Genomic DNA, 121,912 nt, shown 5'->3' with positions numbered 1-121,912 from the left:
AAAATACTTAAAATTAGAAAACAATCACAAATAAGCAGCCCAAGGAAATAATCAAGAGCAGAAATCAACAAAATAGAAAATGGGCAAAAATAGTAATAATCAATGAAAACAAAAGCTATTTCTCTGAACTGATCAATAAAACCTATAAGCCACTAACTGATCAAGAAAAAAGAGAGAAGACAAAAATTATATCAGGAATTGAAAATTGGTTTAACATTTGAAAACCAACCAATGTAATTTTCCTATATCACGCCTGACTTACAGGTAATTCTGCACCAAACAGAAAATACTTCTGAGGAGTATCCTTGAAAGACAGTGGTGAAACAAGATCTCCAAGAAATGCATTTCGTTGTCTACTTTATTTGGACTGAGAAATAACCAGAATAGATCTACACTGATTTTTAAGTTATTTATTTATTAAAAAAAATTTTAGGTTTTAAAATTTTATTCTTGATTATTCTATTACAGTTGTCCCCATTTCCCCCTTTTCCGTCCTCCATCCCTCCCTGCCCCCCCCCACAGTCCATCCCCACACCGTTATCCGTGTCTGTGGCTCATTATTACATGGTCTTTGACCTCTCCCTTCCCCTTCTCTCCACCCATCCTCCGCCCCACTTTCCTCTGGCAGCTGTCAGTCTGTTCCCTGTTTCTGCGTCTCTGGATATGTTTTGCTCATTAGTTTATTTTGTTCAACACTGATTTTTTTAAAAGATATTATTTATTTTCCGAGAGGGGAAAGGAGGGAGAAAAAGAGGGAGAGAAACATCAATGAGCGAGGCTGCACCCTGACAACCCAGGCATGTGCTCTGGAATTGAACCAGCAACCTTTCGGCCCCAGTGCTCAATCCACAGAGCCACACTAGCCAGGGCGGACCTATGCTCATCAATGGGAAGTTGCTAAGAGTTTCACTATATGCTTAGGACTTGGAAAGAACAGGAGCATTGGGAGACACTAAGTAGAAAGAAGGTGTGGGGAAGAGGTATGTGGTGGATGGACCTCTCAAATGGGCAGAATGTCATTAATATTTAAATCCCATAAGAATGTTCAAAAAAGGGCATCCACTGTAGAGGAAGCTCTCAGGACAAGATGACATGTACCACAAACCTCACTTCACCTCTTTCTCCAGACCCACCAGTGTTTGCCCAATGAGTTCAAGTACAAGGTGGCCATCTTGCAAAGATGAAGACTATGCATGGTCTCAACGTTAACTTCCCCTCAATAAGGCTGACCTGTCTAAGCAAGCCCCTCCGTAAACCTAACATACCTACAATAAAGACTTAGACTGGACCCCTGGGGGACCAGTCAATATCACCTTCCCTGGAGAAAGTGGTCAGCCAATTGGTAGCAAGTCGATTACACCGGACCCCTTGTATTATAGAGGTAACAGTAATTTGTCTTTACTAGAATAGACATATATTAAGGGTATAGATTTCTCTTCCCTGCTCATATGGTATTTCTGCCAGCACCACCATCCATGGGCTTATTTCCTGCAATAATGTTACATACATATTGCTTGCATTTGGGAAACACGTTTCATTGTAAAAGAAGTGTGGCAATGGGCTCATGTCTGTGGAATTCATTGATCTTCCCACATACATCATTATTCAGAAAAAGCTGGCCTCATGGAATGCTTGAATAGCCTACTAACACCTTGGTTTTAGTGCCAACACCAGTGGGGAGAGAGCATCTTGAAAGATTGGGGTTGGCTTATAAAACTCAATATACAGGGTGGGGCAAAAGTAGGTTTACCATTGTTTGCATGGAAAATAATACTATAATCAATATGTTATACAAGAGTAAAAATAAACTCTGTGTTTTACGTACTCACAACTGTAAACCTACTTTTACACCATGTTGTATTCTTCAGTATATAGTACTGTTTCTTCTATAGCCAGACTGCACTACTCCTTAAATTAAGGGTTGAAAATGAGAGTGGGTTTTCTCATTCTTACACCTAATAATCTATTTGCAAAATTTTTATTTCGCATTCCTGAACGTTTGAGTTCTGACAGTTTGGAGCTTAGTTCCCAAAAGAAAAATGCTCTCATTTTCCTTCTACCATGAAGCATAATATTTCCATTGACTGGGTAGTTGAGATGTCACTTAGCCATTTTGGGTTCCTCATGCCACAGAACCAACAGCCAAGAAAGGGTTATTCAACCAGGTGAGATGATTGGTCCTAATTACCAATTGGGTCTCTGTTACACACTAAGGACAGGTATCCAAGAGTTTCTCTGGAACCAAAGAGTTTCTTTGGGAAAGCCTCTGAGCACTTCCATGTTTAACAGGAAAATTAATACAAAATTAGAGCAACTAGAAAAAGGCAGGACCCTAACGGGGATTTAGATCCTTCAGGAATTGAAGTTTGGCTCATCCCACCAGGTAAAGAACCCAGACCAAAAAAAGAGATTCCAGCAGAGGCAAAAGCAATAATAAATGGACAGTGGAAGACAACAGTTACAAATGTCAACTATGACCTAGTGACCACTTACAGAAATAAACACAGTAACAGCTAGGCCTATTTTCTTCTAGCTTTTTATGCGTGTACATAAAAGAATCTTGATCCTGATTCTCTTTATTACTTTATATAAGGATTGCTGGTGTTGATTAATTTTATGATTCAGTCTTTTCATTTCAATATATTTTTACATAGGACCTTGACTGAATGAGTAGTAACTAACATGGCCCATATATGGATACTGTAACTATAACTCAATGGCAAACATTCTCCTGCCTCGGGGCATTTGCGCTTGCTATATTTCCTCTGCTTGGAATGTTCTTCCCTTAGATATCCATGAGGGCTTCTCCTTTACCTCCTTTTAATCTTTGTTTAAATGTCACTTTTCTTAGTGATGCTTTCTCTGACCACCGTATTTAAACCTCAAAATACTTACCACGATCTAACATATATATTTTACTTGTTTACCTTGTTGACTTTCTGTGCCCCACTCCCTTTAGAAGGTAAGCCCCTTAATGGCAGGGGATATTATCCAGCTTGTTCACTGCTACTTCCTTGGTATATAGAACAATGCAGAGACTCAAGAAATGTTTATTAACTATGGAACACTATGTTATATTGAAGTTTAAAATAATTAAGTACTAAACAAACTGTTATTCCTTCTCGGAAATTGGGGGAGAGTATAAATACAAATTTTAACTTATTACTTAAGTCAAAAAATTTTTTTCAATGTTGGGATATCCTTGATCATATTTGCTAACTAAAGGGAAAGGCCAGTGGCATTGGAGTGGGTTAATACATAGAAGAAAGAGGGGATAATTGATAAAACAAGGTCCATGAGGAGATAACATGAGATGGTTTTAGAACACAGTGACAGTGACACAGGCCAATTGATGGCCTCCATGACTCTTGTGAAGTAGATGGGTAGGTCAAGGCTAAGGACAAGGATTGTGGGAGTGTGCACAATTTGTGAGGGTTTAGAAAAGGTATTAAGGTTATATTAACAAAATTATTTTATTTAATCCTCACATCAGTCCTATATGGTGTGGTCTCCACCTTCCAGTATTATTCCATTTTACAAAAGAAACAGAAGCACAGAGATTGTATAATCTGCACAAGACCGCACAGGCCGACGAATAATGGAGCTATTTTAGGAAGCTCTGTCTGACGCAGGCCTGTCTGGCTTCAATTTACTGTACCTGTCTAGGCCTCGTGTTCCTCAGCAACACAGTGGAAAGGGTCCCAAAGCTGCCCGTCCTCAGTGTAAAGGTCCCTGCGATGGGGTAGGACAGGCACATCCAGGGTGTGCGTGATGGATAGTCCATTGGGATGGTAAAAGAAAATGTTAGATTTCTATTTATATATTTTTTAGTTTAAAAAAAATTTAAAGAAATTTTTACCACTACTTAATACATAGATAGACATTGGCATCCTTAGTTAGTCTGAATGCCAGCTGGTTATGAGTCATTTTGGTATCTTTTTATTTTTATTTATTTTTTAGAGAGGGGAAGGGAGTGAGAGAGAAAGAGAAACATTAATGTGTGGTTGTCTCTTGTGTACCCCCCACTGGGGACCTGGCTCACAACTCAGGCATGTGCCCCCACCAGGAATCAAACCAGTGACCCCTCAGTTCACAGGCTGGGACTCAATACACTGAGTCACACCAGCCAGGGCTCATTTTGGTATCTGAGGGAGACACAGGAGTTCCACAGTGCAGATGAATTGATGGTGGTACCTGCCAGTAGTATTTTTTCGTGATTAAGGGATGGTGTCACCGTGTTCATTTTTGTGGAAGAAAGATTTTTACATAGTACTATCTGCAGCGGTCTGTGATGAAATATGGATTGATGGATGACAAAGGTATTTGGCTTCATTCAGAGACTTGCTGGTATTTCCTGTCTGAGTATTGAAATAGTTGTCAGAACCTATAAATAACTTGCACTTGTCTTAAAAAGACAAGTGCATTCAAATTTTGCTGACTTATTCAATGATGATAAAGTGGCTATCAGTAATATACTACTTTATAGCTACTAGAAAACAGTGTTTTAAACTGTTCCTTGAAGATAAAGTTATTAGTGCAACAAGTCAGAAAACTGCTTTTTGAAAGCAATTACAAATGAATATTTTAAAAATGACATTTAGAAGTGTTTCTATTTTGGTGGGGTTCTTTTTGCCAAACAACAGAGAAGTACGTCACTTCTAAAAATGCTTATATTTGTACATATAAAACCTCAGAAATAGTTTTCTACTGTGTTAAGAATATTCCAAATAAAAGATGTTTGGTGTGTTCTAAATATATTTGTTAAAAGTATAACAGCTTCTGATTAATTTGCAAATGCAACTGATGGGATACCTTGAAAAATGATAAAAATCAGCTGAATTTCAATAAAATTGAATGGGACTGAAAATTAGTTTCATGTTGGAATAAGCCCAGCCAACTATATAATAATATTCACCCCTGGCCAGTGTGGCTCAGTTGGTTGGAGCATTGTCTTGTAACTGATAGGCTGAGGGTTTGATTCCCAGTCAGAGCACATAACTAGGTCATGGATTAGGACCCTGGTCTGGGCTCATACGGAAAGCACAATTGAAGTTCCTCTCTCCTTCCTCCTCCTCCCTTCTTCTCTCTCTAAAAGCAATGAAAAAGAAAAGTTCCCAGGTGAGGATAAAAAAAATACTATTCAATAAATATAAACTTTTAAGTCTTGCATTAAATAAAACAAAAGTAACACAAGTGGTGAAGGGATTTGGCCAGGTGATTTCTAAAATTTCATGGGCTTTATCATTTTGTGATTTGAATAATGCTTATTTTCCAGCAAGCTCATAGATAGCCAGATATATCATTAGCTACAACTTAAATGGGATCTTAGTCAATAATGTTGATTATATTTACAACATGAGTTCATGTAGTTCATTCTGAAAAATAGGAACACATGCTATGGTCAGTTCATATCCTAGGAACCTGTCATTGATCACCACTGAACCTATAGAGACCATTTAAACTTAACCTCTGTACCAAAGAATCTTCTTGCTTCTCCTTGGATATATTTTACTTTGGGGAAGGACTATTGCACAATGTTATTTTCTAAAAGGTATTTAGCACAGTGAAGATGCTTAATAAACATTTTATATCCATAGGATCATCTCTGGAAAAGAAATCTTGGCTATATAACGACATACCTGTTACACTAAACAATACTGTTTTTCATCAGTTTCTTGTGCCATTCACCAGGGGTTATTCATGTGGAAGCCTAAAATTAAAAATAAGTAAAAACAGCTGGCTCATAATGATTTCTGCCCAGAAAACTTCAAATATATAAAACCCAGGTGATTGGCATAGAATAGTACAAGAATATGACTGAGTAAATATCACATGACAAATCCTGGCCATTGAGAATTTCCATCAGTTTCCACTCCATAAAGGTTATTTCAAACTAGACTTCTTTGTTCATCATGAAGAATTATGCATGGCCAACTTGAACCAAATGTCTGGAAAGTAAGTTGGAATGTAATTTGAAAATTCTAGTAACAAATAATATTCTGAATTCAATTTAACTGCTAAATTCAATTACTTCACAGCCTGGGTATTCACATTAAGACCTGTGAAAAATGCCCCCTTTAAAAAAAATGAATGAGAGCCCTGGCCTGGTGGCTCAGTTGGTTGGTCGCCCCATACACCAAAATGTTGTGGGTTCAAGCCCTGGTCAGGGCACATGGGGGAGGCAACCAATTGATGCTTCTCTCCCACATCCATGTTTCTCTCTCCCTCTCTCTCCCCACCTTCCTCCATCTCTAAAATCAGTAAACATACTTCGGGTGGAGATTTAAAAAAATGAGTTAGAAAGCAGTAACAAAAGGAAATTTGGGGAATTCAAAAATATGCAGAAATTAAACAATACACTCTTAAATAACTAATTGGACATGGAAGAATTCACAAGAGAAATTAGAAAAACTTTGAGATCAATAGGTTTGAATAGACATTCTCCAAAAAAGATATACAAATGGCCAATAATGATATGAAAAGATGCTCAATATCAATAGCCATAAAAGAATTGCAAATCAAAACCTTAATAAAAAAAAGAGAAACCATTCACTCACTTGTATGGTTATAAGAAAAAAGATGGATAGTAACATGGATTGGCAAGGATATGGAAAATTGGAAACCTCTCACATTGCTGATGGGAATGTAAAATGGTCAGCTACTTTGGAAAAACAGTTTGGAAGTTCCTCATAAAGTTAAACAGAGTTATCATAGTGATACTACATATACATGTGTGTATAGATAGATAGATAGATAGATATCCAAGAGATATGAAGACATATGTCCAAACAAAAACTTGAACACAAATGTTAATAGCAGCATTATTCACAATAGCCCCAAAGTGACAACAGCTCACATGTCCATCAACTGATGAATAAACAAAAAGTGGTATATCTAGGTATACAGTGGAATATAATTTGGTCTAGAAAAAAATGGAGTACTGAAAACATGCTGAGTGAAAGAAACCAGACACAAAGGCCACATACTGTATAATTCCACTCATATGAAATATCCAGCATAGAGACAGTAGGTACCTAAGTGGTTGCCAGTGGCTAAAGGGAAAGATGAATGGGGAGTAACTGCTTATGTGAATGGGGGTTTCTCTTTGGACTGATGAAAGTGTTCTGGACTTAGATAATGGTAATGGTCACACCACTTTGTGAATATACTAATGCACTGAATTCTGCACTCTAAAAAGTGAATCGTATGATTATACGGTCAACTATATCTAATAAAATTATTATAAAAAATGAAAGGACATATGTCCTATAGATCTTTTTGGAAAAAAATTTGTGCTTAAATAGGTTAATTTCTTTTTCTTCCCAAATTAAAATTGACTACTTGAAATTATCAATAATTTATCCTTTAAAATTTAAAGATCACAGTTAAATTATGTCTACAATATGTATTATTTGTCTGAATTAATGTCTCTTATTTATGAGTAGCAGTTTATTTTTTTAGTATTTTATTTAATTGTAGAGAGAGGGAGAGGAATGGAAAAGAGAGGGAGTGAAACATCAGTGTGAGAGGAACATCAATCGGTCGCCTCTTGTAGGTGACCAACCGGGGAACAAACCCTCAACCCAGACAAGTGCCCTGATGGGGGAATTGAACAGGCGACCCTTCACCTGGAGGAACCATGCCCAACCAACCGAGCCACACTGGTCAGGGCTAGCAGCTCATTTCAAAGTCCAAAGAATTTTTAAATGAGAAATTTCTGAGCATATTAGTATATTAGTAGTTCTTAATATGCTAAGATTTAGTAAATATTTGAAAAGAAGCTTAAGTATTTTCTTAGTTATTTTTAAATTTATTCTTGTTTTCATTTTCTTAGCCTTTTTAAAAACAATTTCTAATGTTTGAGCTTTTTCCTTAGCATTTAGTCAGTTTTTAAAGTTTTTTTACTTTTCCCAGTGATATCAGGGCCGAACAAAAGAGAAGTCAAGGAGTAAATGAATTTTGGGGAACTCAACTCCTAGTCAGTATATTTCATCCTTGGTGGAGCAATTAAGAAGGGTGGATCAATATCTTGGTTTTCCCAGCATGAATGTATAAAACAGGGCTTCCTGAGTATGAATGTTAATGTACAGAAGTTTCTAGCCTAAGTAAGAAAATGGGAATTTTTCACTCTTCCCCTTCCTCCTCCACATATGCCATACAGTGGAGAGAATACTCAGGAGTCCACTTCCATTTGCTATTTTTAAGCTAAGTACATTGGCCTTTTCACTATAAATGCCTATATCAGAAAGGCCATGCTCATATGGTCATTGAAGTTGATTAAATGTTTGTGTTATAGTTATGTACAATATTGTGAGTTTGCAATAAAGGACCCAAGGGAGTATATTAAATTCTTAATAAAAGCAAATAGATACCGTGGGGCTTGATCTGCTAAAGTTGAGTTATATTATAGGCAGGGTTGCCAGATTTAGCAAATAAAAATAAAGGATGTCCAATTTAATTTAAATTTCAGATAGATGATAATTATTTTAGTATATTTTGGATATACTTCTACTAAAATATTAATTGTTTATCTGGAATTCAAATTGAATTGGGCATCTCGTATTTTATCTGGCAACCTAATTATGGGAATGAGGAGAGAATGGTTTCATGTACTCATACAAAGAGTTATCCAGACCAGCTGTAGGATGTAAACAGGCTGAGTGGTCCTACATACCTGTCTTGGCTGGTCACTGCAAGTTAAGGAAATTTCCAGCAAAATCCTGGAATTGGGCTAGCATGTGACCAGGTCCTGGTCTATTTTTAGGCTGAGGTAAATGGGGCTGTTATTCCACAGACTGGGGAAAATCAAGTTTCATATAAAGTTGTGGAGAAGCGATATATGCTGAAGAGGGGAGAGGAGAATATTGCCACAGTGAAGGTCACTGTCCATGTCCCCTACCCCAGGCAAATAAGATAGGTATAAATGATGTCCTATTAATTGAAAGGAGCCAGAGGCTCCATTTTTTAATGCGTGGAATGAGTATGTCAAGCAAAGAAACACTAAGGTGGGAAACTGGCCTTGAAATTGTATCCACTGGAAAGAAGCACAGATCCTCAACCTCAACACATCCCACACCTGAAGTCATTACCTTCTTTCCAAATTCCTCTCCACTTCCTAAGTTCATTAACGTACTTAGCGGCCACTAAATGCTGGCATGTGTTGGCTCTGAATGTATGAACCCATGGGCAGAACAGATATGGTCCCTGCTGTCAAAAGAGCTTATAGCAGAATGGAGGACACTATGATATAGTCACAAAATGATTAATTATACATTATCTTATTGATAGGCAAAGATGTTGAGTGTTTTAAATCTTTGACCAAGCTGGTATACTACTACTGAATCTTATAGAGCTATTATAATGAATAAACATGATGAAGCATTCTGAGAATAAAGAAAAATTTTAAGCACTATCCATTTTCCTATTTAGAAAAATAATGTTCCATTTAAACCATAATTTCTGGAATTTGGTGAATTGCTGTTAACTTCAGCAATATTTGTGATAATATTGACTTTTAAGTTGAAAATTTATTTGCATATGTCATTAGTATATTAGTGATCTTATCATTGTCACTGTCCAAAAAGTAGAAGTGGGTGATTTTTCTTGATAGGTGAACCAACCTCTTCCATGTTCAGCTCATCTTTTATGGTGGTGTACAAAACTGACTACCCATATGCCATCTCTAGCACAGAGGATGCATTTGTAATCCCTGTGAAATTCAAAGGGCAAAACTGACACCCGCCTATTCTAATAGCTTATTACCATTCGATGACAGGCTAGCTAGTAGGAAAAGGACGATGCACTGAAAAGGGGGCTTTTTTGCTGTATCTGGTAGAATTCCAAAGCACTTGACTCCACTCACTTCACTGGGGTCAAGGCCAAGGATCCTTCCTAGCCTACTGAAGTGCAGCTACTTCTGGCCTGAAACCAGCAGCTGGTTAACAGCTGTACAGCTTCAGAGACACACACTTAAGACCCAGAAGAGGTCCTCACCGCACCCAAGGAAATAAAATGCATATTCCTATTTCCGAATAACGCTTCTTGTGTTTTGCAAATGTACTTGGAACTAATGGACCCAAGTACTTCCTGTTTCTCAGCGCTTACTCCACTCGGTTTGGGCATATTTTTTTTTTCGTTTCTTTAAGAATCCTCCTCCTCCACCCTCTTTTCCCCATATACCATTCTATTACCTATCTACCAGACGGTTCGATTTAGCCTTTTTTACTGAATGGCTGGAGGGAGAATTAGGGCACAGAATTAAGGGGGCAGTGTTAAAAATTTATTTGTTGGGGGTAGGAACGGATGCACCCACAAAATCCCCAAGCAACCTTACCCCGAGTCCAGTCCTAACTCCTGGGTCCCTTCCCTTGGACAAGGTTCGGGGCACCACAGGAGGAGAGAAACTGAGGGAAGACGACCGGAGCCTCCGCCCACAGTCCTCCCTCATCTCTTTGCCCCCTCGGGCTGCATTTTCCCGACCGGAAAAAAAAAGAACGGGGAGCCGAACTCGTCCCAGCGCTGGGCCTCCAGTAGGCGATGGACCGCCGGCCTCCAGGAGGGCAAGGGGAACCCGCAGCCCCGCGACTACTTTGATTGTTACGCGCCTTCAACTTAACAGAGTGCAGCGACCAGGGGGTGCCGCGGGGCCTCCGCCCAGCGCCACCTGGGTCCTCGCGCGAGGTGGAGCTGCGGCGGGAAAGCTGAGCCGCCGCCCGCGTTCTTCCGGCCAGCAGCCCGCCGCGGGGGAGGGGCAGCCGCCGCCCGCGTTCTCCGGGCGCCTGCGGCCCGCGGACGCGCGGCCACAGCTGGGGATCAGCTGCTGCAGGAGGCGGAGAAGCAGAGGGAGGAGCCTGGAGGAGCCGGGATAGGGGAGGGAGGGACCATCAGGAAGCCGCGAACGCCACCGAGTGTCTGCACACCTCGCTCCGTCTGCCATGGCTGGTTAAAGAACCATCCGGATCGCAGCGCGGGGGGAGGGCTGGGTGGGGGGAGCGCGGCGGCCGCGCGTGAGGCCGAGGGAGGGGCGGCGGCGCGAGCGGCAGCGGCGGTTCCAGGATGAAGAGGAGAGCTGGCCTGGGGGGCAGCATGAGGTCAGTGGTGGGCTTCTTGTCCCAGCGGGGCTTGCATGGGGACCCCCTGCTCACTCAGGACTTTCAGCGGAGACGCCTGCGAGGCTGCAGAAACCTCTACAAGAAGGACCTCCTCGGCCACTTCGGCTGTGTCAATGCCATTGAATTCTCCAACAATGGAGGCCAGTGGCTGGTTTCAGGTAAATCAACCCCCTTCCCCTCCCCGCGCCTCCCGGCCCCTTTCCAATCTCCCCGTTTCGCCTCCCTCACCACCCTCCTCCTGCACTCCATCCCCACCTCCTCCCTCCTAACCCCCCCCCCTTCTGCGGTGGGAAGGGTTGGTGTCAAATTAAAACCATTGCAAGGGGAGGGAGGGAAGGGAAGGAGAGGATGTCTTTATAAAAAAGACCCAAAATGGTTGACAGATCCTTAATTCTCTTCATCCCAAGTGTAAAGTGATCTCTCCTGCCGAGTGCCCCGAAAGTGGGTTGGGAGGGGGGCGAGGTTACCGCTTGACAAAGTTTGATGGGAAACTCTTCCTCCGCGTACTTGAAAAGGTGTGGGGGCATTTTGGGGATTGGAGGGGGAGGAGGCCGAGGCGCGCCCGAGGCAAGGCGGAGCTCGAGCCCTAGTCGCCCGTGTCCTGGGGGTAGGGGCCTTGGGGCAGGGCGGTGACAGGGCTGGCCGCCGGAGGGGTTGGGGGCTGGCTGGCTGAGCAGAGCCGAGGTGGTGACTGGCGGCGGGTCGCAGTTGGCCGCCCCCCCGGCGCCCTTACGGGCCCAGCTCCATCTCCTTTCGTCATGTTTTTATTATGGTTTCGGGAGTGCCGATTGCTCCGGAGGCGAAAAGGCGCCGGCCTGAACTTGAATGCGCAACTTGTGAGGCAGGGGGTGGCAACTGGGCGACCCCTGGAGACTTGTTGGCGGGAGCCCCGCGCCCACAAACCCCTCCCCGCGGCTGCCGTTGCAGGTGGTCTCTGCTCCTCCTCCCTCCCGCCCTATTGGGCTGGGTTGCTCCAGGCTCCGCTGTTGGTGTGGGGAAAGTGGTGAAATCGAGGCCGGGGCTCCGGCCGGGCGATGTAGGCCTCGGTCTCCCTGGGCTCCTAGCGACAGGCAGCTGAATCGATAGCCTATTGCTCCCGGGGAGGCCGGGACCCGGGCGAGCTGCGGCGACAGCTGCCCCGGGGGAGGTGCGCCTGGGGCTGGAGGGGGCGCTCGCCGCCGCCGCCCTCCTCTGGAGGCTCGCGGACCCTGGGCGGGCGAGTGGGGATGGAGGTACCCTGGGGGCGGCTCCCCGAAATCCAGCCAAACGTAGGAGGGCGAATACGGGTGATACGGTGTTCCCGCTAGCCTTCTGCCCTCCTCGTCTCTTTTCCTAATTGAGTGAAGCAGGGAGTCAGCGCTGGACGTGGCGCTTCGCTTCATCCGGGCTGGTCCCCGAATGATTTTGTAATTTACGTCAGTGGGCAGCTCGCCAGAAACTTCTGGGATCATGGCAAAGCATCGGCCTTTCCTCTTGACTATCACTCGAGGTGACACAGAATATACAGTCCAATTTGGGGATAGCAGAGATGAGACACGTGTGATCATTTCACGGTGAACATTCTGGGTTTCTCCAGAACTGACTCGACTTTTTACCCCAAGTCGTTTTCTCTTTGACTAGGTAGATTTTGGCCCTAGATAATTCCTGGAAGAAACCTGATCATCCACTTCAAGGCATACCCCTCAAAAAAGCTTTCTTGCCCCACAGGGCCAAAAATTCCGAAGGCAAAATGGGGGAAGGTCTCTAAAATCTCCCAGTGGTTAGGTGAATAATCTCCCCCCTCAACTGCTGCTTCTGTATTCATAATAATCCTGTCTCCTTTCCAGACTAATGTGTTACAACAGATGCTCCCAGGCACTAATAAACTCACTCCAGTGGTTAGGGACGGGGGGTGCTCTTTTATAGACTGAACTAATCATTTCAATTATAAATATAGTCATACATTGCCCAATTTAACACACTTTTTAAAGATAACAGGTTTATTCAGATATTATTCACATATCATACAATTCACCCATTTGAAGTTAACATTTTCTGAAAAGTACTAAAAAGTTGCCTCCGTTCTCTACCGGTTATAGTGATCCTTCTTCAGGAATTTCCTGTGTCTTAAATGAACTCTGCATTCTCTAGTCTTGACCACTCCGTTTACTTTATCTTAGTTTTAGTCTGTGGAAGCTGAAGTCCTTTACACAGGGCAGGCTCCGACAAGCCTGGTTCTAGGCATTTATTTCCTTACTTTTCTAGGTCTGACTTGCCTATATCCAGCAATACTTTATGGATTCCAGCCTTCTTTGCCCCTATTCCTCCTCCTTCCCCTCATACTTCCTGTAGCTCAGTTCTTCCTGTTTCGTTTTTATCTACTGCTGCCCTGTTTTTAGTCCTTCCAGCTGGCTTTTCCACCCACCCCTCCAGTTTAGCTCAGATAGACTTAGGTTTTCTTATTTGTTCCCAGAACATAGCATTTTTACTTCAAATCCTTTTTAGCTATTCAAATCCCATTTACTACAACTTGGGCTAACAGAATGTTCCTCCTGTTTGCTTCAGATAAGGAAGCCCCCTCTGGGAACAAGAAATAAAGCTTAACTTGTTAATGCTAATTAAATTTTGTTCTGGGGAGTCTTTCAACAATCTTTTCCATATTTAAACCTATTTATAGTGTCATGTTTACATTTTGCCTATCATTGTTCTTTAGTAGTTAACACCTGAGGGGAAAGGCACATAGTATTTTGAGGTTAATGCTGTCTGTCCCTAATGCTTTACTGTAAGGTGATGGGTGGCCAGATTTCCAGTATGGTAATGAGATTACTTTTATGCATTTTGTTCTTATATCTTGTCTGAATTGGCTAAAGTCCTCAGAAAGTGGTGATTATAATGATTATTTATAGTTTGCTCATTCTTCTCATTTCCTAAGTGGTCATGCTCCTATTTCTTGTAACTGACACATACTATTTGATAGAATTAAATTAGACCTAGGGCAAAAATAATATTTGCATGATTCCTGTGGCTTTATAAAATGCTATTTGTTAAGGCTGTGTCATTGCACTTTTTGTTCGAACAGCCTCTTTCCAGGGCACAGTGAAGCCAGCAGATATTAAGAGTAAACCAGAGAAAATCAGGAAGGAGAAAAGGTGGTCAGCTGAGAGAGTTTGTGACAGCAACAAGTGGCAGGATAGTTTTTTGACATTTTTAAACATTGAAATATTTTAACCTAAATAGTAACTTTCTTTGTCATTGATCAGAAAAGGACATTACTGTAATAGCATGTAAGGCAGTGTGGCATAGCATACACATGGTAAAAATTGCTGCTGTGTCACTTAACATGTGGCTTAGGTTGCTGAGCCTCTCTCAGTCCGTTTCTTGAACAATGCAATGGAAACGAAATATCAGCACTTACTGAAGGGCTGGTGTGAGAACTACATTAAGTGAAGTTTAGGTTGGAAGTTAAACAGAGTGCCAGGCCTCTCAGAAAATGCCGAGTTTGTCTCCTTTCCCCTTTATAACCTGTGGTGTCATTATTAGATGACAGTTGTTCTTACAGTATTGGTAATGAACCTGTGCAAATGGGGCAGACAGAATAGTTTCATGACCTTTTGATGTGGAATGAGGAGGCACAGTGTGGTGTGGAAGGAGCCTGGGATTTGGTGCCATGTGATAGGAGTAGGAGGCTCAACCAGTCACAAATAATCTGAAGGTAAATCCCTTCATTCTTTATCTGTAAAATGGGAATAACAAATTGCTCTCACAACCTATCAGGGTAGTAGTATTTGGTGAAATGTTATGTGTAAAGGTACTTCATAAACTACATGGGTTTGAGTGAACATTACTTTTTATAAGGAACAGTTTGTGCTTGATGCTTGCTTGCAGCCTCTTCTTAAAATATTTATGTGTTGTTTGAGAAGAACAAAGTATGTTGAATTTCTAGTTGTAAGAGATCCCAACAACATCAAGGATGTTATGTTAGTACATATTTAGGGGATATCCTGGGTTTACCTTTTAAGTTTTGGGTTGCATGTAGTACTTTCCACTGCCTTTATTGCCTCCTCTTATGTTTCTTCTTTTCCCTAGAATCGAGTCCTTTATATGTTTGCTAAACTTGTCTTTTTTCTTTGGGAAGAAGATGAACATCTTGGGATCTGATTGCCAGACCAATCAGAATGCTTTGTGTGTATCTGACTTGGATTGTAACTCAGCCTTCTATTTATAACTGGGATAACTATTTAGTTTGATTTCTATTTCACGTGGGTCTCTGTATTGAGCATTCTAAGTATCCACAGTTACATAGAGAGATTAAGAGCATGAACCCTGGAGTCAGGCAGTGGGGGAGGGGGATGTGAGCATCAGCTTAACTGCTTGCTAACTGGATTACCTTTGACAAGTCACTTAGCCTCTGTTTCCTCATCCATGTAATAAGGACAGTAATACCTCACAGGGTTGTGGTGAGGACTGAATGAAATCACATTTGTAAAGTTCTTTCTTAGCAAGAGGGCCTAGCCTATGCTGTTGCTCTGGTTGTTACTGCTGTTGCAAATGTTATTATTTCGTTGAATTTAAAGCTCACAAAAAGCTTTTAGGACAGTTATTTTCAACTGGTTCGCAGCAAGAATTTATAAAATATGCAGTACCTGACTGGTTAATCAGGAGCACTGACCTTTTTCCCTTGGCTTGTCAAATAAAAAAAAAGACAACAGCCAACACAACAATAGCCATCTTGTGTGAATGAATCAAAATTATACATTAAAAAAGAGAGGTTTTACTTATTTATTTTTAGAGAGAGGGAAAGGGAGGGAGAAAAAGAGGGAGAGAAACTTCAATGTGTTGTTGCCTCTTGAATGCACCCTGACCAGGGACAAAACCTGCGATCTCTGCACATACTCTTACCAGGAATTGAACCAATGACCTTTTGCTTATCGAAAAAGCCCAACCAATTGAGCCACACTGATCAGGGCAAAATTTTACCTATTTTTTTATTTGTCAGATTGGCAAAAAATACACTTTTTAGTGCGCCATAGAATTTTAGTAATTAGTTTGTGTGCCATGGCATGAAAAAGGTTGAAAATTGCTGTTTTAGGAAATTGACACTGTTAACATCTAACATTTCCTGTACGTAGCAGAGTACAGTATAAAAAATTGAGAAAGATCTCAATGAAGCGAACTGTTAAAAATGCTTTTTTAATAACCTCATCAGCTATGACAAGGTATCCCAGTATAGTCATCAAGTCATATTTTTAAGCATCAAATAACAGCTGTGATAATAACTGTATGCTTAATTTGAGCCCATTAATTAATGATCTTTTCCTGTTGCCCAGTCATTAGTTATATCACATTTTATATTATAGAATCAGGTTTTTGTAAATGAACTTACACAAGAGCATATTATCTATAGGTAAAGTATTTGGGCTTAGCCAGTTAAAGTTTGACTTTATTAAACTTCTCATGAGTTTAATTAGAATGAATTTCTTGATCCAGTTGTGAGTTTGTTGGGAGGAATATGGCTTTTGGTGAGACAGATTTCTGACTTTGAAAAGCTGTCTTAGTACTTAACATTTTGACAAGGTGATTAGGGAATCAATTCTTGGATTTTCTTCTGGGCTTTCTTTTGTTTTGAAGGTTTTAAATTTCATTCTTTTCTATTTATTGGTTTAGCAAATAGTTTTTGAGTGCATACTATTTATAAGACAGCTAAGAGAAGAACAGAGATGATGTGATGAATCAGGTATAAATCATGCTCTCAATAAGCTAGCGTTTAGGAGCATTTACTTCTCATTTGTAACAGCATATGACCCTTTTTAATTTTCTCCCTTTGCTTTATGATGCTTCTATAGATATTTGATTTTCCCCTGGTTTATGGTGCTTAACATAGCAAAAATCCTCTTGCTTGTGAGCTTTAGTCGGAAAGAAACAAGGCTCATAGAGATGGCCTTGGAGAACATTGCTATGATAAACTATAGAGATCATGTGGTAAGGATAAGGTAACCTGGATATTTATAGATACACATTATTTTCCCCACTTGTTCTTTAGTCAGCTAAGTGGCATCTATCAAAGATTGGCAAATTTAGAATTCTGCCCTGGTCTGTCACTTCTGCTTAACAATAACCTAGTGAGGTTTAACTGATGGCCACCAATCTCATTAGACATCATTAGCACATCAAAAAGTTGTCTTTATGATCATTGTTGTTCAAGGAATCATCAGTGACTTGACTTACACGAAATCATTTTTGATTATTAAGAGTTCCTGAAAGCAACAGCCCTCAGTCACCACATTGAATGAAAGGAGGTGTCCGCCAGGTGAAGGTGTTGTGTGCTCATTCACTGGTAATTGATCAATTTGGTTGTCAGATAGACAGAATCATTCAGATCGGGGAAACTTTTTTGCCCAATAAATCTTGAGACACAAATGGATACTGCTTTCCGAATGCTGAGTTAAGAAGTGGATGCATTTATTTTCTTATGCATTGAGCACTTCTGTCGTTAATAAACAGTGTTTGATTTTCATCTTTTTGTGTGTGTGTGGTTTCAAGAAAGAAGTAATTGCTTTTCTCATTGTTTTTGTCTGGATTTATATACTCAAGGGTAGAATTAAAGCCTTTTCAAGTTAAAGGAATCCTAATTCAAGTGGAAATTAAGAAGGAATCAATTCTGTTTTGAATTTTGGGTGCCCTACAATATAGTGTTTCTTACAATTAAAGAACTGGGAATTGATCTTTTAGGAGTTACCCCTAGATTATTGTGAGAATATGAAATTACATATCTTTTTTCTTTTTGAAGTTACACTTTTTATCTACTTAATTCTCTGTCCTTTAAATTTTTAAATTTTACGTTGTAAGGGTTAGGTTACTACTAGCCAGAGTTTGGGTATGTAAGCTGATTTTAGGTGATCTTTTAATAAATATTTAAATTTTAATAATTAGTACATTTAGCCCCGGCCAGGTGGCTGAGTCCACACAGCGGAAGGTTGCCGAGTTCAGTGCCCCCCAGGGTACATAGCTATGTTGCAGCTTCCATCCCCGGAAGGAGCGAGTTGGGGGGGGCAACCACCCAGTCAGTATTTCTCACGATGATGTTTCTTTCTCTTGCTTCCTTTTCTCTTTTTAAAATCAAACATTCTCGAGTGAGGATTAAAAAAATAGTACACTTATTTTTACCTATTAGAAAAGTTAACTAGCATGTATAAAATCATATTTTTAATGGTTTTATTGCTTAAGGTGTGGTTAAATTTTTAAAAATTAAAGAAAATAATGTGTATATGTTATGCGGTTAAAGCAAAAATCAAAAGATGATCAAGACTGACTGAAGCTTGGGAAATATTGAATTAGGTAACCTTTTTTATATCTTCTTTTCTTCCTCACTGAGTCAGAGGGAAGGAAGGGTCTTCCTGTCCTGGAAAAGGAGGGGAGCAATGGAAAAGTGACTTGCCCAGAGCCGCCCAGTTAGCCTTTGGCAGTCCTGGCTCATTGCTCCCATGCAGGGTCTGTTCCTTTTCTTTCTTTCTCACCGCCCCGCCCCCCCCTCAAATTATTATTAAGACAAAGGTTATTTAGAAAGTTACCGAGGTGGTAGAAGAGCCCCTGGCTGGAGGGAAGAGGGGGAAGAGAAGGCACAGCAGTGCTTGGGAGAGGGAGAGGCGGAGCTCCTGGGGGTGGGGCCTGTTTCTAAGTTGCCTTTAAATGTTTCTTTCCCCCTTTTTTTTCCTTATAGGGCAGGCCAGTTTTTCTGGATCTTTTTTAAAGAATTAAAAGCTGAATGCTAGCAATTTCTCAGCATATATACAACTCTAGTTGCTCCTCTTAGATGATACATGGTATTTCTGTGTTTTGCTGTAAAATTAACTTGTCCCATACAAGTATCATGTTTATTTATTCATTAAAATATTTAATGTGAACTTATGTGTGTTTTTTATTTTAATAACTATAATAATTATTGCTTTAACATATATTTAGCATGTAATTGTAATGTGTACCACGCCCCCTGCTAAAGCACTTTATATGTCTTATTTGCCACTTGGAAAATGGCCAGTATAATCTGTCTGTGGTCTAGAAAGACAAGGGGATTCGAACGTTTTGTATTAGCTGTTGTAACTAAGCGCTGAAGAATCAAGAAAGGACATTGATAAATGACTGCTGAGGGTTCTGTGATGTACAGAGCAAGTAGGACATTAGTGGAAAACATGGATATTACTATACATTGTTTCTGGTTAAAATGAAGTGAAATATAATTCTAGGGCTGAAAAAAAAGATTACCTTGGTCTTATAGAAAATTTTGTTCCAGTAGGTGCTTCCTAAGCTTTTGTTCTTTTCGGCTTTAAACTTACTGATCGCCACTGCCAACATAATAAAAGCTTCCTAAAACTAAACTTTTATTTCTTCACATCCCTTGCTGATCCCTCAAAAGTCTACAGTGCTCCTCAGTGCCTACCAAATTCAATAGGATGCCTCACCTGATGTTCAGCTGCGACATTGCTGTTTATAAAGTAAATGTTGAATAATAAAAACAGCTGATGTTTGATCATGTTATTTATCAAATATTATTTGGGGGAGTTTTTTTATGTTAGGCACATTTACATGAATGATCACATCTAGTACTTAAAAGAATCTTCCTAAGGTAGGGATAGTATTATTCTTATTTTATGTATGAGGAAACTGAGGCTTAGAGAAGTTAACTTGTGGAAACTTCTGTAGTTTGTGGTGGAGCTGGATTTGCAGCCTGGGTCTGCATGAGCTCCAAGACGTGCTGCTCTCTGCTCTGAAATTTTTAGAATGTTATGTGCATTTTTAAAGGATTTGACTCTTTTTCTACATTCTTGTCTCTTAATGCTGTCACTCGGATACTTTGCTAACTGCTTTTCCCCCTTCATGTAAACAGGAATGGGGGTGGTGCTGGTTTGGAGCCAACAGGCGCTGTTCTGGTCACAGCTGCTGTATGCAGCCCTCAAGCAGATTTCTCTTAGCGCTGGAAATGACTTCACCTGGATTTTGGTCTTGGCAGTCGTCTAAAGTCTACTTTTTATACTCTGTGTGTTATACACTTGTTTACGTAAATCATGTGATTAACCTCACACTGCATTAAACTCACTACTTTAGTCTAGTTAAGAGTAAGCATACTCTGCCTCTGGCTAGTGAGGTTCCGTGGACTGAGCGTCTGCCTGCGAACCAAAGGGTTGCTGGTTCAATTCTCAGTCAGGGCACATGTCTGGTTTGCAGGCCAGGTCCCCAGTAGGGGGCGTGCAAGAGGCAACCACACATTGATGTTTCCCTCTCTCTCTCCTTCCCTTCCTCTCTCTAAAAATAACTAAATAAAATCTTAAAAAAAAAAAGTTTAGTATACTCTGATTACTAAATTGGTTCTTCTTCTCCATTAGCCCAACTAAAAGTACAAACAATATATATGTATTTACTGAGCCTGTAATTTGAGTTTAATATCTGCTGGTTGAGTGCATTTGGCTGAATTTCAACCAACAGAAATATGTATCTTTTCTCATAATTATACATGGGGAGAAAATATGCCTGAGGCACAGATGAATACTGTGGTTCAAAATAAAGTGCTTTTTAGAAGAAGGTTTAAACAACTTAACGTGGGATTATTTGCCCAGAGAGCACTCACTTGGAAAGTTATTTGGAAGCACTTTTTCCACAGACACAGTGTCATAAAAGGAGGTATAACTCCGAGATCAGAGGAGAAGCCTGTTTAATTCTTAATGACCTGGAAGTGTAGTGTTCTCTCCAATAAAATTTACTTATGTCACTAGCAACCTCATTCTTCTGTAAAAAAGAAGGCATTTTATTTCTAAGGTTGTTCACTGATTGGGTGAATAAGGAGGGCTGCTCTGTAGGTTTTGCTTTTAGGTTCCCCTTGCTTTTCACAATGATTTTCCTGAGGGATTTTGGGAAAGACATGACAATGGTGTTTTGTCACTGTAGTTGTCTGCTGTTTCCGTGCCTTCATGTTCACACTGTCCTTGCCGCCTGCTTCACTCCTTGCACTTTGCAGTGTTGAATACCGAGATTCTATCATGTACCTCTCAGGATTCAGAGTTGATATGCCTCAGAGATCAAGTCCATGTGCTCTGAGTGTCATTTTCCTACTGGGGCCATTTTTAAAATGGAAGTAATATTCCAGGGCTGTAGGAATCAACAAGAAAATGGCATTTGAGGACATTGATAGGTTTAAATAGATCCAAATAGCAGAGGTGATGGTGGCAGAAAGGCAGATTCCCATCTTCCCCTTTGCCTCTGCTGGGCCTCCTGCTGGTTGATAAGGTGAGGTAAGATTACTTTATGTGGTTGATAAGGTAACTCTGTAGGTCCCCTGCCTGCCTTGCTGCCTGCTGGGATCCTTCATAACTAAGGTGACCCTATATCCTGGTTCACTTGAGACGGTCCCAATTTCTCCATTGTCTTTATATAATTATTACTGCTCCTTCCATTCTTAAAAAGGCCCTAGTTTGGATGATAAGTTACATGGTCACTTATTCATAATATCCCAGCTGTCTGGTACTCAGGAAAATCCAAAGCTTTAGTCTCTTATATCCTCCCATTCACCACTGAATGCCTCTGGTGGAAAATTCTCCAAACCTTCATTTCTACCCCCATCCCATCTTTCAACTGCCACTTGATTTTTCTGGTGCAGGAGCCCTGCTGATCTCCTGTACCGTTCCAATTTTAATGTTGTGTGCTGCCAGAGCGAGCACTTTCAGCTGCCACTTTTGAGGTACTGGATTGAGCCTGAGAGACAGTAAGATCTGTTAGTCCCAATCCTTGTTTTATTGGAAGGTGTGTGAGAGGCAACTATTAAGAAAATGTTAAGTTCGACTTTCAGCCAAGATGGAGGCGTAGGTGGAAACACTGTGCCTCCTCACACAACCAAGTGTAAAGACAACAAAGTTTTAGTAACAAAAACACAACCAAAACACAGAAAATTGAAGTGTACTGGAGTCCAACAACAAAGAACCATTCAACCAGACGGGTAAGAGGGGCGGAGCCAGTGACTGGTGGAGTGGGGTTGCACAGGAAAACTGGGCCAGACTGACCCAGGCGTGAGCGCAGGGGTGTGGTTGGCAGATCCCAGGCATGGGGTTGTGACGGGCGGACCCAGTGAGGGCGCAGGGAGGAGGCTGACTGTGGTCACACATTCGGACACAGATAAACCAGGCAGAGGAGCGAGCAGTGAGACAGATCGCGCAGGCCCCAGGAGTGGGAAGCAGCACAGGGACTGCCATTGCCCCTCTTTGACCCTGCCCCCAGCGACTGGGTCGCCCCGCCCTGGTGAACACCTAGGGCTCTGTCCCTCCTACTTAACAGGCGCGAACTGACCAGAACATTATGGCTCAAGAAGTACTCAAATCCCCAGAGCCAATAACTCTAAGTGACCGAGAAATAGCAAACCTATAAGATGCACAGTTCAAAACACTGATGATCAGGATGCTCACAGAACTGGTGGATTTTAGTCACAAATTAGAGGAACAAATGAAGGCTAAACTAATTGAAACGAAGGGAAATGCACAGGAAACCAATAGTGATAAAAAGGAAACGGACTCAAATCAAGGGAGTGGACCAGAAGGAGGAAAAAATTGACCAAACAGAAAGGGATGAAGAAACAAGAATTCAAAAAAATGAGGAGAGGCTCAGGAACATCCAGGACATCTTTAAACGTTTCAATATCTGAATCATAGGGGGTGCCAGAAGGTGAAGAGGAAGAGTGACAAGTGGAAAACTTATTTGAACAAATAATAAAGGAGAACTTCCCCAATCTGGCAAAGGAAATAGACTTCCAGGAAATCCAGGAAGCTCAGAGAGTCCCCAAGAAGTTGGACCCAAGAAGGAACACACCAAGGCACATCATCATTACATTAGCCAAGAGTAAAATGAAGGAGCGAATCCTAGAAGCAGCAAGAGATAAGGGGACAGTTATCTACAAAGGAGCTCCTATCAGACTGTCAGCTGATTTCTCAAAAGAGACCTTACAGGCAAGAAGGGGCTGGAAAGAGATATTCCAAGTCATGAAATCCAAAGACCTACATCCAAGATTGCTCTATCCAGCAAAGTTTTCATTTAGAATGGAAGGACAGATAAAATGCTTCTCAGATAAGATCAAGTTCAAGGAGTTGAACCAAGCCCTTGTTATATGAAATATTAAAGGGACTTATCTAAGAAAAAGAAGATAAAAAAGATGAACAGTGAAAGGACAGCAAACTCACAGTTATGAACAACCACACCTAAAACAAAAGCAAACTAAGAGGACAGCTAGATCAGGGGCAGAACCATAGAAATGAAGATCAGATGGAGGGTTAGCAACAGGGGAGTGGGAGGAGGAGAAGGGGGCAGAAGGCACAGAAAATAAGTAGCATAGATGGTAGGTAGAAAATAGATAGGGGGGAGGGCAAGAATAGTATGGGAAATATAGAATCTAAAGAACTTGAGACACGTGGTCATAAACTAAAGGGAATGGTGGGGGAGGGGGTGTGCAGGGTGGAGGGGAATGAAGGGGGGAATAGGACAACTGTAATGGCATAATATATTTTTAAAAAAAGAAAATGTTAAGTTCAAAGGCTGTTACCCCTTTTTTTCCTGTATACCTTCTCTTAGAAATCTTATTCTGCTGTTCATATGTACATTTTTTTTTTAAGTCTTCCTGTAGGTTGTTAGTTTTTAGAATTGATTTTGGGGAAAGGTGCTTTGAGAAATGATTCTCCTCTGAGTTGGAAATTTTTTTCTGAAATGTTTTTAACTAAAAGTAGATATGCTCTTGATATTAAAACCATGCTAAAGGCTTAGTATTGTGCATTATCTGCCCAGCACTTTAGTCTGGAGTAAAATTTGGCCTCTTCCAGTGAGTAGATTGGCCCTGAGAAGGGTTTTCAGGAATTGTGGTTTTTCAGGTACATAGCCAGTTGGCTCTAGAACATCTTTCGTGTTGTGGAAAGTCATCACTAAGGAAGCTGAAGCCCTGACCACTGTGGCTTGATTGTTTGGGCATTGTCCTCCAAAGTGAAAGGTCGCAGGTTCGATTCCCAGTCAGGGTGCACAGGAGAGGCAACTGACGGCTGTTTCTCTTCCAGTGTTTCTCCCTCCTTTCCCCTCTTTCTAAAAATGAATAATCTTTTTTAAAAAGAAGTTTAAGAAATCTAGTTTAGTCCTGATCCATTCTCACTCGTGATCTTATACTACTGATGTTCTATCTCTGTAGAAAGGACGAGAGATGAAAAGGAGCAAAGAGTAAAGTGATTTGCCCAGTGGCTCACTGCTAGGTAAGGAGTACAGTCAGGGTTAAATTGTGGGTCTCCTGACCCGGCCCCTCAGTAGGGAAAGTTAGGAGGTTCTGCATTTGTGAGGGACTTAAGTAAAGTGTTAAACTCTTTAGGTGGCTTACTCTGCCAGTACATTCAATAGGAGGTTTTGTTGTCTTTGAACATAGTTTTTGAAAAAATTATTTATTCATTTTAGAGAGCTAGAAACCCAATTTGTCGTTGCACTTATTTATGCATTCATTGGTTGCTTCGTGTATGTGCCGTGACTGAGGATTGAGCCCGCAACCTTGGCAGATCCGAACGCCCCTCATCTAACCGGCTGAGTAACCCAGCCAGGGCAAACGTGGTTGTTCGGGGTAAGTTGGTGGTGTCCCGTTATTTTACAGATGAGTAAGTAGAGATTTTCCTGGGTAGAGGCCGGAGGATGGTCATTCTGGCCAGGTCTCTGGTTTTCTTTCTTAGCCTGCCTGTACTTCCTCACTCAGAAAGTCTGTTTCCTTCCAAGAACATTACTCAGGAGGAGGAATGTTTTGCAAATCCAGATGCCTGTCAGATCTTGTTACACAACTCCTCTCATTCTGAATTTCCGTTCAAGTCTTGTATTGAAGTTCCAGTTGTATCTTTTTAAAAAATCCTCATGGATATGTTTTATTATTGATTTTAGAGAGAGAGGAAACTGGAGTAGGAGGGAAGGGAGGGGAAAGAGAGAAACATCGATGTGTGAGAAAAACAGGGATTGGTTGCCTCCTGTACCCATACGCACCCGACTGAGGATTGAACCTGCAACCTAGGTGTGTGCCCTAACTGGGGTTCAAACCCACAGCCTTTTGGTGTATAGGATGGCACTCCAATGAACTGAGCCACCCAGCCAGTGCTCCAGTTGTATGGTTTGTGTTAGTCCTTAAGGCCAAGTGACTAAGTGGAACCTCTGAGATTATGTTTCTTCTTTTATAGATGCTATAATGATGTTTGATGGCTTGGTGCACATTGCATTTTCTGCCATAGATGTCTGCTCATATATCATAGAGCTGGTTGAAGATGGCAACCAGCTTCAAGCAGTCTTGATTTTGTTTCAGAGTTGACGTCTCTGTTTACACCTGCTTGAGGGTGGGTATTGTGTGCCTTCCTGGAGGGACTGAAAAAGCACTGGGGCCTGAATTGGTCCAGTCTTTTTAGGACTGACCAAGAAGTGAAAAGAAGCCTGCGTTGTGTCGTCAATGTTCTTTATGCAAGGAATTTTGCAAAAGTCAGACAGGCAGTGTTCTTATTGGGAAAAAAAACCTAAAGAAATCATAACCTGCTCAGAATGAATGAAGAGCAAATGGGATATAACTGGTGGGGAGCACACTGTCCAGGCGAGCTGTCCCTGGCAAGAGGAAAGGGACGGGGCACAGAGACGGTCTGTGGTTAGGAGCACCACCGCCTGAATTTCCTCTCTGAAGGTCCTTCTGTTATGGAGGCCCTAAGGGTCTGGGGGGTTTTTTTTGGGGGGGTAAGGGTGTGTTGCTTTTTTTTTATACTCTTCTAGCCTTAATTTAAGAAGCTTTTGTTCTTTGACATTTCACTAATTCCATACTTTACTGTTGAGAATTTCCTGTTGAATCATGCAAGTCATTAGAATTTGGCATTTATAAGACAGGCTTCCCACTTATTTATAAGTTTTAAAAATATCATGTATTAATTATAGGAAATTTGGAGAAAAAGATATTTAAAGAAAGTAAGAAGTATTCCACCTACTCAGGATGACCATTTTTGATACATGGGACATATTTTAGCCTTTTTATATGCATATGTACATATTTTAAAAATAAAATGGAAATTAGGCCATCTCTGCTGTTTTGTAACTTTTCTCTTACATAATATTAACATTTTCGTAGGTCACTGCATATTCTTGAAAAGCAGGGCTTTTCAACCTCAACAGCATTTACATTTTGGGCTGGATAATCCTTCATTACAGGGGCTGTCCTGTGCATTGTAGGATGTTTAGCACTATCCCTGGCTTGTAACCAGTATATGCCAGTAGCCTCTCCTCAGCCTACTGACAGCCAGAAATTGAACATTGACAAATTCTCCTGCGGGACAGAATCATTCTGGATGATTCTGGACATTTTGGAACAACTGCTGTTCCCAAGCAAAACTTCCCAAACTCTTTAGCCTCAGGACCTCTTTACATTCTTAAAAATCATTGAAGACCTCAAAGAATTTCAGTTTATGTTGGTTATATTTATCTTTTTTTCCCTTCCAGGTGATTTTTAAAACTATGTTTATTAAAGCTGGGGACAAGGAGCCCTGTGTGGTGTGTCTCAGTGGATTAAGTACTGGCCTGCAAACCAAAGGGTCACCAGTTTGATTCCCAGTAGGGGACTGCTTAGCAGGGAGTGCATGAGAGGCACATTGATGTTACTCTCCCTCTCTCTTTCCCTTCCCCTTTCTTTGAAAATAAATAAATAAATAAAAATTGTTCAAGCTGGGGATAGTGAAACAAGAAAGGGCCTAGGGCAGAAGGAGCAACAGGACAGAGACTGGATGCGGCTGTGTTGGTTGGCTCTCTGGAAATGTTACTGGAAAGAAGTGAGCTCAGGCGGAGCTGTGGTCAGCTCACTGGAGGGTCAGGGAAGGGGGTCTTGGGGACAGGTTCAGAGGGTTGTTAGCCTGGGAGGGATTGGGGATGAGCTGTCACTGCTCTTTGCTCCTCTGGTGGCAAATCTCCTGGGGTCCCTTACAGCAGGGGTCCCTAATCCCTGGGCAGTGGACCCATACTGGTCCAGGCCTGTTAGCAACCGGGCCTCCCAGCAGGAGGTGAGCTTGAGTCAGCCTGAAACCACCCCCCCCGGGGCCATGGAAAAATGATCTTCCATGAAACTGGCCCCAGATGCCAGAAAGGTTGAGGACCACTGCCTTAGCGTTTAGGAGATGCATGCCTGTGGGGGGAAGGAGGAGGAAGGGAAAAGTGCAGGATGCTCCCGGAGCGCGAGAGCACCTTACTGATTCTTATTGTATTAGAGTTTAGGACTGAGAAATTTTAAAGGCTATTTAAGAATACAGTAATGAACTTTACATTAACAATAATGTTTTAATTAAAAATAACTTGTAAAATAAACAATAGTGAGAAGAGTAACTGTGAACATTTTTCCAAATCTCTTTAATGTTGTGGAATAGACATTATGAAGATACTTATGTTTACTCTGTTGTTAAGTAGTGGTTTAGCTGATGTATATAAAGAAAATTCAGCCTTACAGATATGTAATTAGAAAAAGAGGAAGAGTATTTTAATGCAGTATCAAATAACTGTATATTCTACTTTGTTACTCTACCAAAACTCAACGACTGGAAGTTCCTTTCTTTTTTTTCCCCAAAAGATTTATTTACTTATTTTTAGAGAGAGGGGAAGAAACATCAATCTTTCCCAAAAGATTTATTTACTTATTTTTAGAGAGAGGGGAAGAAGAGGGGATGTGAGAGATACATCCACCAGTTGCCTCTTGCACACCCCCAAATGGGAACCTGGCCAGGCATGTGCCTTGACTGGGAATCGAACCAGCGACCTTCTGGTTTGCAGGCTGGCATTCAATTCACTGAGTCATACCAGCCAGGACAACAAGTGGGTTTCTTAAAGATTAGTTACAATATACAATATGAAACCATATCAGAGAACTTTTCATAGTCTGTTACATTAAAATCTTTTACTCTGCCTTTAAAGCCTTCCTCTCAGGTTGCTAGTTTCTCTTGAAAAATTGGAACATCATGCCACTTGGAGCCTGCATTCCTCTATGGTGGTAACTGGCTAGAGCTGATTGATGGCTTGTCCTTTAAAATGGGTTGAGTATTCTCCAGTATGCAATGCAGTTTGGCAGTTTTGCTGTGTGGCCCCTGTTGTTTTTGAGAGGCAGTGTTGTGTCATGGTAAGGAGCAGTCCCTGGAGCCAGATGACCTGTATTCAGATCCCAGCTCACACTCTGGTTGCTTTGGGCCTTGTGGTTGTTTAGCTTATCTGTAGTTTCACTGGACAATAAGGATAACAATACCTGCTTCCTCTGGTTGTTAAAAGGATTAGAAGAGCCCTGTGGGTTGTTTTATAACCATGACACATTGATCATTTAAAAGATACTGATTCTCTGAGTTAGGCAGATTTTCCAGATGTTGACATGTTTCACTATATATTTTAAGAAATCTTATTTGTTAATATCACCACCAATCTCATCAGAAAAGTTTTTTAAGTATTGGGAGATGATTTCTCGAGCCATTGGGAATATAGGTGTTTTCTGAATTTTATTATTGGCTACAAATACTACCAGTTGTTTTCCTTGACATGACAGGTTCATCTTGTTTGTTTTGAGAGAATGTCTGCCAAGTACTCAAGTCTGAATAACTGTAGTTCGACAGTTTCAAGTAAAAACGGTGGTCGTGAAAAAAGCAGCCAGTTTAGCTCGCAGTGGAAATGATCACACTCACACGTTCCACAAAGCCTGTGTTGTCCTTCGATCCTTAGTGGAAGTGCTTCGTGTGTACCTCTCATTTCATCATACAGAATATGAAGATGTGTACTCTGGTTGAAATGGGATGAAATTATTTTTACTGCTTCATCAAGGACATTCCTGCATGAAACTGACATCTGTTTTTTACTGCCAGCCTGTGGCAGTTAAGGATACACTAATGACTCGTACAGTCTGCTGCACTGCCTTCGTTAGCACTAAGACACCAGTAGTTCTACAAACCACCATTGCTTTTTCACCATCAAGGCAATGTCAACACAGTGAAAGAGGCAAATAACATTTTAGTGTTACTATGAAAATAATAAGTTTCAATTTTGCAGCTCTCCTGGGGTTCATGGAACACTGTTTGAGAACAACTGTTCTAAAGCATGATATTATGACAGCATGGTATCCTATCCAGGGCCTATATCAGAATTTAACCACTCCCCTCACATGATATTTTGTTGTTGTTTTGTTTGGCTTTCATCACAATTCTTGTAGCTAAACTTTCAAGAGAATTTGGGTTTTGTTTTTTTTTCTTTAAAAAAAAAAAGATTTCATTTATTTTTAGGGAGAAGGGCAGAAGGGAGAAAGATAGGGAGAGAAACATTGACTGGTTGCTGACCTGCACCCCAGGCATGTGCTCTGACCGGGAATCAACCCAGCAGCCTTTTGGTTCATAGGCTGATGCTCAATGCATGGAGCACCACCAAGCAGGGTTTTCCTTTATAATAAAATCTTAGAAATTGGATTCTCAGTCAAAGGATATGATTTTTTATATTTATAGAATACATTATATATATATTTTCCTTTAAAGATGGTTGAACTGATTTCTATTTGTACCAGTTCATTGAGACTGCATTATGGCTATTGCTGAGTATTGTTTAATCTTTGCCAGTTCAATTAGTATGTGAAAAATGGTGTCATTTAAAAAATTTTATTGCTTCAGTTCTCATATAACTGGTCTTGATTATTAGTGAGTCTGAACTTTTTATCTTGTTTTTGGCCATTTGTAGTCTTTTTTTAGGCTGGTTACTTCACAACTGATTAGGTTGCGCCTTTGTTACAACATCCTCCTAATACCTCTTGAGATCGATCTCTAGTTATTATTTGCATTTGGACACGCAGCAAACCCCAGCTCCAGATGTATAGAGGCCCTTCCTTAAACAGATAGGTAATAAAGGTGCCTGGTAAATTATTCTAAATTTCAGAGGTTTGGGTCCTTTTTTTTTTTTTTTAACATTCGTCATATGTAAGAGGTATCGCTTGTGGTATTACTTAAACATTTTTTAGTTAATGTCTCTTAAAACAGTGCTTGAAAGGAAACATGATTATGTAATATCTATGAAATTATGATTTAAAGTTTTTAATTGAAGAATAATTGGCACATAGTATATTAGTTTCAGGTGACTAACAGTGATTTGACATTTATGTACCTTATGTGATCCCCACCCTAAGCCTAGTAACCATCTGTCACCATGCAAAGTTATCAGACTATTATCGACTATATTCCCTGAAGTGTACGTCTCCATAGCTTATTTACTTCATACCTGGAAATTTGTACCTCTTATTCCCCTTCACCTTTTTTTACCCTTCCCTTCCAAATCCTGGGCTTTATAGACTAGTGGGGGGGGGGGTTGTTTGTTTGTTTTTTGCCAACACATTAAAATCCATAATTGTTAAAATTGTTGCTCTGCTGTCTGAAATCATCCAGTGGCCTCTGCAGGGGCTTTAGAATCAGACATCGTGGATCTGAATCCCACCCTTCTTCTGAGGCAGGAGATGGAATAGGAAATCCTGAGACACCACAGCTGTCACTAGTCAGCATCCTGATAGTAATTAGCATTGTGGTTTCCCCTTGCTCTAAAAATAAATAAAATGTTTTTTTTAAAGTCACTGGTAGGCAAGTTTAAGTACATTCATATAATACTTACTTTTAGGGGCACTTATTTAGGTACTGGGGACTTTGCAGTGAACAAAATGGACAAGCTTCCTGCAATCGTGAGGCTTCTTAAAAATTTGTTTTAATGAGTGGATGTTGGTATGCATACTATTTTACACCTCATTTTCCTCCTTAACAAAGACCTTTGGACATGTTTCCAAGTTCTTAATGATCCACTGATTCAATGGTGTGTAATGGCTCTGTGGAGTGTCTGTACGCGGTGTGGATGTGCTGCAGTTTGTGTCTGTCGTAGTGAGTGCAGTGGGGGAGGCAGAGGTATGTAGAGTTTGCTACCGTTTGCTGTCTGCGTTTGCTCCTGTTGTAACTTAAAATTTTATTAGAAATATGCCCTGGTTGGCGTGACTTGGTGGATTGAGTGCTGGCTTGTGAACCAAGGGTCTCTAGATCGATTCTTGGTCAGGGCACATGCCTAGGTTGTGGGCCAGATGCCCAGTAGGGGGCGCATGAGAGACAACCACACTGACTTTTTAAAAAATTTTCATTAGGAATATAATATAAGCTTATTAAAAGTGAAGCAGTGCCAAATATATAAAGTAAAAGTAAAAACTTTACAGTCTGTCCTCTACCTCTCTTTTAATCTTATTTCCTGGAAGTCATAACCACTGTCAACAGTGTGTTGCATCCTTCCATATAGTTTTAATGTGTCTTCAAATATAAAGAATACATAATACATAGAATAAATTTTTTATTTATTTTATTTATTTATCTTTAGAAGGGAAGGGAAGAAGAGAGGAGAGAAATATCAATGTATGGTTGCTTCTGGTGCCTCCCCTGCTGGGAACTGGCCCCTTCTGGGAACTGGCCTGCAACCCAGGCATGTGCCCTGACTGGAAATTGAACCGCGATCTTTTGGTTCACAGGCCCGTGCTCAATCCACTGAGCTACACCAGCCAGGGCCAGAATAAATATTCTTATTCTGTAGGAGCTGACTCACACAGTGTAATACAGCTCATTTAATTCAGATTTTTTTAGAGTTATGCAGAGAAAATAGTTGGATTGAGGTTCATGAGACCTAGATTCTATCTAGATTCTGCTACTGTGACAGGCAGTTGTCATTTGTATGGTGTCTCGCCGTCAGTGAGATTACATTAAGGAGAGTGCTTTGAAAACTAGTATGCTACGAACATTTAAGTTCTTTTGTTGAAAGCACTAGAAACTAACTCAGGTACTGTTAGATGACCCCCCCCCCCCAACAAAGTCCATAATGGAAGGATTTTAGGTAGTAATTGAAGAAGTATTTAAACAACTAGGTCTCTGGAAGTCAGGGACACAGCGGCTTTGAGAATTCCAATCTCAGTGCTTATTCCTTTCCTTTTCTGTATTTTCTGTTTGAGATTTAATTCCTAGGGAAAAGGGAGTGGCTTAGGGGCCATGTATTTACTAACGGTTAGGGAAGGGGGTCAAGCCCTGGGTTTATGTGTCCTATCAGAATCTCACGGAGTTGGGGAGATTCAAAGCTAGCAAAACCAAGAGTCACCCTTGAAATATGAGCTGTTTTAACCCTAGATTCTTACTCCCCTCTGAAGGAGGAGATGATCGCAGGGTTCTGCTATGGCATATGGAACAAGCTATTCACTCCAGAGTCAAACCCATACAGCTGAAAGGAGAGCATCATTCCAACATTTTTTGCCTGGCTTTCAACAGTGGGAACACCAAGGTATTCTCTGGAGGTAAGAAGGGAGATTTCCACATGGGGAAATTCACTGTGGCTGGTATTTTACATAAAGGAGTGCTAAAATAACTCCTTATTTTTCTTTATTTCATAGTTCTATAGAATTCCTGGTTTTCCATAGCTTGTCTTTTCTGCATTTCAGCAATTTAGACACATGTATTAGAGTAATCTCCATCCCACCTGACTGTCCTCCTTTTCCCTTCCTCCCTGCCCCCCTTCTTCCCTCTCACCCTCTCTCCTTCTTCCCCTCCCCTTCACTCCTCCCCTCCTTCCTCCCTCCTTCCTTCCTTCTTTCTCCCTCCCTCCCTCCCTCCCTCCCTCCCTCCCTCCCTCCCTCCCTCCTTCCCTCCTACAATACACCATCTGTGTGTTGAATTATATGTCACCACCCGAGTCATGTCTCCTCCATCACCATTTATCTCCCCTTTACCTTCTCCCTCGCCCCAGTCCCCTTTCCCTCTGGTAGTCACCATACTGTTGTCTGTGTCTGTGAGTTTAAAAACAAAGGCTTAACCATGTGAATCTTTTTGACCCTATAGTGTCCACAGGGTACAGTCTAAACCCCAGTCCTTTGGCCTCATCTCCCTCCCCCTGCATCTTGTACTCTAGTCCACTAAACCACTTGCAGTCATAGGTGCCCGTGTGCCTTTTGCTCATGCTATTCCTCACGGGTCATCATTAATTGTCCAGTCCTCAACAATTTCCCTAAGATTCCCATTGGTAAGAGTTTTGAGTTTCTGTTCAAATGTCTCCTTTTCCATTAAATCACTCTTCCCTTCTGCCGTGTACTTTCACCTTGCTCCTGAAGGAAACAATTATTCCTTTATCTGCATCCCCATTTTAAGCATATCTCTGTAACAAGACAACCTGTCTTGCTAATTATTTGTGCGGTTGGACTGTGAGTTCCTCAAGGGCTGGGAAGAATCTTTTCTTGCGTCCCCAGTACCTCTCCTGTGCCTGCTGCCCAGAAGGCATTAGTATGGATTTGATTTACTTTGCAGGTACCCACAATAGAGTTTAGAGCCAGGGATTTCAGATGACCTGGGCCACTGCTAATTTTACTTTCTATTTAAATGACTTTTGGGTGTGTTTTCATCATAAAATGGGAGTTTTTTACTTTCTGTCTTTTCACGGTTAGGTTATTCTTTTTTGGCTATATACACTATTTGAAGGTGGAACTACACATAATCATAGATGTAGTATATTTAGATTTCTTGATGTGATAAAGAAAAATGCAAAAGACAAAAATTGTAGATAAAAACTTTCCCATTATTTAGAATCACATAGTTATCAAATTTTCATGCTGTGAGAGATGACAAAAATGTGAATAATAGTAAACATTTACTGGGGGCTTTTAAGTGCTCAGCCCTATTCTGAATGCTTTTTACAAATGTGCGCTTATCCTTAAACAATAAACCTATAAGGTAGGTACAATTATTATATCTATTTTGCAGATAAAAAACTGAGGCCTAGAAAAATTGCAGGTACTATTTCAGGTCTCACAGTTAATGAGTGTTTTGTTTAAAAAATAAAGAAAAAAGCTATTTTGAATTGATTTGTCCTTGATCATTTACTTTTTCCTTAATGGCCACAGCTTTTTTTTTTTAACATTACAATGGGTGATACATTTTGGAAACAGTTATGTTATATACCTAGTTGTTATTATGCTTTAAAATTTTTTTAAGAGAATGTCCTATCCGTAATTATTTTTTAATATCTTTTTTCTAATTAACTCCTAATTTGTATTGACTTCGTTCATATTTAATTTTCCCTGAAAACCTTAAAGTACTGAATTGTAACGTGGACAGGGATCATTTTCTTTGGAATGATCACATGTCTACTTTTTTCCCTTACAGGAAATGATGAGCAAGTTATCCTCCATGATGTTGAAAGGTAAATAGATTGTTAGTGTGTGAAGGTGACTGACTCTGTTTTTCATATGAAAATCAGCTCAAAGTAGTTTTTGTTTTTTGAAGAAGAAAAAAAATAACATGAAACCAGCTGTTCTTTTCTGAAGACGATTTCTGTAATAATTTTGAAACAAAATTTTGATTAAAAATTATTTGCAAAGTCGGTATGAAACATAGCTTTCAGGTGAAAACTTAAAAGGAGAGTTGGAAGGGAAGGAAACATAATAATAATGGGTAAGATTTATGTACCAGCCCCCATTCTAAATGCTTTGTATGGGTTAATCAATTTAACCCTTACAATAATTCTATGAGGTAATACTATATGATCTCAATTATAGATGAGGAAACTTAAAGTCCGGTGGTGCCAGGATCTGGACTTAGGCAACCTGGCCTCAGAGCCTTTACCGCCGTGCCAGACTGCCAGTAGGTCCCTCTTTTGCCCAGCTGGCATCAGGCCTGGCTGCTTTAAAGTTTTTCCTGTTTATAAATCAGGTGCCACCCCCAGATCTGTACACAAGCACAGGCATTCTGTTGTAACTGAAAACACGAAACTCATCTGTTGAGTTCCTTTTAAATGTGCTCGTTTAGTGAGAAAAGCAACCTTCCCATGAAATCTATAAAAAGTCTCTTTACTAGTACATTTATGTTTTCTCTTGAAAGTTGAATGCGAACTTTTAAAGGAAAAGTCATATCCTTTCGGTTTAGAAAGGTTGCCTTTCTCCTGGAAACCAAGGGAAGCCTGCCCTAGGAACTAGAGGGCTCTGTGCCCTCTTTGTGTGGATGTGTGTGCCCGTGTGCCTCTCTCTGTGCTCTCCGTCTCTCAGCAGTGAGACCTTGGACGTGTTTGCTCATGAAGATGCAGTATATGGCTTGTCAGTGAGCCCAGTGAACGACAACATTTTTGCCAGCTCCTCGGATGATGGCCGGGTTCTCATCTGGGACATTCGGGAGTCCCCTCATGGAGGTAAGGTCACTGCAAAAAGCTGTTGGATTTTGTTGAAGGGTTTGATGTCAAGTTCACTGCGGATTCAACTTATGACCTGAGTAATCTGGGTGGGAGTGAAGTAAATGGAGAGGAAACTCTCACATAGGGGCACAGATGTGTGTCTGGAGGTCCTACCCTACCCCTAAATGGTCGGAAGTGAGGCCCCTTGCCAGTCCTTTCTAGCCACCCGTGAATCTCCTCAAACCCTTGTACCTGTAGTAAACACTTCAGTAGCTTGGTATTTAGTGGCCCCAAGGAACAGAAGATGTGGTGCCTCATTGTAGAGCTCAGCAAGAAAGAGCCCCTCTGTGTGTGGTTCTGACATGCACACATTTGTGGTTATTTACAGAGAAGGGGATTATGCACTTTTTTGAATCCTGATTTCAGGCTTTTTTTTTTTTTTTTTGCTGAAAGAACCACAGAACCTAACCTTAACCATATATAAGGAACTTAAAATAACGGCAAATAAACTCTTTACAGGGAATTATCTGAGACAGTTCTTCCTCCAAATGTGTTCTTTGAGTTTCTGGAGTGTAAAATGAAGAATTGTTTTGTCGAATTTTTCTGAAGTTCTTCAGGAAATGCACTTTTCAGCTCATTTCCTGCAGAGATTTCTTTCTGTAACTCTGCCTATCTTCAAAGGCTCTTTCCTCCAATACCACCCTCAGTGCCACCCCTGTCCCCACCCTTGGTGAAGCTTCGTCATGATTATGCCTGTGCACATAGAGTTACTTTCCGCTTGCCTCGTCTGGCAGGATCTGGGCCTTTTTGTTATTCTATATTCTAAGCATTTAACATGCTGGGCTGTGCCATTATTGAGGTTCAGGCTATAAGAGAAGCTTGTCCTTAGGGTCAGGCAGGTAAGGTAACTGCAAGCAGCAGCTGTGGTGGAGTCACCACGTGCTTGGCAGGTGAAATTCTCCTTTGTCTGAACCAAGTGCTGGGTGGAATAACCGAGTCCCACCCCATACGGGGGCCTATGAAGTGTCGCATGTGGAAATTATAGACTGGGGAATGCTCTCTGTTGCTTCTAAGTAACTTCCATAGGACTGTGTCCTCCCGGGGAGCAAGTAATTCCTTCCTCACTTGAAGCTAATATAATCAAAGGCTGCCGGATTTCTAGGTGAAGTCGATTAGGAGCTGCCTAGGTGCACGTGAACATAGGTGTCTTGTGTTGTCGTTGTTAAAATATTTTAATACTGGAGATGAAATCATAAAATTCTACATGGAGACCATTTTCTTTTCAATTTAGGGAGCAGTATGACCAGAAGGGAAAACTACTACTATTTTTACTTGGCTTCATTTTTCTTACTGTATTGCTTTGTCTTCATTAAATTTTTATATAGTTTTAATACTTTTAATTTTTAAAACCCATAAATTTGGATTAAGGTATAATAATCATATTGGTAATTAGTCATGAATTTTTTCAGCTCATGTGGAATTTAGTTTACTTAATTTAAAGCAGATTACTTCCTTTTACGGTAACTATCTGTTTTATCACAAGATCTGAATAGGTGCTGCTCTATGGATTTCTGAATATTATAGCTTAAAGTTTGTTTATATATATTTCAGTTGCTTTTTCCTGCGTGTGGAAAGTGTGTGCTAGGACTTGCAGGAACCTTGTGAGTAAGGTGACCGAGGGGCTCCCGCCCATTGCCACGGTCTTCGGGGGCGTGCTCCCACTCGAAGTCACAGTCCTGCTTGTCTGCCTCTCCCTGGCCCAAAGGTGCCCCAAATGGACTGATAGTAGTTTCTTTCTTCACAGAGCCCTTCTGCCTGGCAAACTATCCATCAGCCTTCCACAGCGTCATGTTTAATCCGGTGGAGCCCAGGCTGTTGGCCACAGCCAACTCCAAGGAAGGAGTAGGACTCTGGGATATTCGGAAACCTCAGAGGTGAGCTTCTTTATTCATAAGGTGCTAGAACTTTTCCCCACCTCAACTCTCAGGTAATGTGATCAGGCAGCAAGAGCCGTGAGAAACTGCTTGGCAGCTGATCTCAGTTGGCCACCTCCTAACGTGCAGTACTGCCTCTGAAGCCGGGGAAGCTCCGTTTCCGGGACAGGCAGTGTGAGGAGTCACGCTGCCGGCTGAGGGGGAGTCTAGACTCTCACCAAGGTCAATTCTAGGCAAAAATACATGAAGGAGGCGTGAGAACCTGCCTTCAGTATCGCCTTCTATCTTCAGCCCCAGCTTTCTCCAGATGCCTGGAGCTTTTTTTTTTTTTTAATCTGTGTTATTGGTATGTTTTCAAAATGTTTGTACATTGGTATGGTTCTTCTCTTTCCTGGTCTCTAGTCACTCTCTCCAGAGGTAACCACAGCAAACAGTTTCTTACATATCTTTTGGGAACTTTTGGGGGGCTCCGCCTGCAGGGCACCCCCAGCCACCATGGATGAAAATAAATCTACCAAGACATGATTTGTTTGGGGAGGAAAGGTCGCCGATCTCGCAAAGGAGAAGGGCCAAGAGCCAGTGGGCTTTTATTGGGCTCAGTTTGCACAGGAGTACAGGTAAAGCTCACCAGTTATTGTCAAGCAGTAAGGATTAAACAATAGGTAACATACAAAGAACTACATGGGCTTATTTTGAGTCAGGGTCTATTAGCTAATATGGGCTACAAAACTTTGGGAAACAAACTCATATCCTGCTTGGACCCTTATCTTTTCATTGAGAGCATTCTTACTTAGCAAAGCAGGTTTCATAGGATTTTACATATTCTTTCTTAGATCTGATCACCCGGGGAACCCTCCCTTTCCAGCACAGGGCTGCACCGCCCTCTGTCATTGTTTCAGGCTTAAGTCAGATGGGAAGGACGGCAGCCAAGAGATAAGAGACTTCTTGCAGACAGAATGAGGACTCAGGTTATGTCAAAGCCGAGCAGCAAGGGTCCATCATCCCTTTTTGCTATAGCCCCCCAAGTCCTTCCATGGGGGCCCCATGGTCGTGCCTCTCTTGGGTCATCCCTCCCTTGAGGAATCTTACCCGTCATTGGCTAACCAGTCATACATTGGGGCCAGGCAGGCTGAAGTAAAAGGGGCAGAGGCGGTGCCCCTGCCAGGAAGATAAGCTTTGTCTTACGGTTTATAATCCCAAGGTCGCTCACTCAGCCTTAGCCATGGGTAGGTTACAGCTTCTGAAACCAGGGAGGGCAGTTCCCAATAGGGAACATAATTTATTACATATAATAGCATATATGTATGTCCTTTAAAAAATTTAGAGTAAAGGAATCATGCATAATAGCCACTATCCTCAGCTTTTTAAAAACTATATATTGGAGTTTTATTCATATCAGCACGTATAGACCTACTTCTTTTGTAAAGAAAATATTTTTATTTATTTTTAGAGAGAAGGGAAGGGAGCGAGAGAAAGGGAAAGAAACATCCATGCGAGAAAGATATCAGTTGGTTGGTGCCTCTTGTACATGACCCAACCAGGGACTGAGCTTGCAACCCAGGCATGGGCCCTGATGGGGAATCCAACCACGACCTTTCAGTTTGTGGGAATGATGTCCAACCAACTGAGCCACACCAGTCAGGGCCAGACCTAGCAAACTTTTTAAATGGCTACATGATGTTTCATTTATATGATTACACCCAGAGGTAAGGACTTCTTGTTATAGACAATGCAGCATTGAACCTGTTTGCCCATCTATCTTCAACTACCTTTGCAGAAATATCTGTAGGGAGTTGCTGTATCAGAGGGTGTGTGTTTTCACATGGTTCATAAAAATTGTCCAGTTGTCCCACCACCACCAAAGACTAATGATTTATAAGCCTACCAGCTGTGTATGAGTTCACATGTTTCTCCAGACTCTCACCAACACTCAAACTGTTGCTCATCTTATGCGAGGGAAATATTATCTTGTTTTGGTTACTTCTTCAGTTGCCGGTGAGATTATATGGTTTCTTTGGTACCCATAGTTTTCAAAGCCCATACTAGGGAAAAGTCATCTAATAAGGCTAATTGGCAGTCTTGACTGATTCCTTTCTGATATGAGGCAGAGCACAGTGCCGTGGAGCCTAGCATGGTTTTACCTGCTACTTTCAACTCTTCTGAGTTTCTATCCAATTTTATGGGTAGGAGTCAGAAAAGGGGCATGAAATATTCTTGGGGTCCTGTTCTCTACCCACTGGTGTTTGGGGATTAAATTACAGATCTTCTCTGTCTGAATTCTCTCGGAACAAATTGGTCTGGGGGAGGAAGAAAGGGCCCTTTGTCTTTTCCAAGCAGGATTCATTATGCTGAGTTCGCAATACGTGATTTGTCTCCTAAACACAGCTGCCTAGAAACTCCAACCCAGGTCTTGGGGCACTTCTGAATTCCCTGGGAGGACAAGCTTGGAACTGCGATACTTGAAGTTTAGGGAAAGATTTCAGGGAATTTGTGAACCTCTTATAATTGCAGGTAAAATGGTATGTGCTTGTATATCTGAATGAGCACACATGGCATTCTCCTCACCCCCCAAAGATAGGGAAAGAGAATTTACTAGGTTCTTCTGGAGACCTTTAACCCCCAACAGGATGAGTCACTCGGTGTTCTAAAGATTCTAGAAATAGAGCTCATTGTGGTTTCATAGCGGGCTAATAGGTGACTTCTACCTTGTAAGAGGTGGTTTGTGTGAGTGAATTCTGGGCCTACTCAAGAGGCCTGCTGGCCTCCTAGAAATGAATATAATCACCAAGGATCAATAAGGGGGCTTTTTCCTGGTTTAACCTTTGGATTGTTCCATACCAGAATGGTTTCTCTGACCTACCCCAAGCCTAAGCTGTACTTTCCTACTTGACCTTGGTAACCAGTAGAAGTGTGAGCAGGGTTATGTTTTTCTTACTGCTGCTGTGAAATAAGCTGGTTAGAAGACTGGCTGGTAGAACAAAATGACAGCTCTAGTAGGGACTTTAGTTACCCTCTGGTCTGATGTCCTCATTGTACTGATCTAGCCCAGCAAGGTAAGGGGAGGCTGGGGAACTTGATGGTTCAGAGTGAAGGATCCGAGGCCATATGTTCCGGGTACAAAATCCAGGTGTGGTCTTAAGCGAGTTCCCTTACCTCTCAGAGTTCTATAACAACAAACAGTGGCTAACTTGTGGTAAGTATTACTTGCCAGGGATAATGACATTTATATGTATAATTTTTATTTAATCCTCATGATAGTCTTTTGAAGTAGGTTTTGTTATTTCTATTTTAATGATAAGGAAATCAAGACACAGAGGTAAAATAGTGTGTGTGTGTGTGTGTGTGTGTGTGTGTGTGATACCCCCCCACTGTGTGTGTGTGTGTGTGTGTGTGTGTGTGTGTGTGTGTGTGTGTGTGTGATATCCCCCCACCCTTTTTTAATCATTTAGGATCACTGTACTAGTTTTTTTTAATCTGCACCTCCTTGCAACAGAACTTTATAATAGTTTCTCTCAGGTTTTTCCAATACAGACCTGTCCAACTCTGAAGTTGGTCCAACTCCAAGTCTTTAGACTTTCTGCCTCTAAAAGTTAAACTTTTTTTTACTGTCTCCTGGTCCAGTCCCTTATCTGTGTGCTAGCTTTTCAGGTTTTTTGATCTTCTAACTCTGGAGACCCGCATGTGCTGTTTATCTTGCTGCAAAGCTTCAGAACAGAGGTTGTAAACCCATTGCCCGTAGGCCAGAGTCAACCCACAGAGAGATTTTGTTTGGTCTACATGATGTAATAGTGTTTGGAAAGTTACACAAAAAAAATCACAATTTCTACTCTCTTAAAAAAGAGAAAAGATTTGTTATCATTGGACCTTTATTCTTATGTGGCAACAGTCAGCTTGAAACAAAGTCATGAATTCCTCTTCAAACCCTGCGGTGTGTTTTGGGTCCCACCACTTCTTAATGTATTTTTAAAAACTCTTCACCAAGGACATTTTTTTCCCCATTGCTTTTAGAGAGAGGAAGCAGGGGAGAGGGGACAGCGAGGCGGTGGGAGAGAGAGAAATGTCCATGTGAGATGCAAGAGTGAAATACTGATTGGTTGCCTCCTGCATGCACCCAGACCGGAGATCATACTTGCCCAGATTGGGGAATTGAACCCGAGACCTGGGTATGTACGTGCCCTGACCGAGAATCGAACCTACAACATGTCGGTTATGGGACAACCCTCCAACCAACTGAGCCACACTGGCCAGGGCCACTCCTTGATGTTTTAATCCAAGTGTACTTTCTTCATTTACATTACCTGGTGGGCAAAGGTCTGCTTTAGCAATGTCAGTGGTAGTTACACTACTACTGAGTGGGCCACAGGTGGGGAACTTTGAGTGTAAGTGACTGCATGAGAGAGAGAACTTCACCTATGCAAATATACATTGCGCGTTTGGACAAGGTTTCACTTATCCATTTGGCTAATCTCTGCTGATCTTCTACAACTGTCCTCTTCTTTGTCACTGCCAACATCCCCATTACATCACGTAGTGGTGTAATGGGGATGTTCCAGTTGTTGCAGTGGCCTCTGAACAGTGTTCAGTACTGAGACCCTTTAATGCCTGAACTATTAGGAAAAGTGAAATCCCCCACTATCACTCTTCTTGTCTCAGACTTTCTATTGCCTGTTGTAGCTGTCTGCTCACGCACCACCTCTCTCTTCATATCTTATGTTTCTGCCTGTTTTTGTCAGGGACTGCTAGTTCTGTGACAGGTAACAGTGTCTTGCTTTGACAAGAGTAATCAAGAGAGTGGTTGTTTCCCACTCAATAATAAAACTAGGGCGTGCCAGGAATTCCTGTGAGATGTAACTCATAAGATGACGCCTTTACATGTTGTGCAAACGACCCACGTAAAACGGGGCAGTGAGCGCACATGCCTGCCATCAGAAATTGCTCTTGGGACCTTGCCTGGCTTTGGAGGCCTCTAGGTCCAGTGTCTGTCCTGTAGAGACTAAATTAAGTGTAACTCCTTGCCTCTGAACAAACCAGACCAGCGGTGCCACGCTGCGTTTGAGGGTTGCTCCGACCGTTCTGTGGGAAATAGAGCCTGGGGTGTAACCCGAAAGGCTGGAAAAGGCTCTCCAGGCACGGCCTCCTTCCTCTCAGAAGGCAAGGCCATCAGGGTACAGAAAGCTTTCTTCAATTACTTAAAATCCTAAAAGCGCTATATATGAAAAAATTTTTTGACAAATTAGATTTCATTCAAATTAAGAATTTCTGTTCGTCAAAGACACCATTAAGTGAAAAGGTGAGCTAAAGAATGAGCCATAGTCCGGGGGAAAATATTCATGATACGTGTATTGAGCAAGAATTCATATCCAGAATATATAAAGAAATACGAATTGGTAAGTAAAAGACACAAAACTCAATTTTTTAAATGAGTATAAATGTCGAATAGGTGCCTCACAAAAGAACATATCCACATACCAAGTGCGTAGGCACTTGAAAGGTACTCAACTCAAAGCTTCGTTACTCGCGAGGGAAGTACAAATTAAAACCACAACGAATATCACTGTACCTTGAATGGGGAAATTTAGAGACCGACAGTACCAGTTATTGACAAGGGTTTGAAGCCATGGAAACTCCCGTGCACTTTAGGTGCATGTAAATTGGTGCGGCCACTTGGGAAAACTATTTGTCAGTATTGACGACAGCTACATGTGACTCCATGACCCAGTCTCACTCTTGGGTCTGGACCTGTTTCTACTAAAGACATGCACAACAGGAAGCACAGTGGCTTTATTCATAGCAGCCCAAAGCTGGAAACACCACAGATGTCCATTGAAGAAGAAATGGATGAGAAACTGCTGAAGAGCCACACAGTGGACTATTGCACAGACATGAAAAAGAGTGAACTACAGAAACAAATGTTAACACGGATGACTCTCGTAGCCATAATGTTGAATGGGAGAAGGCAGATCCAAAGAGTGTATGGTTCCATTCTCATGCTGCTAAGGACAGACAGGTTACAGAACTCCAAGTGGCAGTTGCCTCTGGGCAGGGCATTAGGAAGGCACAGGGAAACTTCGGTGGTTCTGGAGCTGCGGTAGTTTCGCGAGTATATAGTTCTGTAAAAATTTATTGAGCTATATATATGCTTAGAATTAGTACACTTTACTACATATTATATTATCTTAAAGTACATTTCTAAAAAAGCATCCAAGGTCACAACTGTGTATTTTCCTTCCCTACAATTCTGATTGTTGTATAGCAATATCTCCTCTTTAGCGAGTAACTTGAAGGAACAGAGGAGGGAGCGGAGAGTCAGGAGGACCCCTCGGTGTAGATGGTGTCACAGAAAACTGCAAGAGAAAAGCTAGTCGTTGGAGTTAGTTGTCAGAATGATGGGGGCAGGGCTTGTCTTCTGGTCAGCCTTCTGCTCCTTTTTTCCCACTTACCCGGTTTTACTGCCCATTTGTACATGCATAATACTCAGGCAAGTGTTCCATACACTGAAACCTTTTTTTAAAAGCTTTTTTTCTTCCTAAAACTGTGTTTCCTTTTCTTTTTCTGTTTTTTTTAACGTCATCATCACTTTTCATCCTGGCTGAAACCCCTTCCATCCCTTCATCCCTCTGCCGTAACCAGCCTTGCTCGGTTAGTGCCTAGACGCTGTTTTCAGTTCCTCACACCCCTGCACCGTTCCAGGCCCACCCGTTCTGCGCTGGCTCCTTCACTCCCCTCTTGCTTCCTGCACACAGCGTGTGTCCTTAGACATCACTTTTGCCAGTGCCCTACCCAGGGGCTTTGGTGGCTTCTCGTTACCTTTGTTCCTGGTCGTGTCCACAGAACCACGTTATGTGGGGTGGTCCAAGAAAATGTTTTTTTTGGAATGACTGTATTATGACCTACTTTAATGGATAAAATACTGTATTAAAGCTCCTTAAGCAAGCAGTTTGCTCCTTCTCTGTTGCCAGTGTCCCATCTTTTATTCCTCCTCCACATACAGACACATGAAGGAGAATTTATCCCTTTTTTCTTGATTTTTCTTTGCCTATTCATGTCCTAGTCACCCCTCAGGCTCCAAGATCAAATGGTAGCCCATCAGGGAAAACATCCTCGTTACATGTTCTTAAAGCTTCCTTTACTCACTGTGTCCTTAGTGCCTAGCACAATTTTGGCACAGAGTATGTGTTGAATGAAGCTTTCCCTTATTTCTAGAGGAGGGGTGGCAAACTCATTTTCACCAGGGGCTACATCAGCCTTTCGGTTGCCTTCAAAGGGCCGAATTGTAATTGTAGGACTGTATAAATGTAACTAGTCCGTAACAGTTAAGCAAGAGCTTGGCGCTGCCACCGGGTAGAAACGGTGCCGGGCCAGATAAAACAAGGTGGAGGGTCGGATTTTGCCTATGGGCCTTGTGTTTGCCACCTGTATTCTAGAGGAAGGGATTGCTCTATTTAGAGCCTCTGCAAAGGACTCAGTCTGTGACATTCAAGTCGCATGTCTCCGTCACTGCGTTTCCCATCATTGGTTTTATCTTTAATATGCCGCTGTCTTATATCCAGCTAGGCCGGTATTAGGGATGGCCTTGATTTCCTTCCTATTGCCCAGGAATTGCTTCTTAGAAAGGAGGCACTTGTCCTAATTTGTACAACTACTTGTCATATTTTTCTGTGGGTTTTTAAAATTGATTTTTAAATGGAAAGAGAAGAAGAGACAAACACTAATTTGTTATTCCACCTAATGATACACTCAGTTGATTTTTCTTTTTAAAAGATTTTACTTATTTAATTTTGGAGAGAGGGAAAGGGAGAGAAAGGAGAGAAACATCAATGTATGGTTGCCTCTTGATGCCCCCCACTGGGGCCCTGGCCTGCAACCCAGGCATGTGCCCGAACTGGGAATTGAACTGGCAGCCCCCTGGTTCTCAGGCTCAATCCACTGAACCACATCAGCCAGGGCTCATAGTTGATTCTTGCATGTGCCCTGACCAGGGATTGAACCTGCAACCTTGGCATATCAAGACGATGCTTTAACCAATTGAGTACCTGACCAGGACTTTCTGTGGATTTTTAAGGATGGGGCCATGTTTTATTAATCTTCAATCTCTAGTACCTAGCATAGTACTTAAAATGTTGTGAACCATACAGTAAATATTGAATGAATGTAGTGTTTTACTCATCCCAAAATAGTCTGTATTTTCAAAACTATCTTTCTGTAATGTTTTCTGGACCCATAATTCCCTTGTGTAATGCAAAATGTGTGTAAGGAATAAACCCCTAGAGTTAGTTATAAGGTTTTTGCTGGACTTTGAAAGCTTTGGATTAGAGCTAAATATGGGGGGGGGGGCGGAATCAGAGATTCTGGCAGAGTTGCTTTCTAGCCTTTGGCCTGTAGGCCACAAGGTGGAGCTCTACAATCAGCTTTGCCCGCTGGCAGTCGGCAGGGCTTCTGTTAATCAGACTCACCTGGGGGTACCCCTGGCCAGTGTGGCTCAGTTGGTTGAAAAGTTGCAGGTTCTTTCTGTCTGGGGCACGTGTATAGGTTGTAGGTTTGGTATAAGAGCAACTGATGGATGTTTCTTTTTCACATAGATATTTCTCCCTCACATGAATGTTTCTTCTCCCTCCTTCCCTTTCCCTCTCTCTAAAAATTTATGGGCATTTCCTCAGATGAAGATAAAAATAAATATATATATATATTTTTAAATTGTAGAGTTTAAAAAACCCACAAAACAAAACAAGAATCACCTGGGGAACTTGGTGAAACGCTCCTTTCTGGAGCGTAGACCCAGAGATGGAATTGTTGATCCTGGTTGGTGGGACCTGTGAATCTGCCATTTTAAAACAGATACCTAGACTTCCGCCAAGATGGAGGCACAGGTGGAGACGCCGTGCTTTCTCACAACAACCAGTTTAGAGACAACTAAATATTAGCAACAGAAAACACAGCCAGAACACAGAAAATTGAACTTTTCGGAAGTCTGATGACGACAAATTCTTTAGCCTGACCGGTAAGAGGGGCGAAGCCAACAGCTGGCGGAGCGGGGTTGCACAGGAAAACTCGGTCAGTCAGATTCAGGCGCGCGGAATCCAGGCACAGGGTTGGACCTGGTGGGAACTCAGCAAGCGACCTCGGGGAAACAGCAAGGGAGCAGGGCTGCGTGTTGACTGTGGTCACGCATTCGTGTGTGGATAGACAAGCGAGGGAGTGGGCAATTGGATGAGAGCCAGCGGCGAGTGGCAGCGGAGGGCGCCGCCATTTCCCCGCTCTGACCCCACCTCCACATACAGCAGCATAACCCAGCGACCTAAGTGGCCCTGCCCCGGTGAACAACCTGAGGCTCTGCTCCTCACCCAGAGGTGCGAAACAGCAGAGAGGGGGCCGCCATTTCCCCGCTCTGACCATGCCCCCACATACAGCATCACAACCCAGCGACCTGGGAGTCCAAGGCTCCGCTCCTCATACTTAACGGTCACGAACAGACCAAAAATGGCTCAAGAAGATCTCAAAGCCCCAGAGCCTATAAATCTAAGCGATGAAGAAATAGCAAAACTCTCAGACGCACAGTTTAAAACGCTGGTGATCAGGATCCTCACAGAACTGGTTGATTATAGCCACAAATTAGAGAAACATGAAGGCGAAACTAATTGAAATGAATGGAATTGCACAGGAAACCAATAGCGATGAAAAGGAAACTGGGACTCAAATCAATGGAGTGGACCAGAAGAAAGCAAATAATGGCCAAACAGAAAAGAGTGAAGAAGCAAGAATTCCAAAAAATGAGGAGAGTCTTAGGAACCTCCAGGACATCTTTAAACGCTCCAACATCTGAATTATAGGGGTACCAGAAGGGGGAAAGGCACAGCCACCAGTGGAAAACTTATTTGAACAAATAATAAAGGAGAATTTCCCCAGTCTGGCAAAGGAAATAGACTTCCAGGAAATCCAGGAAGCTCAGAGAGTCCCAAAGAAGTTGGACCCAAGAAGAAACACACCAAGGCACATCATAATTACATTAGCCAAGATTAAAATGAAGGAGAGAATCCTAGAAGCAGCAAGAGATAAGGGGACAGTCACCTACAAAGGAGTCCCCATCAGACTGTCAGCTGATTTCTCAAAAGAGACCTTATAGGCAAGAGGGGCTGGAAAGAAGTATTCCAAGTCATGAAATCCAAAGACCTACATCCAAGATTGCTCTATCCAGCAAAACTTTCATTTAGAATGGAAGGGCAGATAAAGTGCTTCTCAGATAAGATCAAATTCAAGAAGTTCATCATCACCAAGCCCTTAGTATATGAGATGTTGAAGGGACTTATCTAAGAAAAAGAAGTTAAAAAAACATGAACAGTGAAAGGACAGCAAACTCACAGTTATTAACAACCACACCTAAAACAAAAGCAAATTAAAGGACAGCTAGATCAGGAGTGGAAACATAGAAATGAAGATCTCATGGAGGGTTAGCAACGGGAGTGGGAGGAGGAGAAGGGGGGAGAAGGTACAGAAAATAAGTAGCATAGACAGTGGATAGAAAATAGATGGGGGGGCAAGAATAGAATGGGAAATATAGAATCTAAAGGACTTGAGACACATGGTCATAAACTAAAGGGGGGGTAATGGGGATGGGGGGGTAGGGTGGAGGGGAATGAAGAGGGGGCATAGAACAACTGTAATGGCATAATCAATAAAAAAATAAATTTTAAAAAAAACATACCTAGCTGAATTAGCAACTTTGCTTATCCTGCAAGATGGAAGCTGTGGTTACTCAGAGGTCCTTGCTGAAGTTGCTGCTTTGTTTATTCAAACCCAGGGTCTTTGACCTGACCTTGAGACTGTAGTTTCCCTGTGTTCATTCCTTCTCATCAAGCACAAATGTGCCTTTTATAATAAGAGACTTAGCTTTGGGCCAGAGCATCTGGGGAATGTCTGGTGTGTGGGTAGGAGTTCCGGAAGCATGTCCTTACCCTTCCTTTAAAACTCCCCAAGTTTTGTTACTCAGAAGGAGGTGATATCAAGTCTCTAAATTAAGTGGGCTTTGTTACTTTAAAATCATATCTTTTTTTCTCTTTAGCCCTGACCAATGTGGCTCAGTAGATTGAGCACCGGCCTGCAATCCAAAGAGTCACCAGTTCAATTCCAGGTCAGGGCACATGCCTGGGTTGTGGGCCAGGTCCCTGACTGGAGGCATGTGAGAGGCGATCAGTCAGTGTATCACTCACACATTGATGTTTCTTTCCCTCTCTTTCTCCCTCTCTTCCCATCTCTCTAAAAATAAATAAATCTTTTTTTAAAACAGATCATCTTTTTTCTTTTAAAAATCTTTATGGCAAAAAAACTTCATATATATATTAAAGTAAAATAATGAAAAGAACTCTACTATAGTTATCAGCCAATGTCGAGATATCATAAATCCAGTTATTAAATGACCATTCAATAATTAATCCATAAAAATCATTTATTTCTCATCTGTGACCTCCCCAATCATTTTATATCAATTTCCATATGCTATATTATTTCCTCTGTGAATACTTTAATATGTATCTCTGAAAGTAATTATTTTTTAGTTAAGGTTAAAATTTATGTAACAAAATTAACCATTTCAAAGTAGCAGTGCATTCACAGTGTTGTGAAACTACTGCCTCTGTCTGGTTTTAAAACATTTTCGTCATCCCAAAATAAAACCTCTATTCATTAAGCATTTATTCCCCAGAATACTTCTCCCTACTCCTTGCTTGGCTCCTGGCCGTCATCGATCTGTTTCTGTGGATTTACCTGTTCTGTGTATTTCGTATACCATGCGAACCTCTGCCAGGCTCCTTTTACTTAGCATAATGTTTTGGAGATTTATGCGCGTTGCAGCTTATATCAGTACTTCATTGCTCTTCATGGCTGAATCATCGTCTGTTTTGGCTGTGCCACATTTTGTTTATCCTTTCCCCCGCTGATAGATATTTGAGTTGTTTCCACCTTTAACTCTTATAAATAATGTTACTGTTAACATTCATGAGTGTTTGTTTGAGTACCTGTTTCCAGTTCTATCTGGGCTATGACTGGGGGTGGAACTGTGCGTCACATGGTAGTCCTGTTAAACTTTGTGAGGGACTGCCAAATTAATTTCCATGAGAAGATCATTCTTTTTATCTTTTTAAATTATATTTATGCTACTGCAGTTGTCAAAATTTTTTCCCCTTTGCCCACCTCCACCCAGCCCCCCGCAACTCCCTTGGGCAGTCCCTGCATTTTGTCCATGTCCATGGGTCGTTGCGTATATGTTCTTTGGCTACTCCCTTCGACCTTTCATGTGGCTTCCTCCTCCCTCCCCCCTTCCCACAGCTGTCAGTCTGTTCCATGCATCTGTGCCTCTGTTTCTGTTTTGCTCGTTAGTTAATTTTGTTCGTTAGGTTGTACATAAAATCATTATTTAAAAAATATAACAACATTATTATCACACCTAAAATTAACAATAATTCTTTGATGTTTCACATTTAATTAATGTTTGAGTTTCCTTAATTGCCTTATGCATGAATTACTTTTTTTTTTTTTTAATATTTTATTTATTTATCTTTAGAGGGGAAGGGAAGGAGAGAGGGAGATATAATAGTACCGAGGGCGTCTTTTAATGAGGCAGGACTTAAATAAGGTCCATACAAAGCAATTAGCTTCTCAGTCTCTTTGAATCTATAGGTACTCCTGCCTCTCACTTTTTTTCTTGCAATTTATTTGTTAGACAAACTGGATTATTTATCTTATGGAATTTTCCACATTTTAGGTTATATTGGTTGCACTCCTGTACCGTCTCTCTGAGTATGTTCTCTCTGACTCCCATTTTGTTCATAAGTTAGCAGTAAATCCAGGGGCTTGAGCAGATTCAGGTTTGATTTCCTTGGGGCAGTGGGCAGGCTACAAAAATTTTCATGCACAGTGTTGTGTACATCCATAAGAAAGCTAAAAATAATCTAATTTTGTCTCCTTTTGTTTTAAAATACTTTGATCAACTCTTAGTTTTGCTGTTTTAAAATAAAGCAATGCTGGTGAAGACATGGAGAAATTGGATCCCTCAAACTTTGTTGGCGGAATGTTTTTAATAGTTCGGCCACTCTGGAAAAATAGTTTGGTAGTGCCTTTATAAATTCAAGCTGAACTTAAGCTCCCTGGCCAAGTGACTCGGTTGGTTGGACCATCATCCCATACACTAAAATGTTGTTTAGGTATGTGCCCAGTCGGGGGCACTTGCCGATTTGATTTCCAGTTGGGGCTCATATGGGACGCAACCCGCTGATATTTCTCTCTGCCCCCCTCCCCACCCTGTTCCTCTCTCTCTAAAATCAATTTTTTTTTAATTGGGTGAGGATTTTTTTTTAAATGAATTTACCATATGTCCCAGCAATTGCAGTCTTGGGCATTTATGCGAGAAATGAAAACTTATTTTCATGTAGAAACTTGTACATCAATGTTTATAGTAGCTTTATTCAAAATAGCTAAAAGCTGGAAATTACCCACATGTCCTTCAATGAGTGAATAGTTTTAAAAAATTGGCACATTTCTACCATAGGATACTACTTAGCAATAAAAATCAGTGCACTGTTGATACGTGCAACAATTTGGATGAACCTTAGGGAATTATGTTGTGCGAATAAGCCAATCTCAAAAGGATACACGCATGGTTCCATTTACTTAACATTCATGGAATAATATAATCGTAATGATGGAGAACAGATTAGTGATTGCCAGGTGTTAGGGATAGGAGTAGAGGGTGTTATTTGGCTGTAAGAGGGTAGCATGAGGAGTCTTGGTGTGATGGTACAGATGAATGTCTTAATCACAGTGGTGGTTGCAGACAGCTGTACACACATGATGTGGTCGCATAGAGCCACACACGCACAAATAAGTGCATTGTAACTGATTTTGATAAGGACTGTGGTTTTGCAAAGTGTTGACATTGGGGGAGGCTAGGTGAAGGTGCAAAGGACCTACTTGTACATTTCTTGGCAACTTCCTCTGAATCTATAATTATTTCAAAATAAAAAGTTAAAAAATACATGTTCTCTTTTTAAAACTGTCAACAAGGCTGAAGTCCCTCTGCCTCCCTTTTCTAGTTCTTGTGCCCTGCCCCTTCCCCTGCAGGTAGTGAGTGTCAGGAGGTCCTCGTGTATGCTTCCAGAACTACTTTGATTTTATAGGCTTGTACATGCACCCATAGAAAGTATATGGCATTTCTATACGCATGTGTGTTTTTCACACAGATACTGTAGAATTATACAGTTACTCTACAACTCGACTTTTTCACTTATCACTACGTGCTAGGAATTTATCCCTATATTGACATACCCATATTTATCTTGTTTCTTTTGCCGGGTAAGAACTTTGGTCAACTCTCTGATTCTCTCTGTTAAGAGCCAGCTTAGATTAAAAAAAAATTTTTTTTTAGAGAGAAGGGAAGGGAAGGAGAAAGAGTGGGAGAGAAACATCAGTGTGTGGTTACCTCTCCTTTGTCCCCTACTGGGGACCTGGCCTGCAACCCAGGCATGTGCCCTGACTGAGCATCGAACTGGCCACCCTTTGCTTCACAGACCCGTGCTCAATCCACTGAGCTATACCAGCCAGGGCAGATTTTATTTCTAGAAAGACATGACCACTCCCACTCCTGTCTCCCAGGTGGAGGGTATTCTTTCCGTGTCTCTCACAGCACATGTCCCCTGTTAGAAACACGGTTCATGTCATAGAAGGACACTGACCGCTTCCTCATCCCTCGTTAGTCATGATGGTTTCTTCCTCTTACTTCATCTTTTGAATCCGAGTGCCTAGCACAGCACCTAGAACAGTTAGCACGTAGTCAGTAAGTGTTTCTTCATTAAATGCCTGCGTGGATGAATGAGTTATCGAGCTACAGGGAGGTGTGTGGAGTGAATGTCTTGAATCCTTTTGGCCCTGACGCATTGTCATCTGATGCTCTTCTTGTAGCCGGGTGGAATAATCCATCTCCACGGTTTGTTCTGTCCCACCTTGTCAAACCAAGGAGCAGAAAACTGCTGGTCCTGTTTTTGCTGCTTATCTATTGTGTAGTCAGGGCCAAGTCGTATAACTGCCAGGCCACAGTCTCTTGCATTGTGAGGTGAGAATGGTGTCACCCCCACTCTCTGCCCCATGGGGTCATTGTAAGGGTTAGATGACGCAATGCACTATTCGCACAAACACTTTGGATATAAACTTAATCAAGAACTTGTTGCTTCTTCCAGGATATCTGTAGTGACATAATTCCTTCAGTGAAGTCATAGGTTGAACTTTTTATTTTGCAGTCACAGGTTGGACCACTTACATTTTTAACTGTTGTTAGTCACATATTTTAGATAGGGACTTTTCGTGCACTCTGAATACTCTTGGCTTCTTTTACCCATGGATTTACCCTTGTTCGGAAGATTTTCCAAGAACATTGTTAGTCTTTCTGGATTCTGCATAAAATACTTTGTATTTTGAATCTTTTTTTTTAATAGTACAACTTTGCCATTTATCTGTGGGTGCTTTGGAAGTGAGATGGTAAATCAAACTTAAGTGTAGTTTCTGACCTACCCTGGTGACTGTCCATTGCTAATCAAGGCCTGTCTGCTACTTAAAAACCTTTCAAAGGAGCAATGTCACTTGCCCTCATTGAGGAGGATGGTGAGGAACACTGACATTTTCAGAGTCCTTTGAAAATTTTGATTTGACTATCTATGTGAATATAAAGTAATGATGTAATTTCAAATTTAGCATCTGCACCAGAATTCTGGGGGCGAGGTATGTTATTTCGGGTTTCCATTAAGTAGGTCTTTAAATCCCTACTCTCGCTCTTTTCTCAAAGCTCTCTTTTGTAGTCCCAGATAAAGAGGGGGTTTGTATGAAATGGCTTTTTAAAATAACAAACTCTTTAAAGATATTAAAAAAATACCTAAACCCTGTGCTCTAATATATATATCTTCTTGCGGGTCCCGAATGTTTATTGCTATTTCTTTTTAAATATAATTGGGTAGGGCATGTATTCAAAACCTAGGAAATTCACAGGTCACTTTTAAGTATCCTGTTTCCCAGATTCTTTCTTCTTATTGGCTGCTTATTAGCAAGTAGATGAATTTAACTCCCTTGAAGGATGTACAGCAGCATCACTTGAAGAAGTGGAGACCTGGGTGTTCGTCAACAAACCGTTTCGTTTTTTGAGCCGTGGTTCTTTGCCTGTGAAAGAGGACGCTGACTGGGTCTCCACACTTCCTGCTGTTTCTCTGATTTTATGTTGCTCTGCCTCTCAAGACTGGGTTTTGTGGGCAGACAGATGTCAGCAGCTATAAGATATAAGAACCTTGGTGGAGCCTGTTCCTTTCTGTTTGTTTGTTTGATTTGCTTTGTAATGTTCTAAGTCAGGGTATTTCAAACTGCTGCTCATGATCCATTAGATCATGAATTCAACAGCTATTTACTGAATTCCTGTTATGTGTCTAGCACTGTTTAAGCACTTGGGATACACAGGGGAAAGATACACAAGTTTATAGTCTAGCGAGAGAGGAAAAAGAAACAAGATACCTACAAATGTGTGATATATAAGATGGTGACTCATGCAGTAGAGAAAAAAACTAAAGCAGGCAAGGGAGACTCGGGGTTTGGGGGAAGTTTGCATTTTTGCGAATGGTATCAGGAATTAAGAGGTAAGGGCTCATATCTGGGGAGGAACATCTGGGCTGCAGAAATCTGTAGATGCAAAGGCCCTGAAGGAAAAGCATACCTGACCTGTTCTTGGAACAGTAGGGAGGTGTCATGTCGTTGAAGCAAGAGGTAGAGTCAAAGACATGAGGAATGAGAATAGGGAGGGGTTATCTGAGGCCTTATTGACATTGTAAGGAATTTGGTTTTTACTCTGGTTGAAATGAGGGAGCCGCTGGAGGATTTTCAACAGTAATGATGCGGTCTGACTGTGGTTCGGCATCCTGCTGGCTGTTTTGTTCAGGATAAACTGAAGCTTGGGTCCAAGGGGAAAAGAAGCAAGGAGACAGGTAGGAAACATTTTCAGTGATCCAATGGGTTATGAAATCAATTTAGATGTCACAAGAATTTATTATATAACAAATATAGAATAGAAAATCAATGCATTGCTTATAGTAGATGGTAAATGTTGTTTAATGCATTTGTGCTAAATAAGTCTGGGTATATTGGGATGACATATAAAATGGAAATGGATGACTATAAAATGGATAACTATAGAAAAATTTGAAAGGCATTGTTCAAAGACATTTATTTACTGCCAGCTAGAGGTGACTTTGGTTTTTGGACACATTCTCAGTGAGTGGCTCCCGTATGAAACAGGCTGTCGTCCTATGATCACATCTCATCAGTCAGCAGTTTGGCCTTCTCTCTCTGTTCCTTTATGTTCCCCTCCGCTCTTGTTTTTGTACAAGAGAAGGTACCAAATGGCGATTTTTGTTTTCAAATCCTCTTCTGCTTAGGAATTTTTCCAGAGTTTGACCTCTTCTTTAACATTTCTCTGGCCTTGTGACCTTGTACCCTAATAGTGAGCGCACTCGGCCCAGTTTCTTCCCCTTTCATCAGGGACTGTTTACCTGTATATACGCTGCCCCGCCACTTCTTCTGCAGTGTTCACTGTTGCTGTAGTAACTGGCATCTATCTCCCTCTTTCTTCTTTCCTTTTTGTTCCTCCTGCCAAGCATTACTCATTGGACTCTCCCTCCCCAGTTTTATACACTGTGAGAGCAGGACTGATGCTATGTAACCACCTCCCAGAAGATAGAATCAGGAGTGATTTTAAGAGGACGGTTTAAATGGCTGCTTATCCTGGTTGGCATAGCTCAGTGGATTGAGCGCGGGCCTGCGAACCAGAGTATCGCGGTTCAGTTCCCAGTCAGGGCACATACCTGGGTTGCAGGCCAGTTCCCGGCAGGGGACACACGAGAGGCAACCGTACACTGATGTTTCTCTCCCTATCTCCTTCCCTTCCCCTCTAAAGATAAGTAAAATCTTTAAATAAATAAATAAATAAATAAATAAATAAATGGCTGCTTATGAAACTTCTACTTTGCGTAGCTTGGGGTAAAGGGGTGTTTTGGATAAGCCAGTCCATCTTGATTAACTGAAGTGACTACATGTTGAATCCCTTAAATCTGTGGAACATTCATATGCATCCTGAAACAAATCTGTTACGGCGTTGTCCCTGAATTCGTTTTGAAACTTTAGTTGGTTCTGCATGACTTTTGGTACCTTTGGGACAAAAGCAACAACTGGGACTCTAGGTCTTCGACTCTGGGCGTGTCCCTGTTCAGGAAGGCGCCGTGCCTGTTGTCCATGTGTGCTTTGTGGAGGGACCGTACATGCCATTTGGTTATCTAAAGACCTCTTTCCCAGCAATTGAATCCAGGCCTCTGCTGACTCGCTCAAACTTAAATCTCTGTATGTTCAAAAAGGGAAGGAAATGTTACCGTGTACACTGAGCCTGTGTCTGTATTTCAGTCCAGAGAGGCTTGGCAGTGAATCACGTTCTAGGGAAAATACGTTTGTTCAGTCACAGGTCACGATGTGCCTCTTTCACAGTGGTTGTCCAACAGTCCTGGTTTCCCCTAGAGAAGTGTCTAAATCCTGGAACTGAGGAGTGTATTAGAAAAAAACAAAAGAGCCCAGTTTCTTCTTCCTGTTCGTATAAAAGTAGTAGTTAAGGGATTATCGGGACCCTGGACACACTTGAATGGAACTGGTCTGGGCTGAGACCCCCTGAACTTGTTTGCTATTTACCCGGTTCTAGTGGAATCTAGGATTTCTCCTTCTATGGGTTGTGTTCCAGGAAGCACAAAGTGATTGATATTCCTTATAGGTCATCTTGTCCTAAAGCAGAAGGTGGAGAGGACCTCGATTTTCCCCTCCTGCAGACCTTGATTTTGCCTCTCTGGTTGTATGATGCCAACTCTGATGTCTGTGATCTGGAATAGCAGTGCCATGTCTCCAAGCATGTCACAGGTCTTAATGAAACTTTCACATAGAAATGAGGGGAAATACATGCCAGTGGGCTTTGGAAAACCTATTTATTAGCACCATCAGATGAATATTACTTAATCAAGGATTTATGAAAATCGAGGTGGAGCCTGATCTGGGAACATTTATGGATGTTCTGTCTTGTTCTGCTGGACAGGACACTCCTGGTCACTTTCCTTGGAAAGAGCTTCAGCTTGTTTCTCTTCTGCCTCAAGCCCTTAGCCTTGGTCAGTGCTTTTTAAAATGATCTTTTTACCCAGTTGAGTATTGGGAATGGAGGGGGCAGCAACCAGGAAACCACACCAGTGAAGAATACCTTTCTGATATTCAAAGTTTTCTTGCTTTTCATCCTGGGTCTTTTGCATGCTGACCCTTGGATCATCTCCCACCCATTCTTACTGCATTTTATGAAAAATCCTTGGTTGAAGATAGGTTGGGAATAGATTTATTGCCTCTTTTTATAGGTTTATTTTGACTTGATCGCATTTTAACTTGTTGCCAGCCCTTTCAAGATACTGCTCGTCTCATTTGGGTGTGTACTGGTGGCCGTTTCTCTGAAGGAGTGGAGATGGTGGCATCTCCGTTAGCAAGATCAGAGCCCAGAAAGCAAGTTAGGATTGATTGAGGCATTCATAGTACATACAAGTATCCTCAGTTCTCTGAGAGGAAATGAGAAATAACTTCTTTGGGCAATGTGTGGAGCACAGGAAAAAAACATTTCAGGTATTGTGGGTGGACTGGAACTCTAATGTTAAAGGCAATTAGAGATCTTTGTGTTAATAGACATGGGGCTATGAAAAGTGCCATGCGGTGTGGTTGGCTTTTCATTCAGTCTCCGCAGTCTCTCTGCACCCGGCTTTCTCCCCACCTCCCCCACCTTCATGCCTCAGAATGGAGCCATGTTTCTCAAAATGTGGTTGGAAAGTCGCATTCATCGGAATTAATTTGGGTTGCCTGTTAAATTCAGATTCCTGGGCCCACTTCCCATATTCAATTAGAACAGTGATTTTCAACCAGTGTGCTGCAAGAATTTTTAAAACATGCAATACCCGACTGTTTAGTCAGGGCCACTGACCTCTTTTCCCTTAAAATGTCAAGTTAAAAAAATTGCAAGAGCCAACACAACAAGAGCCCTGTAGTGTGAATGCCCTGTCTTGAACCATAAATACATAGGTCATATAATACAGTTGTATAATATTAGCCATGTAGCATAATAAGGTAGCGTCTGGTTGGTTAATTCTTGCTACCAGAAATCCTTATATACAAGTATAGGCACCTGATTTTTTTTTTTTTAAAGTCACTTTGGAGCAAAAATGGTAGGCAATTACTATCATTGTATGTTTGTTTGTTTGTTTTTTTAAGATTTTATTTATCTTTAGAGGGGAAGGGGGGAAGGGGAGAGGGAGAGAAACATCAATGTATGGTTTCCTTTTGTGCATCCCCTGCTGGGAACTGGCCTGCAGGGAACCGGCCTGCAACTCAAGCATGTGCCCTGACTGGGATATGTTTGTTTGTTTTTATGTAAATCAAAATTATATCTTTTTTTTGCTCATATTGGCAAAAGTATATTTTTTGGTGTGCCACAGAATTTTAGCAATTATTTTATGTGTGCCATAAGATGAAAAAAGTTGAAAATTGCCCTGGCTGGTGTGGCTCAGTTGGTTGATATGGCTCAGTTGGTTGGTGTGTTGTCTTGTAAACTGAAAGGTTGCAGGTTTGTTTCCAGTCAGGGCACATGCGTAGGTTGTAGATTCGGTCCCCTGTTGCATAGGAGGGGCAACTTATCAGTGTTTCCCTCCCTCCCCTATCTCTAAAAATCAATAAGTGTGTCCTCAGGTGAAGATTTTTTAAAAAGGGTTGAAAACTGCTGATTTAGAATATCTGGGGTGAAACACCAGTCAGAATGATTCACCTGTATGTTCATAGCCGTGTGATTTACAACAGCCAAGACATGGAAACAGCCCAGGTGTCCATCAGTAGATGAGTGGGTAAAAAAGCTGTGGTGTACTTCACAATGGAATACTACATGGCTGTACAAAAAGAACCTCTTACCCATTGTGACAGCATGGATGGATCTGGAGAATATTGTGATAAGCCACTCAGAGAAAGACAAATACCATATGATCTCACTCATATGTGGAACCTAATGAACAAAATAAACTGACAAACAACATAAAGCCAGAGACATGAATACATGAACAGACTAACAGATCTCAGAGGGGGTGGGGTCACTAGAAGAGATTAGCCAAAGAACATACATGCATATATGCACAATCCGTGAGCACAGATAACTGTGTGGTGAAGGCATGGGAGGGTGCTGGGTGGAGGGCGGGGCAAAGTGTGGGGAAATGGGGAACACCTGTAATAGTGTCAACAAATTTTTAAAAATAAAGTAAAATGAAAAAACTAAGGAAAGATTTTCTAAAAGAATAATATATTAGTTACATCTTTTTTTTTAAAGGGAGAATAAAGAAAAAGAGAACAAAAAAAGTACCTTTGGGGGTGGATCCTGAGAATCTACATTTTTTAAAAGTCCCAATTGATCTCTCATGCACATTGCACTTAGAACCATAAACTACAGGATCTTTGACATTATATTATGACTGAGGGCAAACTACTTCTAAGCTTTTCTTTCTAACGAACTAGGACATGCTTACCATTCTTACCGGGAAGAGCCAGCTGCAGAACCCCTACCTAGAAATCACCATTAACGTAGCTCACTTTCTGGATTTCTGCATCATTTCATGCTTCTGGAAGGAATTGAATTTTGCCTTCAAACATGAAGTATTCAGTTTTAGCAGCTGCTATCCTTTAGATGGCACCCCTAAACACTCTAGCAGCAAAATCTCTATGTATCTACCCTTTCTGTGTGAGAAATAGGAGTTCCCTGCCCAGACATATAGGCAAGAAAAAAGTTAGTGACTCTCCTGGAGACCCCTGCAGAGTGTCCAGATGGCATACAAGGAGCAATGGGCAAGGAGCATGGCTGGGGATGGGATGGGCTCGGATTCCTGTCCTGGGCAGATTCCTACAGACCTGACTAGAACCTGCAGAGGAAGTTCCTGTTTGCCAGAGGCCCCAGTGCTCCCGTTTGGGATGCCTGAGCTGATGCAGGCCCCTGCTGCTATGGCTGGTGGGGCTAGCCAAGTTTCTTTTGGTTGAGTCTTGTTTCCACCCCCAGCTCCTCTTCAGTTCTACAGATGCTGGTTTATTTGCACACTCCACACTGTTCTTGGATTGAAAGCCTCTCATTGTTTTTGAGCTCAGTGTTTAGATAACACCACATGCCTGTGGCAGCTAGGGCACCCTGTGAAGGAAATGCCTGGGCTCTAACAGCCCCGTCCTTCATTCTTGGTGCGTGAGTAGCTGTGGCCTGTGTTTAGATCATTACAAGAACATTTCTCTGCAGGGATTATTCTCTCTTTCCTGCCATTCCAATCATAAGGATTTCAGTCCACCCGAGACTTGTTTCCACATGTAGCTGTAGTACCAGAGTATTCTTCCCTCTTTTGGGGGACACAGGACTGACTGGCTATGGTGGTGCAGACGGTTTTTATAATCAGGCCAGGTCAGCAGCTGCCTTTGCACTGTGATTTCAGAAGCTCCTTTCCTCAATTTCCCCTATCACTCTCTTGCCAAAAAGAAAAGGGAAAAAAAATGTGTCATCTTTTTTCAATATTAAATCTCTGATAGTATTTTTTAGACTCTTTATAGGATATATTTTCAAGCCCCAAATAATTGCTTTTGAAATGACTGACAGTGTCTCCAGTTCTTAGTATAAAGTCCCAAAAGCAGAATTTAATTACAGATGTGGTGAAGGAAATCAGTCATGTTGTTTTTCCAATTGTTGTAACTACTTGCTCTGCATTTAATTAAAATTTTTTCTTTAGCATTTACTTTTGAGGCATGCCATGGAATATAAAAATTTTCTGTGAACTGATGAAAAATTGAAAAATAATGACAAGTAATAAAGTGATTATTATTGAAAAATATTCAGAATTAACTATAAAGTATCTGCTCTTCAGTATCAACACTAATTTTACTAATTCAACACTAATTCTCTAATAGAACAGATCATTGTAATTGTCTGCTCTATACAATTAGAGCAGACTAATTCTATTCAAGTATCAACACTAATTCTGAATATTTTTTCAGAATTAACGATAAAATGTCTACTCTTTCAAATGGTTTTTATGTCTCTAATGCATATAGTAGCTATGTCCCTTAAACACCACCTGTGATTAGCCAGTTAGTGTTAACATGGCTTACCTCCCCGGGTCTTGACAGAGTATCTATTTAATACTCTGTAGTTACCTTGGGTAAATGAAATAATGAATCATTTTAATGTGTCTCTTCTTTGAAGATGCTTGTGTTTTCCTTGTCCTTTAGATTTACTGGTAATTCACCTTTTGGAGATTGAAGGGGAAATTGGAAGGTTAAATCACTTGCTTTAATGTAATCCAGGAGCCACTTCTGTTCTGATTATGACTTTCAAGCCCACTGCGTAGAAATATCTTCCTGTGGCGATTCATATGTATAAGCTTGGATGGGAACCTGGGCACATGTTGGGGAAAAAAATAAGAGCAGTGTGTTTTGCAGCCTTTTGTCCAGCCTATTTTATGCCTGATCCCTGTGGTTCTGCCTTCCAGTTCTCTCCTGCGCTATGGTGGCAACCTGTCACTGCAAAGTGCCATGAGTGTGCGATTCAATAGCAACGGGACACAGCTCCTGGCCCTGAGGCGTCGCCTGCCCCCTGTGCTCTATGACATCCACTCCCGCCTGCCTGTGTTCCAGTTTGACAATCAGGGTTACTTCAACTCCTGTACCATGAAAAGCTGCTGTTTTGCAGGAGATCGTGACCAGGTCAGTGCCTTCTGCCTCCTGCATCCCACACTCTTGCTTTCCTCTGGGATTGCCGTTTCTGGTCTTTATTCCTCTTTACATGATGTCAGAAACAATTTGAGTGGAAAGAGTTTCTGGGGATGTTCTGGCTTAATAGTGAGTTTCTTCATCAGAGCTGCCATTGAGTAACGTGAGGCACACACCATAAACCGTGGCTGGCCCCCATATGGTTCTGAGCAACCTAACTCTGCCAAGTTTGTGAGCAGACATTAAGTTTCTAAGAATGTGTCATTTCAAAAGACAGGAGGAAGTCCTTGGAAAATTAGCCTGCCAAAAAAAGACTTTTAAAAAATGTCAATAAAATGCAATGATGAATGAAACACCCGAAGTATTAATACCGTCCAAGAGACATATATCCTGAATGGCCCCTTGGGATGGCATCTTTTTCTTGGATGAAGTGGGCTGAGTGGCTTTGTTTGAGAGGAAGCCAGATGCTGACTTTTTCTTCTCACTGCCAGCATCACAACTGGGAAGGAGAACCCAGGCTGTGAGTGTACAGCCTTTTCACGGTCTCACTGGGACTCGAGATACTGATAGTGACTTAGAGCTGGCAGTTTAAAAATATACTTGCATTCTTGACTGTCTGTCTTGGCTATAGAAATTCAGAAGTGGGTGTCAGTGAGTGGGCTAGTTGGACTGGTCTGAGTAATCAAGCTGAATAAAGACAAATACAAGGAAGGATTGATCAAATATACAAATATATTTTTGTTCTCAAACAAATCTTACTGCAGCTTCACATTTGAACTGGAAAAAGAAACTATTCCCCTGCTAATGTTTAGTGCCCTTTTTGGGTCCCTCAACTATGTCAGATTTTGACATGTAGTTTTTACATGCTGTACTTCATCTTTTTTAAAGTTATATGTGGGCCTGGGCCATAAAAGAAGCAGTTCTTTGAGAACCTGTGAAGTCCCTGCTTTTTGAAGGCAGTAGCTAGGACTTTTCTTCCTAAATTGATGTTGCTGAAGGCTCCTCAGTGTTGTAGCTTAAAGATTAGTGTATGTAGTTGGAGCGCAATAAATGCTTACTGAATTGAGTTGAATGTGAAATAAATTGGGAATAACTTTTAAGTTGTCCAAGCTAGGGATTTCCCCTATGTAAATAGAGACTATGTATCCAAATCCAGATTTTATATTCAAGTGGGAGTCCTGGGGCCTGTTTAGCTGCAATCCACACCTGAAACCACTAGGTGGCCTCAGCTATATAAGCATTGTCTCCTTGGAGAGGCCACAATGCTAATGACTTTGTTTTTACATGCAATTTGTTTCTTGGGTTGGGAAGAAGCAGTTGCTAGAGATGATCAGACTCATTGTAGAACAGATCATTGTAATTGTCTGCACTATAGAATGATTGATTTCATGTCATTTAGCTGTGGCAATAATAACAGAGAAGTACCTCCTTCTCTCTGCCTGTCTTCTTTCCTTTCTTCCTTTTATTGATTATCCATCTTCTGTCAACCTCATTTATGTATGAGATCCTATCTCACTGAACAAAGAGTAGACACTAAATGTGTAATGGGTTATAGTTTTTTACCAGAAACAAGGGGATGAGGGAAAGGTGAAAGAGGTTCCTGTATCAGTAGTGAAAACCTGACTGCTTGGAGTCCTTGAAAGACTCCAAAGAAAAGCCTCTACCTCTATGTAGAACACCTAGACCAGGGTGTCATACTCATTTTCACTGGGGGCCACAGCCTTGCAGTTGCATTCAAAGGGCTAAAATAATTTTAGGGCTGTATAAATGTAACTACTCCTTAACAGTTAAGGAGTTGAAATTACATTCTGCCCTTTGAAGGCAACTGAGAGGCTGATGTGGCCCCTGGTGAAAATGAGTCTGACACCCCTGACCTAGACCATGGTTTCTTAACCTCAGCACTGTCAACATTTTGTGGGATTGTCCTGTGCATCATAGGATAGTTAGTAGCATCCCTGCCTCAATGTCTTCCTACTAGATGCAGTAGTATCTCCCCCAGCCATCCCTTAGACAAATAAAAAATTGTCTTTAGACATTGCCACATGTCCCCTAGGGTTAGGGGGGTGGCAGAGGGATTGTCCTTATTTAAGGACCTGCGACCTAAATTATAATTACCCATTTTTCCCAGATACACTGGGACAGGTGTTACCATTTGCAGAGCTGCACAAGGTATTTTATGATGGTCCTGGTGTGTACGTTGGCAAGAGGTAGTAGTTTGTTTGTTTGTTTGTTTGTTTGTTTTTGCCTTTCAGGTTTTATACAGTGATAACATTGAATGACTTGGCTTTCCCTATTCAGATTTGACTAATTTGTTATTTGTGACTCTTTCCCTTTGGGAAGGTAATATAGCCTCTTTGACAAACTAGGTAGCTTTTTGGCTAGGGCGCGAGGTTTTCTATAGATAAAGGAGGATGCAGAGTCATTGGATCCAACTTTGGATCAGTTTTAGAGTTGAAGTTGTTAAAATCTCTTCATATTCCCCTTACAAATTACCAAATTATATAACCTAGGAAATAGGAAATACAGAGAGTTGTGTTTGCCTGTGTTGTTCACTCCTTGGAGATTAAGAAATGTAGCTAATTCATCATTGTCTTGTCTCCAATGCGTGGCATACAGTGAGGGCACAATAAATATTCATTGAAGTGAATCTTGAGTACTTCGGTGAATGCGTGGGTTTTAGCTTTCTGGCCTATGGCTTCTCTAACTATAAATCAGGATTGATAAATAACATTTTCCTGCTCAACTTCTAGGGGCTTAAGGAGGGTGAATTAAATAATGGATTTTCAGTGAAATTAATCTACTGAGCTTATACTTTCTAAGTGTGGCACAGGAGGCCAAACTTCATGTCTTATTCCTAGAACGTGTCTCTCAAAGGTGATTTATAGGCTTTGGCTTTCTGCACTTCACTAAAGCAGCGGCTGCCACAGTGACAGTGTGTTCTGCAGGGCTGACACCTAGTCTTTGACTAGTCTAGACAGGATCTGTTTTGCTGCTTTCAAATTCCAAAGCCTCTCCATATATTTGTCTTTGTGGTTGATCTTGGTCTTATATACTCTGAGAATGCTCACAGCCCGAGGCCCTGTGCTCTGGAAGTCTTCGTTTAGTCATAGGCTGGGTAACTATCTTAGAAAGAAATCTGAGAATTTCCATAATAGGAATGAACATGGTTAGGAAAGGCACTAAGTGACCTATCTATCTGAGACAGTCTTCTGGCTGTCGGTTCACTCAAATGGACCCAGATATTGTACCAGAGAGCGCGTACCTCATTTTAGACTATCTGAGGTTTACCAGGTAATTCATTAGCCTGAAAATGAAATGAGCATTTCAAGAAATTGGACTCAGGGAATAAATTGCGAAATAAACTGAGCCTACTTTTTCTCCATGCACATTGCTACTGTTACATATGAATTCTAATTATAGAACTATTAGAGATCATTTTGTGTAAACTTTCCTTTTACAGATGAGAAAACTGAGGCTCAGAAAGGTTAGGTACACAAGTTAAGACATGTATATACAAGTTTGTAGCTGAGCTAGGACTAGAACCCAGATTTTTTAGTTCTCACTAGAGCCTTTTCACTCTACAGCCACAACTTAATGCCAGCTGTAACGAGGCAGGCAGCAAAAGTGAATGAATTGGGCTAGAAGCCCAATCCCCTGTTAAGGGAATGGTGGGGACTGTGGCCAAGTGGAGAGCCCACCCCATCTAAATCTTAATGACTCCTAGCTGAAGCTTTGACTCAGCTTTAACCCATTGTTGCTATAAGGGCCTCTGATTATTTTCAAGGAAAACTTGGAAGTAAAGATTTGTATGTGAGGTTTCCAGATTTTTAAGTGTTGCAAGAAACTCATACTTCATTATATAGATAAAACAAATCTGTGCACCATACCCGTTTTGCTCAAGAGCCACAAATTTGAAACCTCTGTGCTTCAGCAGGATTTTTTTCTTCATTTTAGTTTCAGCTCTGTCACTAATTCATAGGTGAGTGGAGACAGGTTCTTTGTTTCTGTCTCCTACCAAACCCTTCCCAACTGCATGCACCCTCCCACCATGGTCTTTTAAAGTAAGAAAGCAGGTATTTACTGAGCATCTCCTGTGTGCCAGCTGCTGTGGTAGACATTCACATGACTGCCAGACAGCCCTGTTTGAGATTTTTAGTCCAAGCTCTATATAGGTACAGTGTCTTCCTCACTGTCGGCTAAAAATACATGGTTTGTTTATTTCTAGTATAATTTTTTAAATATTTGAGTTAAATAATTTCTGTCATGAAATAAGGTGGCATAAGGGATATGAGAGTGGCTGGACATAAACAGAATTAATTAGCAGCCTCACCACCAAGCCTTGAGCTTTTCTCATTTTTAGCCAGCTCACCTTCTGTCTTGGAGTATATAGTAAGGAATCTTGCGGTAAAAGAGCATTCCTTTCTCTCGAGTCTCCATGATCCCAAAGGTTCTCCTTTCCTATCATGCTTAGACTTTTTTCTTTCTTGCTTTCCTTTTCCTCCCTCTCCTCTCCTCTCTCCCTCCCTTCCTCCCTCCCTCTCCCTGAAGCCTGACTTGGGTACATTCTTTTTCCCAAGCTTCACACTCCCCTCTGTATTACTCAGTGAGCCAATTTCCTACCAGGGTTAAAAAAGAAGGCCAGTTTTCCACCTGCTAGCTTTTCTGACATGCACTTGTAAGACAGTACTTGGCTTTTGTTGCCTTTCTCCCACAGTTCTTTAAATGGTCTTGTCCTAGCTTATGAGAGTCCAGCTCAGGCTTCTGGGAAGTTAGGCTTTCGGGCTAACGGGTATGTGTTGCCTGGAAATGGACAGTGTGGTAATTTTAAAATCTTCTCTTGCTTTAGTTTCATTTAAAGCCTAGCTTTAGTCTCATTGAATGCCTGTCCCTACGTCTTGCTGACAGAGGAATGGAAAAGGATAATAAAATTTTCTTGAAAGAGTTGAGCACTGGTATTTGAACAATTGGATTGCTTTGTACAGGTCTTTTGAACTTGATGTCAAGGCCTCCAAAATCTTGATAATTAAATCATTCTATTTATTCCCTGGAGAAAAGAGCTGACTTGTACCCTGTGAATCCAAGAAAAAAAAAGGGCCTTGAATACATGGCCTGGCCTCAGACATTACATCACCGTTCAGCCTTTCTGTGTTGACGTTGTACGGGTATAGCAAAGGTTTAGGAATTCACCAGTAAGTGTGCTCCAGGCCAGTGAAGCACCTTATACAGTTACAGCTTTACTTTTTTTATAACTCAGTGCAGTCATTATTCTCACTTGGGGGTCTGGCAGTCCCTATGTACTTCATCTGAAATAAAGGCACACTTTTTAAAAAATCTGTACCTGAGGATATGTTTGTTGATTTGAGAGGGAGAAATACATGTGAGCGAGTGTGAGAGAGAAACATCGATTGGTTGCAGCCTGCACGTGCCTCTACTGAGGATCGAACCTGCAACTAGGTATGTGCCCTGACCTGGAATCAAACCCACACCCTTTCGGTGTGCTGGATGACATGCCATCCTGGGCAACAGCACACTTGTAATAGGGGAATTCAACTCTTAGGTTCCATCCTATGACTTGCTTTGTGACTTGGGCTAACTTTTTCTTCTCCCTGCCTGTATGTCTTATTTTTAGCCCTTTAGCTTCTAAAGCACTTTCTTTTATATTAATGCTCTCAGTGACCTTTGGGTTTAGTTGGACAGGTTTAATCTCCATGTGGTACTGGGGCCTGGAGTAGTTTGAAATGGCAGAGCCAGTCAGCAGCAGGAACAGGACTAGCCTGGGTGCCTTGCCTGTGATGGCGCCCTCTTCCTCACGGGCACGCCACCACCTGTGCTGTGCTGTGCTGTGCTGTGCTGTGCTGTGCTGTTTTGTGCTGATGAAGTGGTGATGAAGTGGTGATAGCCTCTTCCCTGGGCCGGGGAGGGAGAGCTGAGTACAGAACGTCGTGGCAGAGGAATTCCTTGTTGTATGTGTTACTTAGGTGAATACTTTAGGAGACTTTTCTTTATAAAGAAGAGGAAGCATGAAAATAACTTCTTGTGAAATCAGTCATTTATAGCTCTTTTTGAATCCCAAACCTCTTTGAAAGTTTGAAAACTGTGAACATTCATTTCAGAAAAATGTACATATACACACAGTTTTGTATATAATATTAAGGAGTTTATGGAATTTCTGAAACCTAGGGGTTTCAGGTATTAGCAATCCTGAGTTAAGATTTTACTAATGGATTTTATCATCTTTTAGTCCATTTGCTGATACAGCTTTAGAACTTAGAAAGATTAAAACATTTTGGAGTGTATGCAGGCCTCTTTGACGTGGTCTGGCTTATAACTGTTCAGCTGGAAAGGGACTCGAGGCACCTGATTTCTTCTTGAGAACAAACGGAATTGATAAGATCTGGAGATACAGCCTGACAGCTCTCCTTTAATCTGTAGTTCCTGGCAAGGAGCCTGGGCTTTGCTAAGAATCCCTAGTAGATGTTAATGAAGGGGAGCAGAACCCTTCCTGTCCTACCTGTCCCATCCTCCTTAGAGATTTTACTTTTACTTTTGGTCACTTTGCCCTTTTTTTTTCAGGCACCTTCAAAAAAGGTAAGTAATATTTCTTCCTCTGAATGGTAGACCCCTTTGCTTGAATGAAAAGTATCAATACTCATGTGAAGACTGGGAGAGATGATACCCTCTCCACTTCCCAGTCTCCACGTACAAAAGCTGAGGCCTACAAGGAGACATTGATTGCTGAAGGCCTTTCGGTTGGTGGCCCTTCATCTTGCCAAGGTTTCCAAAAGAGTTTAACCAAGTAAAGATTCATCTTTACGTAATGCAGGCTACCTTGTTACACGCAGCTGTTGGAGATTGGAGCATTAAAAAATGTTTTCCTTACTGATTATTTGACTGTTACTGGCTGTCTTTAATGGAGCATTTCATTATTAGTAGAATTTTTCCTACTCAGAACCCATAAAGATTAGTTATTTTAATAAATCAAAGAATTCCTGGAGCCTAATGGAACTGAAATGGGAAATGGTCCAAAGAAGCAAGAATCCTGTAACTTCACATGCAAAAAATTGAGTTGATGTTATGGGGAAACACGTTTGTGTGCTTTTATTGGTAGTCAGTGGAATTCTCTTTTTTTTTTTTCTACCACAAATACAATCTATGATTTTGGCCATTTCCAAAAAAAAATTTCCCTGATTGCTTTGGATGCTATTTGTGGCAGGCAGTAGGTATAAATGATACGATTAAAGGCATTTTATATAACCATTAGCAAACCTTCTTCTGGAAGAGTCTCTAGAGAGCACATCAGGAAATTGTTCAATCACCTTTTTTCCTTTTCTGACAAAAGGTCAGGGAGAAACAAGAGCTGTGTTTGATTTAAATGTTAAATTACAGCCCCTCTGCTATTATTGATCTAGGCTAGAGAGCCATCTGGTTTTTCTCTCATAGCCTGTACCATTAATTAGGCAGGCATGCCATTTACTGGAGAATAATTAATTATTATCTAAGGAGCCTTGGAGAGAACTAGTTGATCAGCACTCAGTGAATAGTAACTGATATGGTTCCTTTTCCATCAACAGATGTTGGAGATTATCAAGTGTAGTGCATACACACACTCACTCTTACACATACGCATAGACATGTACTGAGAGAGACTGAACAGCCTGTTAAGACGTGTTCTGGGTCATTTTTTGGAGCATACAGGTAGATGGCTCGTCCCTGCTTCTAGAACTTTTTCCTCTTTTTAATGTGGATTTTTGGAGGGTAGGGAGAATTATACACATATACATATATAAAGAAACACATCTATATTTTTTAATATGTTTTATTGATTGTGTTATTACAGTTGTCCCATTTTTTTTCTCCCCTTTATTCCCTTCCACCTTGCACCACCCCTCCCACCATAATTCTCCCCACCACTTAGTTCATGTCCATGGGCTGTATATGTAAGTTCTTTGGCTTCTCTGTTTCCTGTACTATTCTTAACCTCCCCCTGTCTATTTTGTGCCTACTATTTTTTTTAAAGATTTTATTTATTTTTATATTTTTAGGGAGAAGGGAAGGGAGGGAGAAAGAGGGAAAGAAACATCAGTGTGTGGTTGCCTCTCCCGCACCCCCTACTGAGGCCCTGGCCCACAACCCAGGCACGTGCCCTACCTGGGAATGAAACCAGCAACCCTTTGGTTTGTAGGATGGCACCCAATCCACTGAACCACACCAGCCAGGGCTTGTGCCTTCCATTTGTGCTTCTTACTCCCTGTGCCTTTTCCCCAGTTGTTCCTCCTGGTTTATCAGCACACAAATGTGCAACTGCTCAGTCTGCCAGCCACCGCCTTGCTACACGTCTTCTCCTCCCTACCTGCCTATCTCCGCCCCTCCTTCCAGTTTAAATGAATGTTTCTTTTTTAACTCCTTGGTTGTCATACTTCCATAAAGTTCAATTTTCTGACAGTTTTGGTTAATTTTTGTTTTTAAATTTGTTGCTCTTCTTTTGGTTGTGCGAGGAGACAATGTATCTATGTACATACACCTCCATCTTGGCTGGAAGTCCTGAATGTTATATCCATATTTCTAAGCCAAATGAAGCCTTAGAATCAAATTGATGGGGAGTTAACTGTATTCCAAATTTGTACCTTCTTTGGATTGTTTTAATCGTTAAGGTTGAAACAGGTATTAGGGAGAAAGAAATGGTTGCTCTGCTTGACTATGGCTAATAATTATTTTTTTTCCAGCAAGCTTCCATTTACTAAACACTTTGCTATGGAAGGCTACATTTAGATCCTTCTTTGAACCTTCAAGTTGATAAGATTTTCTTGTAACTTCAGTGACTACAATACAGGTGGCAAACACAAGGCCCAAGGGCCAAACCCCACCCTCCACCTTGTTTTATCCAGCCTGGCACTTTGTTTCTACCTGGTGGCAGTGCCGAGCTCTCGCTTAACTATTATGGAGTAGTTACATTCATACAGTCCTAAAATTACAATTCGGCCCTTTGAAGGCAACTGCAGGGCTGACGTGACTCCTGGTGAAAATGAGTTTGACACCACCGGGCTACAAAGTATTTAGTAACATGGGCTTCTCTGGGAATTCATCTAATAAAGGTCTTTCTTAAAAGCATGTGTACTTGAGACTGCTGAGAGTTGAAGAAAGGGGCAGGAATTCTTGGAGGGGGTGCAAGGCATATTATAGCAATCTACCAAAAACTAAGGAGTATGATGTAAGTAACTTTTCTATGTTGGGTCGTAGATTGACAGAGGACATGTGGGCAAATGAAACAAGTGACCCAGTGCTAATGCGGTAATCTTGTTTTTGTGTTGGTGGTGGTTCCTTTTTAAATTTATTGGGAGGAGCAGTTGTTGCTCTGCCTCTGTGCTTGAACAAGTTAGTATCTCCATACTGACAGTGGATTAGACAAAAGGATTAGATAAAATGCACTGGCCTCGGGCTAATTCTGCTTAAAATAATTGAGATGGGTCAGAGTGTGGCCAGCCTTTAACCTTTGTTGCCAGGTGGGAAGGATTATGGATTCACACAACAACTTATATTCATTTTTGCATTCATATCGCCCATCTTCCTCACAAAATCAAATTAAAATTGAGTATGTCTTCCAATCTCTGATACTCAGTAGCCTGTGGGTTTCCTCCCTTCTTCCCTACCCTACAACCTAGAGCATTTTGGGAAATGGGACTTCTGTTGTGTAGATAATGGACTACCTCAAACTTTTTTTTTTCCTGCATTTTTTTGGAGGTCGGCACTATTTGTCTCAGGACACAAAAGTAAAAGACTCATATAAAGCACCCTGACCAGTGAAGCTTGGTTGGTTGAGCATCTTTCCACAACAGGAAGGGTTGCTGGTTCGATCAGGTTAGGGCACATGCCTAGTTTACAGGTTTGGTCCCCAGTCCCCTCGATTGTTGTTTCTAGAAACATCCCTTCCCCTTTCTCTAAAAATAAACAAATAAAGTCTTTTTAAGAAGACTCATATAAAGTAAGTTTTTAATTTGTGATTTGCCCTTTACTGGTAAGAATGAGATCAAAGAAAAAAATCTAAGAAAAAGTAATGTATTATTCATATTAGCACTAGACCACATCACTAGGCCACAATGTTAGTATCATCTAACTTTTTGTTTTTCTCAAACTGAACAGTAATCTTCACATTTTTTCATGGTGGTGTTTTAATTTACAATCTGTTGGTTATAAAGTCCTACATCACAAAAGGGAATAAAAATGTTAAATTTAGAATTTCTGGCAACCATTCTTCTGATTATGTTTTTATAGCTTACCTTTTTATAAAGGACTATTGGCTACTGGGCCTTTCTCTGGCTGTTTAGGCCAGAGGCAGGCCCTTTACTCCAGGTCAGCTGTGGATCCAATGCCAGATTGCCTGGGTAAGAATTTGCAGGTATTGTCTAAAATTAGATACCACACCCTGGCGGGTGTGTCTCGATGGATTGAGCGCCGGCCTGCTAACCCAGAGGGTTGCTGGTTGATTCCCAGTCAGGGCGCATGCCTGGGTTGTGGGCCAGGTCCCCAGTTGGGGGGCATGAGAGAGGCAACCATACATTGATATTTCTCTCCCTCTGTCCCTCTCTTCTCCTCTCTCGAAAAATAAAATAAAATAAAATCTTTAAAAAACAAAATAAAGTTACGTATCAAGGAAGAAAGAGAGAAACCTATACCTCCAGTCCCGCTGCTTGAGGTTAAGTTCATTTTTCCGGTTAATTCAAATTATTATTGTTTTATGAATTTGGACAAACTTACATAGTTTGAATTTCCTTTGGTAGTGGTGAGTGTTGGTGCTATGTGATCTTTGTGTTCTTGCTCCCGGCAGCAAATACTTAAACACTTGTAAGATGGCTGGTCAAGACTTGCAGTGCCATTAGCATTAACCACTTGCAGGGCTACGGTTGGAGCCTCCAACTCAAGCCTGGGAGGAGGCAAACCCATCCAACACAGCTTTAGAAGAGAGGAATCCGTTCAGCTGCTCTGATGATGTTAAATGTATCTCTGCACTCAGCCCACTTGAAATAATCTTTATTTCCACAGAGCTTTAAAAAGTAAGAAGGAAGGGAGGGAGAACAGAAGAGCTGTCTTGGCTACCTTGTGTTTTAAAATAGCCCGGAACTCTGTTCCCTCTCCTGGAATATTCTTCTGCCAGATAGCCACAAACCTGCTCCGTCATTTCCTTCAGGGCTCTGCTCAAAATGCCATTTTATCAGAGAGACCTTCTGTGACTGCCCTGTATAAAACGGAAGCTGCCCTGGCTGGTGTGGCTCAGTGGACTGAGCACTGGCCTGCAAATCCAAAGGTTGCCGGTTCCATTCCTGGTCTGGGCACACGCCTGGGTTGTGGGCCAGGTCCCCAGTTGGGGGTATGCGAGAGGCAACCAATCGATGTTTCTTTCTACCTTCCTTCTTCTCTCTCTAAAAATAAATAAATGAAATCTAAAAAAAATAAAATAAAACAGAAACTGACCACCCCTACATTTCCTATATGCCTCAACCTCCTTTAACTTTTTTTCTCTGTATCACTTACCACCACTGGACACATACATTTTCTTTTTATTCTTATTTTTCCTCTATTCACTTCACACACATTGTATATGTGTATAAGTCTTTTTCTCTTTCCACCCAGTAAAATGTGAGTTAAGTTTCATGAGGGTAGGGACAGGGTCCTTTTTGATAAATTCTATGTATCTTTTCCTGGAACAGTGCCCGACATGTAATTGACATTTGATAAATATTTGTTTAATGAATAAAGGAACAGATTCATTTATTTCAGTCTCCCACAGTCAGCATTGTCCTGGGAAGCCAACTTTGGATGCTGGAAGGGGCCCAGCAGACAGCCATGACACGTCGTGAATGAATTCCTCGGGGCAGTTTTGTGATTCCAGTGCGTTTGAGCACTTAAATGGTCTGACTAGCTGGCAGTGGCTCAGGACCCTCTCCTTGGAATCATGCCGAACTGTTTCCTTGTGGTAGTTTCAAGAGGAAGAGAGGGTGAGGAGTTGCCTGTATCCCTGACAGGAAGCCTGGACATTGTGTGCATTTTCTACATATTTTAGAAGCTGTCATATTAACTCCAAAAGGCCTGAACTCTGTGGGAGTTTTCTTCCTTCTAAGGCAGTCTTCTGAGTCACTGTTCCATCTGGGAGTCAGTCCCCTTGGGGACAGCTGATCCTTCGCAATGAAATAGTAAAACCTCCGTTGGCCCACCCTCGGCTCACTCTTCTAGTATTTATTTCTGTTTGTTTAGTTTGGGGGGGGCAAGGTAGCAGGAATTCTATATAAAGTTTTGTAGCCTCTTTTAAACATAGAGCATGAAATGTCAAGTCGTTGAATAATATATTATTTATCATATATGCACATTAAAAATTATTAGTGGACAGTTCTTTTATATTATGTTTTATAAAAGAATTCCCCCTCCTCCCTGCATCCTGCCCATGTGTCTTAATTTGGGTTTAGTTTTCAGGTACAAGTAGTTTATTTGGAAATGTGGGAAGTAGTAGAGAAATGGACATGTGAGACAGGGAAAAGAAGGGTGCTTTAGTGAGCCAACTACAACTGTGGGCAGTTGGATTTGATCTTGAGGGGGTGGCATATAGAAGACGCACTTCAGGGTTAGTCCACCTGGGACAAGGCGGCTGGGATGCTGGTTGGATATTAGTCATTGGCTGAGCCTGCTCCCAAGAAATGTTTATTCTCTAGAGCAGCCTGTTAGGCTGTGGAGAAGAAGCTTTGGGACTAAGAGACCTGGATACTGGCAGTTGGAGATCCTGGGGAGCATACAGATCAGTAAGGCCTGAGGGATATGAACAGGCATCAGGGACTGAGCTACGCCACACATTCTTTACCATTAGAGCGGTAGTCTGCCTGAGCACCATCGTTTTACCTTGGCTCCTTTTCCCTCTCTTCACCACATCTTTACCTGAGGCTGGCTCAACGCTCATGTCTGTTTTGCCTTGCCTCTTGCGAATCAGCAGGCACCCTATTTCTCATAAAGGCACCTAGTGATTTCTCTCTGTGGCATGGTAGTTGTGTGCCTACATACATATCTTCTACTTGATTGACACTCCTTGGGAACCCAGGTGTCACACTGTATGTCATTGTAAGCCCCAAGTGCCCGCTGCGTAAGTGCTTGGTTCATTAAAATGAATCTTTCCCCCCAGCTAGTAGGTGGTTTTGCCAAACTGGCTGTCAGGGGAGAGCCCTTGGGCTTCTGAATTCCAGCTTCTTAACTTTAGCCGGTGCAGTGTTGTAAACTGCAGGGAGTTACTCAGGTCAGAGCAATGAGGATTCCTCTTTTTTTTTTTTTCTTTTTTGGAAAAATTTTTAAGTGTTCAGTTTCATAGTATTGAGTACATTCACATTGATAATAACCATCACCACCATCCATCTCCAGAGTGTTTCTTCTTGTAAAGCTGAAACTCTCTGCCATTAAACATGAACTCTCCCGCTCACCCTACCCCAGCCCTTGGCAACCATGAGCCCACTTTCAGCCTCCATGAATTTGACTACTCTAGGAACCTCGTAAGTGCACTCATACCGTGCTGGCTTTTTTGTGACTTTTATTTCTCTTAGCATTATGTTCAAGATACATCCATGTTGTAGTGTGTGGCGGAATTTCCCTGCCTTTTAAGGCTGAGTAATATTCCATTGTATGGGCAGACCACGTTTTCTTTATACATTTCATCTGTCGACAGACACTGGGCCGCTTTGCCCTTTTGACTGTTGTGAATAATGCTGCTCTGAGCAGAGGTGTGAAACTCTGTTAGAGAATTCCTTGAGGATCTATTTTCTGTTCTGATTTTGTTGTTTTTATAATTTATTTTTAATTCATTTATTTCACAGAGAGAGAGAGAGAGTGACATTGATTTGTTGTTCCACTTAATTATGCCTTCATTGGTTCATTCTTGTATGTGCCCTGACCAGGGATTGAACCCACAACCTTGGCGTGTCAGGAAGATACTCCAACCAACTGAGCTACACAGTATTTCTCTTAATGAGTGTGAGGTGGTGTTTAATTGTGGTTTTGATGTGTATTTCCTTAAGGATTAGTGACATTGAGCATCTTTGCATGTGCTTATTGGCCATTTATACATAGCCATTATATATTTCTTCTTTGGAAAAAAGTCTCTTTCGAGTCCTTTGCTCATTTACTTAATCAGGTGGAGGGTTTTTTTTGTTGTTGTTAAGGAAACTTTTTAATTCAGTATAATAGGGTTAGTCTTTGAGTTACCTTGCCTTGAACATATTTATGTAGTGATTTGTCAGGTAAGCCTGGGCTGGCAGCTTAGGGACTTCCACTCTGATCCGGCTTCTGCCTTCCTTCACAGGGTGGTCATAGAATCTCAGGAGTAAATGAGCCTCCAAGTGTGTCTCAGTCTGCTCTGGCTGCTACAACAAAATACCACAGACTAGGTGGCTTATAAACAACAGTAATTTCTTTCTCACAGTTCTGGAGGCTGGAAGTCCAAGGTCAGGGTGCCCCCTTGGTTGGGCTGACTTCTCCCTATTTCCTCACATGCCAGAAGGGGGCTGGAAAGCTCCGTTGGGTTTTCTGTATGAGAATGCTAATCCCATTCATGAGGGCTCCACTGTCATGACCTAACAACCCCCCAAAGGTCTCACCTGATATGTCACACTGGGCATTAGGATTTCACGTGTGAATTTGGAGGGGGACACATTCAGACCACAGGAGAAGGTGACCATATGAGGAAACTGAACCAGTTCTTTTTGCGCTGAGTTCTATGAACACGATTTTCATCATCTCTAAATGTGCATTATTATTTTTTGCCTCCTTTTCTCAGGTAGCTTGCAGACTGACATTGACTTTTCATGTTTGTGAAGTATTTAGTAAAGTGTTTACATTAGGCGTGAGGTTGCATATATGTTGGACTTGCATTTTTTGAAATTGTTCAGTGTCATTCTTCAGGAAATTTTTTAGAAAACAACAGGCCTTTCTTTTTCTATGGAAATAAGCAGATGGGGCCAGACGGCAGTAGTAATGCTGACCTTAACTTACAGTAGAACACTTGGTTAATCTTTGGAAATAAATAAAGCTTATTTGCTCTCAGAATTGCTCAGTGTTGCTGTTAGACAGTGTTTTTTAGTCCTAATTAGAATACATCTAACCTATCTTTTTGAGCTTAAGCAGTTCGAAGCTGCCACATACAAAGGGATTGCTTATGTCCCTGGCACTGATTCGTGGCGGGGTTGGCAATTGTTTCCCGTTGAAAGACGTCAGCTGACAGCATGGAAGTTCAGGTGCTTGGTCTTACAGAAAAGATCTCTAGGAAGCTCTTTTTCCTGCATTTAAATATTTTTGTTTTGAAAAATTGTGGTAAAATATACATAAACCCAACCATTATAACCATCTTTAAGTGTACAGTTCGTGGGCATTAAGTGGATATACAGTGTTGTGTACCCGTCACCACTCTCCCTCTCCAGAATTTTTTCGTCTTCCCAGGCTGGAAGACGAAACAACCTGTTGCACAGTAGCTCCCTATTCCTCCGTCTCTCCAGTTCCTGGCAACGAGCATTCTTTCTGTCTCTGAATTTGACCGCTTTAGGTACCTCGCATAACTTGAATCACACAATATTTGCTTTTGTATGTAGCCTCTTTTATTCAGCATAACGTCTTCAAGTTTCACCCATGTTGTGCTAGATGTCAGAATATCCTTTTTAGTGTTGAATAATATTTCATTGTGTGTATATACCACATTTTGTTCGTTCACTCATTCATGGACATTTGGGTTGTTTCCACTTTTTGGCTGTTTTGAACGTTGGTGTACAAGTGTCTCAAGTCATTGCTTTCAATTCTTTGATCTGTACCTGCCTAAGACTTCTGGGTCATGATAGTTAGTATGTTTAACTTTCTGAGAAATTGCCATACTGTGTTCACCAGTGGTACACCATTATATATTTCCACCAGCAATGCAAAGGGGTTCCAATTTCTCTACATCCCCACCAACACTTGTTTTCCATTTGTTTTTTGGTAATAGCCATTCTGATGCGTGTGAAGTGGTATTTCATTGTGGTATTGATGTTTATTTCCCTCGTGATTAATGATTTTGAGCATCTTTTCATGTGTTCATTGGTCAGTTGTATATTTTCTTTGGAGAAATGTCTGGGCAAGCCCTTCAACCATTTTGAATCAGGTTGGTTCATTGCTAAGTTTCAGCCAAGGAGCCTTTTGATTTGCACATACTTTTAAGAGAGTGTTTGCTGTGCGGTGCCTCATAAATATATTTCCATTTGACTTGTTTATTTTTTAACAAGAAAGCTTTCTCTGTATAGGTAAGTAAATATAAATATATTATCAATCATTTGATATATAAATAATAAATTTTTTGTCCCAACAGTATATCCTTTCAGGCTCCGATGACTTCAATCTCTACATGTGGAGAATCCCTGCCGACCCCGAAGCAGGTGAGTGTATCCGAGCATGAACCTGCGCTGTTGCTGTTGGCGCCGCTGACCTTCAGCATGCTGTGCTCTGAAAGGGCAGATCTGTAGCAGTAGGGGAAGGTATTTCCCTTTCAACATAATCAGAAGTTTATCAGAAAAATGGCCTGAGGAAATTTTAAAATTAAAATTAGAAGCCAGATTTAACTATATAACCTCATACATAAGTATATCTGACAATGGTGCTCAGGTTTTTTTCCTTCCATAAATTTTTTTTAGACTTCATCGATCCCCTTTATGTCCATTTCTCTCCTATTTCACACCTAGAATTTTTTATCTTGCTTTTATATGCTTTTCCTTCATTGTTTATCTGCATGTCCCTGCTTATTACTTTACGAATTAGGGCCTCTTCCTTTGGCCTCCCTGGTGATGTTAACTAAAGTGAAATTTCCTTTGTTGACTGACCGATGCATTCCCTGGGGTCTGGCTGACCCTAGACATCAAAGAAATCAGGAGGAAATGTTTCTGCATTTGCTCTACAAATATTTTGAAAAAACCTTTCAGCTTTCCAAAAATTTGGATCTAGGCCTGCTAAGGTTTCAAATAGCATGGATCATTCTTCCTTTTTAAAAATATATGTTTTAGATTTTTATTGATTTGAGAGAGAGAGAAACATCAATTTGTTGTTCCGTTTATATATGAATTCATTGGTTGATTCTGGTATGTGCCCTGACCAGGGGTTGAACTCACAACCTTGGCTTCTTGGAACAATGCTCCAATCAACTGAGCTACCTTGCCAGGGAAGATCATTCCTTATTCTTCTTAATAGTGACTTCACATACTTAGTTACATGTTACACTGGTTGCTTTCTACTGGTAGAAAAATATATATTTTTTATTCTCAGGACAGCTTAATATAGACATCTGTTCTGGGTTATACATGGTGTCAAACTGGAAAATGGACATTGGGAAAATTATAGAAGACTATACCAAATGTATATTTGGTATATTTGTATATTGTACAGAATGTGTCTAGTGCTCAGTTTAAGGAAGTTGTGGTTTGCCTGTTGCTGAATTAACAATAGTGTTACCTACATTTGCCTTTCAAAACTTGTTGAGGCCCACCTTTGGTGTAACTATCCTGTTGCTGTGATCTAGTTACTAAACACATTGCAAAAGGCTTTTCCCCTGCTGGAATTTGGAAAGCATGAGTGAATCAGCTTACCTTTGAAAGCACAACCAGATGGGGCAGCATCTTCTATGTGAACCAAAAGTGATGTTCTGTAGTTCTGCATTAAGTTTCATGCCCCTATAAATTCTACTTCGATTAGCTGAGAAATAATCTTTGGGCTTAATTGTATCTTTTACCAGATCTTGAAAAGCTTTTAATTATTGAGTCAACATGTCTTTAAAATAGAAAATAGATAACCACCCCCCTTTCCCAAGTCTGATCTCTGGAATCTTTTTTCATATTCGTATAAACAGAGAAGGGGGGAAGAATTAGCAGGAGTATTGCTGATACTTCCTCTTCCTGTTATTTCTGTTCTGGCTTAGGGTATGAGCTACTGCTGTTCAGCTGACTTTGTCAGTGGATGATTACGTAATCTCTGGAGCAGCAAGCACCTGATAGCTAATTTAGCATTCCAACATTAGAACTGGGAAATGGGTACCTGGGCTTCCCAAGGGTTATATAGGCGCAGCTGGTTTAAAGGAATCCATTTCTAGATTCTTAAATTCCATATGTATTCTTTCATAAAATCCGCATTCCTAAGAAGGGACCGATTCTCCTTTTCTGCCATCTTTGGCCCTTTGTCCTCTCACTTTACAGGGGAAAACAACCCCGAAACAACAACAAAAATCAGGAAACCAAAAATGCTTTACAAATTTCTGACTCTTTGAACCTTAGCAGGTGCATTGCCCTGAGATGTAAAAACCAACAAGGTGCCAAAATGTCTGAAGCATTCTTTAATCACAGAGCCAAAATTAACCCCTCATGTCTTCTTCTCCATTGTCTTAGGGATTTGTAACAAATTTCTGCTGCTATATGTAATGGTTTTATAAAACTTTACTAGAAGTTTATTTTGATCAATTATATTCCAGTAATAATTGTAGTGTCAACTCTAATCCAAGACAAAAGTGTTAATAGTTAAAACCTTAAAGTCACAGTGTATAAAGAAAATTTTAAATTTGTGTTTATTATTTTTAATTAATTAATTTTTTAAATTTTATTTATTTGTCTTTAGAAGGGGAGAGAAGGAGAGAAGGAGAGAAATATCAATGTATGGTTGCTTCTGGTGCATCCCCTGCTGGGAACTGCCCCCTGCTGGAAACTGGCCTGCAACCCAGGCATGTGCCCTGACAGGGAAATCGAACCTCGATCTTTTGGTTCGCAGGCCCGTGCTCAATCCACTGAGCTACACCAGCCAGGGCTGTATTTATATTTTTGTTGGTGAAACTATGATAGAGTTTTTATAAAAATTAGGCTGAAATGTTAAGGTGTAAAGTGGAAATATTTCAGGGATGAAAAAGGAGTAATGTAAAATTTTTATTGAGAAAAGAACATGTTAGACTTCAGACTCCACACAGGGTGTAGAAAGTAGCTTCCACTACAGTTACTACAAAATCCAATGACAAATGCCATACTTAAGATATCAGAGAGCTGGAAGAATGCTGGAAGGGCTAAAGTTCTGAAGAGGGGAAGAAGAGCCCTTCCTAGCTGAGCGCAAGGTGCTGGCCCTTTCCTTTCCTAGGGACACCCATGCCTGGGCTGCAGATTGGGCTGCCATGAACAGACTGCTGGGGGCGAAAGAAATCCGTTTTTGATGGCTGTATTTGCTTCGTGCTGGGGTTGCACGGGCAGCCAGGGGGCTGGGCCGGAAAGGTAGAGTGACATTCCCACAGTAATACTGGGTTGGCCAAAAAGTCTGTTTAGTTTTTTCCATAAAATAAATGACACATTTTTTTATTTTTACTCATTTCATAACTTCATTGATTTGGATAGTTTGAATGTGTTGACTGTCTTCCATGTGGTAGAACATTAATGGTTCTCAGCTGATGTCTTGATTTGATTGTTCTGAACTTCAGCTGGTCCACCCAACCATGCAGAATTGTCCAGCAAAAAATCTCCAGCATGAAACTTCACAAACCACTTTTGACACGTTTGCTCAGTCACAGCACTTTCTCCATACACTGCGCAAGTTTTTTTGTTTGTTTGCTTTTTTTGTTTTTTGTTTTTGGCATTTCATTTGCATTTTTACCTTTCTGGAAATAATAGATCACAGTATGCCAAAAAATTTGCATATTTTCTTCCATTTTCAGTATTAAAATTTCTACACAAAAATTCACCAATTTTGATGTGTTTTTTTAATGTGCACACTGATATGGCAGCTGTCACAATACGATCTAACAAAATTGTTTTGGATGAAGCTAAAGACATCTAAGCACTACTGGAGCCATCTTATGAAAAAAACAAATGAACTTTTTGGCCAACACAACACTTAAGAGACAATCCCACAGGGCGTAGCTCAGGTTTTAAACCTACATGGAAAAGGAGGATAAAGAGCAAAGCTTAAAGCCTCCAAAGGACAAAACATGCTGAGCAGAGGAGAGCAAAGACTTGCCTAACTTTCCATCAAAAAAGCCCAAGAAGGCCACACTCGAGAATGAGACTGGACCAGAATGAGAAATATCCCGCCATCTCCTGGTACTTAGGACACAGATTCCAATTAGAGGAAGAGAGCTGTCATAAGCACTCCACGGGTTTTCCCCTTGAAACCAGAAGTGGACTTACTGCAGCTAAAGAAGCAACCCAGCCCTGACCTAGTTCCTACTGATTGGATTGAAGATGGTCAGCTGTTTACCTTATTTTTCTCAAGAGTGGAATAGGTACCTGCTTATGGAGGAAATCAACTTTAATTTCTATAATTAGTCTGCTAGGGCTACAATAACAAAATACTACAGACTGGGCGACTTAAAAAACAGAAGTGTATTTTCTCACAGTTCTCAGGCCGGAAGTCCAAGATCAAGGTGCTGGAAAGTTTGATTTCTCCTGAAGGTTCTCCTCGGCTTGCAGATGTCTGCCTCTCACTGTTCTCACATGGCCTTTTGTATGTTCATATAAGGCCCTGGTGTCCCTTCCTCCTTATGAGGTCACCAGTATTATTGGATTAGAATCCTACCTTTATGACTTTATTTAACCTTAATTACAAACTTAATTGCTCCATCTTCATCTACAGTCACATTGGGGGTTAGGGCTTCAACATATGAATCTGGAAGAGACAACTCAGTATTACTATTCTTTTGTACTCACTGTCCAAAAAAAAAAAAAATTATGAGGCATGAAAATGTGGCCAGTAAATCAAGAGAAAAAATTCAGTAGAAGCCAACCCACAATTTTATGCAGATATTTAAATTAACAGGCAGGGACTTTAAATATTATATATATGACAAAGAAAATAGAAGAAACGATGGGCTAAATTGATAAAAAGATGGAGAACTTCAACAGAATTAGAATTTATTTAGGAAACAAAATACAGACATTCTAAAAACTGAAATGTCTAGAGCTAAGATTTTATTGGATGGGTTTAACCAGAGGACAGGTTTGGTGGTGAATAGAAGACAAGCGAGCCAATAAAATCTAACCAAACTATAGGTGGAAAGGGCGGAACAGCGCGGGTAAGAGACAAGTGGAATGCAGATGATCTAACAAGAAATGCAAGACCCAGAGGACTGAGAGAGAAGATGAGCAGAAGCAACATGTGAAGACAAAAGAATTTTCCAAGACAAATAAATGTACCAATTCTCAGATTCAAGAAACTCAGTATCTGCAAGTAGGATAAATACAACACACTTAGGCACATCATAAGTCAGACTGTTGAAAACAAAAGATAATGAGAAGACCAAAAGCAACCTGAGGAGACAGATGAATTACCTATAAATAAGCAACAATAAGATTGATGGCCAAATTATGGAAGTCAGAATATAATAGAGTATGTCTAAAGTTCTTAAAGAATTAAAACAAGCTGACCCAGAATTCTATGTCCAGAGAAAATACCCTTCAAAAATGTAAGTAAAACAAAGACATTTTTTTCAATGAAATTACAGAATTTTAATATAGCCATTTAGCAGCCCTCAATGAATTAATGCATCTAGATATTGAACATCTATAGTGGGTTACATCACAAAAAGAGAGGCCATTAGACATTGTGTGGCTCCTGATGGAAGAACAGTTCTACCCCTAGTCTTGAGAAATAAACCAACCTGAATCTGATCAGACCTCAGGACCTACCTTTCAGTTTGCAGAAAGTACGGAAGTCAAGGAGCGTATTGTACTGTTTGTGATGATACAACCCACAAAGTCCAACTGTCAGACCCACGTTCTGACAGATACATTCTAATGGAACAGAAGGTTGTGCAGGAAGAAACCTGCTGTTTAGGACACTTGAGAGACATATCAAAACAAAAAACAGGCAAAACTAAAGTACTTAGGAGTGCAAACCTGGACAAATGAAATTCTGTTAAAATGCAGAGAAGTGAGTAATACAGAAGTCAGGGTCATGGTTACTTTAGGGGGGCAGAAGGGGTTTCAATCGGAATGAGGCACGTAGGGGCATCTGAATGGCCAGGAAAACTCCATTTCTTGACCTGGGCGTTAGTTATGAAGGTGTTCACCTCATAAAACTTCATTAAGCTATACGTTTTTTGCTTGTTTCAGATCTCTTTAAAATTCCTCAAGTGAAAACCTGACAGAGGTGTTCAAGTACTGCATGGGTGTCAGGCCCAGGGCAGGGGTCTCCACAGTTTTCTGAGTGATGGCTCACCGAGAAGGGCCTTATTATCATTCTTCCTCCAGTAGCCTTTTACTCATTTGAAGGTAGCGCTCATGTTCCCTTCTCCATCTCCTCCAGAAATAGCAGCCCCAAGTTTATTTAGCGGTACTTCAAAAAAAAGTGATGTCAGTTTCCCAGATGTACTTGTTTCTCTCCTAGATTTGTTCTACCTCTGTTTAAGGATTAACTGAATAAGTTCAACAGATGTAGACTGACTAGACCAGAGAAAATCTTTGGTTCCTTGATAATTAAGTGTGTGCCACATTGTGTTTCAGAAAGTACACTCCGAGTCACATACGCTGTTTTTGGAAGTCACAGAACCCGTGACCGCTCATACGCAGAGTTGGCTGGAGACCCACTGGTTTCCACATGGGCTGTGGTTGGTCCTGGATCCCCATCCTCTACTTGGTGCTTGGCTTTCGTTGTACACAAGGCTAGGACCTTATGATTATCTCTCTTGTTAGATTCACTAACCGGTAGTTGAAGGGTTTGTTTTCTCTGTGTTACCCTTAAAATGACATCATCAGTGTATCACAGTAAGGCTGTCTCTTTGATCATCATCTTGCTCTGCATGTAACCAAAGTACATTTTTGGGTTATTTTTAACAAACCTTTGCTCATTTGAGGATTCAGCCTTCCTACCACTATTATGACAGCTTACCCACATTTTTTTATTTTTTCTTGTTCATATATTTTTCCTATCCTTCCTTGTTTTTTAAAAATTTTATTTTACTATTTTTATAGTTAAGTATTGTATTTTTGTCATTAAAGTAATACAGGCACATAAATTTTAAATCACATAAATACAAAGCTTTTATTTTTAATGCAGCCGTTTCTTTTTCTTCCTGTAACATACACATAATATTTTTGTTTTTGTTTTTTTTTAATTAAATTTATTTATTTTTTTGAATTGATTATGCTGTTACAGTTGTTCTATCCCCCTCCATTCCCCTCCACCCTGCCCCCCCAACCCCACCATTACCCCCCTTTAGTTTATGTCCATGTGTCTCAAGTCCTTTAGGTTCTATATTTCCCAAACTATTCTCGCCCCCCATCTATTTTCTATCTACTGTCTATGCTACTTGTTTTCTGTACCTTCTCCCCCCATCTCCTCCTCCCACTCCCCTGTTGCTAATCCTCCTTGAGATCTTCATTTCTATGTTTCCACTCCTGCTCTAGCTGTCCTTTTAGTTTGCTTTCGTTTTAGGTGTGGTTGTTAATAACTGTGAGTTTGTTGTCCTTTCACTGTTCATGTTTCTTTAACTTCTTTTTCTTAGATAAGTCCCTTTAACATTTCATATAATAAGGGCTTGGTGATGATGAACTCCTTGAATTTGGTCTTATCTGAGAAGCACCTTATCTGTCCTTCCGTTCTAAATGAAAGTTTTGCTGGGTAGAGCAATCTTGGTTGTAGGTCTTTAGATTTCATGACTTGGAATATTTCTTTCCAGCCCCTTCTTGCCTGTAAGGTCTCTTTTGAGAAATCTGCTGACAGCCTGATGGGGACTCCTTTGTAGGTGATTGTCCCCTTAGCTCTTGCTGCTTCCAGGATTCTTTCCTTCATTTTAATTTTGGCTAATGTAATTATGATATGCCTTGGTGTGTTTCTTCTTGAGTCCAACTTTTTTGGTACTCTCTGGGCTTCTTGGATTTCTTGGAAGTCTATTTCCTTTGCCAGATTGGGGAAATTTTCTTTTATTATTTGTTCAAATAGTTTTTCCACTGGTGGTTGTGTCTTTCCCCCTTCTGGTACCCCTATAATTCGGATATTGGAGCGTTTAAAGATGTCCTGGAGGTTCCTAAGACTCTCCTCATTTCTTTGAATTCTTGCTCCTTGACTCTTTTCTGTTTGTCCATTATTTGCTTTCTTCTGGTCCACTGCATTGATTTGAGTCCCAGTTTCCTTTTCATCTCTATGGGATTCCTGTGGAATTCCATTCATTTCCCTTAATTTAGCCTCCATATGTTTCTCTAATTTGTGGCTGTAATTCACCAGATCTGTGAGGAAGGTGATGACCAGTGTTTTAAACTGTGCTTCTGAGAGTTTTGCTATTTCTTCGTCATTTAGATTTATCTCTGGGGCTTTGAGTTCTGCCTGTGACATTTTTGGTCTGTTCTGGCCCTTTAAGTGGGACAAGCGGCGCCCTGGGTCCCAGGTCGCTGGGTTGTGACGTGTATGTGGGGGCGTGGTCAGAGCGGGGAATGGCGCGCGCCGCCGGGCGGTCCAACTGCTCACTCCCTCACTCCGCCAACCAGGCAACCACAGTCAACTCGCTGCCACCGCCTCCCCACTGTGTCCTCTGTAGTCGCTCCCCCGGTGGGCTGCTCGGTGGCTCACTAGGTCCAATCCTGGGTTTGGAACCCGCGCGACTGGATTCGCACGTCTGGATTCCGCGCCCGGTCCGACCGAGCCCTCCTTTGTAAGTCCTCACCCGACGCCGGTTTCGCCCTTACCGGGTCGGGCTGAAGAATTTGTTGTTAGCGGACTTCCGAAAAGTTCAGTTTTCCATGTTCTGGTTGTGTTTTCTGATGCTAATATTTAGTTGTCCCTAAACTTGGTTGTGTGAGGAGGCAGGCACATCCAGCTAAACCTCCATCTTGGCGGAAGTCCACACATAATATTTTTGAATTTTCAGTTTTGGCCATTGTCTGTTGGCTTTCTACCATTGAAATTAGCCAGTTCCCCTGAATGGGAATCTTTGATCTCTGTCAGGAGTGTATTTACCTGGCAGTTCAATTATGATACCAAGAGCCAGCCAGGGGAATAGAACTATGGGGTTCACATCTATACACAAGTTTTTGTTTAACCCCACGCCCAGCTGTGCCTGTTGTTTGCAGTCCAAAGTCTCTTTCAGTTGGCAACCCCTACGCGTCTGCTCGTGTGTGGGGAAGGGGTAGTTTCCTCGCTTTGGGTGCTGGGGGAGGGGTGGGATGGTGGAACTGTTCTTTATACAGGCTTCCACTAACCCTGTTTACAGCCCTGCCCTTCATCCTGGCTTCAGGGGTACTTAGCACTTCTCATTTTTATATGTAATCTCTGTTTTTTAATGTTGCCAATTCATAGTTCAAAAAATATTCGGCAAGGTTCAGCAAGCCAAACATAACATGAGGGCTAGATGTAGTTCTTGGATTCTACCTTTGAATGCTTAGATGACGAAGAGTCTGTCGGGAAATTTCTAATCTAATCTACTGTCTCTTTGGCATAAACAATATGGAATGAGGCTGAGTTTGCTCTCTAGGCAGCCCGTTGAACCGAAGGTAGTAAGGCAGTCTACTACAGGGAAGCTGGTTTGCTGTTATATGCCTTAATCGCATAATCAGATGACAGGCTATCAACATTTATTGAGTGCCTGCTGTATGCTTCATAATCTGTGCCAAATGCTGAGAGAACTATGTGGAGAGAAGTTTTAAGTGTGAGCCAAAAGCAAGGGCGTCGTGTTCTTCTTCGCCCTTCTGTTCAGTAAGACTGACAATCATGGGGGAATTTTTTTTTTCTACATGCACTCCGGAGGGATGAAATTTATTTATTATATAAACAGAAGAGAGATAAAATGTAGAATTGGCTGAGTAATTTTCATTGAGCTTACTAGTGGGCTGAGAAAATCATTTTGAGAAGATCTAAAACCCACCATAGAACTTGCTACCTGGCAAAATTAGGCTTGCTATTTTAGTTGATGTCAAATAAGATATTCTAAAAATATCTTTAAAAATTAGAGCAAAGAATACAACTGCCAATTTTGCTGTGACAAAAAACCTATCAGAATATGTTTCACAGCTCTGAAGTAGGTAGGAAGAGCGTCCGTATTTATGTGATAATTCTGAAAGTAAAATAAATATATCACCAGTGACGTATAGAGTCAGTGTGGTGTATTGGTAGGAGCATTAGGCTTAAAATCATACCTGGTTTCAAGTCCAGTGCTGCTACCAACTAGTTGATCGAGTGACTCAGTCAGGGCAGGTTATATAACAGCGGTTGTCTGAGCCTCAGCCTCTTCTGTAAATTGCCTCTGCCCCCACTGCCTCACATCATGAGATGATTTAACAGTCTTAGAAACTTTCTGAAAATTTTGTGCTTTCAGATGTAAGGCATTGTTATTCTTAAGTATATACCGTATTTTTCAGACTATAAGATGCACTTTGGGTTTCCCTACCTTTTTCTTTCCTCTTTTTTCCCCAAATTTGGGAGGAATGATAGTTGTTAATGCTGCTGTTGAGTTCTGTTTACATTTACATTTGTGAAATACTATGTTATTTATGTTATTAAATATTTTACCACATTTTTTGCTATACATTTTTTTCCTATTTTCCTCTAAAACCTAGATGTGTCTTATATTCTGAAAAATATGGTAATAAGACCAGTGCCTATAGATCCATATTTCCAAAGCATTTTCTCCCGAGTAACTTAGAATGGAAGTAATGGATTTGGCAACGTATGGTGGAGATGGGTGTCTCTGCAAAATATTCATATTGCCTTTTCCTTTCCATTCCCCTAACTCTTGTTGTGAAGGGCTTTAGGGTTTTCACAGATAGAGTTGCTTCCCCTGAGACATGCCTCTACTCAAAGGCTTTCCTATTTATGGAAAGAACTATAGTGTAATTGAGTTGTGGGCCTGGGTTTAAATTCCTGATCCACCCTGGCTGGTGTGGCTCAGTGGTTGAGTGCCAGCCTGTGAATCAAAGGGTCTCTGGTTTGATTCCCAGTCAGGGCACATGCCTGGGTTGTGGGCCAGGTCCCCAGTGAGGAGCATGAGAGAGGCAACCACACATTGATGCTTCTCTCCCTGTCTTTCCCCCTCCCTTCCCCCTCTCTAAAAATAAATAAATAAAACCCTTTTAAAAATTCCTGATCCATTCATCTCATTCAAGGCTTTGGAAAAAAATTATTTAACTTGCCAAACTTCTGTTTCTTTGTCTGTAAAATAAGAATATTAACAACATCATTAGTAATGTCTGCCTTCTTAGGGATATTGTGAGGGTACTCAGTAGCCACTCAGTGATTGTTACTCCTCATTAAGAAAACTTCTCCCTTTTAACTTCCTTCTGAAAAACTCCTTAGACCAAGACATTGTCTTTCTTTGGTGCCTTCTGAATGGTCGGTTATGTTGTTTTTGTATAAAAGCTGCTCTCCACTCTGTAGTTTAAGAGGGGGAAGTTATATGACAAGTGTTTCCCTGAACGGAGGGCAAAACGTACAGTTTCACTGCCAAGTCACTGCGGCCACCCCGCCAGTACGCCGGGAACAGCTGAAGTGCATTCTCAGGGGCTGCATGTGTGCGCGTGCTCTGTTTCTGCCCCGTTCTCTGCACATGTGCTGACTTGCAGAGAGTTAGGCCTGGGCACCTGCTTTTCCCCCATGTAATTAGAAGAACAACTGTTTTTAATTGGTACAAGTAGTTGGTTGCAAACACATGTGAAGTACAGATGATGAAAGAAGAACTTAGCGTAATTGACTTTGTGCAATTAAGCATCGCTGTCTGTGGAGCTCTTGGAGCTTTGCTAACAGCAATGGCCGTCCCATCGCGCTTTTCTTTAACTCTTAGTGGTTTGTGATCCCCAGGCCACAGCCACTGCTCCTTCCGTCTTGTCAGTACCCCAATTGTACTCTATGGTTTCAAACTCAGAGACCTTGGGATTGTTCACTTGGGCCTTTTGAAATTGTTAAAGGGTGTTTAGACACCTCCTCTAGAGACAGCAAGGAAAAGAGTAGTCCCTTGACTCCTTTTTTTTTTTTAAGATTTTATTTATTTTTCAGAGAGAGGGAAGGGGAAGGAGAAAGAGGGGGAGAGAAACATCGATTGATTGCCTCTTGTACGCAGTCTGCGTATGTACCCTGACCAGGAATTGAACCAGCAACCTTTTGGCTTTTGGTTTGCAAGACAGTGCCCCAACCAACTGAGCCACACTAGTCAGGGCTAGTCTCTTTGCTCTTCTTTTTAAATATTTTATTTGTTTATTTTTAGAGACGGGGATGGGAAGGAGAAACAGTGGGAGAGAAACATCAATATGTGGTTGCATTTCATGTGTCCCCTACTGGGGATTTGACCTGCAACCCAGGCATGTGCCCTGATTGGGAATCAAACTGGCAACCCTTTGGTTCACAGGCCCATGCTCAATCCACAGAGCTACACCAGCCAGGGCATCTTTTTTAAAATTATATTTTATTGATGATGCTATTATAACTGTCCTGATTTTTCCCCCTTTGCTTCCCTCCACCCAGAACCCACTCCCTCAGGCAATCCTCCACCATTGTTCATTTTTTTAACTTATTTTTTATTGTTTTTCATTTACAGTTGTCGCCATTGCCCCCCACCCAGGGCTCTCCTGTGTCTTGTCCAACTCCTGCTCCCAAAGACAGTCCCCACCACCCCATGGGTTCTGTGCATGTCATGTTCCCCTTCTTTCTCTCACCTCTGGTCACTGTCAGTTTGTTCCTTATTTCCATCTCTCTGGTTCTTTTTTGCTTGTTTTGTTGATTAGGTTCCACTTATAGATGAGATTACATGGTATTTGTCTTTCACTGCCTAGCTTATTTCACTTAGCATAATGCTCTCCGGTTCCATCCTTGCTCTCACGAAGGGTGGGAGTTCTCTCTTTCTGCTGTGTAGTAAATGTAGTAAATGTTTGGCTGTTACCCAAAGCTCCTTTGGGTAAATGTAGCAGTTTTTTGATCCATTATTTTACTGATGGGTGCTTAAGCTGTTTCCAGCATTTGGCTATTGTAGGTAATGCTACTATGAACATTGGGGTACATAGGTTCTTTTAAATTAATGTTGCAGGATTCTTAGAGTATAAGCCCAACAGTGGACTCACTGGATCAAAATGGAGTTCCATTTTTAGTTTTCTGAGGACATTCCATACTGTTTTCCACAGTGGCTGCACCAGTCTGCATTCCACCAACAGTGCACGGGTTCCCTTTTCTCCACAGCCCCACCAGCACTTGTTTGTATTGGAACTTCCTAACCCTCAGCTCTTCACCCAGTCCCCAGGAGTCCCCTTTCTTCTGACAGCCATCAAAGCACTCTCTGTATCCATGATTCTGTGTCTGTTTTTCTTGTTTGCTTAATTTGTTTTTCAGATTCAATTGTTGATAGATATGTATTTCTTTGCCATTTTATTGTTCATAGTTTTGATCTTCTTTTTCTTAAGTCCCTTTGATAGTTCATATAATAAATGGTTTGGTCAGGATGATGAACTCCTTTAGTTTTTTCTTGTCTGGGATGCTCTTTATCTGCCCTTCAATTTAAAATGATAGCTTTGCTGGGTAGAGCAGTCTTGGCTATAGGTCCCTCCTTTTAATGACTTTGAATATTCCTTGCCAATTCCTTCTAGTCTGCAAAGTTTCTTTTGAGAAACTTTGATAATTTCTCAAAATCAGCTGATAATCTTATGGGAACTCCCCTGTAGGTAACTAACTTTTCTCTTGCTGCTTTTAAGATTCTCTCTTTATCTTTCACCTTTGGCGTTTTAATTGTGGTATGTCATGGAGTGGGCCAATTTGCATCCATCTTGTTTGAAACTGTGCTTCCTGGACTTGCATGTCTATTTCCTTCACCAAATGAGTGAAGTTTTCTTTCATTTTTTCAGATAAATTTCCAATTTCTTGCTCTTTCTGTTCTCCCCTGTGAAGCAAATGTTGGACCTCTTAAAGTTGTCACAAGGGTGTTTATACTACCCTCATTTCTTTGCATTCTTTTTTCTTTTTGTTGTTCCGCATTCTTGTTTTTTGCTTCTTATGTTCCAAATGACTGATTTGATTCTCAGCTTCATCCACTCTACTGTTGTTTCCCTGTAAATTGTTATTTATTTCAATTAGTGTATCCTTTGTTTCTGACTGGGTCTTTTTTATGCTGCTGAAGTCCTCACTAAGTTCCTTGAGCATCCTTATAACCAGTGTTTTGAATTCTGCGTCTGATAGATTGCCTAGCTCCATTGCACTTAGCTCTTTTTCTAGAGTTTTGATCTGTTCTTTCATTTGGGCCATGTTTCTTTGTCTCCTCAATTTGGCAGTCTCCCTGTGCTTGTTTCTATGTATTAGGTAGAGCTGCTTTGCCTCTGTGTCCTGGTAGTGTGGCCTAATGTAGTAGGTGTCTTGTAGGGTCCAGTAGCCCAGCCTCACCTATCGCCCAAACTGGGTACTCAAGGTGCACCCTTTGTGTGGGCTGAGTAAATCCTCCCCTTGTAGCTGAGTCTTGGTTGCTGGACTAAGTAAATCCTCCTCTTGTAGCTGAGTCTTGGTTGCTATTGGCAGATCAATGAGAGGGATTTACCCAGGCCGGTCAGCTACAAGGATTGACTATGACCACAGACCACCAACGTCCACCCTCCATGGAGGATCAGCTGTGCAGGTGGTCCTCCAACATGGTTGGTAGGTGTCCACTGAGTGTGAAGGCTCTGGGATTTCCCGAGTTGTGCAGGCCAAGGTCAGCCTCTACCTGTGTTTTGCCTGTGGCCACCCCACCTGAGCTATGAAGCAGTCTGAGATGGCTGCTGCTACTTATGCTGGGCCTGGAGATTCCCAGGTGAAGCTGTGAATCTAGGCTGGCTGCTGGTAGTATGGGGCCTGAGGCTCACTGAGGGCAGTTACTGCTTGTTTTAGAGGATTTAGGAAACAGGGGTGGATGTCTAACCTTTTGGTGTCTTTGGGCCACACTAGAAGAAGAGTTGTCTTGGGCCACACATTACATATGCAAAACTAACAAAAATTGATGGCCAAGTAAAAGGTTTAAGTAAATTTATGATTTGTGTTGGGTTGCATTCATAGCCATCCTTGGCCACATGTAGGCCACAGGTTGGACACCCCTGTATGCGAAGCATCAGCCTAGACAAACCATTCATACGGAAAGGCAGCTTGGGTGGGGCAGAGTCTCTGGGGATCTCCACGGTGGGTCCAACAGTGTTAGCCAGGTTGATGGAGTCTCGGATATGACACCAGCTTGCCAGCTCTGTTGCAGGAGGGTTTAGCAAAGGGACAGTGGCCTCTGCTTGCCCCAATGCCAGACACTTCAGTCCCTCCCTGTGTGCCACTGGTGCCTTTCAAGCTGCCACCCTGGTGCTGGAGCTCAGAGGGAGTGAGTCTGAGTAAGTGAGTCCAGGTGTGGTTTCTTCAAGAGGAACTGCTTGGGACTTTAGTAGTTTCTTTCTCCAACTCAATCCCCACTGGTTTTTGCAGCCAGAAGTTGTGGTGACTTATCTTCCTGGCACTGGAACCCTGGGCTGGTGGTCTTGGTGTGGGGCTGGAACTCCTTGCTACCAAGATAATCCTTCCCAAATTTTTATTCGCCACATGTGGGAGAGGGACCGGCCTATTCCATGTCTGTGCCCCCTCCTACCAGTCTGGATGGATGTGGTTTCTTTAATTCCATCATTGTCAGACTTCCATTCAACTCCATTTCTGACAGTTTTGAGTGATGGTTGTTCTATATTTTAGCTGTAATTTTGGTGTGGTTGTGAGAAGATGGCTGCCTAGACTACAGTCTTGACTGGAATAGCCACTAGTCCCTGGATGCTTAAAGCAGTAGATTCTTAATTCTACCAGTGGAGTTAGGAACGAAGTAGATTAAATGCTTTAAGATTACTTGCCAAACCTGATTTTGGTAGGTAATAGCATTTGCCTTCTCATTCAGGACTTGTTTGAGAGAAAATGATGAGGGCATCGACTTCCCTTTGTTTATTTACTGAGAGGAACCTAATAAAAACTAACAAGCATAATAGAATCAGAGGCATGGAAACGGAACAGACTGACAGCTGCCTGAGGGGAGGGGGGGGAGTGATGGAGAGAAAGGGAAGGGACTAGTCAAAGAGCATGTATGAATGACCCACGGACACGAACAACAGGGTGGGGACTGACTGTGGGAGCGGGGCATAGATTGGGCGGAGGAGGGCAAAGGGGAAAATTGGGACAACTGTAATAAAACAACAATAAAATTTTTTAAAAAGACATTATGCAAAGCCATATGGGCAGTTGAAAGGTAAATACTTTTTTGCCCTCAAAGAAATTCCAATGTAAGATGCATGAGAAAAGTGTATGTGTGTAGGTACTCTAAGTTTAAAAATGGGTTCCAAGTCCCATAAAAAAGATAGGGTTTGAAAAGACTTCGGGTATCAGTAAAGTTTTCAGGGAATTAGCATATCAGAGGACCTTGAAGCATGGGTAGGATCTTAGCCCCTTTATTTTTCTATTCTCACTATAGTAAAAATGCTAGCAAGGAAGAGAGAAAGGATGGATGGAAGGGGGAAGGGAAGGGAAGGGAGGAAGGAAGGAAGGAAGGAAGGAAGGAAGGAAGGAAGGAAGGAAGGAAGGAAGGAAGGAAGGAAGGAAGGAAGGAAGGAAGGAAGGAAGGAAGGAAGGGGGGAAGGGGCATTCAAAATGGACAGCAGAAAGATGGAGGAAGAGAAACACTTGGAAAGATAATCCACATGTTGGGTAAAAGCCCACTAATAGAGTCTGGGTTTTTTCCTGTATGCTTATAATCCATAGTCTATTACACTCACACCTTTTCATTCATTCATCAAATATTGGGTTGGCCAAAAAGTCTACTTAGTGTTTCCATAAAATAGAAGACACACTTTTTTCACTTTCACCAATAACTTGATTGATTTGGATATTTTGAGTATGTTGGCTATCTCCCACTATTAGCTTCTAGTGAATAGAGGACAGGCGTGCTGCTAACCATCTTGCAGTGCGTAAGACAGCCCCACAGCAAAGAGATATTTGGCCAAAATGTCAATAGGGTCAAGAAACTTTGCAAACCATTTTTTTATTTACTTTTTTTAAAATTTTATTTAGTTATTTTTCAAGTACAGTTTTTTGTCTATTTTTCCCATCCCATGCAAACCATTTTTGATACATTCGATTGATCAGTCACAGCACCTTCTCCATATACTGCACAAGTTTTTTTGTTGGTGGTAGTTTTTTGTTGTTGTTTTTTGTTGTTGTTGCATTCTTACCTTTCTTGAAATAATAAAGCATATTCCTGGCTGGTGTGGCTGAGTGGATTGAGTGCCAGCCTGCCAGTTTGATTCCCAGTCAGGGCTGGGTTGTAGGCCAGCTCCCCAGTTGGGAGTATGCGAAAAGCAATCAATCGATGTTATCTCTTGAACTTTGCTATTTCTCTCCTTCCCTTCCCCTCTCTCTAAAAGTAAATAAAATATTTTAAAATAGTAATAATAAAGCATAACACAGAAAATGTTTCATATTTTCCATCTTCAATATTCAAATAGCTATACAAAAATTCACCAATTCTGTTTTTTTTTTTAAATGTACACTGATATGACAGCTATCACACTGTAGTCTAACAAAGTTGTTCTGAGTGAAGTTAAAGACAACTAAGCACTACTAGGGCCATCATACAGAAAAAACTAGACAAGCTTTTTGGCCAACCCAATAATTATTGAAAACCACCATGATGAGCACCATTCTGTAGACTTGGGGTACAACAGTGGAACAGAAGGCCTGCCGACATGGAGCTTAAGCACTCTAGAGCAGAAAAGACAATGAACAATAAATACAATAAATTATATAGCATGTTTAAAAGGTTAGAAGTACTATGGAAAGCGAAACATAGAGCAGAATAAGGGGAATTGGAAGTGGCATTTGGGGGTGGTGATCAGGGAAATGCAATTTTAGATAGGATTTTCAGTATAGGCCCCATTGAGAAGGTCACATTAGTTAGCCATGCAGAAATCTGGGAGAACGTTTCAGGTAAAACGAGTACAAAGACTCTAAAGTAAAAATGTGCCTGGTGTATATGAGAAACAGCAAGGAAATCAATGTGTTGAAGCAGAGAGGGAGGGGGAGTAGTAGGGGTTGATGTATAGAGTAAGTGGGGCACAGGGGTGTCCGGTCATATAGGCTCTTGCTGTGAGTGAAGTGGAGACCTGTTAGAGAACTGTGAGTTGCGGAGTGACATGAGCTGACTTTAACAGCATCACGTCAGCTACTAAGTTGAGGGTAGGCGGCAGGAACAGGGCTGCCAAAGAGAAATGAGGAGAACTAGCAGGAGGATCACATAATACAATTGTGTCATGATGGTGGCTTGAACCAAGGTAGTAAGGGTTGGAGTCTAGATACACTTTGAGGGTAAAGCCATTAGGATTCCTGATAGATTAGAATGGGGGAGATGGGGAGCAGTGTCCTGTTCTGTAGCCCCAAGTGCTATTGAGGACCACTTTGTAGCATGTGGTACGGTGCCGTTAGACTAAGGCATCAGGAAATCGTGACCATGTTGCTTTTAAATTTTGAGTTGAAAACAATCGTTCTTGTAGGACTTTGTTGAAGCAAATTAAATTGAGAAAGACAGAAGTAACAAGTTGGCAATAAAGGAGAGTGGTGTCCTGACCCCTGAGAGGCCTGAGGGGACAACTCTCTGGCTGAACGGTGTGAAAAGAGGAGCACAGGTGAAGAAGGGAAGGAAAATGAGGACCTATGCACTTAGCCCCTGGTCTTCTCTGGGGGGACATTTGTCCTTGGCTTTTTAGAAAGGTCTTTTTCGGGTTCTAAGCAAGGACTTTCCCTCTGAGTCCCGTGTGTTTCCTGGGATCCCCTAGGGCAGTGAGTGAGTCAGTCACTGATGCTGGAATCTTACCAGACCCCCTCAAATTTTTATTTCCGAAGGTTTGCAGTAGAATAGGTAAAGTGATTTATAGTGTTCCCCACCTCCCTAGCATCCCTTCTGAACCAAAGGAAAGGTGGAGATAAGGAAACTTTGGCCTTAACTTATTAAAGAAACCGGTGAAGTAGTGGTAACGTGTTTGGCTTAGCCAGACAAACAGGTGGCCCAGAGACATGACCGTTGGTTTGTACAGAACTGTATAAATAAATGACAGCACAAGGATGAATAAGGTCCTTTATCCTTGATGTGTACTGTTTTATTCATTGGTACTCATTATTAGTGATTAGGTCATGACTTCATTGGGTAAACCATGGGGTGAGGTTGATCCTCACCAGCCCCTGGCCTACATACAGTCTTAGAGATGATCCTCAAGCAAGTATATAGGCTATTTGGTTTTGGGAAGAAATAACTCCTAGCTACTTCTTCCAGCTTGATCCTTCTGCTGATGGGCAGGGTCTGGCTAAGTAATGGAGGAGGGTAGGCCCTCCGAGTACTTACTGATACTGGCATTTTGACTTTAGCCATTTCAGAATAAGGAACTCTGTCTATCTGATTACTCAAATCTTCAGGACTGATAAAAGTTTATTCTTTAAAAGTCTTGTACCTGAACTGTATAGTAGCAGCTGTATTCAATCAGTTGAAACCTGGAAACCAGGAAAGGAACTATAGAGAACTTCTCTGAAGCCCTTTCATTGCTGTGATTTGTGTATATAGCCTTGGTTACCTTCAACAAATAAAGCAATAATTCTTCCCGTGCCTGTTTACACAATCAGTCTCTTGGGTCTGTTGGCTTTCTCCTCTTTTTCAGATTTCCTAGTTACCAGTTTGGGTGGGAAAAAAGGAGAAAAGACCTTATATTAAAGATGCTACCAAGAAGAGAAATCAGATAGGTCACAGCGCATGAAAGAGCAATAGAAACAGAAACAGTTTTTTCATGGTCTGGAATTTTCAAGCATTGATACCCTTTAACTGTTCTTGAGATCTGAAAGTTACTATAATTGTATTCCAAGTAAACTTTGACAGAAAGATTGGTTCGGTTGATAAACTTTAGTTCTATTGTAACTGATTCTTTCAGACATCAGACCCTCTATCTGTCATTCTTTGGAGGTACTTATTCTAGAATTGCCCTCCCTGAAACACTATCCATTCAAGTGGTTACTGAGCACCTGCCTTAGTTTAGGCGTTGTGGCCCCAGGTTCTAGGTATGCAAGAGATTCAGTTCTACTCTTAGGGTCCGTTCAGTGTTGTTAGTGTGATGAAATGCCCTACGGTGATATTATAGAGCTTGCACTCAAGATACCTTTGAAGGAGTTTGCCCCTTTACTCATTTAAATTGAGGACTTACAGAAAACCAACCCGTATGATGAAGATTTAGAAATCAGTTATGCCAGAAAGGTTTAGAAATCAGTTATGAGCTTCTGACTCCATTCCTATTCAAATCCTTTCATTTCTTAAAGGCTACCAATGTAGTGAGAAGGATATTAGACATTACAGCCAAACAGACTCTGGTTCAAGTCCCGGCTCTACCATTTACTAGCTATATGACATGGAAGAGGTCGCTTAAATTTTCTGAGTCACTTAAATTCCTTTTGTTGGAGGGAATAGGATTAAACAAGAGATTGTACTAAGTTTAACCCCAAGTTTCTTTGTTAGTGACCACCCCAAAGCAGGTATGGATGGGAGTATGATGTTAGAAAATGCAGAATTCAGAAGAGTCCGTGAGCAGAAATATTATTTGTTGAATCAACCTCATATAGAACAAAAATGGACTTGAAGGTGCTCCATGGGGGTGGTGAGATCCCCGTATTGAAACAACTGTTTTACATTCCCGTGACACACTTTTATTTCGAGTGGACTCGGGTTACCTGCCCCTCATCCCACTCCCGCCTGGGAACGCCGGGCCCTCAGCCCGCCCAGGGGACTCCACCGCCTCATCCTCCCCCCGGGCTTCACCTTCCCCGATTCCGGTTTTCTTCGTAAAAACACACCAGTTCTCTGTCGTGGTCCCTCTCTTTTCCTGTATAGCTTATTAGCAAACTTGATATTGGGCTGAGACATGAAAAGTTTTAAATGTACTTTCCATCTTGGATAATTCAAGTATTAGTCATGTCAGATATGGGACGGGGTGGTTGGCAAAGGACATTTTCATCACCCACCAAGTAGAGTAAACACCTAGTATTAGCTAAGCTGGCACTGCCAAGATACAGGTCAGTACAGTCTGAAACCTTGCTATTAGATTTTTAAAAATATTTGCATGACAGTAAAGAGGGCTATCTTCAGTGAAGCAGAAGAGGAGTTTCATCGGGATGCCTCCAGCAGACCCGCCTTCCTCAGAGCCAGATTATGTCTGGGGAAGGGGCGTCTGTTCTGGTCGTGTTCCTTCCAAACACTGAGATGACGGATGTCTGGAATGGACATCTGAACATGGGGGGGGTGCTGGGAGCCCTGTACAACAGTGTGGCGTGTGGAGCCCACGCATACTTTGCCCTAGTAGTAGTAGTTTGCCCATGCTCCTGTGGGGACTGAGAAGGTAGTTGTTGCTTAAATAAGCGAGCACGATTTGTTTGGGTCCGAATGCATCGTATTTGCCAGTTCTCCAGGGTCACAGGTTGGCATACGTGTACTGAGCTGTTGTTGATGGTGGCTCAGAAGCCGCCTTGATCAGAACTTGTACGTGTTCTGTGTGACTGTGGTGCCCTTACCAGTGAGGCTGAACCTTTGAGATTATCCCGAGTTCATGAAGGATGACATCTTCGTCTGTGTTGCAAGTTCTGGGCCTCTGGTACTTTTCTCAGTCATTGAAGAAGAAAGCCTGCAAGATTGGTCTTTAAAATACAGCTTTCTATCAGTGGCCTCTTGATTATAATCCACACATGGGGTCTTTAAGAACCATACTCTGTAATTCAGATTCTCAATATTTGGGCTCTGCTTAATATAGAAGTGACCCAAATCTCCTCCCTTTATTCTTACTTCTTCCCTGCTACCAAGGTTTTTAAATAAAGGAAAAAAAAAAAGATTCTTCATTATTTTCCCAGTGATTTTTATATATTTGCCATTTTGTTTGCTACCTGCATTATAGAAATTGAGGGCAAATGGACCAGAGATGTTTTTGTGCATGTAAGTAATTATATGCTCTGGTTCTGCTTGTCCCTGGCTCAGCTGCCAAACTGTTCCCAAGCAGTTCAGTCTCATTTTTGCTCATGACTGGCATTTTCTAAGGTAGCACTTGGATTCTATCTTGGTATCAAAAACTTGGGAAATGTTTTAAGTGGCTGTGGCTTCATTGACAATGAAATTACAGTGGGTGGGCGTGGGCAATGGTTAAAGGCTAAATAAAGGCTCTTGGTAAGAGCACATATGCTGAGAGATATTTCACCTCCACCCTTCATTCCATAACAGCTTCATCTGTAAGATTAAGCTTTCTGCTGCTGGTATAGTTAATCTTGACTCCCATTCAGAGCTGTTTGCCTGCCACTACTAGAACCTGTGTGCTTTTTATTGGTCTGATTATTTGACTTTTGTTTCCTTCTGTGTTCCCAGGTGGCATTGGGAGGGTGGTCAACGGAGCCTTCATGGTGCTGAAAGGGCACCGGTCCATCGTCAACCAGGTTCGCTTTAACCCCCACACCTACATGATCTGCTCTTCTGGCGTAGAGAAGATTATCAAGGTGAGGCACCTTCCCCTTCCGTCCTTTTAGAGAAATGATCACAATTCACTGTTGGGAGAAACCAAAACAATGTATATAGGGTTTCATATCTAACCATACTAATTTTTTATCAGAATTCTCAATTATTTTGACACATTACAAAATATTAAAAAATTGATGTTAAAAAAGAATGACTGAAACCCCTCCTTTCAGGACCATTTTTTCTTTTAAATAAGAAAAAGCGTATTGTCATTTATTCAAATATATTGGCTAGTATTAATTCACAAAATACTCACAGGCTTTTCTAAAGACCTGGGTTTTGAAAAGGCATCGGTGTAAAACAGCAGTTGTTTCTGCTGAGTGGTGGACGATAACTTCCTGGTGGTCAGAGAGGTTTGTCATGGGCACGTGACAAACCCAGGCAGCTCGAACAAACAGAAAGGCTTGGCTTCCCCTCCCGTCCTCGAAGCCCTAGAGATAGCTGGGCCTGGGGGGCGCCCTCTTGCAGCCTCTTTACTCACGGCCGCATCACCGCAGGGCCAATACGTTCAAATCACTTTCTGCTCTGCTCTCATATCGCCTCCCCCTTCTCTTCTGTGTCTCAGGACCTGTTTTTTAAAACAGTCAGCAGGCTTTGAAACTAGACACCTGTGTGCTGCTGCATTTCCGATGGCCTTTGATCTCAAGTCTGATAAGTTCTGCTTTTTAAACCTCAACTGGAGGTTAAGAAGCCACTGTCCCCTCAGTTACTCAGTGTGCCCTTTGCATTAATTGTTGTCCTAATATGACACAGAGGTGACTAAGTGACTGCCAGAATCATAGCTGAATTGTCTCGGGACACATCAAAAATAACTGCATGTGGTTGCCATTGAGGCTGACCACTTACGTCAGCTGCACATCGACTGAATGAACTTAACCCTGCCAAGAAATATTTCTGGGGCCCGAAACCGAGAGACCCCAGAAGGGTGATTCACTGCCCATCACTCACATTTCGGTTTCTAGTCACCTTTTTCTACATGTGAAAATGAGGGTTTGGGTTTGGGGAAGGTGATTAATTATTTGAAGACCCTGGGATGACTTGACTTTCAAGTTAGGATAGATGGTATTCCCCCTCAAAAGTTAAAATTTCTCTCCCCTTCCCAACCCCTAAAATGATCTTGAAAACCTGAGGGAGATTTCAGGGAGAAAGTAAAAATTGGTTTGTGATGATATGGTGGTTTTCATTTTCTTTTGCTCTTTTTAAAAAAAAATCTCCAGAGTTAAACCAGGTTGTGTCTGAGACAGAGGAAGCTATCCGAAACATAATGTTGGAGGATGGGTCGGTATGCTTCTGAGTCCTTATTCCAGCTTCCTGTGTTCAGGTTTTGTTGCTCTTGTGACTGTCATGATTGCACACGTTTCCCCACAGGGCTAGACAGGGTTTACAGATCATTTTTACTGACTTTTTCTTTTTACTGATGTTTATGTTATGAATTTGTCTGGGGTTAATTACACAGCTAATTAGAGGTAAAGGTAGGGTAGAGCCCTAGCTTCCCAGGGTATTGCCACCCTCACCACGCTAATGGGGAGGCAGCAGGCAGGCAGCCTGACGTTCCTGCTGGACTTGATCATCTCAGTAGACCTTTACTTGGGCAGTCAGTGAATTGGCTTTGTCCCTTGCATTGCTTTCCCTTCTCCTTTGGCCTGTGACTTTCGGGTTGGCATGGTAACATGTCCTTTCCAGGTCTGTCGACGTCATTTTCTTTCTCAGAGAGCTCTGCTTGGGCATCTCCTTTAGAAGAAAGATTCCTACTTGATTCTGCGCTCTGGGATGCTTCTGTGCTGAGTCTCCCCAATTACTATTTAGTCAACTGGAGTCTTTACCCTAGAGGTCATAGTTTGGAAACTAGCCAAGTTCTCAGAGGAGAAAGAGAAGAAAGTGTTTTCTCTGTGAGTTTATCCAAACTGAACCGTAGAGCTTACTGCTTCCAGGTTCTAGTAGAGTTGATTGAATCCTGTCCCACTAGAAGGCGCATTTAGCTATTTGAAACCTTAAGTCAGTACAGCTGGTACCCTCAGGCAGCTCTTTGAATCTGTCTCCTACCTGTCAAGTGAGTGTGCTAACCATGACTTGCCACCCAGAAGAGAGTCTGTGAATTACCTGTGCCTTTCAGTTTCTGACTTAGTAAGCGTCACTCTCCTACTTGCTATTTCTGAGAGGGTATATGGCTCAGAGAGCATCAGCCCAGCATGTTTTAGTCTAGTCTAGCCTGACACCTGCTTTTCTCTCTGTACCTCTGTCTCCACTTCACCCCACCGTGTCGCCCTGCCTTGTCCTTTACTGCTGCCTTTCTCACCCAGAGGAGAAGAGCCCCTGCTCTCAGGGCCAGCCTGTCCTACCCATAACCGGTTTTCTATCCTCTTGAATGCTCTGTTACCAAAACACGGGTTCATTTTGTAGTTAAACATTAAGTGGAGGCAAGATAAGGCAAATGCTGACCTTTTTTCCTCAAAGACCAATATTTATTCACCCCGTATGTGTGATGTAGCTACTGCATGTTATTTGTGCTAGGCCCTGTGGGGACCACGAAGGCCAAGAAAGGTAACGCAGGTCTTCCCAGGAATTGATGATGTGGTAGGAGAGACAAGAAATAAAGGTAAAGGAAAATGCAGTAGGTATACAAGAGACATTTAAAAAGTGTTGTGAGAAGAGAAAAGAATTTTCCCATCTGGGATAATCTCGGTATGTGGAATATTTGAATTAGCCTTAGCAGAATGAAGACTGTGAAAGGAAGGAGAGGAGTAAGTAACATTGAAAGAACATATTAAATGGGGTGAATGGATAATTACTTCATTGAATCAACAAATACCTATTGATTACCTACTGTGTTTCAAGCATTGCGCTTATGAATAAATGCTCAGGAGCAACAAAGTGTGGGACCTGTTTAGGCCAAAATGGTCCTGTTTTTCCAAAGCGAAGAGCACAAGAAGCAGGGCTAAGAAATAAGGCTGGGAAGGTAGGCCAGCGCTGGCTCCGGATTGTCTTGGAAGCCAGATTGCAGAATGCAGAGAACCCTGGAGTAGCATTTTAGATCCTTCTCTGCGTCGTTTTTCCTGCTAGTGAACATATTTCTAAGTTTAGTACCGGGTTGGCCAAAATGTCTGTTTAGATTTTTCTGTAAAATAAAAGACACATTTTTTCATTTTTACCCATAACTTTATGGATTTGGATATTTCGAGTATGTTGGCTATCTCCCGCATGGTAGAACATTGATTGTTCTCAATTAATGTCTTGATTTGATCATTACCAACTTCAGTTGGTCTATCCAACTGTGGAGCATCGTCCAGCAAGAAATCTGCGGCACTAAACTCTGAAAACCACTTTTGACACGTTCAGTCAGTCACAGCACCTTCTCCATACACTGCACACATCTTTTTTTTGCATTGCTGTTGCATGTTTACATTTCTTGAAACAATAAAGCATAATATGTCAAAAATGTCACTTATTTTCTTCCATTTCAGTATTAAAATGGCTACACAAAAATTCACCAGTTTTGATGGGTTTTTTTTAAATGCATGCTGATAAGACACCTGTCACAGTACAATCTAACAAAATTGTTTCAGACAAAATTATAGACAGCTAAGTGCTACTTAGAGCCATCGTGTGGAAAAAACCAGAGGAACGTTTTGGCCAACTCTATAATAGTTCAAAGAGAAGACGGCCTTAGAGCTGCTACCTCAAGCATGTCATGGTCACCTGTGTAGATCAGAACACTTGTTACTTAATTGCTTTCCATTCTGATGATGTTTGAATAAGAATTGGGCTGCATTCTTTTCCTCAGCAGCCTCTTGAGCTGAATTTTTCACTGGGCTTGGAGAGACAGCTGCTCATCCCTCCTCTTTTCTCATGAACCTTGCTCTGTGGGGAGGCATCTCTAGCTATTGATACATTTAACCTATCACAGGAAGTTGTATCTTCATCGCTTCACTTCTGAGTTGTTAATTTTCCCTGTAAAGAAATCAACAGTTTGCCCTGGCTGATGTGTCTCAGCAGATTGAGCGCAGGCATGCAACCAAAAGGTCGCCTGTTTGATTCACAGGGCACATGCCTGGGTTGCAGGCCAGGTCCCCAGTAGGGGGTATGCAAGAGGTGATTAATTGTGTCTTTCACATATACATCAATGTTTCTCTCCCTCTCTTTTGCCCTCCCTTCTTTCTCTCTAAAGATAAATAAATAAAATCTTAAAAAAAAAAAAAACAATTTCACAAATGCTTGAAATTGTTATTTTATGGATGAGGGAAGACTGAGATAACAGGGACAGTACTTCTGATGTTCAAAAGTCTCTGAGGATGGGTCTAACACGTCCTAGGTGAGGTATTCAGCTGCTGGATGAAAGAGAAGTTGATTCTCATTTCTACAGATAAGAAAAGAGACTTTTAAGAGTGAAGTTGTTTGCCCTGGGCCATGGGAGGCAGTAGGGCTGGAGTTTCTTTCTGTCCTACCTGCTCCTGCAACTTGGTGCCGCAAGGCTCTCGAGGCTAGAAGACTGGCTGTCTGTAATGGGGGTTTTGTTTTTCTCTGAACCTTAGGATTAGGTAACAGTCATTTATTCACTGCCGAGATGCGGGAGCAGAGCTTCCCCCAAGGTCACTAGCTAACTAGGAGCTGAGTGGGAACCCACACTCGAGTTTCCTACCTCCTGATCCAGCATTTTGTTCCATGACGCCAAGCTTTAGGAATGAAAGTCTACCTCAGCCTAATATATTCCAGAGTCAGAACAAAGGCTGGCTTTCAGTGCTATGGTTTTCATTCCTGAAGTGAAGACAGAGGGCCCTGGGCAGTAGAGACGGGAACCTAGAAACCGGCTTGTTGGATAGTGAGACCAGCATCTTGCCATCGATATTTTGTACTTGGGTTAACAAGTTCTGAGTTGCTGTGAAGTACATGGAGATTTAGTTCGTGTTAGACTACATGGTTGGTAATATTTTACCACTTTTAAATTGGGGAAGTTCGAGATTCGAGCCAGACTATAGACTAAGACTCCAAAACAACCTGAGGACTTTGCCTTTAGGATTCCTCATTTTCCTTTCTAGGCCACCGAACTTCTATTCTCTTGGACATTTGTTCCGGAGATGGTCATTTATAGCCTGAGCTTGTTGCTGAAGGCCGTGTTAAAATGTTTCTCAAACAGCCCTGGGCGGTGTGCCTCAGTGGGTTGAGCACCGGCCTGTGAAGGGAGAGTTCGATTCCCAGTCAGGGCACCTGCCTGGGTTGTGGGCCAGGCCCCTGGTTGGGGCCTGCGAGAGGCAATTGATGGGTGTTTCTCTCACACATCAGTATTTCCCTTTCTCCAGAAAATATGTAAAAATTTTTAAAAAATGTTTCTCACACATTGAATCTCACAAAGAATTTGAGAATCTCTTTAGACAAATCCGTCATTTCAGCTACTGGTTTTCTACTAGCTGTATTGCAGTGTTTCTTAAAAGTTGGTCTCCCCCCTTACTCATTCCTTGAGTGCTTGTCCCATTTCAGGGTTCTGCATTAACAACTATAATAGCACAGTCAGTAAAATATATATATATTTTTAAATGCAGAACCCTGATGCCTGCCCATGACTTAATCTCTGAGGGTGGGCAGGGCTCAGGAGTCAGCATTGTAATTACTCTTCAGGTGAATTTCATACGCTGCAAAGTTGGAGAACCACCGCGTTAGAGCCCCCCTGGGGGAGACCCTGAAGCTGGAGAGGGGAGAACATCCGAGGAGTCGCGGGCAGGAAACAAAGTTGAAGGAAGAGTGACTCTGTTGGGAATTGGTAGGGCGCTAACCCAGAAGGTCTCTTCAGCCCCTCTTGAACTGGGATCCTCCAAAGAGGTGCTGCCATCCAGGAGTTGAAGTAAAGCGTGGAGTTAGCAGGCTTCAGTGAATTCATGGAAGTGAATTTGTCCTTGGCTAACTTTGGGGAAATGAAGCCATTGTCTTGATAGAGGTTAGGGAATGAGGAGCCACTGCTTTCTGGGTTGGGTGCCATCTAAAGATAGACACCAGCCTATCAGCCAAGAAAATCCCCTGGAAGTTCATCTCAGTTGCCATGGCTACCGGCTGATTATAACCAAGCTCCTTTGTGCTGCTCTGTGCACCAGTCTGGCAGTCAGGTGAAGCTAATCGTACTCATTTGCAGTGACAGCTTAATTACTTTGTTCTTGGTTTTTGTATAATTTATTCAATTAGTAAAGTTGGGCCTTAGCTTCAGATAGACCTGAGTTTGAATCCTAGTTCAGCCACCTTTTGGTTGGGAGCCCATGTGTCTGACCATGGAGTGAAGGAATGTTAAGGGATGGAGCTGCGGCTTTGGGCTGGGAGGTCCCACCTCTTCCTGTGGAGATAGAGGAGCTGGAGAGCAAGCCAGCAGCTCCCTGGCTAAGAGAACCCAGTTTCCTGGGAAACTGATGCCTGCATGTCCAGGAGGGAACTGCAGTGTAGGCAGTTGGCTATTCTCATCGAGCTCCGGTAAGCAATTCCCATTAGTTAAAAATAGAAATCTTGCAGTTGGAGAAAGTGGAGTTACAGGCTGAAATATTAACTGTTGCAGAGGACTTACTGCTGGGTCTGTTTTTACTTCGGCAAAGTGGTGCCTCTCTGCACAGCTTCAGTCTTCTGAGAGTTTTGAACATGTTGATCAATCTTTAAATCCTCCTCTGCCCTCTGAGATTATGAAGGGGTTCACTGGAATCTTCATACTACTGATAGAGGAAGTTAAAAGGGTGGGCAGATTGTGGGGTAGATGGTGTATAATTGTCCTGGGCTTAGAGATAGGACTTAGGTTTCCTGATTAATGAATGCTATGTCCCAGACCATGTTTTTTTCCACATCTGGCTTTAGAAGCCTCACTTTTCATATGTGCTCAACACAATCCAGTCTGATAAAGAATGTATTTTTAAAGTTGGTTGGCAAGTCCCGGCTAAATGACAGGAAGGGCCTGGGGAAGCTCTGCCTTGACGCTCTTTACCACCACCAGCTTCCCAGTGCTTCCTAGTCAGCTCTGTTGGTTTGTTTTCTCCTTCTGTGCAGATCTGGAGCCCCTACAAGCAGCCAGGATGTACCGGAGACCTGGACGGTCGGATTGAGGATGATTCCCGCTGCCTCTACACACATGAAGAGTACATTAGCCTTGTGCTGAACAGTGGGAGTGGCCTGTCGCATGACTACGCCAACCAGTCTGTACAGGAGGACCCCCGGATGATGGCCTTCTTTGACTCCCTGGTGCGCCGTGAGATTGAGGGCTGGAGCTCCGACTCAGACAGCGACCTGAGTGAGAGCACCATCCTCCAGCTGCACGCAGGGGTCAGCGAGCGCTCCGGTTATACCGACTCGGAGTCTTCGGCCTCGCTGCCCCGCTCCCCTCCTCCTACAGTGGATGAGTCTGCCGACAGCGCCTTCCACCTAGGGCCCCTGCGGGTCACCACCACAAACACAGTGGCGGCGACTCCGCCACCACCTGCGTGCGAGGATGCCGCTTCTCGCCAGCAGCGCCTGTCAGCTCTACGGCGCTACCAGGACAAACGCCTCCTGGCGCTTTCCAATGAGTCTGATTCCGAAGAAAATGCTTGCGAAGTTGAACTGGACACGGATCTCTTCCCCCGTCCCCGGTCTCCCAGCCCCGAAGATGAGTCCAGCAGCTCCAGCAGCTCCAGTAGCTCTGAGGACGAGGAGGAACTGAATGAACGCCGAGCATCCACCCGGCAGCGGAACGCCATGCGGCGCCGACAAAAGACACCCCGAGAAGAGAGGCCCAGCGCTCCGCCCAAGCCCTCCAACACCTACATTGGTGAAGACAACTATGATTATCCCCAGATTAAAGTGGATGACCTCTCTTCCTCCCCCACGTCCTCCCCTGAGCGGAGCACTTCTGCTCTGGAGATTCAGCCAAGCCGGGCTTCACCAACTTCGGACATAGAGTCAGTTGAGCGGAAGATTTATAAAGCTTACAAGTGGCTCCGCTATTCCTATATCTCCTACTCAAACAAAGATGGAGAGAGCTCCCTGGTATCTGGGGAGGCAGATGAAGGGAGAGCAGGAACCAGCCATAAGGACAACCCAGCCCCTTCTTCCAGTAAGGAAGCCTGTCTAAACACCGCCATGGCCCAGAGGAACCAGGACCTGCCCCCTGAAGGCCAGAACAAGGATGCTTTAAAAGAAGAGACTTCTAAAAATCCCAGCGTTGCCCCAGGCCATGAGCACAGCTGCCACTCTTGGGCGGAGACAGCAGAGGACACCTCTCAGGACACTAACAATGGTGGCTCTATAGAACACTCTTACGAAACCAAGAAGCTCAATGGAAAGGCCCTGAGCAAGGCCCTGAGCAGCCGGGCTGAGGAGCCTCCTTCTCCTCCTGCCCCCAAGGCATCTGGCTCCACTTTCAACAGTGAGACTGGCAACTGTCCCAGGACCCAGGCTGATGACAGTGAAGAGAGGAGCCTCGAAACCATCTGTGCTAACCACAACAATGGACGCCTACACCCCCGCCCCCCTCACCTCCACAATAATGGACAGAACTTTGGGGAGCTGGAAGCAGTGGCCTGCTCTTCCCCAGGATGTTCAGACACTGACCATAACTTGTCCCTGACAGGGACACTCCTACACAAAGATTGTTGTGGGTCTGAAATGGCCTGTGAGACCCCCAGTGCTGGAACGAGAGAGGACCCCGCTGACCCCCCAGGCGTGGACAGCAGCAGGGCTGTTCGTGGCCACAGTGGCCTCAAAAGGCACCGAGTCGAATTGGAAGATACAGATTCAGAGAATTCCTCCTCAGAGAAGAAATTAAAAACATGATAAATACAAAGGGGGGAAAAAAAGCTACAAAAAAGGAGCTTTACAAAAAAATTTTTAATTCTGTTTAGTGAACACAGAGGAAAGGAAAAAAAAAGTATTAAAGGCACATAAAACCAGGGCCTGAATTTTGTGTCTGATGCTGCTCCCTTCTATTTAACAATGGGTCTGATGTTTAGTTGGCCGTTGGCTTGTGCTGTGTTAAGAAAGGGAAAAATCCAAGTGACTCCTTTCTAGTAAAGCATAGGCACCGCGTGGATTCTGTCAAAGTAAACCCTTGTTGAGGCGGTGGACTTGCTCTCCTGCGTGTGCACCGGCACGCGTGAGCTCGCTGTTTTAGACCTCTCCTTCATCCTCCACCAGAGAAGGGTCTGTGGACCTGTGTTGTTTGCCATCTCACCTTGTTGACGTGCCGTAGGCGTTCTGGTCTTCACTGTTCTGGCCGTAACGATGAGTGCTGGCGAAACCCGGTGGTACCGCCCGTGAGTGATGGGTCTAGGCTGAAAGACTGGAGAGGAGACCGCAAACAGGCCTTCGGCCCATTGGCTGTGCCGGGAGGGAAGCATGGTTCCTTTCTTAAAGAAATCTGCCATGTTTGCTCTCGGTAGCACTTCTACATTGAGCATTTAATGTAGACAGACTAAAAGTGGAGCATTTTTAATGCTGATGAGTGGTTAGCACTTACGATCGGATTCAAGAGAACATAGATCCCTGATAAATTTCACTGATCGCAAATTGAGCAACGCTGCAAAACATACCGAATGGAGGCCATAAAATGTAACTAGTTGTGGGTAACACTTTAACCAGTTAGATACTTAGTTCTAAGAGGCACCCAGAAGGCCTGCAGGCGCTTCCTTGGCAATATGTGGTGGTGTCCAAGCATATTGAAAGAAGGGGAAAAGACAGCTTGAGAGCTTTGTGCTCAAACTACTAAAGGGGATATTATATGTGTTAAGAGGTATAGTAAAGAACGAAGTATGGTACTATATTAATTTAATTCAACCCCACACGATTGGTGAGAATCGACGGGCGTGGCATCTTCCCTCAAGCTGGCAGTTGACAGAAGCTGTGGGGTTCTGACCAGATCTTGCGGAGCAGTGGGCATCCTGAGGTAACAGATCCTTCCTGAGTAGGTCTGTCAGGAGGCAGAGCATGCGGAGAGAGGGGTCACTGGTTTAAGATTCCTGGCTCCTAGAAGAGGCTTTGTTTCATGGAGGTAGATAATCGATTGCGAGGGGGAAAAGACCAGGAGATTCGCAGCATTGCAATGCTAGTCAGTCACTTGGTCGTCAGCAGAGGGTTGTTCAGGACAGGAAGAACCAGGAATCACCAGATGTCTCGTTGTCGTAGATGTCATGAAAAGGCAGAATACCGGCAAGAAAGGAGGGGGAGAGAGAGGAGAGCACTGTAGCTTTGTTGGGCACAAAGGTGCCAGACAGTTGGGAGCCCAGCCGGCAGTGGTGCAGGAGGTCCCAGGGTGTGACTGGTGTGGCCTCACTGACCCTTTTAGAGGAGGGCCTGTCCTGCTGGAACTGGGACCAAGGGGGGGACAACCTGTGGAGAATGAAGACTTGGGTGGACTTAGGCACTGGGAGAACAGAGGTTATTTATGAAAGAAGGTTGTTGACCTAAGCCAAAAGGAGACACCATTTCGCTAAGCTTCGGGAAAGGAAGGCTGGGCCGGTGTGTGCGATGTGACTTGGGTGCGGAGACACCGCCTTAGGAGGAGGAGGTGAGGGTGTGAGTAGCAGTGGGGGTGCTTACGATTTAACACCTGTAATCTCACTGGGGAAGTGGGAAAAGTGATTCTGTAACCCTTAGAATTATTTGGATTTGTAATCAAAATGGTTTTATGATTTGTTTTCGACTATTCACAGATTATTGTAAATTCTGGTTTTATAAGCCCAAGTCATTTTACATTTGCTTTTCCAAAGTTTATTAAATTGGAATTTTTTAATCCTTTATATACAAAAAACAAAAAAATACAATCATTCAGTGTGTGTTTCTCTTCCCCTTCCTAGTCAGCATACCCAATCTTTCTGTTTTAATTAATCAGTAGGGATCCTTTCCTAACTTCTCTGAGCATAATTCGCATATACTCCTGGAGAATAAAGAAATAGTTCAAGTTCTCTTGTGAACTAGTCACTTAGTAGTTACTGTTCCCAAATATAGAACTCGGTCTTTTCGTGTTAAAGGCCTTAATCTCATTTGGATACTCAGAAGTCAAAGTTCATTCTGGTTCAGCTTTAGTATCCAGGAAGGATCGTTTTTTAATAAAGATGCCTTTAATTCTTGGGAGAGACTCTTCCTGGCACCCCAGATTCGGCTTGCCAGGAAATAGGCCCCACAGGAGCAGGCTGAGAAATGCTTGTCTCTGTAGCCACTCCATTCTCATTTCCAGAAATCCGTCTGTGATCGTGGCCTGGAAACCTAGCAGGAACCACTTCCAGAGTCCCTCTGCCCAACCCCCTTATAGAATTGATGTTCCAACTTTGGAGGCACGTTTAATCCCCAGATTCTTGTGTGATAGGTATTTTTACCAGCAGGACCGTGGCACTGATTAAATTAAGAGCTGCTCAAAAGTGCCTCTTATGTTTCTTTCTGCATCCTGTACCTAAAATTTTAAGTGGCTGGTCCAGACCTAAAGAGCCGTTTCTGTTTACGTTATTTTCCGCCAGCTTTTGTTGATTCCTGTGACAGTAGGACAGCGGGTACGCGAGTTAAACAGTCAGCAAGGGGCAAGTGGAGGCTGCTACTATGCTTGATTCACTAAGCTGGGAGCCCCTTGTGTGTCAAGGTGCCTTCCTCTGCTGAAGCCTTACCCCCTCACAGGCCCGCCCAGCGATGCTAACTCTTCCCCTGTGTGTATGCAAATAAACCTGTTGTTCACTTCTCACGGCCTCCTCTTCTCTGCCAGGGAAGACGTGGTTGCTTAGACACTTCTCCTCCTTCATTTCTTTCCTGTTTTAATTCTTGCCTAGTTTTAAACTTGATTCAAAACTACACCAAAGACCAAAAGACAAACTGGTACTCCATATCCCTGCCAGTGGTCACTGTCACTTTTGGAATTGGGACACAGGTCACATCTGGACAACAAAACATATGGTCGGGAGAGGTATCTACTTGGTCTCCTTTACCAGGCTTAGATGGCCTCACGATAGCAAGATCTTGGAATTGACCCTTTTATTAATTGGAACTGAGGGAGGGAGGCTGTGAAGCAATGTGACAAGCTGCCCCCAAAGAAATTGTGCCCTGATGTTTCCACATATCAGATTGCTTTTCCTGCCCTGCCTCAGGCAGGCCCGGAAAACTTTTTTTCTTAAGAAAAAAAAATAATAATTAAACCAAAACTTTATATATCCTGCATGTAAAGCTGCCTCCTTCGGTTTACTGAGAAATTCTTACCACCCAAACTCTTGTGAGGGAAACAGACCTTCCAGAGAAAGCCTGTCCTTACCTTATGGCCTGAGCAAGATACTGTGCCAGGGTTGAGGTACTCAAGTGAAGAAAGTCTCGGTGAGCCCAGACCTGCCCTTAGCAGCAGGATAATGGCTTGGAACAAGGCATGTGGTTCTCCCGTCCATTGTCGATTGTCCTCGAGTGCTCATTCTGGAGTGAAGTAACAGGAATTCAAGTGGCTTGGAAATGACTTTGAAGTTCTTCAAAGAACAGTGCTTTCCACTCGCAACAGAAGAAAAGTATGTGTGAAATGAAAATCTGAGCCTTTGGTACCCTAATTGCATTTTACTGTTAGCACAAAGGTGGTAAAATGCTTTGGAAAATGGAGGTTTAGAGACAAAGATAAATGTGGGGCCAGCACTAACGTGGCCAGGAGCAAGCAGGAGTTGCTCAATTTTCTTCACTCAACAGGTTTTACTCAAGCTGTGCTTCAGGGTCCAGCAGCGCTTATCTGTGAGGCGGCCCCCCTGTAAGGAAATGAGATAGCTAACATTTCAAATTACTGAAGTTGGGAAATGACTTCTTCCTGGAGCCCAGAGCCATGAGCTAATGGAATATTTCAGCTGAAGTACAGAACACTAGCTTGCAAGTCTCTGGCTATGTGGCTTTGTTAGTACCCTATACCAGAGAAAGTCAATAAAATACTAAGAAATCTGGGTGCCAACCCAGGATTCTTAGGCATGAGAGACATTCTTGTGGCCTAGGGAAACTGGGAGGGAAGGAGATTAGGAAGACCACAATGGAAGAAATTCAGTGCTAAGTGGGTTCAACAGCTTTCCAGATCCACAGAGCTGGCATTGAACATGGCCTGGACTGGTATCTGAAGCACTTGGTCATCAACACTCCACAATCCCCAAGTAAAATCCTGAATTTACAATATTGCACATCAATAAAAATGCACATTGGTTTGGGAGGAATACTCTTCTTGGATTCATAAATTCTGTTAATAATCACATAATCATCTGAACACCAGCACACTTAAAGATAGACCTAAACAGGTGAGTGCATGGTTGTTGGTGATTGGCATAGGCTTCCATGCAGAAACAGACTCTCCCAACTTGGCTTCCCAGACAGGTTAGTCCTGCCGCTTTGGGCCCACCCCTACCACCATTTTTGTTTATATTCTCCATATCTCAGAGTCAGTGTTTTATATTATTATTTTTTGTCTTTTTTTCATTGTTCAGTTGCATTTGTCCCTGTTTTTCTTTATTGATTTTAGAGAGAGGAAGGGGGAGAGAGCAAGACTGATTTGTTATCCCACTTACACATTCATTGGTTGACTCTTGTAGGTGCCCTGACTGGGAATCAAACTGGCAACCTCACATATCCTGATGAGTTATGACCAACTTAGCTACACAGCCAAGGCTCAGATCAGTGTTTTCTAACATTTCTAGTCTCTCCAAGACCCTGCCTTAAGTTTTTAAGGCTAACTTCTTTTTTTCTTCCTCCTAAGAGAGACCTGCAAGTGGGATAGAAATGGCATTGTACTAGCAAAAGCAATGAATTCTACACTGGCTCTTCAATGGAGTAGCTAGCTGCATGAATCTTGGGCAAATTACTCAAAATCTTGGAAACTGAAATACGAAGGTCCCTCTCAACTCTAAAATCTGATTTTTCCCATTCCATGGGCTCTCTAGATGAGTTCTCAGGATGCTTCCACAGTGCCCACCAGAACCGGTCAGTGAGCCACTGTCTTTGGCAAGTGCGAAAGAGCTTAGAGCCCCAAGTTCATCTGTACTGTGGGGAAAGAATGCCTGTCTTGGCACATGGTGAAGGGATTAAACAGAGAGCACTGGTGTCTGCTTTATTAGCACATCCTCTCTTTTCGGGACTCATTGTTGATAGCAATGTACATACCACATAAAAGATTTTTGGATGGGGTCTGCCAAGGAATATAGAAAGCGAATTCTACAGAGAAAGAATTTACCATCTACTAGCAAACCTTAATCTGAAACCACAGGAGAAAAAAAGTCAGTTATCCCCATCAGAGTGAACTTGACTAAAGCTGAGTTTGTAGCCTTGGACACCAAACTCCAACTAGGGAGCCAACAATCTAAAGACTCCGAGAGCCGGGAACTTATTTCAAAAAAAAAAAAAAAGCCAGGCCTGGCTGAGCAAGGCCTCGCAGATCCTTGCGAGGGCCTTGCTCAGTGCAGCAGGTCTGCACTGGCTGGGGGAGGAGTGGCAGAGTAAACTGTAGTCTTAATATGGTGGTGCTGGAGATGACTCAGACCTCAGAGCTGGGACTGCAAACCTCTCTGGCCTTCTGGGCTGAAATCCCCCACGTCTGGAGTTGGGCCAGCCCTGGAGAATCAGAGTGGCAAGCCACGGAAACACTCTGTGTTGTGCTGAAGGAAAGTTTTGCCCAGAGTTTTCCATGCAAGATTGTTTCGTGAGTGCGTGCGTGCGTGTGTGTGTGTGTGTGTGTGTGTTAAGTGTTTTGCAATGTCGGGCTTGGCCAAGGGGAAAAGGGTCAGAGTTCATTCCATCTCACTAAACCCTCAGGACAGATCTGAGGTAGAGATCCAAGAGCACATTCGTGGCACTTGGAGAAGATAGGCAGAGAAATATGATAGAGGATGGTTTTGAATTGCTGATGGAAAAGAGGCAATGGAATTATACTCCGGAGAACAAGCTTTTCAAATAAAAACATCTGCCAGAAGAGAAGCCAGAGCAAGGGTCGGGGAGACTGGCAGGTCATAGATGAGTTCTGGCCTAATTTAGCATTTTGACCTCCTGAAGGAGGTGGGAGTGGTTAGCTACATCATCCAGTCATTTTAGAGATGGAGAGCCCAAGGCCAGATAGGGGCTTATTCTGGCTTCTAAGGCTAGTGCTCTCCTCACATCTTGCTGTTCCTACATATGGTGTACCTGGGGGTGTGGGGGGCTTACTTTGATCTCCCCTCCCTCACCCAGCATGACTTCTCACCCAGCAGTCGCAAAGGATTGAAAATGGCCTGTGAGGAGGCAGGACATGGAGGAAAAGCTTTATGCCCAGGAAAAACAGAGCCAGCTGAGCTTGGACCACCCCCACAAAATCAGCCAAGGGACCTGCACACAGGTGAACATGTGACTTGTCCCTGTACAACTCTGGTTGCTGAATGCTGGCTGTCCGCATGTTGAAGCACCAATTGTCATTAAATCCCTTGGAGGACTTTCAGAGAGGACCAATCAACACACAGGGAAACTGCAAGAAAAAAGGGAAAGGGGACCAGAGGGTGGGAGCTGAGGTCATCAGGTTTTAGGAAGGCAGGGACTCAACAACAGAAGACCTTTCAACCTGTAAGCACCCAAGGACCGGAAGAGGAAGGAATAAATTTTAAGTGGAATCTGCCTGGTTGCAGGCCCAAGAAAACTGGTTCACATCGCTGCGCTCTCCTTGGCTACAAGGTCCTGGTAAGATCTTTCTCCTAAACTGGCTCTGAGAAACAGCCTACAGCTCAGATCCCTTTATCGTTATCTCGGTATTCAACTTCCCTGTCCAGAGGGAACTCCCAGCACTTTGTTCCTCAAGCAGCTGCCTGGGTTGGGATTCAAGGTCGAGCACTGCCAAGTTTAGCATTATTGTGGAAGGCTAGTCAGTGCCAATGTGACAGCCGTAGGCCCAGCCCCAGTAGGTAGAACAGCTGGCGGAGACTGTCTCACTCCAGGTCTGGCTGACTGTAGGGGCAAGAATTGGCGCAAAGGCAAATCTGTCCTGCTCAGGCCAGAATCCAAATCCCACACCTCCCCCAGCTTGTCCTTCTGTGCAGAGACCGGTGAGGATGTCCCAGGCTTGGGTTCCTGCTGAATCAGGGTGCTCTCATTTCTTGTGAGGCCAGTTGAGCCCAGTCAGCAACTACATCTGACCCACTGACTTTCTCTCCCCTGATTCAGGGTACGGTGGACAACTCACTTCCTCCTAAGATTGGCAGGTATACTTGAGGTATCCCTGAAGGGAGATGTTTAGCACCCCCTGCCTGCTAAACACCTACACTGTTTTTCACCTCTCCATCCTTCAGGTGAACACATGTACAATGAAGAATTCAGGGAAAAGTGAGTTCTTGGGTTCCATCCAGAAGGGAGGGAAGAGGGGGGGTTGGCAGGGCTGATCCTGAACTTGGTGTACTGGACAACAGGGGTGACAGAGACTCAGGAGGAGGATGGGAGCCCGAAAAGGCAGAGGACCAATGGCAAGCCTGCCTCTGGAATCTCCTTCGGAAAGAAGTCAAATTTACGAGAGTCAGGAATTGTTGGAATAGCGGGGCTGAGAGGCCAACCTATGTCTTCATTCAAAAGGATCAACTGTTGTGTCCAAAGAAACCATTCAGACTTTGTGTTTAATTGGGATTGGCTTTTGGGATGCTGATGCAGTGATAGATCAAGGATGCTGGCCCTTCAGCCCTGGGTGCCTAGAAAGCCAGGGACAAGGTTTTAACAACCAGGCAGGAGATCTCTGGCCAGGCCCTTGGCAGGAGCAGCTCACTTCACAACAGCAGACGGCCTCTTCCTGGATGGGATTTAAGCTCCAGGTCTCCTGCCATTGAAATCTGGAGTAATGGTAAGCTTCTCTAAGATGATCTCTAAGCCCTTGGGGGCAGGTGCCTAGAGCCAAGTCCACTCCTATGCTTCTGCAGCCCATGGCACCTGGTGGTGTCCTTGAACAGCACCGCCCAGAGTTGTGGGGGGCATGACCTGCTCAGGTGCACATCACTGTCTCACAAGCTCCAACAAGTGGAACTCTCAGTCCCTGCCCCCCATGCCAAGTGCGCTAGGGATGCTCCCCAGAGCTTTGCACACTGCCCTCTCTGACCAACTCACGAGCCACACGAGTAGTCAGGCTCAGGAGCCCGGGTTGTTGCAAAGGCAGGGGGAGAGGGAAACCAACCAGGACACTGACACCTGCGGAGCCCACAGTCACAGAGACCATCTTCTCGGTCCTCAGTGTCACTTCAAGGCCTAAGAGAGGTCCAGCTGCCCAGTTTTCCAGCTGCTTCAGCTGCTCGTCCTCCTCCCCTGAGGACGCACCACAGGCCCTGCTCTGCAAGCTGCAGCAGGATCACAGGGTGAGACTGAGAAGCAGCCTCTCGTGACCTCATGCCCCTTTGCCCCTCCCTGCCTACTTCTGGGCACTTCTGTTCTGCTACTGCTGTTTCCCCTCCATCCCAGCAGAGAGGGAACTAGCATACTTAACTCCAGCTGAGCCCTGTATACCTTCCTGGTGCCAAGAAACCTCCTTCCCTTGTGCTCTGAGTCAGAGTCCAGTTGCCCCAGAATAGCAGAAGTAGCGAGTCAGGGAGAGATGAGGCCCATGGTGGGCTGAAAAGTGGGGGTCCAGGGTAGCCTGGAGTAGTAGAAAGAAGGTGGCCTGAAGAGCCAGAGAGACTTAGGTAAATCTCTGCTTTGTGACATAGGACAGGCTTCGGAACCTGGATTGCTTCATACCCAAAGTTGAGATGAGGCTTACCTTGTGCTATTACTGTGTGGATTGGTAAAAGTATACATATATAAAGCAGGCCATTGGCACTGAATGAAGAGAGCTATTATTGCCATCATAATCGTGTCTTCTTTCAGGGCCAGTGACCTGCTGACCAGTGATGTCCATGATGCTGGTATGATACAAAATTTTGAGGACCAGTGGCAGTAGAGAGATCCTGATGACTTCTCCAAAGATGCCCAGTCTGTTGCCTCTCAGCATCTGTGAGAAAGTGGCACTTGAAATGAAGCTCAGTGTTGTAAAATCCCAGGTTCTCTTTCTGTCCTGAACACTTCCAAGTAAAGCCAGCTACAGACACCGTGCCTCAGAGCTAGAATTTGAAAACCAGAGGCCAGTGAAGGGACAGGAGTGGCGGTGGGTAAAGGGAACACGGGGCACCGCATCCCCTCCCAGCGGTCCTTCCTGCGACTTCCTGCTGCTGTGCACACAGAGCTTTGGTCTGTCCAGCAGAAGTATGGCCCTTGCTTTAAGAAAAGCCAATTATGAGAAATTCGAACTTAGGAAAAACCAAAATAAGGACAAAGGGACTCACACGCACAAATGACTTCTTTGCAGAGGACTTATTAATGATGGTGCCCATCTGTTGTGTGAAAAGAGGCACCCTTGGGCATGGAGGTACAGGGTAACCTTACAGTGAGTTCTTTAAAATGAAACCACTCCAAAAATAAAGAAATGAAATATTAGAAAATAAAAATAAAAATGCCCCAGCTTGTGTGGCTCAGTGGATTGAGTGCCAGCCTGTGAACCAAAAGGTCACAAGTTTGATTACCAATCAGGGCAAGTGCCTGGGTTGCAGGCCAGGTCCCCAGTTGGGGGCATGCAAGAGGCAACCAATCGATGTATCTCTTACACATTGATGTTTCTCTCCCTCTCTCCCTCCCTTCCCCTCTCTCTAAAAATAAATAAATAAAACGAAACCACCCCCTCTTCAGTAAACCTGCAGTGCTATGACTGTCCTGAGCTTTGCTGAGATGGTCAGTCGGCCCATAATGCAGGAACTGCCCCAGGGAAGACATTTCTCAGGTTCCACTACGGATTTCAGCCTCTTTCTCTCGGAAGTCAGCACAGACCAGAGGTAAAAACTCCCAGCTGGTCGTGTGAACCCTCCCTCCCCGTTCCTTGGTGCCCCTGCTCCCTGAGGGGGGTCTTGGGAGCCAGCTGCCTCCTAGCACCTCCTCTACAGTCATGGGGCCACAGATGGTCGTCATGAGGCCACAGATCTTTGCACACAGGAAAGTTTGGGGACCAGTAGTTTTCCTTCAAAATTGTAATCCATGAGGGACTAAGAACAACCCCACTTTGTGAGACCAGAATGTTTAAATGGAGTCGTTGTTCTAGAAACTTAGCCAAATATGTAAGACATGAATGAGACTGTGGGAGCGACTTTCGCAAGTCCCCCCGAGTGCCACGGACACAAGTGAATATGACAGAGATATGACGTGATCTGTTTGGGGAGGAGAAGTGAGCTGTGGCCAGTTTCTCAGGGGAGACAAAGGCCCCAAGCCCCTTGTTCCAGGGCTTTTATTGGGTTGTAGTACACAGGAATACAGGGCGGCAAGGATCAAACATACATTCCAAAGAAATCTGAGGGCTTAGTATGAATCAGAGTCTGTCAGGAAGAGTTTTAGGGTTTCCTCCTCAATTCCTTATATGAATGAAAGCACTCTTAGCAGAGCAGATTTCACAGGTTTATCAGGAAGTCTTTGTGGTGCCAGATTTTTCCCCCAGGGCACGCTCTAGCAAGGCAAGGAGCTGCACCTCTCCCCAACAGGTATTCAGGCTTAAGGGGATTAGAGCCAGGAAGCCCTTCTCCCAGAGAACATGGGGACTCGGGCTATGTCAAAGCCGGGGGGGGGGGGGGGGGGGGGGATGAGAGTCCATTGCTCTCTGTTTCAGCCCCCCCACCCCCAGTCCTTCCACGAAGGTCTCCCAAGTGATGGAGTCTGGCTTAGATTGCCCCCTGCTGTGAGAGGTCTTGCCTGTCATTGACTTCCGACCAAGCTTTGGGGGCAGGCAGAGGAACTGAGGCAGTGTTTGCTACCAGAGACAGGCTTTGTCTCCTGCAGCTGGCATTCCAGAGGTCGTCCCTCGCCCTTAGCCACAAGGGATTGAGATACAACTTCTAGAACCAGGCAGAGCGGTCTGCAACGTGAGACAAAAAGGCATGTGTGCCTTTTTCTGTCCCTGGGCACAGTGCATCTCAGTGCTGGTGTCCTGAAGCTCCGCAGATCAGCGTGGTGAGTGGGTTTTGGCTATTATTTCTGTGTGAGAAAAAATGGATGAAAACAGTTCTGTCTCCTCCCTGCGTCCCCAGTCTTGTTGCCTGCCGTCAGGAGACCATCCACAATCAGCACTACTCAAAGCAAGCGTGTGCATGTCCTGTGTCCCAGCAGTCTGCTCCTGGACATACACTCTAGGCCTTCTCACCAGGTCCCGAAGGGGACATGTACTAGGACGTCCACCGCAGGTTTGTGGGTGATGTCACGGAGGTGGGGGCAGTCAGATGTTTGCTTCTGTGGGAGTAGCTGTGAGGAATGTGCTAGCGGCCCTCCCCAAGGGCCACCCAGTACTGCTGAGTCCACTGCGCTGCTCAGAGCCGCGTGGATGAGCAGTGCTGAGTGAAGGAAAAATAGAATAAGAATTATAATATCACGTGCAAAAATTAAAAGTGCACTCACACAAGAGGCATACACATTTATCATGAACTCGTAAAACTAAAGCTACACATTTGCATGCACTGGAAATGCTTATGTGGGAAGGAAGACGAGAGTGGGGAGTGGAGAGGTACACCGAAATAAGCCCAGAGAGGAGAGGAGCGTACAAAGACATGCACACAAATGTTCGTGGCAGCATTATTCATAATACCCAGAAAGTGGAAATGACCCAACCAATGTCCATCAGCTGATGAATGGAGAAGTCAAACATGGTATGTGAGGTCTGTCCAGAGAGTACCCAGCAATTTAATATGAAAAATAGACACATTTATTGAAGAAGCTATAAGGAACAATGTACACAGGACAGTGACACCTCAATCTCCTTCAAAGTAGGCACTTCGGGACCTCACACAGTTTTCCCAGTCACCGTGAGCTGCCTGCCCCATTGTATTTTTCTGAATCTCATTGATGGTCTGAAATCTCTTCCCTTTCAAAGGTGATTTTATTTTGGGAAAAAACCAAAAGTCACAGGGCGCCAAATCTGGGCTGTGTGCGGGGGGGGGGGGGCTCAGTCACCTACGTGATTTGATGTTTCACCAAAAGACATTACACAAGATCTGATGCCTGAGCAGGCTTGTAGTGATGAAGCTGCCAATCACCAGTTGCCCACAGCTGTGGCCTTCTGAATCATCCAAATAGTTTCCATGGAGGAATGTTCAAGCTTGATGCAAAATTTGATGCAGATTTGTTGCTCTCCTCTCTCAGTCATTTTGAATGCAATAGCCACATAGCACACATGCTCACTCAACAGTGTCCACCACCCCCACTGACTAGTACAGTGAAGTCGTCATCGTTCACACATGCACATTCCAGTCTACTCTCCTTGGCTGCCAGGTTACATTTATGTTATGCAACTATTCTTGTTATATTAACAATGGCTGGACTTTTTCTGGACAGACCTCAATACATAAAATTATTTGGCCGTAAACAGGAATGAAGTACTGATTCATGCTGCCACATGGATGACCTTTGAAAACATGCTAGGTAAAAGAAGCCAATTACAAAAGAGCACATATTGTATGATTCCACTTATGTGAAATGGCCAGAATAGGCAAATGTAAAGAAACAGGAAGACTAAGGTAAGACTAAGGTCCCTAGGGCTGGGGTGAAGGGCTGTTGGGGATAAGCAGGGAGTGACTGTTAATGGATGTAGAGTTTCTGTTTGGGGGTGATGAAATGTTCTATACTGCCCTGGCTGGTGTGGCTCAGTGGATTGAGCACCGGCCTGTGCACCAACAGGTCACCTGATTGATTCCCAGTCAGGACACACGCCTGGGTTGTAGGCCAGGCCCTTAGTAGGGGCACAGGAGAGGCAACCACACATTGATGTTTCTCTCCCTCTTTCCCTCCCTTCCCTTCTCTAAAAATAAATAAATAAAATCTTTCAAAAAATGTTCTAAACTTAGATTGTAGTGATGGTTGTACAACTGCAAATAGAGTTAAAACCATTATATACTTTAAATGGGTGAGTTTTATGGGATGCGAATTATATCTCAATAAACACATTTAAAAAAACCGAAGGGGAACGCGTACTCACGTGGTTGCCCTCTGGTCCTTCCGCTTTGTGCTTCCGGTTTCATGTGGGAACTGCGTGAGGTTCACCTACCTTAACCCTGTCCATGGGCCATTGCCCTTGAATGGTGCCCATTGCCTCTGGCCCTTCCTGCTTGAAAACCCAGCACTGGCCAAAGGCTCCACGGCAGGAGGAACAGGCTGCACGCAGACCACTTCCTCCAGCGCCTGAAGAGGCTCCCTGCCGTGGAGGGCTTTCTAGTAATGGAAGCTGGAAGGGACGTTCAGGGCCTTGGGTGTTCTGTTAACTGACCATACGCTTATCACCTAACCACACACTTAGAGTGTGACTCTAAGAA

At 42.5% G+C, this 121,912-nt stretch overlaps 1 protein-coding gene across 2 annotated transcripts; it reads left to right on the top strand.

Annotated features, from left to right (window-relative positions):
• The first annotated feature begins 10,899 nt into the window (after positions 1-10,899).
• On the top strand, positions 10,900-111,285 carry DCAF5 (DDB1 and CUL4 associated factor 5). 2 transcript variants are annotated; one of them, XM_053673263.1, is made up of 9 exons: positions 10,900-11,269; positions 32,314-32,457; positions 34,316-34,352; positions 35,194-35,333; positions 37,120-37,249; positions 60,886-61,099; positions 77,460-77,526; positions 99,480-99,607; positions 106,635-111,285. In XM_053673263.1, exons 1-9 carry the CDS (start codon positions 11,056-11,058, stop codon positions 108,393-108,395), a joined length of 2,835 nt encoding a protein of 944 aa, XP_053529238.1. In that variant the 5' UTR covers positions 10,900-11,055; the 3' UTR covers positions 108,396-111,285. The 2 variants fall into 2 exon arrangements, with proteins under 2 accessions (XP_053529238.1, XP_053529239.1); XM_053673264.1 differs by having other exon boundaries at positions 10,904-11,090.
• The last annotated feature ends 10,627 nt before the right edge of the window (positions 111,286-121,912 follow it).

This window comes from Artibeus jamaicensis, unplaced genomic scaffold (genome assembly GCF_021234435.1).
Source record: "Artibeus jamaicensis isolate MK-2021 breed Jamaican fruit bat unplaced genomic scaffold, CSHL_Jam_final contig_851, whole genome shotgun sequence".
Taxonomy (NCBI): Eukaryota; Metazoa; Chordata; class Mammalia; order Chiroptera; family Phyllostomidae; genus Artibeus; species Artibeus jamaicensis.
Note: the sequence above shows the minus strand (reverse complement) of the source record. Positions and strands in the feature narration are given on the sequence as shown.

Excerpts from the sequence above, each read along its gene's own strand:
- DCAF5 (XM_053673263.1), top strand. The coding sequence starts at position 11,056 with ATGAAGAGGAGAGCTGGCCTGGGGGGCAGCATGAGGTCAGTGGTGGGC. Across the intron at positions 32,458-34,315 it reads CACCAAGGTATTCTCTGGAG|GAAATGATGAGCAAGTTATC; the intron begins GTAAGAAGGGAG and ends TTTCCCTTACAG. Across the intron at positions 35,334-37,119 it reads TCGGGAGTCCCCTCATGGAG|AGCCCTTCTGCCTGGCAAAC; the intron begins GTAAGGTCACTG and ends CTTTCTTCACAG.